Source organism: Coturnix japonica, chromosome 1, assembly GCF_001577835.2.
Source record: "Coturnix japonica isolate 7356 chromosome 1, Coturnix japonica 2.1, whole genome shotgun sequence".
Lineage (NCBI taxonomy): Eukaryota > Metazoa > Chordata > Aves > Galliformes > Phasianidae > Coturnix > Coturnix japonica.
This window is the reverse complement of record NC_029516.1, coordinates 109247704-109374307: the sequence shown is the minus strand read 5'-3', so window position 1 is coordinate 109374307 and position 126604 is coordinate 109247704. Positions and strand designations below refer to the sequence as shown.

The 126604-nt window shown below is 41.7% G+C and overlaps 1 protein-coding gene across 3 annotated transcripts; it reads left to right on the top strand.

Moving 5' to 3' along the window:
• Positions 1-6944: 6944 nt before the first annotated feature.
• On the top strand, positions 6945-97745 carry REPS2 (RALBP1 associated Eps domain containing 2). 3 transcript variants are annotated; one of them, XM_015885971.2, is made up of 18 exons: positions 6945-7201; positions 35019-35142; positions 36747-36895; positions 37776-37899; positions 41179-41276; positions 42913-43051; positions 45456-45519; positions 47765-47907; positions 50965-51059; positions 55472-55538; positions 57567-57632; positions 61714-61756; positions 63974-64110; positions 78553-78617; positions 89264-89347; positions 91734-91879; positions 95006-95111; positions 95634-97745. In XM_015885971.2, exons 1-18 carry the CDS (start codon positions 7004-7006, stop codon positions 95700-95702), a joined length of 1917 nt encoding a protein of 638 aa, XP_015741457.1. In that variant the 5' UTR covers positions 6945-7003; the 3' UTR covers positions 95703-97745. The 3 variants fall into 3 exon arrangements, with proteins under 3 accessions (XP_015741457.1, XP_015741448.1, XP_015741465.1); XM_015885962.2 differs by having other exon boundaries at positions 55469-55538; XM_015885979.2 differs by lacking the exon at positions 89264-89347 and having other exon boundaries at positions 55469-55538.
• Positions 97746-126604: the final 28859 nt, after the last annotated feature.

The following is a 126604-nucleotide window of genomic DNA, read 5'->3' as shown; positions in this document are numbered from 1 at the left end:
CAAAGGTGGCATCAGCCATAGATTCTAAGTGACGTCCTCAGGCACAGAAGCAAGATTTTCTAGTCCAAGGGGATGTATCCCCTGTCAGAAGTGAATTCTCAGTCAGCTACAAAGAGGGGGAGTATCTACAAGCCAGCTACAAGGAGGGGAACTAATGGAAATGTTCTCATATAATTTGCAGGTAGAAGTGTAGCAAGGGAAGATATGGCTCATGGTGCTAAGTCTGGCAAGGAGGATGATGGAGGGATGATAGGAAAGTTCTCAGGTTGCCCACAGCCAGGACAGAGAGCTGTGAGATTAATACTCGAAGGAGGGGTATGAAACAGGGCAGAGATATCCTGGAGATGCTTTTTTCTTCTTTTATTTGAGAGCTGTTTCTAAACCCTGACCTGTCCTTCTTGCTATGCCATTGACTACTCTCCCACCTTGACAGAGCTCTCCTTGTGGACGTTGTGTCCCCACACTCTAGCTAGCACCAAACAGATGGTGTGCCACCACAGCCAGGCCCAGAGCCATTCACAGGTGATAGTTTGGATTCCAGAAAGGCAATTTTGCTACTATTCCTCGCCTAAGCTTGTCACCTTGGCATGGGCAACTGTACCGCTTCAATTTGTGAGTTAACTAGTCTGGTTCCTCCCAGAGGTCTCTGAATGTAGCTGTGGGGTGGCCAGGTCATTGTATTTCAGGCCCAATGCTGTTCCTACTTTAAATTCCAGATTTAGATACCTCAATAGTAAATCTTCAAATGATTTTCAGCAAATACAGTTGCAAAAAGTACAAGCCATTCCTGCAGATGAAGAATAGACGAGAGGGAGCGGAGGGGCAGCGCTGAGCTCTGCTCTGTGTGACAGCGACAGGGCCCGAGGAAACGGCATGGAGCTGTGCCAGGGGAGGGGCAGCTGGGGGTCAGGGAAAGGGGCTGCACCACAGGGCGGTGGGCATGGAACGGGATGCACAGGGCTGTGGGCACGGCCCCCAGTGCTGGAGTTCAACACTCTCAGAAATGGGGTTTGATTTTGGATGGTGCTGTCTGGAGCCAGGTTGGATTCCATGATCCCTGTGGGTACCTTCCAACTCAGGATATTTGTGATATTCTATGTGGGAAGCAGCTGTGGCTGCAGCAAAGGTCACTAAGCGAGGAACCTAGCTGGCCGTACTCTGTGATAAGCTGACAAATAGTTGTATTCCTTCCTGAAGTCTGTAAGCAGGAAACAGTGCTTAAAGAGGGGTCTGGAAAGAGCATTTTGTCTTATATTGCGAGTGTCTTCAACAGGAGAACAGCTCCTGGGGATATGCCACAAACGATTAAATGTTCTGCCTTCATTGTGGCACAGGTGAAGCTCTTTTGCTCTTATGGGATCTCCTGTGGGTAACTCTGCAGCTGTCTTTCACACAGGTAAAGAAAGGGCAATGGATTACCTCTGTGGCACCTTCCTGTTCTTGCAGATTGTTGACCATGGTGATGAAGGCTGTTTGCACTAACAGCCCAGCTGCTGTCTATGCTTTCTTCTCCATGCTGTCTCCTGTTTGTGGCTTTAAGGGCTGTGATGGTCAGAGGCTGTCTCTGCTGTGGAGCTGAGAAGCAGTGCCAGATCCATATGAATGAAGTCTGGGTCTCTTTCCTCCAAAAGCCATATCTCCAGTACCTGCTGTTAGCTTGGAGGGAAGAGAGGAGGAGGAAGAGGAGGCTCTTATCAAGGCACAGCAGGCCTGCAGCTAAGCCTCACCACCCATCTTGCCCCACCAGTCATGGCTGCCCAGCTCCTGGCCCTTCCCACAAACAGGCCCTGCTGTGGGGTGAGGTTATGAAAGCATAATGAGACCTGGACACAAGAATAGAGCAAGGCCCTGGCTTCTGGGGCTGCACCAGAGGCTGCAATTGCATTGCAGGTAGGGTGTGAGTGACAGCAGCTTTTGCATAATGCGCAACACAACACAAGTGCACCCTTTCTGAAGCTGATGCTGAATGAAGAGATTTGCCACATGTAGGTTATAAGCCTGATGGCATAGTGCATGTTCCTGCAAAAAATGCCTGCAACAGTGCTTGCTGCAATCGCAAAGACATTACCATAGCTGAGTTTGGGCTGGGAAAACTGTAGTAAACAGAATTTCTTGTTGCTTGCCTCCACTGATGGTGGTAATAGAAGCTGCAGCACTTTGCAGCTGACCTGTTTGTGTTTTACGCTGAGTTTGTGAATTAACTAGAGGACTAGGCGGATTACTTGCTCTGTTAAAATGTAACAGAGCATACTATTTTCTTCAGGTCACACTGTTTTCAGGTCAAAGCTGCCCATGAAGTACAGTTCTGCAGTAGCAGCATTGGAAGCCCTTTTTGGTCGGTAGGTTATCTCATAACTCAACACTTGGATTTTTTTTCCCCCCCAGGTCTTAAGGCAAAGTTTTTGAGAGGCAAATTAGCTGAATAACACACAGAAGAGTAAACACGCAGTGGCTTTTTAATTAATTAATACTTCTTCAACTGGAAAACACACATCTTGCTTTGCATTAGTGGCTTAATTGTAATAAAGTCTCTGTGCCATTCTGAGCTGACTACACACTCAGGAGTGTGGATGCTAGTACCGGTTTGTTAAAAGAAACAGGTGATGGAACATTAGCCACGTCACCAAGCACTAAGAAACATTCTTTTATTATACTCTATGTTCTTGTTATCACCCTTCCACCTGACACACACCTCCCTCCTTTTCTGTGGTTATACCGCAAGGCAAATCTTTGAACTTGAGTCTGTGAGCAAAGACAGCTGAGGGTCTGTCCTATTTATTTGTGTTTTCCTGCATGTGACTTCCAGGGATGTGGACGCCTTCCTCAAGCAGCACTTCTTGGCCCAGGATTTCAAGCTGCTGCTGATAAGATCTGTAGGAAGTATTGCCCTACAGTGTGGAAAGGTGTAGTGCATTCTAGCTGGAACCAGATGCATGGATTGCTGCTGAAGGCCTTGTGAAATTCCTATCTTAAAGTATAAGTGACAGAGGAACCACTTTTAATGCTTGCCTTGTTGAGTGACCTCTTGCATCTATAGAACATAAAGGGAAGTTGATGTTACAGAGGAGTGTGCATGAGCTTAGCCTGCTGCCTCTGAAGCTCACACCACACACTTAAGTGCTTTCAAGAAGACTTGGTAAAAGGACTATTCTAAACATAGCTAGTTGTGAGATCATTGTAAGTTTTCCAAACTTCCATGTAACCAAGGAACCCCACATAGCAGTAAATCAACACAATGTAAGGATTTATGGTTTGCTGTAAAAAAATAAAAATAAATATATATATTAAAAAATGATGTCCCTTAGGTAAACCAGACTGAATTGTGGCTTATCTAAGTATGGTTTGGGCCTGTGTGTGTGGTCCTCTTTTCCTCATTCCCTCCCCACCCAGACAATAAATATTTGGATATTTGTCAAATATTTTATGAGCTCAATTGTTATTTTCTGTGGTGCTCCGTGGCTCTCAGTTGCTTACTGAAAAATAACTGATGCTAAGCGCATCTCCCACAGTCTGCTCAGAGAAAGCAGTTCTCATTTATAATGCCATTCAATTCCTGGAAACACTGAATAGGTCAAAGCTAGGAAATAGGTGCTATTTCTCTGGTGTTTCTCATGCATTAGAGGCATTAACAAGCTGGAAGACAGGGAATCAAATTTTATGGCTCACTAACCATTTCTGCTTGTTTTCTTAGAGATAGCACATCTTCAAGCAAGCAGCAACGAGAAGAATAATAAAGGATCTGTACTCTCAGCAAGAGTATTTACACGCTAAATTGATACATGAGTCTACAAGGCTGTCAATTATGTTCCAAGCAATGGGCGTGAAACCTGTGCAGCCAGCTACTTGTCACCAAAGCTTTTACTCATTTTGCAAGGAAAGCAAATAGAAAGAACTGTTATTAGTAACAATGGGTGAGATTCACTCGAGCTGATCTGGGAAAATGACGGTTTTCCAGGCAAACATTTGCGTGTGTGTCTGAAGCTTCACCCAGTGACACATCGTCACTGTCAACAGGACACAGCTGTCAGACAGGTTTTGTGCTTTCTGGCCAGGGCACTTAGCCTGCTCAGACTTAGCAGGGTCTGAGCCCTAAGATGACTGAAATAATGCACGTGTTATACTGTTCGGCCTTTGGATTGCACTGCTCAAATATATATCTTTGTCTAAATGGGCGTCCTGGTGGATGACAGGTTGGCCATGAGCCAGCAGTGTGCCCTTGTAGCCAAAAAAGCCAATGGCATGCTGGAGTGCATTAAAAAGAGCATGTCCAGCAGGTCAAGGGAGGTGATCCTCCCCTCCTACTCTGCCCTGGTGAGGCCTCATCTGGAATACTGTGTCCAGTTCTGGGCTCCCCAGTACAAAAAAGACAGGGATCTCTTGGAAAGAGTCCAGCAGAGGGCCACAAAGATGGTGAAGAGCCTGGAGCATCTCCCCTATGAGGAGAGACTAAGCAAACTGGGTCTGTTTAGCCTTGAGAAAAGAAGGCTGAGAGGGGACTTGATCCAGGTTTATAAATACCTGAGGTGTGGGAGCCATAGTGGTGAGGCTGGTCTCTTTTCAGTAGTGTGTGGGGACAGAACTAGGGGTAATGGGATGAAACTACAGCATAGGAAGTTCCGCACGAATGTGCGCAAGAACTTCTTTACAGTGAGGGTGACAGAGCACTGGAACAGGCTGCCCAGGGAGGTGGTGGAGTCTCCTTCTCTGGAGATATTCAGGACCCGCCTGGACGCCTACCTGTGTGACATGGTGTAGGGAGCCTGCTTTGGCAGGGGGTTGGACTCAATGATCTCTAGAGGTCCCTTCCAAAACCTACAATTCTGTGATTCTGTAAATACCCCCAGGATCCACTAAATTCTACCATATTGGAAGGAATATTTTCCTGTTGATTACATATGTTGTATTATACACGACTGTTTATACTGACCATTTCATTCCAAAAAAAAAAAAGAAAATACTTACCATATCCTATTATCAAAACTTTGGAAGCAGTATTTCATTATTTCTTGTTTTTAATACCACTTACATCTCCCTCCCACCCTTGATCAAGGAAATGTTTGTAGGACTGCTGCTGGCTGTTTCTGAAGTGGCTGTTGTTATTTGGGTGGGGAGGAAAGGAGGACCACACACAGATCTAAGGCATACTTTGATAAGTCAGATTTCAATCCAGTTTACATTACTGACGTTAATTTTTTTCCAGCAAACAATAAATACTGACATTGTTTTGATTTACTGATGGCTATTGCATCAGTATGTAATATCAGTATACTGCAGTGATAATAAAAACTAAATAGTAGCCTATACTGACATCACAATTTGCCTGTAAACATGATTTAAAACATCTCCCTATCTACTTGTGTGGCTTCTGTCGCCACTGAGCACCCATCAGCCTGAACTAATGTGCCTTCATAAGAACTACAGCACTCAATGACCATCAACATCAGGCACAGACAGGAAACTGAGGCAAACTGCTGGCAGACCCAGCAACATGGTGCTATCCTTTGTGCAGAAGAAAGGGGCACTGATTTTACTGCCTCACCCCTCAGCCTATCTTTTAGAGTCTTGGAAGCTACATCAACAGGGCAGGCCCGTCTTGAACACAGACAAGCTGTCTGTTCTGATTAGAGTGGGTTGCGTGGAGAACAGAATGTAAGTTGCATGGGTCAAGAAAAACTGTCCAATAGGAAAAATTAAAAGTAACAAAGCAGTGACAGGTTTGCCTGTGGCTGTTAAGAGAGACCACAGTACTTACGGCAGTGGGCATTGTCACTGTTTTCCTGCCATGGTCCCACTCAAAGAACTTAGAGAAACTAGGGCCAACACACTGATGGAGGTCCTCTGGTGTCTGGCTGGGGTGCTGCAGAAGGGAGTATTTGTGATGCAAACAGCACAAATACTGAGTTAGTCAGACCCTAATTTCACAGGACTGCTGTTATTAAACACACTGTAGTTAGGTAAAGCCCTGTGCCATCTCTATGCTGTTAATACCATTTCCTCTGACTAGCACCTTGTACCTGACAGAACCTGGCAAGCCCTGATGCAGCCCAGCCTTTGCTCTGCTGCACCTTCTCCAGGGGATTGATTCACTTTGCTCTTCTGAGTTTTCTAATTTGGGCTCCAGAGTTCACTTTCTAACACAACTGCTCTCTTTCCAAATGATATAAAACATATTGTTATAAAACAATGACAAAACACCACAGCAAAACATCCACTATCCCCGAGGGAACAGAGATTTCCCTATTAACAGTCCCCTAACACTCTTATCGTAATTATCAGCTATGCAGCTGGCAATAACTGCAGACCACAACCACGCAGCGTTCTGAGCACTGAGAAGATCGACACACGTATTCATGGCAGATTAGAGGAATAAAAGGTTTGCATGTTTTGTGCAGATTAGGAGGCACCGTTGCATGGTGTGGAAAGGATAAAGTAACTTCCATACTGTCTTCACAGGAGAGTTGTGATCATTTTTGGATCATTTTGTGGCCCTCCTCTGGATGTGCTCCAACAGCTCCATGTCTCTCCTGTACTGCAGTCTCCACATCTGGATGCAGTACTCCAGGTGAGGCCACACCTATTTAGAGCAGAGGAGCAGGATCACCTGCTGGCCACGCTTCTTTTGACGCAGCCCAGGATACGGCTGACTTTCTGGGCTGTGAGGGCACATTGCTGGCTCACGACCCAACTTTTTGGCAGGGCTGTGCATCACACAGTGCCCAGGCAGCTCCTTCAGCAGCAGCCGGCACTTTCCTAGAGACTGCTTGGCTCCTCTCTGCCCATGGATGCACACAGCTTCTCACACCAGCGCTGCCCTGCGGCACGGCAGCACTCCCCGGGGCGCTGCGGCCCCGCACCGTGCGGTGGGCGGGAGGGGGCGCGGCCTGCACCTTCCTGTGGCTGCGTAGCACCGCCTCCCTCCCTCCTTCCCTCCCTCCCTCCCGCCGCCGCCACACCTCCCCCGTCGGCTCGGCACCCGCTGCCCGCCGAGAGGCTGTGCCCCGCCATGGAGCAGGGGCCGGCGGGGGGGCCTGCAGCAGCCGTGTCCGCCGCGGGTGTGTTGGTGCCTCTGAGCGAGAGCGAGCAGCAGCGCTACTCGGAGCTCTTCTCGCGGTGCTGCCCGCCCCCCGAGGCGGCCGCCGGGGGCAGCAGCGTGGGGGAACTATTCCGGGCCTCGCAGCTGCCCCCAGACACGCTGCACCAGGTGGGTCGGGGCGCCGAGGGAGTGAGGAGGGGGAGTGAGGGGGGGCTGGGAGCTCGCAACCCCGCCGTGCATCGGCGGTGGCAGCCCGAGAGCTCCGTGTTGGGGGCTGCGGCGGAGCTCAGGTGGGAGCCGAGGTCCCGCGGGGTTGAGGAGGGGAGCCCCACTGCCGGGGGGTTGTTTGTTGGCGGCCTTTATTTGCCAAGCAGAAAGAAGCGCTGTTAGCGCTGGGTAGCAGCACGGCGGTACCTGGCTGCGGCCACAGGGAGTGGAACTCCGCTGTGTGCCGGGAGCTGTCAGCCCGTCTCTTCGTGGCTCCGCGTTACATAAATCCCTATCGCACAGGTGGAAGCGGGGATGTTTCTTGCGTGTTTTTTTTTTTCTTGTCCTCGCTTCGCTGTTTGCCAGTTGTGTAAACACAAAAGGCAGCCGTGCTGCTTGGCTTTGAGTCGCACCGTGGCCTTCGTTATGTGTGGAGAGAACAAGGGTTGCCCACAGAGCCAGCGCCGAGAGTCCAATTTCAAGTAGCAAGTCTTAGTTGCGGAGTGTGTTAAAACCCTGTCAGCAGATTTCTGTGTTTTTGGTGTAGAGTTGTAGAAAAACGCTTCTTATTTTTGCTATATAAGTCCTTATCCTAACTTTAAAGTAAATCTTGCTGTGTTATTGTGGTTCGCTTTGGGGGTTGTTTGGGTTTTAATGTGAAACTTAAGCCTGGAAACGCCATTTTTCAATATTCTGGAACTTCTTTTACTTCCCTCCCCCCCAGCTTTAGATTATTTCTAGGTATATTTATGATGTGAAGAGAATATTACCGAGAAACAGGTCTGTAATTGGCTTCAGGAATTGTCAGGTTAATAAGGCCTTTGGGACCTGGACTGTTTCTCTCCCCTTTCTTGCCCACCCCCTCTTGTTTATATGAGACCAATCATGGTCTGTGGCTGGAACTCCTGTCCCAGAGCCTGCTGCTGTCAGGTGCTCTTATTAACAGTCTTTTTTGAAGTGGAAAAAATAAATGAGTTATGAGTTAAAAAATAAATGAGTAACGGGGGAGAAAAAAGGGTAAATGTGAACCTTCTGATGTGAGAAAAGCTACTTCTTTTTTTTTTCAAGGTGCTGAGCTGGTGCTGTTGCCTTCAAGGTGTTATAGTTGGGTAGTAATGAGATAGAACAGAGAGACATGTTCAGAGAGGCTGTGGATGACCCATCCCTGGAGACACTCAAGGTCAGGCTGGACGGGGCTCTGAGCACCCTGATGTAGCTGTAGGTGTCCCTGTTCATTGCAGAGGAGTTGGACTAGATGGCCTTTGAGGGTCCCTTCCAACTCAAACCATTCAGTGATTCTGTGAAAGAAGGAGCTTTTTGTTATCCAGCTTTGATAGAGATTTCTTGTTGACTGGGAAAGGTGCTGAACTGAGTAATGGGAAATCTCCTCCAGAGCAGATAGGTAATGTGAGGGAATGTGCCAGAAGAGGAAGTGCTGGAGTAAATAGGAAACAATCCAAGAGCAGTCGGGTCAGAAGGAGCAGATGGTATGCACCCAAGAGCTGCGAGTCTCGCTAAGAATGAAGCGCTTGAACGCAGATTTATTAAACACAGGCTTGTTAAAATAAAAAATGACCCCATTTTAAAGCTGGCCATTGGTGAGTACAGCCTTTGCTCATTGTCTCTGCGGTCCCCAAATGCATTTGTGTTGTATGCCACATGCCAATGGACAGAGGTTTGCATGGATTTCAGGTAAAATAGAGCTTCCTGTAGTTACCATCGGCTGATCAGCAAAGAGATGCCTTGTGCTAGTTCTGTTTGCCTGCGTTACTGTGGGTCTGTGAAGATTCTGAGAAGTGAGGGAGAAGGAGGATAGGAGTCAAGTTTTACACTGAACTGCCTGCCTTTGTTATTAATTTTTTACTCAATTAATTTTCATTTGGTTGTTGATGCAATCTTTAATTCTAGTTTTTATACACTGTAGTCTTATTTGTGGGCTTGCAGTATCAGCACAGAGATCCAGTTCTATTAAGGAAGCGCGTTCCTTCCTCCACAAATGAACAAACTGTGTTATTTTGAGCTTTGAGGATGACAAGTACTAATTGTATGACTTTGGAGGCTGCACAGAGCTGCATTTTTTAGTTAGACCTCTCTGTCCAGTTCTGTGTGAATGGAGGATTCAGACCAGGGGGTCTTGCTTTTCCTCTGCATGGTCTGTGTGTTATTTTGTTGTTTGTGGTGACCTGTCTCTATAGTTACACTGAATTGTTTAACTGTCCTGTTGTGTTCAAAAAGCAGAAGTGTGAACACATGAAAAAAAGGGGGGAAAGGGAGGAAGGGAGAGAAATTGCAAAGCTGCTATTTGCTGTTTCATTGGAAAAATACCAGCAAGGGTTCACTTTTCCATCATTTATTTTTCATAGGCATGAATATCTACCTGTGTGGTAGCCAGGGTGGCATTGACTGTGTGTGCCCCGGTGGCGCAGTGGTAGAAGTGCCGCTTGCAACACCAGAGTCCTGGGTTCGAATCCCCTGTGGCACAAGTGGTAGAAGTGCTGCTCTGCTACACAGGGCTCGAATCCCGGGGGTTGGACTCAATGATCTCTAAGGTCCCTTCCAACCCGCACCAGACTGTGATACTGTGATACTGTGTAACTGTCTGCTTAGAATGTTTTCCCTGGGCGGTAAAGAAGTGTGGCAGTTAAAATAGGAGCTTTCTGAGTGAGAAAAGCCCGGACTTATTGTTGCTTGACAAAAAGTAAAGTTCACTCTGTTGTGCTCCTTGTGTAATTTGGCATTAAACTGTTCTCAGCACTGGAAGTGTGATAGAGCTGAGTGAAGAACACCAGCTCTGTCAAAGAGGTGTTAGGTAGGAGTGCACGCGGAGAAACTGCATCCAGCTGACGTCTTTGAGTCAGGAAGAAACAAAGAGGAGGTGCAATTTTCTGTCAGTGTTACAGCAAGAAGAGGAAAGGAAAACTGTCATTGCAGTGTCGGTTCTTCTGGCCGCAGTCCAAACTGTCATTGCGTTCCTTGGGTTGCAAGCAGACCTGAGTAGGAACGTGTAAAATCAAGATGTAAAAAACCATAGTATTAATATTAAAAACAATAATTATAGATATATACATATACATATATACACACACACACTATATATATAGAGAGAGAGAGAGAGAGAGAGAGACACACACACACACACACATATATATATATATATATATATATATATAGTACCAAGGTAGAGTGTGGAACTTCACCTGAAACAGCCTTGACCATATATTCCATTAAAAACCATTCAGTGGTCCTGGTGCATCTTTGAGCTGTCTACCAGTTTAAACTATCACTTAGCAGTCACTTACAGGATTGGTAGTTCTGATTGCCTCAGAGTTGTGTTGTACAGTAGGAAACTGTAGAGGTTGTTCTTTCTTGTGTGTGTTTCAAGTCATGCTGTAAAACCTGAGGCTTCTGAGCCTGTTTGATGTAGACTTCCCATCAGTGGTCAAAAATAGGATCACAGAATGATGTTGCTTATAAAGGACCTTTAAGATCACGTAGTTCAAACCCCCCTGCTCTATGCAGGGATGCCTCCCTCTAAACCAGGTTGCCCAGAGCCTCATCCAGCCTGGCCTTGAATGCTTCCAGGGAAGGGTCATCCACAAGCTCACTGGGCAACATGTTGCAGTGTCTCACTGCCCTACTGACCCAACCTGGTCGAGGCCTGAGGACTTTGTTGATTAACCTTCATTGCAACCAAGTATGAATTTAGCAGTTTGTTTTCCAGTAAAACGATGCTTTGCTCTGCCAGTGATTTTAAATAACTGCACAAGAGGGATTTAGGAAGAAAATCAACTGGGATGAAAATGAACAACTCTCATTCTTTGTGAGGGAGTGCTGCAGAGTAAAGCAATGGTGACGTACTTACACAAGTGCAGTGGGTTCACTGAACAGTCAGTTGTAATCTGCAACCACGTGCTGTCATTATTAAGGTGTTTACCTCCGGACTGACTGATGCTGTTCACAGTTTGCATTGTAATGTGGGTTACATGGAGAACTCACCTGCTTCATGGGCCACTCTAGTGCAGGTGCCTCACAAAGCAGGATTGACGTGTAAATTTAGAGGAGCTGATAAACTTAGTAAAGATGGATTCACAAAAGCCAGAACAAGCATTTCTGTGACAAGAAATCGGGATAAATAACCTACATAAATTTAAAATACGGTGATTTGGGGAATATGTTTGATATGCTATTTGTAAAGCAAGATTCTTTGATGTATTAACATCTAAACATATCAGCGGCGTAGTAAAATAAAACATTAATAAGCAATACATGCTAGTTCAAATGATTGTCTGCAGAAGTTGAGCGTATGAGTTGTGGATAATTAACTACAAAAAGCTGCTAGAATAGAAAACCAACCATGGGCAATAACAGCCTCCCTTTCCAGCAAAGGGAATACCTACCCAAGAAGATATCTCTTAATAAAGAACATAAAGCAAATTGCTTGAGAAGTAAAAATTAAAGATGCATAGTATGCTATGAAGTTGCTTGAATGTCATTACATATACTATTTGTTAATGAAAGTAAAATTGACATACTTTAAAACAATTTTTATTTATAATGACTGACTGATGAGACAGACCTTTACCTAAGTGGCTTGCTCCAAAAGTAATGCCTCCTATTTATTTCCACAGAAACTACAGTAGATACACAGAGCATAGTAATGTTGTTTGATAGAGCAAATTCTCAGCTACAAAGCAATCTTTTTCAATGCAGGCATCGCTATGAGCTGTGGTTTTTTGCTAGCGATGAACAAGAACCTGCATGCTGTGTTCATAACAGTCTGCACCAGTGGAGGCAACCTGACTGGTGTATCAGGCAGTTTAGAGGCAGACAGAGATGTGAGGCCCCACCAGCTGCAGTGAGGTCTGCAAGTTTCCATGCTGTATGTTAAATGATCTCTTATACCTGAATGAATCATTCAGGGTCATCCTAATGAATGTAGTTTACTGAGCATGGCTAGGGTTGTGCCCTAGGTGGCTGGCAATTGTATTTTAAGAATCCTGGCTACCAGAGTACATTTTCATTCAGTATTTTCTCCTGCTTCATTATCATTGAACTTATTTATTTATGTATTTATCTCCCCATCTGAAAAAGCTGCAAATGATTCTTTCAGTATCTCCTGTTTGTATCTGTATAGTCATCCAATCTGGACTTGAGTCTCAACCGCTTCTCTTCTGCAGCAGGAGATAGCAAAGCATTGCTGCTTTAGACAGGGCCATACCTGACTTGGTGACGCTGAAAATTTCTGGTGTGCTAATGGGAAGCACTCAGCTGAGCTTGGGTTGAAGCTGCCTGAATGTGGCCAGTAGTGACTGTTTGCTCATTACTGTATGAATCATAAAGCTGAATTCCACCTTCAATAGCAAATGTCTGTAGTGTTAGTTTATTTGTATTGTTATATATTTCAAGTGGTTTTGGCATCAGCTTTTCAGATTGTTATTATTATTTTTCCCTCTTCTTGAATTCTCTCTTTCTGCACCAGCAAACATTAGATCAGCTTTGGCACAGGTAATGTTTCACATTTCATGCATTCTTTACTTATGGCATAATTTATGCACTGATGTCCTATGGAAGCCAATACGTGGTCTTTCAGAATAAAACAGTGTGTCTAATCTGCTGCAAAGCAGGATGGGAGCTCTGGTTTAAGAAATACAGTCAGAATTATTTTGTTACCATCTGTAACAGCAGTGGATAAATAAAAGATGAAACACTCAATGGTTTTTGAAGGCCAAAACAAAAGTAAATGGGAAAAGAAGCAACAGCAACTCAGTGTCATTTATATATTTATTTATTTTGCTTTCCTTCCTCTTGGAATGATTGCTGCTCTTATAAGGAACATCTTATTGTTCTAATTTTCATTTCCTTTATTATCTAGGAATAGAAAATCAATACAAATAATGACATTAGTTGTGCAACAACATGCTCGTACACCTGGACAGCAGAGATGATGTAATCCTTGGCTACATCCAGTGTTGATTACAGAATCACAGAATTGTAGGGGTTGGAAGGGACCTCTAGAGATCATCGAGTCCAACCCCCCTGCCAAAGCAGGCTCCCTACACCACGTCACACAGGTAGGCGTCCAGGCGGGTCTTGAATATCTCCAGAGAAGGAGACTCCACCACCTCCCTGGGCAGCCTGTTCCAGTGCTCCGTCACCCTCACTGTAAAGAAGTTCTTGCACACATTCGTATGGAACTTCCTATGCTGTTGTTTCATCCCATTACCCCTAGTCCTGTCCCCAAGCACTACTGAAAAGAGACCAGCCTCACCACTATGGCCCCTACACCTCAGATATTTATAAACCTGGATCAAATCCTGTTTAGGTATAAACAAGTAGGTTCTCATTGACTTTCAACACATAAGGTGCAAGCATATTGGTTGAGATGATGATCATTTTAGTATTGGGTTTAGTGCTACAGAACAGAGGAAATTTTAAGCTGTTATTCCATGAGACACTGATTCAAACTATAGGAAATGAGGTCAAGGATGGCCAGGAAGCATCCTTTGCACATACGCCATATGCAGTGATGCTGTCAGCTAAAATGGAATACCTTCAGTTAAGAGGCCTTTTGACAAGTCTTTGTTTAGAACTGCTTAGGTGGCAAAGTGCTGGCATCTTAAATAGATACGTTTTGGAAATGAGGTTGGTTGGTCATTTGGTCTCACCTGCTGGTTAGATTACTTCTGCTGTTAGATGTAGCCTTGATGGTGGCCAGGCAGCTTGCGGTGCCCCACAGATGTGACATGAGGAACTATAAGAGCAAGCGTGTGAACCATCAAAACTAGAGCTTCCATAGGATTCTGTGGTACCTTTGTATTGATATGTCCTGGAGCAAGATATTTCATTTCTTAGCAGAATCTTGCAAAGCTCATTGACACCTGGATGTTCTTTTAGGAAGAAACTCAAGGTTATCTAGTTCAAGATAACTGGACCTGGTTGTTGCCATCCAGCTGTGGAGGATATACCTGTTTGTTGTGGATAACAACTGGTGATTTTTAGCAATTTGAAGTACTTTGTACCTCTGCCCTCAGAATATCCCATCTCCTTTCTTGTTTGGCTGGCGTTGTTTTGTCTATGGAAGGTGGAGGGCTCAAAGGTGCTGCATATCAGATCTGCAGTGCAGAGTTGTCAATAACTGATTCCTGTTCTGAGAAGTGGGAAGCAAAAAGTGAAAACCTCTGAAGAATGAAGTTCTTTTTTATCAGAGTTTCATCACTGAGGTTGTGGAAGACTTGTATAACTGTAGCTGCTAGAAATGTCCTCCTTTTTAGCTGTGAAGACATATCCCATGCAGACAGCAATGTTCCTTGCTATGGAACATTATGTGAACGTGAGGGCTGGGAGGATGAAGGACTGCAGTGAATCCTTCTCAAAGCTGTGGCTGGGCAGGATCAGCCATGTGCCAGTGTGTGCTGTTGGACAGTGTCTGGTCTGGGAGAATATGAGTAGGTAAAATAAATCCCCATATCACTGATGACTGCTGTTCTCTGTTGTTGAATAATAAAAGACAGAAGCCAGGAAGCTGCTTGTTTCTGGTTTTTATTAGAAGCTGTAAATACCATGGTGATGAGCAGGTTATAAATACAAATGTCTGCTGCAGATAGAACATGAAACAGGGTGGAACTTGATAACCTTTAAAGAGAGGTAATGTAAGATTTAAAATTATGCTCATTTCTGAAGCTTCCTGCAGAGTCTTAAGCAGTGCTATGAAAAGCCTATCAATAGTATGGTGTTTCTCTCCTTCTTCTCCTTCTCTTTCTCCTTCTCCTTCTCCTTCTCCTTCTCCTTCTCCTTCTCCTTCTCCTTCTCCTTCTCCTTCTCCTTCTCCTTCTCCTTCTCCTTCTCCTTGCCCTTCTCCTTCTCCTTCTCCTTCTCCTTCTCCTTCTCCTTCTCCTTCTCCTTCTCCTTCTCCTTCTCCTTCTCCTTCTCCTTCTCCTTCTCACAAAACCAAAGAAGTTGAAGAGCTGAAATCCTATATTTTTTTTTAGGTTCTTATGTGATGGCGCCAAAGTCAGAAGTGAAGAGGCTCTTGGCTGTTTTCTACACCTTGTATTATACCACTGAAACAAATAATATGCTTGGGGTTTTTTGATGCTTATAACCTGCTGCTATCCATGACTAAGTGGGAACTTTAAGAAAACAAACAAACAAAACAGCATTAAAATATTATTCTGAGTATATGTTGTACTTGGAAACTAATGCAGCCATCAAGTTATGCCTTTCACGATGTTTTCTGAATATTTTGAGAAGAAGGAGCCCAGATGGGAGCCTCTGTGTTATGGCGTTGCAGCACCTGGTACCACACAGTACAACTGGTCACAGCAAGTGTTGTTCCAGGACAAGAGGCAGCAGCACCAGGCAATGCTGCTGTCAGCAGGAAAATAATTCTTAGTGTTATTTACATTGAGTTATCAGCCACCTGCTCTATTTCTCTCTCTCTTTTCTCAGCTGTATCACAGTAATTACACCTCTTATTTGAACTAATCTGCATCTGGATCTTTCTCAAGGAGGATAATCTCCAAAAGACCATTTATCACATGGAAATACCAATTATCTGTTTGTTTTTTTTTATCATGTACATACTTGTTTGTAGGGTATGAGTGTGAAAGACTTCTAAATTCAGTCCAGCAAGGTGCTTTATTTCCATGTAACCACTGAATTTAAGCCCTGAAACAAAACAGGGCAGTCTGGAATTGTGGTGAACTCTCTTCAGATGCTGAAGGACAGATCCTTAATGCAATCATAGAATCGTGGAATAATAGAATCACAAGGTTGGAAAAGACCTTAAAGGTCACCGAGTCCAATCTCAACCCAACCATACTACCCTAACTAACAGCCTTCTGCTAAATCATGTCCCTGAGCACCAAATCCAAACGGTCTTTAAACGCATCCAGGGATGGTGACTCAACCACCTCCCTGGGAAGCCTATTCCAGTGCTTAACTACCCTTTCTGTAAAGAAGTTCTTCCTAATATCCAACCTAAACTTGCCCTGGCGCAACTTGAGGCCATTTCCCCTCGTCCTGTCACCAGCGAGAAGAGACCAACACCACTCTTGCTTTAAGCACCTTTCAGGTATTGGAAGAGAGCAATAAGGTCTCCCCTCAGCCTCCTTTTCCCCATAATAAACAGCCTCAGTTCCTTCAGCCTCTCCTTGTAGAGCAATACCTCTTTGTAGGTGAAATATTCAAAAGAGCACTAGTAGAAGATAAGTGTTTAAAGCGCTTTTTTCTTTTTTTAATCACTATACAGTATTAAGTACTTGGTGGTTTCTAAGTGCAAATTTCGGTATAAACCAAATTTATACTGACATAGGCACAGTAACATCTGTGACCTTCTAGTAACCTTCTAGTCACTCAAGTCTAAGTTAAGTTTCTAAATAGGGGAGAGGTTGCTCTATTTTAATGAAGAGAAAGAGGAGCAGTGTCTTAAGGACTGTAGATGTGGGATACTTGTAAATAAATGGATTAGAAGAAATTTTCCATGTTCCTGGTTTGCTTCTATATAGAGAATTTTGGCAAATCAAATGCTTTAAACAGGTAACTGCAGGATCATCCTATGGTCAAATTGACTAAAACAACATTTTTTAGTTTCTGTGGCACTTTCTGGTTGCATGACATAATTGTTATGTGACTTTATATAGCTCAGAGATTCACTTAGTTTGTCTGACTTGCTCAAATCATTTGGACCTACTCTAAATATCTGAATTTCTACTTTCTTTCTGACAGCTGTTGCAAAGTATCAGTTCTTCCAAGAAACATTGTGCAGCAGTTTTATTTTGTAGAATGGAATTAAGCCATTTCAAAACCAGGTCACCACTTCTGTAAGATGATAGTAGTTTTATACTGAAGGAGCATACCAGATTTCTGTAGTTTCAAGGCAAGGGGGATTCAAATCATTAAGTAATAGATGTTACCGTAGAGAACTACTTCCCTGCAGTAAAGCTTAAAGGATTTAAAACTAAAATGACTTTTCCTTCCCATGAAATGTGAAATATAGAACACTTATTTAGGCTTACTGCTGATGTTCCTGTTCTGTTAGATATTTGCCCATCTATGCTGTTTTTACCTTGTTATATGTTTTGCTCTTGCTGATGCAGCATTTTCTTGTGGTCCACCTGGGAGAACTGCTACAAGCATCACACTGAAAATATTCACCTGCAATAGGAACATTCAGTTCATCTCTTCATAGCAAGAGTAATTCATCTATTACCAAGGTTGCAAGCAGAATAAGAAATCTATTTATATTCCCGTGTGTATATTCATCAGTCTCATTAGATACCAAGGTAGACTGTCAGCATTTCACATCTGCTTTTTTTTGAATACTTAAATGGCTGATGATATATTTGAGATTCTGAACTTGTAATCTGCTCTATGGGGAAGGGACCTTTCGTCTTATTCTTCCTGAGGAGCTTGCTTAACATGCCTTCCATCTCTTTATGCAACTTAGACTTTCAGCTTCTTCTGAGAATGACTTAACAACTAAGTCTTTGGTTACCACTATATGGCTGGCTGTGGGCATGTCTTCCTGAAAGGTCCTGCCATTTCCTAAGTAACTGCATGGTTTCAGCTGAAAAATTAGAATAAAAATGAGTTGTAGTCTCCTTTATTACTGCTGATTCCACTTCATCTTTCTTAATGTAATCTAAAATTTCCCAATTTCCTATGTCATAGGTTGAGGTTAATATGGCCTGGTTTTGAAATAAATGAGGCTTCTTCAATAATGCTGTTAATTCAGCCCAGTATTAACTTTTGAATTTGTTCATTGCCAATAAAACTTTGCGGAAAATTAAGAGACTTCAATGAGATGAAGTCCCTTAGTTATGTGAAAGACGGATGAGATTTGGTAGAGGCAAACCCCGTTCATTTTCATTTTGAGGGAAATCTCCCTAGCCATGTCAAAGAATTAATAAGAATGTCGCTTCATGGCAAGAATCAAAAGGAAATGGGGATTCGTTGTTTCTGCTGCTTGTGGGTGGTTTTTTATAGTAACCAGTGTTATTGTTAAACAGTGGTTTGGCCATGAGGTAGAAGAATGGTTATAGAAGAGCACTTTAAAACTCACCGTGCTTGGAGGTAGGGAGGGGCAAAAGGGAGATGGGTCTTGGTGTCATCTCCGGGATGCTATTTTGGTGCCTCTCTGCCCCCAGCCCTCCCCGTGCAGCTCCACCTGCACTGCTCTTTGTTCCCTCGGTTCCAGCTGGCGGCCTCCACGAGCCAAGGGAGCTGCTGCTTCAGCGCTTCTCCGCATCTGCCAGGAAATAAATAAATAGCGGGGAAAGAAACGGAAGGGATGCATTCTCGCTCTTTATGTCAGCTTTGCTTAGGGCTTTTTTTAATTGTATGCCTCGCAAAAGTGCATTACTGTGAGAAAATTTCCTTGGAACTCGGGCTGAATCCTGTTGCTGCCTTGGTTTCTTTAGTTGTCTGGCATTAAGAAAAATGCTAGGGCTTCAATGCTGATGCATCGGAGCTAGATTCTCATCTTTACTGCTATTAAATACACCATTGCTGTTGAGAGGTTTGGTGCAGTGCCCTGAAGTCTTGCCAAGCGTTGTGTTCTGTCTGCATGCACTCTTGCTCATGCAGTGCTTTGTAAGGAGTCCTATGCCTGTGCACCTGTGGGTAGGCAGCCCAGTTTGATCCTGGCATTGCTTTGACACTTTTCCTCCATATATCCCTCTAACTCTTCTACTGGAAAGATGAAGATTACATGGTGGTTCTATTTCTGCTCTTTTTGTACCCTTGTCTTCTCCTGATGTTTCCAGCCTTTGTGGGTGGGTCTCAAAGAAAGCAGTCCCAGTCCTTTTCTTGTTGCACATGGACTTGTGGTTTTCTGGTGCCCCGAGTGACATTTCATCCCATGGTTGGAGTTCAGAGGGGATTATGTTTCTGCTGTGTTACTTTTTTTTCTTAGCTTAGAAGGAAAGTTTGCCTTATCTTCCAGTTTCCATTACAGACATGTTGAGGTATAAGCATTGCAGGGAAATGCTTCCTTGCACAAAAAATGCACAACTATTTCCAGTGGAATTTTAGAAGAACAAACAACACCATCTCTTTACTGAAGAGTTTCTGCTGATGTTATGTCTTGGAAAGGAATATTTAACAAAATTAATTGAGCCGTAGTTTGCCTGACTGAATACCTTCTGACTTTGTAAATGTGTTTGAGGTTTTAAATCACATAAAATGTGTTTTAGCTTGTGATGTGATTTGTTTGCAGGACTATTTGGAATGGAAGACAATTTCTGAAACAACCTATTATCAGAATAAAAGAAAAGATAACCAGCTGGATAATCAGTAGAAGGACATCCGAGATTTTATAGATGTTAGATATTGTTTGAAATTAGTGGTGTTTCAGTAGTTTGTTAATCAAACATCACCTGAGGTGGAGGTCAGCAGGCACAGCCTTATCTTAACTAGTTCATAAGAATGTCCCACAGTGTGCCATCCCTCTGTGCTCCTTGCTTTGTGGAAGCAAGGAAAAAGGCAACTGTGTGAATGCAGTGTAGCACTTCTTGTGGGCCACAGCAGCGTGATCATGAACTGGCTCAGAAACACACGTGTTCTGGTTAGTGACCTGGATGCTGTGACAGTGGGAGAAAGGGGGTGAGCTGCCTCGGCCTTTCCATGGCACAGACAATCCTGACAGGATGTGTGAAAATCAGAGCCTGGGAAATGCATTCTTCTGACACCTCAGCCCTTCTTCCAAACCAAATGGAAACCAAAGCTAATGGGTTATGAAAAACACTGAGGGAGGGGGTTTGCTGCAGTGTGGTCACATTAGCATCATCTGTATGGGAAGCAGGACAAAATACAGCTGTGGAAAAGACCTCAGGTGATCTCTAGATCCCTTCTGCATTATAAAGAAACCTATTTCTTTATAATTCCTGAAAAAAATTCTTAATCCTTAGCGATGAAAACTTCATAGCTTCTGTGGGCAACATACTCTAGTGCTGCCTTATCTTAAGTTTGAAGATTTTTTTAAAACACCATGTTGTTTATAGCTGATCTATGGAGGGTGTGAAGAACAGATTGTCCTCTCCCTTTTAAAGCTGACTCTTCCTTTTAGTTTAATGTTGCAAACTGGTGTTGTGCTGGGTTTCTGTGGCAGGGTTTTGGTAGTGAGGGGGCTACAGGAGTCCCCTTTGAGAGAGGAGGCCCAGAGCTGCCCCTGCTGGACATGGTCCATGCCAGGAAGTGGCTGGGTGGGCAGTCCACCTCAGCAGGACTGGTGTCATTGGGCAGAAGAGTGCCCGATGGGCATAACTCCTTAGAACCCCCCCCTCACCCAAAGGAGTAATCCATGAAGAGCTTGTGAAAACTTCACAGAATTACAGAATCTATTGACAGACCTTCAAGATCATTCAGCCCAACCATCAACGTTTCCATGTTCCTAAGAACAGCTGAGTTTCATCCAGGTGCTCTTGATGTTGTGGTTCCTACAGATGAACTGAGACAGTATATTGTAATAATATTGCATGGTGTGTTTGTCAGTGTTGCTCCTTTTCTTTTAATTCTAGTTGTAAAAGCATCGTTCCTAATGCTGTAGCCTTGTCCTGTGGTCACAATTGCTCTTTGTCACAGAAACCAACGTTTCCTGAGAACCAGAAAAAAGGTCATATGTACGAGAGGCCAGCTTTAAATTGTTTTGGAAATATTGGCAGTGCCCTGCAATACCTAGCCCCAGTCTGATGAAAGGATTACACAGTAAATGTCTTGTTGAGTAGGAAATCACATAATCACAGAATTGTAGGGGTTGGAAGGGACCTCTAGAGATCATCGAGTCCAACCCCCCAGCCAAAGCAGGCTCCCTACACCACGTCACACAGGTAGGTGACCAGGCGGGTCTTGAATATCTCCAGAGGATACAGAGGAGACTCCACCACCTCGCTGGGCAGCCTGTTCCAGTGCTCCGTCACCCTCACCGTAAAGAAGTTCTTCCGCACATTCATGCGGAACTTCCTATGCTGTACTTTCATCCCATTACCCCTAGTTCTGTCCCCACGCACTACTGAAAAGAGACCAGCCTCGCCACTATGGCTCCCACACCTCAGGTATTTATAAACCTGGATCAAGTCCGCTTTCAGCCTTCTTTTCTCAAGGCTAAACAGACCCAGTTTGCTTAGTCTCTCCTCATAGGGGAGATGCTCCAGGCCCTTCACCATCTTTGTGGCCCTCCACTGGATTCTTTCCAAGAGATCCCTGTCTTTTTTGTACTGGGGAGCCCAGAACTGGACACAGTATTCCAGATTAATGAAATGTTTCTTAATCATTCCTTGAAAAATGAGCCATGTACTGAACTTCTGAGGGGGAAGCTAGTTGGGATGGTGACCATTTTACATGACTTTGAAAACATACAGAAGACCAGAATTTCCAGAAAACAAGTTAATTACAGAACACTTAATAAGAGGACTGAAAAAAAAAGAAAAATCACCACGTTAAACTCTTAAATTGCTTGTTTTGTTATTATCCATTCTGTTCAGCTGGGGCTTTTATTCTCAAAATTTCATTAGGATCCCAACTTGTTCGTTGTGTTTTTATTTTTTATTTTTTTTATGTGCTATGTGCTCATCTGTGGGGTCATGTTGTAGATTTGGACCTAAATGGAATGTAAACAGCTTGTGCAGGAATCCCGAGTCAAGTCCTTTCCAAAGTTTTTGTAGAAAATCAATTTCCTGTGAGGAGAGTGTCAAGATTTTTATGGTTAACGTTTCCATGGAGGAAACACCTCCAACTTCTTTAGCAAGCCGGAAAAAAATCCGGTATTGTTATGCAATACAAATTAAGTTTGTGCTCTTGAAATGTAATAAGTATAATTACGTACTTGGTTAAAATTTCTTATTTGAAAGTGTGAATGCAGAAGTATTTGTATTCTTTCATCTTGAGTTAAATCCTTTTGACATTGAAGCAAGAGCCAAAGATTTTCAGTGTTGGGAAAATTATTGTGAAGAAAGATATTCTAAAGGGCTTTAAAAACAATGAGAGGCAATGGTATGGTGCACAAATAATGTGATATTAAAAAGAAAGGTACAAAACACAAATACATTAACCAGCTTACAGTGGAATATATGACTGAAATGGACAGGACAGGTCAGCCAATAGGTTTTTAGACAAATGTATTTATTTCAAGAATCACAAATAATTTTCTGATTACTGTTTTTTTTTCAGTTGTTCAAAATGTTTCATATTTTTTGATAGTATTTAGTTTCCTTTTACTGCTTAATGAAGCGTTTGGAGTTGTCATATTTTTTCCACAATTATTTGCCTGGGAAGGTAGAAGTAATGAAGTGATCTGATGTATTTGTCGCTGTTTATTTGGGAGATAAAAGTAGCACCGTTTGTCTTCATTTCAAAGAATTAAAATCATCATCATTTTGTGCATAGCTCAAGGTCTTGAATACACAGGCATATGGTTCTTCAAAGCTGTGCTTTATCCATTAGCAATAATAAATGCTTTTTGTGTTAATAAGGTACATGCAGTGCAGAGATTCAGAGTTGTTTGTGATGTCAATCACAACTGCAGTTCTGAAATTGTAGTAGATTTATTCTATTAGATATATTCTATCACCTTTTTTTTTTTCCCCACTATACAAGAAGGACTTCCATTGGCCATAAACTTTTCAGGAAATGTTGAAATTAACGTTTTCTATTATGTATTACTCAGCGGTATATTTCATTTTCTTGTCTCTAGTTGAAGAGAAGTTGTTTTAATTCAGAACTAACATATTTTAAAAATCATTCCACTTTAATGTTATATTTTCTATAAAACCCAAGAGTCTTTCAGATAAAATAAAAGGGGGTTTCTGAATGTGCACACGGTCAGAAAGTCTTGGCGAGTAAAAGCTCAGAGCTGTTTTCTGCTTGAAATTATTGTTGTTCCTACGGGCTGAAAATAGTTTATTTGTGTTATAGAACAATTTTTTGTTGAAAAGAAGTATGACTAAAAGCTGGGGGAGGAAGCTGCTCCCTTTTGCAGTAATCAGCAGTGAGCCCACATCTGTGCTGAGAAGCGTGGCACAGATTGATGGACAACTTTGGTTTTGCTGAGCGTGGGTCATACAGAAGCACAGATGCAAACTGGCATTCCTTCCCCACCCCATACCAGTCTCTGAGAGTGGTAAGGCATAAAAAACTGTTCTCTGTCCCCACCTACCCCAAAAAACCCAACGAACGAGTGATGAAATGCTTTTTAGACTCATTTTAAGTACTCACACATGTGGAGAAAACACTCCCACTTTTTGACTGAAGACCTAGTTTCAACAGCAAAATAAAACTAAGCCACAGTTGGAAGATTTCAAGTGAAGGAGTGAAGCAACAGTGTTATTTTGAGTTGTATTTTTCTTTTTCTTTTTTATCTGTTATTTTTCTGCTTTAAGATTTTTCTGTATTTAAACTTATTTCCTGTAAGTTGTTAATAATAACATCTCAAAATCGGATTGTGACTGCAAAATCAAACTTGGGATGCACCAAGCTTGATTTGCTGTAATAACACTTTTGCAGGCAGTGTAGGTAGGAAGGTATGTAGGACCAGAGTGGAAAGGAGTGTCAGAAATTGGGCTTTCCACCTAATCTTGCTTAACAAAGTAGCTGTTGTTAAGTCTGTTAAGCCAACAGATTCCTGTGCAAAAGCGTTGTGGGAATTAAAAGCTTAATCAGCCTGTGTGCTCTCAGGAGTTGAAATGGTTTAGGCATAGAAAATAGGGGAAAGAGTATATATTTGTTAGGTACAAATGCTTTTGCTTTTGCTCAACCTGGCTCTGATCTAAGAAAGCAGTTAAGAAACAGGGTTTTCCAGCCCCTGTGCATTCCTGTTGAACTCACATGGGGTTATTTCATGTGAATCTCAGAGAGAGAAATCTTTTTAATTGTATGGCTCTAAAGGAAGAAAAATTTCTAGTCCAGCCATACAAAGAGTGCGTGCCTACTAAAATATATATTTATTAAGTCTTCTTTGTCTTTGCTTTTTAAAAACTGCTGTGCTTTGGCCCCTTTTGTGAATGTGTTTTGGGGGTTTAATTGCACGATAAACCACTTGCTCCACAGGATTCCTTTCCATTTAGTGCAGAAATTGTACAGAGTAAAAGGCGGAGGCTTACAAGAAGAAGAGACTGCTGCTTTTAAGACGTGGATTGGCATGTAATGCATTTCTTTTGGTATCCAGATTGCATACGCTTGAAACAATAACTCACCTAAAGATTTCTGCCTGGATGTAAAATTTACCAATATTAAGTTACAGAGAAGAAAATAAAGCTATTGAGAGGGAAAAGTAATTGCTAAATGGTTTATTCACTGTCCTGGTACATATGCTTAATTTTCAATGCTGAAAGAAAGTAATGCTAAAAATGAACAGATAGTTGGAAAAGCTGCCTATGATAAGCTTTTACAAATCCTTTTTCTTTTTCTTTTTCTTTTTTTTTTTTTTTTTTTAATAATATGCGGTAATGTGTACAGATGTCTTTTTGTTTTTCTAGTTCCAGGAAGTCCTGTGAAAGAGTCATAAAAGCCTCACAGCTGATATTTTTTTAATACCTTGGCTGCTGTGATGATTGGCTGCATAAAGACCAAAGAAATGACATGCTCTAAATAGTTTAGTGTTTCCTATGCGTTTGTCTGGTTGGCATGGGGGGCTGGGGATCACCCTACAGTGATCATTAGTACCTCAGGAGATCTAAAAACTGCCATAGAGTACCAGACACAGATCACTCGCCACTTCATCCCTTCAGAGCTAAATGGATCATCAGTCTTTTCTCTACCCAATGTGTTAAATCCTTCTTTATTAACTTGCTACACTTGAGTCATCAATGCTTGCTGAAAGTTGTGTGTAGAATGTAGGAAAGAAATGGAACTTGGACACCAATTGAAGATTTTGGACACTGGGCTGCTCCCCTCACCTGCACAAGCAAACACATCTCCTATTGCAATGCAGCAATACCCAGCGTAGGGAAGGCTTGTGCTGTTTGATTGGTAGAGATGTCCAAAGAGATATTTGAAGATCTGTCTCGCAAGCACAAATTGTGCTGTTGCCATCTTTATCTGAATGTGGGAGAGAGAGTCTTGGCAGGAATAGCTGTGATGGTGATGCTTCAGTGATGGAGGATAAATAGACATAATTTAAAGCAGTCTATGATTTTCTTCTTGTGTGCACAGGATTTCACTAACTGTGTGGATTAAAAGAAAAAAATATGAGATTAATTTGCTGTACAGTTTCCTGAGTCTTTAAACTCATGTTACTGAAGTTCTGCATAATAATCTCTTCATGTATTGCTATGGAAGATTTTGCAAGAGAGCTGTAGTTCTTAAGTGGTACATTGTGATGTTTGGATCCTATGATTGTGCTAGGCCATTAAAGGTTAAGGAGGAAAGCCTGATGGAAATATTAATGTGTGCATTGCTGAATGTCTAAGTGCTCCTTTGTATTGCACTGTCCACAAAATGTTAATGACACAAATTATATGTTAGCCATCAGTGTATAAGAAGGACTTTATTCTTGTTTTTCATCACTGGTGCCAAGACGTGCAGAAAACAAATAGATTCAAAGGGATTAACTTGAGTTCTGTCCTATAGAAAAATCTTGCTGTGAAATGAATTGTACATGTGAGAGGACATCCTGCTTTGGTCCATGTGCCAGGCTTTCTTCACTGACATCCAGAAACCTGTGGTTAATCACATTGCTACTCTGTTCTTTAGCTGGCAAACTTACCAGTCTACATGTCAGACTTGCATATCAGTCACCCATGGGATCAGAAATCATAGAATGGCCTGTGTTGAAAAGGACCACAATGATCACATAGTTTCGACCCCCTTGCTATGTGCAGGGTCACCAACCACCAGACCAGGCTACCCAGAGCCACATTCAGCCTGGCCTTGAATGCCTCCAGGGATGGGGCATCCACAACCTCCTTGGGCAACCTGTTCCACTGTGTTACCATAAAATTAGTCACTTCTTTATTTATTTATTTATTTTTAGAGCAACAATTCACATCACACAGCACTTGCTTTATGTCTTTGTATAAGAATTTAAAAAAAAAGGTAAAAAGAATGTAAGGACTTATTTACCTGATACTCAGCTGAGAGTTGTGCCTTGGGTGCATCAGGGAGGTTGTGGGGATGGAGGGTCACAGGCTGTCAGTGAGTAGGAGTGCACTCACTGAGAAGAAAAGGCTGCTCGCTTTCCAAAAGAAGTTGGGAAATGTTATTTTGGATTTGGAAATGGATCTGTAGAGATAGCAGTAATTGCCATGAGGTTTGCTGTCGTCTGCCCTTGGTATACTTTCAGTTGTGAAAAAAAAGCATTCAAATGGAACAGATCGTAAAGTTATTCTGGCACAGCATCTGAGGGCGAAATATTTCCTTGCTTTAGTTGCAGAGAAATGTGGAAATAATAAGGCAGCTGTTGTGGAGGCAGCGTGCTGTGGTGCTGCCTGTGGATGGCTGTGTAGGTCTCCTGGTTGTGACAGCACGTTAAAATTAAGCCAGCTGTGTTTGCCAGGATTTGCCTGCAGTAACTCTGTGTGCTCTGCTGGAGGGAAACCTTCAAGCATTGCTACCAAATGAGAAAATAAAGGAAGCTTTAATGGAGAAGGTTGATGTTCTGGGTAGAGCACGTTTTGGTGGTCTGTGCATAAATGTACGTCTGCAGAAGACATCTCCTTAGTTTAAGCTCAAAGCTTTTCATTTTTTAGCAGATGCAAGTAATGTGTGCATTAGAGGAGCTTGGCCACCACACCATGCCCACTAACCATGTCCCTCAGTGCCACATCTACACATTTCTTGAACACCTCCAGGGATGGTGACTCCACCACCTCCTTAGGCAGTCTGTGCTGCTGCCTCACCATTCTTTCTGAGGAGAAATTCTTCCTACCACCCAGCCCTAAACCTCACTTGGTGCGACCTGAGGCCATTCCCTCTTGTCCTATTGCTGTTATGTGGGAGAAGAAGCCAACCCCTACCTTGCTACAACCTCCTTTCAGGCAGTTGTAGAGTGCAATGAGGTCTCCCCTGAGCCTCCTCCAGACTAAACAATCACAGTTCCCTCAGGTGCTCCCCATAAGACTTGTGCTCCAGACCCCTCACAGTTTTGTTGCCCTTCTCGGGCTTTGATTGCTTTCTTGTTGTGAGGGGCCCATAACTAAACACAGCACTTGAGGTGCGGCCTCACCAGAGCTCAGTGTGAATTGTACTGAGATGTTTTATGGTGATATTTCATCATGACAACAAAATGAATTGTATGGCTGAGCTTTGCAGGTTAGGTTATTTACTGAGGAGTAAATTGCAAATAAAATTGGTTTTAGATTCTTTGGCAAATAAGGTAAATCCTATATTAAAACACTGTTGGTGAAGCGGTATTAAAAAGTGGATTTTTCTCTAATGCAGCTTTGTATTGTAAAATTAGTACTCATGCATCTGACTGAATTTTGACATTAGCAAACAAAATTACTTCAAATCAATGGGAATTTTTTTTTCTTTCTGAAAGAACAATCATTGACTTCTAAGTCTGTGGAGCATTATTTAGAGACTGAAATTTGTCAGAAGGTGGGAATATAACACCGAAAGATTCAATTGGATGTTTTTTACAAGCTTAAGAGTCTTGCCTTATAAATAGCTCTATGTTCCTTTATCGAATTTCAGTGTTTTAACTGTTTTAAAATTTCATTACTTTTTTAAAACTCAGGGGTTTTTTTTAGGTGCTTTAATCCATATCTGAATTGCAATGGTGGAATGACCACTCTTCCTGTTTAAACAGTTGGACTGGATGATCTTTTAGGTCTTTTCCAACCTTGGTGATTCTATGGTTCTATGAAACAAAAAGAAAAGACCTGGACAGATTGCAGCAACTTATCTTATTCAAGGTTTGATGGTTGAAACTGAGCTTTAAGTTAAATTCATTTTCAGTTATGCATATATAGGCAGTGCTTTGAGTAGACTTTAAAAAACAACAAACCATATTGAGATACATTGGCGTTTATAATAAATGTCATTCTACATAATGAATTCAGGCTTATGAATAATTGCTGTTTTAAATCAGTGAAAATGCACTCCCCAGATGACAATATGCTAATGAAAATTATGTTTATGTAAAATATTCTTTGCAGAATTAACAACTTGGTGAAGTTGTCTAAAATAATAAGAACACGAGGGTATGATACCTGTCCCAAAAATCCGGCCTTGTTGGATATAGTGCTGTTGCTTAGCATTCGTGTGATTGTACTGTATTTTAGTGTGAAAAGGGCACTGATGCAGCTCATATGCAAAATGTGACATTTCCACCTTAGCTGAGATGCTGTTCTCCATTCACTCTCATTGCTAGCAGGAGTTGTGTACTGTTTTCACTTCAGCCTCCAGAAAATGGAAGTTTTACAGAGTAATTTGTATTTCAGCTGGCCCAGTACCAGTCCTGACCAAATTCCCATATGGGGAGTTCCATCTCATCAATGTCAAGTTGTGGTGTGTTCCATTACTCTCAGGCAGGAGAGCTTGGGATCAGATCTCTGTTGAGCAAAGAAGAGACAGTGAGTGGGTCTCGTCTCCCCTTTCTTGTGCCCCAAGCCTTCTTGGTGTTATTTCCATAGATAAGCTTTTGGAAGAGAAGAGGTGAGCAGGAAAATGAACAGAAGTCCTTGGAATGACTAGTGTCTTTATACACAGCATAGATTATGAACGTGCTTCCTTAGCTTTAAATGTCTGCAGGATGGAATCCATGAATCTCACGTCTCATGTCCAAGAGAATGAAATGCTCCTGGCAGAGTCTTGCATCACAAGTAGTTCGGATAAGCTCTATGGAAGCTCCCTGCGATCAGTTTGTTTGGATGGAGTGGTGTGACAGATCTGTACTTGTCACTTTGCTTAGGATGCTACCTTTACTCCCTTGCTTCTACGATAAGACTTGAAAAGTAGATAAAATGTCTGTCATCAAATTCTGCATACTTTGCAGATTTCCATGGGATTTCAGGACTTAATAGTGATGTTGGCAAGGCTGCGTGTGCTGCATTTCATTGAGTGTCCAGATGGCTATGTATATTTCCATAGCCAAATGCTGAGGAACTGATTGCCAAAAAAAGAATGTGGAGGAGCTTAGTGAATAAATGGAATCATTCTTCTAAGATTGTTGGCATGCTTATGACCAGCTCTTAAATTCAGAGTAACCTGTTTTCAAGTGTTTTCTTTTTGTATCGCTGGTGTAATAAGCTTTATTAAAGTTTCATGCATCCTATACAGATTTATTGGCACAAGCTGTGTTTATTGACCTGGATAGATGTTTATAGGATTTGATACAAACTGGTGAATATGAAAGCAATTCTAGATGGATTAATGCAATTCTCTGGTACAGCGTTCATTTGCCAGATAGAATAAAATGGCATTGAAGCTTTCAGGTATTTCTCAGCAATATTTGTTCTTAAAACTCCTGGTGAAATGATGGAAGTGTTCACCTTTTCCACATCACACCCAGACAAATCAAAAAAGATTCATCAGTGTTTGTACATTAAAGACAGAAGGTTGAGTATAGTAGGACTAACCAGAATCTGAGGAGGAAATTAAATGTCACAGAATCTATAGTGTAACATTTTCAAGATGAAGACTGGATTTCTTTGAGGCAGCAGTTCCTTGCTTATAAGTATTAGGCTGCGTCTGCAGCCCTTATTCCCTGGCAGTTTTTCTAGCCAACACTCCTTAATAATTGAAATCTTCTGATTAATTGTGCTGACTCACCTGTCCTGGTAGCTGCACAATTCAGATCAGTATTTTCTTGTAACTTGTCATATGCTGGCGTTGCCAGTTGTCCTATCTGACAAGAAGTGATTTGCAAGCTCTTGATTTGTCTAGGCATCTGCAGTTAATGTATAGTAAAAAAAACCAGAGGACTACACAGACCCTTGCATTGATCATGCTAATATGAGACTTGCAGAGTTGTTTGAAAACATTCTGTGTGTGCCCAAATGTGCTCTGAATCATAAACTTTGCAGTTCTTGGTGCTGGTGTAAAACATTCTGCCTGGAACTGGTTGGCAAAGCTTCACTGTTGCCAAGGAAAGAGCTTGCCCCAGGAGTGGCCAGGTGAGCACCTGCAAACCAAGTGGTTCTGGGCTTCCAAAATTTTAGTGAGCGTTCCAGGTGATGTTTAGAGAAGTGGAAAACAGATAAAGCATCCCTTTTTAAAAGACTAAGCAGCTGCTGCTTAAATGGGCTGAGGCAGAGAAACAGCACTACCAACCCTCCCCACGGCAGAGTCCCTTCTTCTGGGTGCAGAACTGCCCCAGCACTCCCCAGGCAGCGTTCTCTGGGATCCGGACATGCTGTTCTGTGCTTCACTTCAAATAATGAAGAGTGAGGAGCCTTGGGCTCCAGGCAGTGCTTACAGGTATTTGAACAATGACCCATTCAGAAAGAAGTACCTGATTAAGAATGTAGCAAAACTTGTCTGTGACGAGCAGATCTCAGTATCTATAAACAGAATTTTATTTATTTATTTTTTAAAGGAGCAAAGTGGGTCAGACGCAATGTACGGTTTTGTGATAAGCAGCTGATAAGTTACTGCTGCAAATACTTGACTGTGGAACAGTGATGGTAGGGCAGTGGGTCTGGAGGGCTGAATGCAGGGCTACAGCAGCATAGCTGGTCCTGGCTCTGGGTGGGAGCTCTTCAGTCTTCCTTGCAATGAGGAGGAAACAGAGGAAGTGGAAGATCTTGTAACCTTTTCATGAGCAAGAGCAAGCATTAAAATTGTGTTCTCTGGGGCTGGGCTGAGCTGGAAGGTGCAGCAAGAAAATTCCCTTTAACAGGGGAGCAAGCGATTGCTCATTTTGTTTTTCTCACTGAGAATTTACATTCAGCTTGTACACTTTCAGAGTGTCACAATGCACACAGAAGCTTTCTCTTTCCTGGGCTGGGTTTGCCTACAAGTGACAGGCAGTGACCGTGACAGATCATAACAAGAATGCAGAACAGACCCAAACCGAGTGTCAGAAGACAGCACAGCAGTGTTACGGGTTAAATGAAAGAGCAAAAATCTTAGAATCATAGGTTGACTTGGGTAGGAAGGGGCTCAAAGATCGTCAAAATTCCAACCTCCTGCTGCAGTCAGGGTTGCCAGCCATTAAATTAGGCACCAGCTCAGGCTGCCCAGGGTGTTCCAACCAAGCTGGCCTTGAAAGCCTCCAGGTTTGGGACATTCGTAACTTCTTTGGGCAGCCTGTTCCAGCACCTCGCCACATTCTCAGTGAAAAATTACCCAGCTTTACCATTGCTTACAGGTGGAAACCTTTCCCTTGAGGCTGGAAGATGGCCATCTCAGCCTGCCCATCTGTTCTAGGGTTACCAAATGGCTCTTTTTTGAGTGTACCTTGCACTCAATATACGATAAGCAAACTTCATCCTTAGGCTTTGGCTCCCAAAGTTTAGCTCTTGCAATCTAAATTGGACCTGCCCAGGGTATTTGAGAGGTCAGTGCTCTTGGAGTCCGCAGTGGAAACTTGTTTTCAGAGAAACAGGGAGAGCTGGAACAACATCAGATTGTGCTGGGAAAAGCAGCTCCATTGGGATGTATTCAAGGAGCAATTGCAAAAATAATACTCACTGCCTGCTAATGGAGCAGAGGGGTGAGTGGATAATAAATACAAAAACCTGCTTTTTGTTCCAGCATCTCAAGATGTAAGACTTTCCTAGTAGGAGTATGCATGGAGAATGGTAATTTAAAACAGCCACTCTACAGAACAGCTCATAGATATGTCTTCAATGTTAATGCTGATAAGCCAGAGATCTCTTTTCAATGAGAAAATCAATAAATAAATGGGGAGGGGGAACATTTTTTGTTAAAATAATTGTAGAAAATCTTCTGGCCCATCAGAAGAGTATACAGTCAGTCTTCCTCTCCATTTTTTGTGGCTGTTTGGTATGGAGGGCAACGTGGTTCTTGCACAGTGTGTTTTAAGGCTCTGCTGAAATGCCATTGAAGGTATATGCATTGTTCCAGGGCTGACTTAGAACAAGCATGAGGTTAGGCACCACGGCTCTCCATCCTTCTCTGAGAAGTGTTGCTTTTGCGTGTTGTGTGGAATGAACTTTCTTCTTCAAGTGGCAACCAACCCATGAATTTGTTCCACGTACAGGGTTACACCTTAAGAAATTTAAAGGCAGTTTTAGTCTACTCAGCATGGTGCTCTTGCCTCAAGAGCCGTTCAGTAGATCAGTCTTCGAGTAACTCTGTTTATCATCCCCAGGTTAGATTTGGCAAGAGGCAGCAGTAACCTGCCACCATGAAAAATTGTTTCCAACGTGTACTGCATTAAACTTTTCTTCCATATTCAGCTATCGCTGGAGGATTACGGCTTTTTGCTGAAGGATCTAAATAAAAAGAAGTAATGAAATTGACTGTCAGTAGTGCTGTATTAAAATCCCCTGTGGCATCAAGGTCTGCAATTTATTTAATTTTACATGCACGTGAGTAGAAAAAAAAATCACTTCTCTCCTTGTTATCTAACTGAAAACAAAGTAACCTAAGCTGACAACAGGAAGGGATGAAAAGAGTTTGTTTTTAACGTCAGTTGAATGAAAGCAATACTGATGTTTCCCTTTTTCAGGGATGTTTTCATATGTCTTAGTTCCAAAATGGTGCTTCCTGTTTATTTTCTTAGATAGTGTCTAGTTTTCATCCTGGAAAGATGTCATTTCATGTTCAGGTACAGTGCCTTTAATTCAGATGGATCTTGGAGACTCCTAATAGGTTTTTGCGCAACCTCGCTTAGCTGCAGCAATGTGTATTGCTAAATGCAGTCTGCCCATTGAGAGGCTGTGTGCACCGAGCCCACAAAAGCTAAAATCAGGAAATTAAAAAAATAAAAAATTAAAATAAAGGCAGTATTGAGTTGAAGCTGCTTTGAGAATTGAAGCTGGCAGCATGTTCTGAGGAACTGGTTTTGGATGAAGGTTGACCTGCCACCTACCTGTGCTGCTGGAGGAGGAGAGGTTCTCCAGTCAGCAGCTCAGAGGGTGGGTCCTGATGTAGGTGAGGTGAGCTGCTGGCTGCCAGGGGACCCACAGCCCTCTCCTTTGGCTGTCAGGGAAACTAATGAGCGTAAATGCCTGTACCTACAATTAATCTACGTAAATAACTACAGTTCTGTAATAAATTGAGCTTCTGTGGCAGCTTACATCTGTTGCTCCAGGCCATTAACAGGAGATCAGGATTTAGTTACTGTAATAACACAGAGGAGATTGTGCCTACAAAATATTTTGCTGTTTCTACCACTGAAGGGCAAAGTCACAAGGAGGCAGTTTTGAGATGGTTGTTTTAAGGGTGCCTGAGAAGCAGCACAATGTTTCTGAAAGATCATGCATCCCTGATTAATTAAAAAGTAAAAAAGGATTTAAGCTGCTTTATCAAAATAAAATGACTGTGACATATCAAGAGCAAGCAGATCATTTACAGCATTTGGCACAGAAAAGGGGAGAGTTTCTTGGGACATGCATAGCCACAGTCTTGGCCACTTGTACCCTGAGGTGCTGCTGAGAGGAATGGCTGATGGACCGCCACCTCCAGTCCCAGGGCTGGCCTTATCCTCACTCTTGCTCCTGTCCTGTGATAAACCAGGGTGGGCACCCAGGTTTGATGTCAGCTTACTGATGCGTGTCTGTGCCCTCCTCTGGCTGCAGCTGCTTCATCCTGAGGCTGGCGTCAAGGATTTGTGCACCACAGCAAGCCATGTTTCCCATCCTCAGCACCAGGTCCTGGCACTGGATCTGAGCACTCACCCAGACATAAGGAAAAAAATAAAGGAATGGTAGATTCCAGTGGTTAATTGGAGCTCTGCTTGTCCGGAGAATCAGTCTCCCTTTTCATTATGCAGTGAGAAAAAAGAAAGCAGCTTGGTGCAGCACCAAGGAATGAAGCCATGTATCTCAGAAACTCGTAGGAAGAGAAAAAAAAACAAAGCTCAGTCAGTCAAGGCTGAAGCCACATCCAGAGAAGGAAGGCTTGAAGATACCTTCAGTGGTTATTAATAATTAACAGTCTGAAACGTCTCAGTTTTCAGGAATTGTTTCACCTAATGTTCTGCTACAGCATGCATGTGTATGTGTGTGTGTGTATTTATATGTAAATATGTATATAATTCAAGAAAAATGGGTATTCATTTGTTCTATTTCTTTATATACATCTGTTAAATAGTTTCTGTCATGCTATTGTAGCTTGGGAGCATCCCACTGCTGGGTGTTACATAGAGAACCTACCCATGGAGAAGTGCCAATGAATTTGTTAGGTCAGGATGGCAGCATTTGCAATGCTACCATCATACAAGAAGCAGACTAAAAACAATAGGATTCAGAGACACCATCGTGGCCTGTGAGACAGCATGGAAGTAGCAGGAGGGGGAATTTCTTGTACTGAGTTTGCCATTCCAGTTACAGTGGTTGTAAGGACTAAATGTATTTCTGTGAACGCCACAGCTCCTGCACTGGGAACATCTGACTAAACAATGTGCAAAATAAGCAATCATTTCACCTGCTGTTAAAATCATGCATAATATGAAAGCAAATAAATCATTTTAGGATAGCTCTGCTACCCTTCGCTGTACCTGAAAATGATAATAAATAACTACTGGTCTCTGATGTACTAAGGGGAATGTGATCAGACAGCAGTCAGAACAAATACATTTAATAGATAACTTTAAATACAATAAACTTTTTTTGAACTTTAAAGTACACATTTCGTTGCTTGTGTACACAGAGCTGTTTATATTCCCTGAAAGAGTGAAATGAGTTTTACTAAGAATGTGTCTCTTTTCTCTTAGATCACAGAAGTTTGTGGAGCCAAACGCGTGGGCTATTTTGGTCCTGCTCAGTTTTACATTGCTTTGAAGTTAATTGCGGCAGCACAATCAGGGTTCCCAGTACGGATTGAGAGCATTAAGAATGGTGAGTAACAAACGTTGCTTGCAGCACTCCGTGCTTGTTTTTCCCTGTCTTTAATCCTTGCAAGCTTTCGGTGGCGGTGAACTTTTCTTCTAATTTGTCTGTGAAATCAGTGTGTTTTGAGGAACCTAGGCTGAGTAGGAGGTGATGTTACTTTCTATGAGTGAAAAAATGGTAAAACATTGCACTGAATGACACGTGTGGCTGAGGTAGGACTGCAGCTGCGTCTCATGAAGGGATTGCCAGGTGACAGCCAGTCAGTGCTGTAGGTACACTTCCCTGCTACCTTTGGACTCTACTCTGGTCCCTAAGGCCTCTGAGTGGTAACCGGTAGCTGCTTCAGATGGAGGATTGTTTGGGATAAAATAATGCATTGTATCAGTAGGTATGGCAACGTATGATAGATGTAATTTAAAAGAGCTCTGTTCTTCGCAAAGTAGTGGCGGTAATAGTAGATGTACCACTTTGATGGGGATAAATGCTTCTTAAGAGGCAGATCAAACTCAAGTGGTGAAGAGAGAAAGCAGTTCCAGCTGCAGAATTGTCACAGTGACTGCACGGAGGGAGCTGGATCTTCTTGCCCTGGCGGTCCTTGCTCAGCCTTATCAGGCCTCAGGCTGAAGATGAGGAGGGTTTCCACTTATGCAACTTTCTCTTGTGCTGTGCTCCTTTCTAAGGATGACACTGTCGGTCTGAGAAAAAACAAACTGAGTAAGAAACCTGAACTGAAGTGAAATACACTGTGTGCATGTATGTGTTACAAGCACAGCAGCTGTGCATCATCCACCAATTTGAGTGAACAAGGGTGCTTGCAGCCTCCCTATTGACAACCTGCTTACTTACTCCTCAAATGCTTCCAGTGCTAATTGCATTTTCTCTTGAAATGGTAGTGATTTTAGAGTGGGATGAGTAGCATGCAACAAAGCTACATTGATTTCTTTTTCTTTCTGGCAGCAATTGTAGGTGTAAATGATTACAGAGGTTGTGCATGGTTCGATCTTGAACACTATGTTCTGTTAATTTTAGTCCCATTGATCTTAAGGTCTGACTGCACAAAAATAATAGTTTCTAATAACATTCCCCTAATCTAGTCATGAATTGTCTTAAAGATGCATTTGCTTAACTGTCACTCTTCTGCTCTGCAGAGCAGAGATGAAATGGTACCCCCATCTCACTGGGTCCTGACCTCGACTCTGAACCCCACCACTTTTAATTTGCTCCTTTGTGTGATGAAAGCACTGAGAATGCTGTCATCCCAACCTAATGAATTAATCAGTCACAGAGTTTCTATGGGAAACTGTTCTTTTTACTAAAGACAACATTTCCAAGTCAGAAAATGAGTTTGCCTCTTGCTTTAATAATGTGCATAAGGCTTCTTTCTTTCTGCATTGAGATAATGCATAAATATGGCAAACGTAGTTTTGTGTAACATTCACATTTATATTAAGACAGAAAGTAATCACAGTAGTTGCACGTTTATAGATGTTACAAAATAGAAGTAGTTCTCTTTAATAGATAAACTTTTCACTGGTTTTACAATATGGTACTGCTTCAAGGACTTTCAATGTTATGAAGTCCCAATTGAACGTTTCTCTCTTTTAATGAAGAATTGCCTCTGCCACGGTTCATGGCACTGAAAAATGACAGCGAAGTACGCTATGGGACTCCAGCAGAGCTCCATGGAGTTAAGTTTCAGGCTCCACATGCAACTCTGGAAAAAAATTCCTACAAAAGAACAGATGAAGGAGACAAACAGGTAACGGGCCTGTCTCCTTCAGGCTAGTATTTCATTGTGCATGCTGCATTTGGGTCTGGTCATGGAAGTGATGACACTTGTGTGAGTGGATGCAGTTTTGCAGCACTGTACTGAATAAGAGCTCCTTACATGTTAATAATCACCGTCAGGACTGGGCTCTTGTTTTTGTTTTGATGATATCTCGTATCAGTTTACCCTGAGGGAAATTTCTTTATGTAAGCATGTGTAAAACTGTCAGCCCTGTAAATATTTTGTGTAAGTTCTTCCAGCGTTGTTCTACTGAGTGTGGTACTATTTCTTGGAGAGGTCAAGGGGAGGAGGTGCAAACAGAAATCTCTCTGCTCTAGGAGGAATAAAAAGGAAAATGAGGAAATTTTCATGGCAGGCCTGGTCCTTCGTTGCTATAGAAAGATTCAATTGGAGAAGAGGTGCTGAAATGGGGGAGCTGGTTATTAGCCACTGTTTCTGGGTGGGATAGGCCACTGTATTTCCTTCCTTTCTAATCTCCTCCAGGGGTAGTCCAGAAAACACCTTCCTCTTGTCCACAGTGAAACACCATCCCAGCTTCTCTTGTCCTAAACTGCCAGTTGACTCATGTTAAGCCTCCAGCAGACACTTCTTCAGGCATGTTTGGAAGTAGATTGTCCTAAACTGTTTTAAAGCTTTGTTATGCTATTACCATACTTCATTCTAGAAGTTTCAATACCAAATTCATCTGTTTTTTAGTGAGAGATTTTTTGGTTATAGGTGGTCTGAGGAAATTGCAGTGTTTTTCTCTTCTTTGTTCATCATGCTGTACGTGTTTAGACTGCTGTGCAGAATTACTTGGTTTTGTTGTCATCTCAGGATTCCTTTCTGTGTTGATGTGTTTTTGAAACAGGAACCCAAGTCTCCACCAATGTCTCCGATCTGTTCACCTCCTGCTTCTCCGTCTACCTACCAGAAAACACCCTTAACTTATGGATATGGTAAATCAAGAAGTGGGCTGGAGCAGCAGCATGGAGGTAGGATAAAAGTAGAGATGTGCACAAAGTATTCAGTTATTCTTTTTCCTCTTCTCAGAAGCATCCAAGTTTCGAATGGAATTGACAGTCAACATAAAGGTTTTAAAATTTAATTATACCCCTGTTTTGGAAAGTGATCCAATCATTTTATTGTGCCTAAAAGCTTTTCTTTCATCATTCAGTCCTTCCTTCTTGTTTACTTTCAGGTAAATTAGTTAGATTTATGTTTCACAGCTCACAGATGAATGCTCATGCGTAGTCCCTGGCAAGAGTGCCTGTAATATATCACAGTGGATATGTTTGTAAGTATTTTCAGAGTGTGTGCCCTGGTAACGGAGGGCACTGAGGAGTTAGTGAACACTCTCCTTTCTTCAGTCTTCATTACTAAGACTGCCTCTTGGAAATTCCAGACTTTGGAGATAATAGAAAGGGTCTAGGGAGGGGAAAGCAGATCTTGGTCAAAGCAGATCTGGTCAGAGGTTGCCTAGGCAAGCCTGACGTATTCAAATCCATGGGCCCTGACAGGATGTGCCAATGAGTGTTGATGAAGCTGGCAGAAGTGATTACCAAGCTGCTCTCTATCATCATAGTACTGGGTCTTGTCTTGTTCAGCATCTTTATCAGTGACCTGGATGAATGGGTAGAGTACACCCTCAGCAAGTTTGCTGATTATATGAAAGTGGGAGGAGCAGCCAATGCACAAGAAAGCTGAGCTGCCATTCGGTGAGACCTGGACAGACTGGGGAGTTTGGCAGAGAGGAACCTAATGAGGTTCAGTAAGGGGAAGTGCAGAGTCCTGCACCTGAGGAGGAATAACTTAACACATCTGTATGGGTTAGGAACTGACCATCTGGGAAGGAACTATGTGGAGAAGGGCCTGGGTGTCTCGGTGGACAACAGGGTGACCATGAGCCAGCAGTACTCATGATTTCAGTAGATACTGTATTAGTATTTAGATATACAATGAATTTTCCTTTGAAGGAAGTGATAAAAATCTGTCTGATTTTATAACGGAAATTACAATGGGACATGAATATAAACACAGTCCTACAGCATAATGTAGACAAACCAGATAAAAATAAGGCACTACAATGCTGTCCTTCCTTTAAAGAGATAGGCAAAATTTTCTAGTTTTGGTCAGAGGATAGCAGAGCAGGAGCCAGTCTTTACAAAGGCTTGAGGTGCTCCTGTTAATAGTAGGGTGTCTGTGCTCTCCTAATTGTAGCATCTGGTGACCAAGGTGGTGAAGATAGCAGACACTGGCATGTAGCAATCCTTTAGTTAGAAGTCCCTCAGTAATTGTTTTTGTTTATGAATGAGTGGAAAAAACAGAGCTAGTACAACATTTAGAAACTCCTTACAGCCATGATAAGGAAGTGTTCAACACTGTCAATAATATGAAAATCATATTAGTGCTGAGTTGCAGGCATTCCATTTGTTGGCTAGGTAAACCACTATTCATTCAGAAACAGGACTTTTTCCCACCCCACCCTTAGCATAACTGGTCAAAACAGTAATGGATGACTTCTGCAATAAGCCATGTTAGTAAGGTTGCCTTCTGGTAGGACGTGTTTTTCACTCTGATGAATGAGACCAGTAGAGGCAGGCATCCTGAAGACCAGCACATAAGGATGGAGGGAGACATCAAAGCTGCCCATAGTAGTGATCTCTACTGTTTTCTGGGATTTTTTTCCAGTCTCTGTCAACAATATGTTGGGGTTTTTTTGGTATGATGGGGTGGAGTGCCTAGGAATTTGATTACGATGGTAACTTCAGTCAAACTTCTCACAGGATCAATCAGTATTTGTGCAAAATACATAAAAACAGCAGCATCCAATCCAGGTATATCAACTTCTGAAACTAATCATTCAGCTGCTTGAATTGGTAAAATCCTGGAGGAGTAGAGCACTGTATGTATTTTTCAGAAAGCACTGGGGATTAAAATAAGGACATAGATGTTTTCAGCTCAGCATTGGATGCCTTTCCAGAAGGAAATCTTTATCCAAATGTGTTCTGAATAACATGTTAGGACCTGTGCTGTACCAAAGGGCTGGGCTTCATGACGTACTGATTCATTCTGGCCTTTTAAATTAAGAACCTTCCAGTTTCCTGTGAGCACGCAAGAGGACAGACTTGAAAACAACAGCACTGTGTACTAAGATCACAAAAGCGATCTCAGTAAATGTATTTTATACTGAATGAGTGATTCTGAAATTGGGACAGTGTGATTTAATGATCAGCCTTTGCTCTGTGTTCATCAGTATCCAAATACCAGTAGATTTTACTCTTTTTTTTCCATGTAATTTTGAAGATTTTCTTGCTTGCAAACACATAGCAGTGACCTGATGCTTAAATCTCCTCCTAAAGTACTTCTGTATATTTTCCAACTTCCTTCCTGTGGTTTTTTTTTTTCTTTTTTTTTCCTTCTGAAATTAGAACATAATTGTACAGGAATAAAAATAGACACCGATACAGGATAAGTCACTAAGGAAAGCGAGGAGTTCAGAAATGTGGCTTTTAAGGTCTTCGTGAGCTCAAAAGTGTTAAGATTTCTTGGTCTCACTTTTCATCAAGATTCTGTTAAATTTTGTCTACCTAATGCTGACTGTCAATGTAGTGCTGTATTTTAAATGTGCCAGAAGCAAAAGTTTTCACCTCTGTAAGAGTTTGCAAGCGAGTTGCCTTTGCATTTGCATACTTGACCTATTTTTAAAACATTGTTCTTAAATGTGCCGTTATGTCACTGCTTACTATATTTACTGCAGTGGAATGCAAGTGACTTACCTTGACAAAAGAAGGAGCAATTGTTACTTTTCTTGACTAACTTTACTCCAAATAATGACAAGTGGTGAGTCACGTATTTTGATTTTCGACAGAAGTCAGGGAAAGGGGGAAGAATAGCATGTGGAAGATTAGCATATAGAACATCAGGGATTTACTGTTTGATAGCATTGTCAAAGCATATTGTTTTGCAGCTCAACTATTTCTTACTACTTGTAATGCTCTCTTCTGCTATATAAAGGTGTAAGAAAAGACAATATATAAATGTATAAGCAGAATATATAGACATATATTTACACATTATCAATAATGCTTTCTGTTATCTACTAATATATAATGATGATTTCTATCAGTAACATCTCAGTATACGTATGGAGCTGGCATTTTGTTGTTGAAGACTCCCTGTTCTGTAATACTAAGGTCAGTTATACTTGCAGGATTTATTTTTTTGCTTTTGGATTATCCTTTCATTTATGTACTCATTTTAAATGTCTGTAGCTCCCTATGAAGTCAGACACTCTACTCACCAGCAAGATGGATCGTCATCAGGGAATTACGGGGCCAAACCTGCTCTCGCATGTTCAACTCTTAGTCGGGTAATGAATTATGTGTCTTTTCTTTAGCAATATTACTAATAAAGCAGTTGAGAAAATAAAAAAGAACTCTCACTTTAAAAAATTAAAATGTTCTCTACAGTATTTTCAGACAAGAGACTGAAGGGTGCTTTTTTAGTGTAAGAAAAAGGAAGTAGAAATTAAAATGAATGATCCAATTAAATTGCTGAAGCTAAGTAAAATGAGAAGCACCAAATGTCTTAGAAAGGATAACTAGACTGAGAAAAGTTAAAAATAATCGTGAGGTTATCCTAGCAGAGGCAAAACATTTTAATTTGAAATATATTAGGTTTCACTGAGATTCCTGCTTGAGTTAGGATGTCATCTGTAACACCTGCAGAGAGTTATGGTCCAATATTGTGTGTATTTCTTTTTTACCCTAGTTTATGAGATGACAGCTCAAGCAGAATAAACAGATTTATGGTCATTTATTGTTCTTAAGAAGTGGGTCCTATGTTTTCCTGCTCTTTGCCAAAGCAGATTTTTCTGATGTTCCAGTGAGCCTGCTATACGTTTCTTATGCAAACAGAGTTTGCCCTGAGGAGGCACAGAGCTCTCCCAAGGGGGAGCTTTTCCTAAATGAATGCAGCTCAGGGACTTTGTAGCTTTTCTGTAGTGTGTAGCATCCCATAGTAAAATGTCACCAAAGCTTCAGGGAAAGATCTAGTGATAATGCCGTATAATTTGTGCAAACTGGTAATGAAATTGAGTGCATTTGTGCAGTACTTTGAAATGAAAATTAATTTACAAGTGTATGCAGTTGCCTGTTTCGGGGATCTTTTGATGTATTTCAGAACCAGTATTTTGCTTTGATTCTTAAAATAAGTGATGTCTGTCAGAAAAAGGGTTTTGGAGGTGATTGGAACCTGTTTGGTCTTTCTTAGCCCCCTCCCTCTTTATGAGAGCTGTCATCCAGACCCAAAGCATCTTGTACACCAAGTCATTTCTGTTCAACAAAGGCCCTAATTATATTGGCAGCCCTCCTCTAGAATCAATGAGAAAAGCATGTAAATAAAGGAATACAACGTCCTCCAGAATATTCTTTTTCTCCAAGTTGTGGTTTTTACTCAAGCTGTGGGAAGTGATAGAAAATTAAGGGGATTCCTGAGGGCATGCACATCTGAGTGAAATGTGTACCAAATTACCTTGAGTGAGCTGTGGATCCAGAGGCAGACAAGCTCTGTAGATACAGCATCTCTCCAAGGCTAAATAGTTTCTTAGAAGAGCTAAAAAGTCAGGCACTGCACTGCACATGTATAGATGTAGGTCCATTACTAGCCCCATGTTAGGTGTGTGGTGTTCAGTTCAGATTGTAATGCATGGCTGAAACCCCAAAATTAATCCAGAGGTGGTAAGGGGTGACGTGGACTTTACTGTGTTCAGCACTAGTGAGATTTTGTTTTTCTTTTAGCTTTGGTAATCTAAAACTTCCTTTAATTGCCTAGATAAATTATTAGCCTTGGTGTTAAAAGTAACAAGACAGTAACCAACATGGCCATTTCTGCTTGTCATCTTTCTGAAATACTTGTCTGCTGCTAGAACAGCATGAATCTGGTCTGTTGAGGTTCCCAGAGCCCTGCCTGACCCTCTCAGCTGGTGCCAATGGCCCTCTTCTCAGTCTCTTTCAGTGGAGCGGGAGCAGCCGGACAGCAGTGCCCATTACTCAGATGACCCTTGGAGGATAACCGAAGAGCAGAGAGACTACTATGTCAACCAGTTCAAGTCCCTGCAGCCCGATCTGAACTCCTTTATTTCAGGTAATTTTTACCAAAACATGTCCACTCTGAGTAGGGGAACCAGGTTGAGAGATGTGAAATATTAAGTAGTTGAATTAATTGTTTTCTCTTTAATGAGCTTATGAACACAAGTTGATCATGATTTATTTTTAAAGGCAGGCAACTTAAAGAAACAGGACCAGTACTGTGGGTATTATGTTTTTTTCCTAGGTATGGATAGTAATTCTTTCAGAACTGATTCTGTTCTAAAGGGTAACTATTTGAAAAGCAAAATACATCGTACCCCCTTCAGTTTTGCAGATACTCTTCAATATTGCAGATCTCTTTCCCATTCATTTTTATCCCTGCAAGTTTACTCTGCGATTGGAGAATCAGGCAAGGCTTTATTATCTCCCTAATACATCTTTCGTAGAAATCCAAACAGTGCTTTTCAATACACATCTGCACTCCCGTTGTCCCATTTCACAGGTGTTGTTGTTGGCAGCAGTAATGGTATGCATTATGGTTTTGTCCTTGGTTAAGCTGCTTGCAGAGCTAAGGGGAAAAAGACATAAAAACTTGTGACTTCACACTAAAACAAAGTAGTTACCTATTTATTTCCAGTGAATGATTTGAAACCTTTGAGAGTTTCTACTCAGACTTGAGGCAACACTAAATGTTTGGTCATGAGAAAATACCTCTAAGGAGAAGCATTGTGGTTTGGTGAATATTAAGATGAGCTAATATTCTGATGGTATGTAATTGTAGATCACATCTGCAGTGTTTATTGAACTGAAAACTCTATAGGCTTGGGCTTAACTTTCTCAACAGAAAAGTGACAGCTTTCATATGATGAAAGTTAAGCACGTGTTTAACTGATCTGTGTATCAAGCCTGAGGGCTTATGGTTCTGAGGGACTGAGATTTTGACCTCAAGGTGGTTAAAAGCAATTGTTGGAGAATACATACGTGGTATAATTGTAGTAATAGCATACTGAGATTGCATTTCTATTATGAATGGAAGGATCAGGGTGCCTGTGAGATGCTTTCCTGCAGGTACTGACAGACTGTCAAAGAAGTTGCAGTGTTAACACTAAGGACGTTTTTCTGAGTCCAGTTGTACTGCTGCTCTTCAGCATCATCTGGGATTCAGCACCCTTGAATGGAGCCAAAGGTTTGGATGAATGACTAGGCTGGATGAGGTGCTACAAGATATGGTTTAGTAACTTAGTGGGTAGTAATGGTTATAGAAGGATGGTAGGACTAGATGATCTTGTAGGACCTTCCTTTCCAACTCTGATTCTGTGGTGAATTACCTGATACTGACAGAAATTAATGCTTCTGCAATGCTTTTCCTCAGTCAAGTTTCTTTTGTATAATTTACTCGAGGGAGAAACTGGTTGTTCAACTACACTTCATTTCCTCAAACACCCATATACATCTGTGACTCTGTGTGTGTGTACACTCATATAGAGCTTCTCGGGGAGCTCTGAATTTTATTTATGTTGAGTGAGACTCTCAGACAGCCCTTACACATACAGTCTTACTGTTTATAAGTGATGAATGTGAGCTTCCCACAATGTCTTAAAATAATTAAGCTGTAGAAATCTTTGCTGTGGGGTGATGCAGGTGCTAGAAATTTGTTTAGGCTTAGGAATTTATTTAAGAAATCTATCATATGAAAATCCATCAGTAGTTACTGAATATTTCAGTCCTAGCCCTGGTCAGACCTTGAGGGGATATTCTGGAGCTGTATTATTACATGGCTTTGTCAAGGTCTTGTCCTCCTCTCTTGACATCTGGCTCCAGAGATGACATGCTGCGCTAGCTGTCTCCTGACCTGTCCTAGTTAAAGCCTTTCTCACGTACTGCAGTGGGTGATCTGACCTGAATGCATGAAGAAAAAAGGGGTATCGACCTAGAAGTGTGTGTTACCTTACATTCTGTAAAATACCAACGTAGGTTTTGTAAGCTTGCATCCTGGCAGGGCTTCCAGAACACAAAGAACTTGTGCTGCCCCAGTAGCAATATGCCCATGTGCTTATTTCACATTTGGGCCATTCAAGGTGATGTTGTGGTTGAAGCAGCAGTTTGGGAGAATAGCAGACACTGCAGCACTGCACTGCCATGCACGTGACTTCTGAGTGAAGCAGAGCTGTTTGTGTCCGTTATTTCATCCTTGGTGACATGGTAATGTGTTAGTTATAATCACTATCAGTGAACCGTTTTTTCTTTTATCTATTTTTCCCATGTGGAGGGAATGGGGAAATGAGGTCAACAGCTCTGTCTGGATATCTCTGTCACAAATGGTCCAACAGCTACATTAGGATGCAGTTAATCCTAGTGCCTACTGAATGTACAGTAACCAGCTGCTTCTGGTGCAGATGCCCCAGCCAAAACAACTGGAGAATCAATTTCTAGCAGTTGATAAGTTGGTTTCCCAACAGGTTCCGTTGCAAAGAATTTCTTCACGAAATCAAAGCTGCCCATCCCAGAGCTTTCTCACATCTGGTAAGTACTGTAGTAGCGTTTGGGATCTGTATCCTGTTTTTCAAAAGATACTTAATTGAAGAATTCTTTTTGAATTAAAAAAGTGTCTTCAGTTCTAATTATCGCTCTTATCTCCAGAATCATTCTCAGGCCCAAGCAGCAGGGTGCTCATTGATCTTCCTGACACGCTTGTTTTCTGCAGGGATGTTTGCCTGCTCAGCAGGACGGGGAAGGCTTGAACAGCAGCGTAACTGAGAGATGTTCCTAAGTGTGATAAAGGAACTTCATTAGCTCAACAAAATGACATTTTTCGTGTAGAGAAAGACACATTTGGAATATTTATATGTGTTGTTGGCTTTATAGTTCTGGCTTTGTTTTGTCAGATGAGGCCTAATTAATGCCTAATTTTTGGTAAGTACAACTACGTAATTCATCAATGCTTTTCTAATGAAGCACCACACTTCCTTTTAATGAACTTATTTAGAAACAATTGCAGATGGAACTGTACATGATAAAATTTGACAAGGATTCTATAATCTTTTCATAAACAACATGGTGCTTTGTAAGTCAGTGTCTTCCTTGCATCTAGGTAGGAAGACAGTTTTAATTGCTGTTCAAAAATGCTGATGAGTTTTTACTTAATATAAGCTCTTGTGAGGATAGATATGAAGAAAAGCTTGCAAGAGCCTAAACATCTATTGAGGTCCAAGAATATGTCTGGAATCTTTTCAGGGCAGATTGTAAGTCAAGAAAATAAAAGTTAAAAGCCAACAACACAACAAAGCTGCTCGGGGAAGAGAAGAGAAGGCTCTGGGGAAGCCTCATTGTGGCCTTTCAATATTTGAAGGGACTACATAAACAGGAGGGGGTATAACTGTTTACATCGGTTGATAGTGATAGGACAAGGGAGCATGGTTTTAAACTGAGACAGGGGAAATTTAGGTTAGATACAAGGAGGAATTTTTTCACTCAGAGTGTGGTGACACAGGGGAACAGGTTGCCCAAGGAGGCTGTGGATGCCCCATTTCTGGAGGCATTCAAGGCCAGGCTGGATGTGGCTCTGAGCAGCCTGGTCTGGTGGTTGGCAACCCTGCACATAGCAGGGAGTTGAGACCAGATAATCTTTGAGGTCCTTTTCAAGCCAGGCCATTCTATGTTTCTGTGAAAAAAAACCAACAGAAACACAACCAAAGATGCATTCTGTTAGGGGAAGTCAGTATTTGAATTTGAAGAAAAGATTATATAAGAAGAACAGATTAAGCCAATATGTTAGTAGAACACGTTGTATTTGTATTGTTCACGTAGGTTATTCTCTGCACAAAATTCAAAGAAAGCATTCCTTTCTAGTATATAATAATAATTTTGTAGTGATTTATCAATTGTTCTACTCTGTTAAGTGTGTGGGATGTTTCAGTCTTTGTCACCATGACCTCAGCAGCTTGAAAATGTAATTGTTATTTTCAAAATGTCAAAACTTATATGTTTATTTATTTTAATAACTGTAACAGTAAGATATTACTTACTTCTGGCACAGGAGTTAATTTATATAATTGAATTCTTGGATACCTGAAGCCCAGGTTTATTGTTTTGTGAGCATTCTAGAGTTAAAGGAACAAGAGATTTAATGTGCAGTTAACAATATTGGGAAACATCAAGAACTTTAATTTACCTACTTTCTTGGGGTTAGTCTTTGTTGCTGATTAAACATTTGCTGAAGTCTGTTTTTAACTTTGCTTGAACTGGCTTAAGATCCTGCATGGGTTAGTCAAAACTGCTTTCAACCATTAGAAAGTTGATTTCACCCTAAGAAATGCAAGATATGTGCAAGGGCTGCTCCAGAAATAATGCTTTCTACTTTATTATGTTGGCCCGTGATGCCAGATGTGGATGTTTGCTTTAAACTAAATGAGGAGATATTTAGATTAGACATTAAGAGGTAATTCTTTACCCAGAGGATGGTGAGGCACAGCTGCCCAGAGAAGCTGTGGTGCCCCATCCCTGGAGGTTCTCAAGGCCAGGTTGGATGGGGCCCAGGGCAGCCCTGCCCACAGCAGGGGTTGGGGCTGGGTAGGCTGTAAGGTCCCTTCCAACGCAGTCTCTTCTGTGGTACTAGGAGTTTTAATAGTTACGATCAAGTAGAAAAAATGGTGGTTGTCCTCTATCAGAATACCTGTCTTCAAAGCTTTATTTCTCCATCCTCTGTGGTTGCATGTGTACATTTCCCTGAGGGGATGGCTTGGTAAATATGTGACTGTTGTACCTGCAGGGAGCTGAGTGATGTGGATTGCGATGGGGCTCTGACACTCCCTGAGTTTTGTGCTGCTTTCCATCTGGTGGTTGCAAGGAAGAATGGTTACCAGTTGCCTGAGACACTGCCTGAGACACTGCTGCCAGACTACCTCCAAGCAGGTAATGTACCTGCAACAGGTTTAAGTCCTACATCCTCCTCAGAAACTCACAATGCTTGTAAACAGGGTTTAATTTTCCACATTGCAGGTGGAGCTGAGTTCATTGCGTAGTGGCTCCCCACTTGGTTTTTAAGGCATGTGTTTCTAATTTGTGTTTATGATGCAGTTGTTGAAGAGTGGATGTATGAAAGCACAAAACAACAGTGTGACATGTAACAGTTACCTGCCTCTGTCTGATTGTCTGCTCCAGTGTACTTTAGGCTCTATTGTAGCAAAAGTGGCAGATGATTATGTGTAGCTATGATAATGCAGCAAGACAAGCAAGGCTTTTAACTCTTAGTTATTTTTTCTTATATATCTGTTTTTTGAAGATGTGTTTAAAGCAGGACTGGACTGCTTTAGAAATTACTGAATGCAATATGTTGTTGCATTCAGTCACCAGTTGTATGAAAGGGTGCTTTTTGTTTTAACTCATGTTATGTAATCCACAGCTTCTGCTGTAATTAATTTTTGCTAATGACGGGGATTACAACAGTTTGTGAAAAACAAGGATAAGTTATTCCAGTGTTTAACATACCTCAGTAACAATGTGTAGTGAGAAACGTGCCCTTTCATTAGTTCTCTTCAGTTACATCTCTTGTAATTATGAATGAACATTGAAATATGGTGTTCAATCTGAAAAATGTGCATGGCTTTTTAGGGCAAGGAGGATTAATCACAGATGATAATTACAGTGTTAAGGGATAATATTTCAGACTTAATAAAATCTCCATTAAATTTGATGACACTGAATATATTAAAAGACAGGAAAAGAGCAAATCAACCTGCAGTTAGAAAAATTAAATATTCACCCTGCATCAGTAATTTCTGGTGGAATCATGTTCTATGATCTTCATATCCAATGGGAGAAGCTCCTGTAAAATCTGTACATCCAAACCTTCTTCAATTTTAGTCTCACTAATTACATTCCCTTGTCATAATTACAACTACCCTTTTCCCTCCAGTGCCACCACTTTTACTCCTGTTGTCATCATAAAATAGCTTATGAGCTCCGTCTTGCAGGCTGAGGTTGGCATGTTCATCTGTCAGACAAGGGGAAAACCACCTTTGGCAGAAAGCTTTCCAATTTAATCAGGGGGGCTTTAAACTAGAGTTGCCGTGGGTAGAGATCCTCAGGTCACTGTACTTTGAGACTGACAGCATGGAGCTGTTGGAACAGGTCCTGAAAGGGCCATGAAGATGATCAGAGAGCTGGAGCACCTCCCCTGTGAGGACAGGCTGAGAGAGCTGGGGCTGTTCAGACTGGAGAAGAGAAAGCTCCAAGGAGACCTTATAATGGTCTTCCAGTACCTGAGGGGGGCCTACATGAAAGCTGGGGAGGAACTTTTTAAATGGGAGGTAGCAACAGTATGAGGGAAAATGGCTTTAAACTGGAAGAGGGTAGATTTAGACTAGGTATTAGGAAGAAATTCTTCACTGTGAGGGTGGTGAGACACTGGAACAGACTGCCCAGTGAGGCTGTGAATCCCACTCCCTGGAAGCATTCAAGGCCAGGCTGGATGGGGCTTTGGGCAACCTGGTCTAGTGAGAGGTGTCCCTGCATATAGTAGGGGGTTGGAACTAGGTGATCTTAAAGGTCCCTTCCAACTCAAACCATTCTATGATTCTAAGTCTTCATATAAATCATTTTTTTTTGTAACTCTACAATAGAAATAACTACCTACAGTAGTATCAAGTCATTACACCCATGGAAGGAAGAGCATGGTAAGCTGTGGTTGTTCTCTAGGAGTCCTTTTTTTTTCTTTTTCCAAAATTTGTCCCTTTTAGCACTGAGCATTTATCACTTTCATAGATGATTATTTCTTCATTTGTTGGACAGAGCCAAGCGTTTCAAGCTGCTCTATGTGAAAAGGTGACAAGACTAATTGTTCTAGGCACACCACATGCCATGGGTAATAAGCTAATGTTGTTGATTTGAGGATCTGAAGATGTTTTGCTGCCTGGTCAGGATTCTGAAATCTCTAGATATGCATAATTAAAAAATGCAGCATCTCAACACACTGCACCACTGTGAATGTTGAGTAAGAATATGGACCTGGTTGCACCAAGTTGCAAAATAAAAGGAATGATATGTAAGCAAACTGTCATATACTAAAATGTCAAAGGAGATTTTAAAAGTAAACTTTTTGTTTAAGTGTTTTCATTGTTTGATTTTTTTTTCCCTCTGAAATTTAAGTTTTATTTGTCTGATTTGGAACATGATGAAGGTTTCTGGAAACTGTTTTTCATTAGGTTGTATTAAGTTCAGAATGGAGTAGATTTTTCAAAGGAAATATTTGTGTCTGATAAGCCTATTAGTGCTTCAGATAAAGTGACTCGAAGCATAAGACAGAGCCCTTCAGAATGAATTAATCATGCTAGTTTTATTGCTTGCTCTGTAAGCTACAAGTGCAGGGCCAAACTCTATCCCGGCATGGCTCTGCTGGCAATTTGACCCAGCACCTTCTTGTCTGAAATTTTTTATTAAAACAAGTTAACAAAAAATCTGTCAAGCTATTTGGCCTGTGTGTAACCCACTGTATTTTAAATTAAGACAGATTTGCAAGAGCACAATTTCTCCAGTTGAACTAGAGTATAACCAGAAACTAGAGACTTGACCTGAAAGCTGGTGATTTTGTATTCAGCATTCCAATCTTAAAGAAGAAAGGTTTTCCATCTGTTAAGGGAGATTCGTGTGAGATGAACTAATTCTGTAGTGATATCAGCCTGAGCCTATGGAATAGAAGTGCAGTTCTTGTGGTTATTGATGTGAAAAGTTTAGAGCTATTTTTTCTTTTCTTTTTTTTTTTTTTTTTCTGCTCTCAGTGCTGTTTAGTTGTGGAATACTGCAGATGGTAGGTACTGCAGCAGTGACTGGGTTTGTTGTCCTTGGTTTTTACTTGCTTTCCATTTTAGTGTGTAACTGGTTTTAAGAAGTGCCTATTAGTCACACAGTTGACATGTCTCTTGTTGATTTTTTTTTTTCTCATCCTTTTTATTGTTCTCCTTTCCCCTCCAGCCTCCTTGAAGCCTCTGCGTGAGTGTGCGCTGTTCGATTCTTACTCTGAGCCATTGCCCGGCAGCCAGCCGACTCGGGATTTCAGCCGGATGGAGGTGAGGAAGTGTGATCTGGGCAGCTCTTGCAGAGTGCCAAGCAACAGGGTACTCTCATATTTTCAGAGCTCCATTTCCATGCATGCTGATGAGATAAAAACTGCCTTGGTTTGTCCTGGTTCCTTCCACTTTGCTTCTTTGGAGCTGAAAGGTTTTGTGCAGTATGGACACATGTAGAGTTCTAGGTGACTCAGTCCCCGTTTTACTGTTGAGCTTATAGCATAAGGAAATAACACCTAAGAGTCTACTTAGTAATTATAAGGAGCTGGAAAGCTGTTTTGAGGGGGAAACAGGGAGGGAATCTTAGGGATCTACTGTAAACAGTATCACAGTGTCAGATGAAAGTCTGTCACAAGCAAAACTAAATTAAGGAGAAGTCCTTATTACTGAGGTTAAAAAATAATAATTAAAAAAAAAATGAAATGAAGCTTTCACAGTCTTTTATGCTGAACTAACAACAGGCATTGAGGCGTGCCTGGCTATTGTAACTCTGAATGAATACACTGTGGGATTCAAGGCTTTAGCATTTATGACAGAGAATCAAATGGCAGATTGACTGAAAAAATGGGCTTTCAGCTCAGAATTGTTAAGGCTCTGAAAATTGCTGCACATTGCTGCTGCAATTGAATAGAAGATTCTTCTGATGCTGCTGCCAGGTTAAAAAGTGATGACATGTCATGCCAGCTCAGCAGAGTGTTTCCCCAGTTATTTCAACCCTCTGCCTTGTCCTGGGGTGTTTCTAGCTCAGAACTCTGCTCTTCCACTACTGAATTTAACTCAGGAGGGCCACACAGGCCCTCATGAGCTGCTACTTCTAACGCAGCCAAGTGTAATATGTACTTTGAGTAACACTGCAATGCTTTGAACATCTACTCTCTTCTGGACCTTTGAAAACATGTGTGGCCTCCCTAAGGCACTTGGTAGGTATTGCTTTTGTACAGCAGCTCAACTAAAGCACAGCATTTGTACTGGATTTTGAAAGAAGCAGTATTATTCTGGTTTTCTGTGGTCTGGGGAGTCCTTGTTCCAGCTAGGATACTGTCTTCACAAGCAATTGCCCAGATAATCAGAGCAGACTTCTGTTATTGCAGAGTTGTGATAAAGGTTGTTCTTCAGTAGCACAGCCTTTGGGACTGTGAGACTACAGCATTTGTATATATATTTCAGAATGCTCAGAAACCTTGCTTTCAAAGTCATCTTATGTTTCATGGTCGTAAAATGTTATTCCAATAACCTAACCAGTACATGTTATTAAATGTCTTATTTTTAGGCTCTGCTTGTTTATGGTTCATTAATGTAAGTGTAGAGTAAGGATAAATCTAAGTCACCAAAAAAAGCTCTCAGGCTCACAAAAACCCCAAGCAACAAATCCCCCATTTTACATTTAATTTTTCATTTGATTTCCAAAAGTTAAGCTGTTAAATCCCCTCTGCCTTCTCTCTGCTCTCTCCTTAAGATGTTCTCACCACAAAGGCAAAAAACTTCCTGTGCTGTGAAATAGTCAACTACTGTTCTTGGGGTAACAGCTGGATGCACTGATACTCCATTCCTAGTTTCTGCAAGGTGGCAGGATGTTCTGTAATATCAATTGTTTTTTATGGCTATGTTGAAAACTGGGATGATGCTATAGCATGATTACCTGCTGGCTGAGAACAGTGAGACTTACCTGATTTTTTCACAATGGTTTCCCTGGCTTTGCTTTGTTCCTTCACTGTCTAGGAGACTTAGGCATGTTGGGCAGAGCTCTCAATTAGTTTTTTGTAAGGCTGTGTTATTTTTGTCCTTTGTTATCCACGATTAATGGAGCACAAAATCTCTTCTCAAAACTGGTCTCAGAATGATTTTGTCTTGATTTTTCGTTGTTGTTGTTCGACTGATATTTTTATGTTTGGAATTAATGCTTTGAATGAGTTTCATTTGGAAATTCAATAATTCGTCTCCCATTCATCTCACTGTGTGGGAAGTGCAGTAATTCACTGTTGCAATTTAATTTGTAGCTTGGCTATTTGAGGGAACGCAGTTTAAATACTTGGCCACTATGTTAGAAATACTGTATTATCAGTGCAATCAGTTACGCATGATCTCCATGTCTTTTGTCTCTTTCCATCTATCATCAATTCTGTCTGTTTAATTTCAGGAGACCATTTTTACTATGACTGCTGAACTACAGCACTACAGTAAATTAGAGATGATTCTTTACCGTATTTAGAAAGAAAATAATGTCAGCAGACATGTCATTTGAACACCAGGCTTTGGTAAACTCAAAAAATGTACAAATACTGGTAACAATATGTTCAAGAAAGACAGGCGTGTCTGTTTTTTCTAACCATGGTTTTGCTTCTTCTTTTTTTATTTTCAAGTTTTCGTCTCTCACTCTGATTCTGTTTGCTTGCCCCTCGCCCCCCTTCCCATTCATTTGGCTCCTTTCCATAAGCCTTCTCATTGCCAAAAGCTTAAAGATAAGATGGAAGATTTCTCACTACAGGCATAAAATGACTGGCTGCGGTTGCTCTGAGCTCCCTCACAATTCATTTAATTTTGTGAGAATCATTCCATCAATTCAAGCATTCTCTGAGCCAACTCTTAACAATTAATGAAACCAAGAGAGAGACTAGTGTCAAGTCTCATCCACTCTCATGCTATAGCAGCACCAATAGCTGCTATTTACCATGCACTTGGATTATAAATCCTAACATCAAAAGATGAATCTGAATCCTAATAGGATCTGGCAGTCCTGAGATATTCAACTCCGAATTGCTTCTGTGCCTCTTCCTCCCAGTGTTCTTTGTTTTTGTTTGATCTGCTTTGAAGCAGTCTGTGAAGATCCAGAACCACTGGTTCTATTATATGTGACAACCTCTGTTGCCTAGCTAGCTGGTGACCTTTTTGCTTTACTTTCTTGTAGGACTGACTGTAATAATTGGGGTGTCATGGCTAGCTAGGGATGTTAAGTGTTTTGCTCAAATGTTTTCAGAGTCCTCAATATGTGTTTTTGCAGTGCTGCTTCCTCAAAAGCATTGGAGAGTCCCATGTGCAATGTTATAAAACAGATGTCATGACAATTTACTCTGGAGGTGTTTTTTGTTTTGTTTTGCTTTGCTTTTTCACATCTGCAAGATCTGTGTTTCTTATTTATTTATTTTTTTAAAGGCTCAATGGATTGTAACCTGATGTGTGCTCCCTAGGAAAAAAACCAAACCAGCAGCATTAGCTTAAAATTTGGAGAAGTGTGGGGTTTCTGACATTTGTTTTATTGTTGTTTCGGCCACAGAACTGTTCTTATCAATGTTGGTTGTAGAATTTGTTCCTATTTCCTTCTCAGTATGCTACACAACAGAAGTTAGAAGAGCTGCAAATTCCTGCATTATAAGTTGCTGCTGAAATAAAGAACAGTTAAGGAGTACCACTTGAGAACAGCCCTGAAGAGAAGGCCACTAAGATGATCAGAGGGCTGGAGCACCTCTGCTATGTGGAAAGGTTGAGGGAACTGGGCTTGTTTAGCTTGGAGAAGAGGAGGATCTGGGGAATCCTCACTGCAGCCTTCCGGTATTTGAAGGGACTGCATAAACAGGAGGCGGAACAGTTGATTGTGAGGGCGGATAGTGATAGGACAAGGGGCATGGTTTTGAACTGAGACAAGGGAGGTTTAGGTTAGATATGAGGAGGAAGTTTTTCACTCAGAGGGTGGTGATGCACTGGAACAAGTTGCCCAAGGAGGTTGTGGATGCCCCATCCCTGGAGGCATTCAAGGCCAGGCTGGATGTAGCTTTGGGCAGCCTGGACTGGTGGTTGGCGACCCTGCATATAGAAGGGGGGTTGAAGCGACATGATTATTCTGGTCCTTTTCAACCCAGGCCATTCTATGATTCTGTGGTAACTTTTCCCATTAGACATTGTAGAAGACATGCTAATTAAATAATTCTTCCCTTCTCTGTGAGTGCATGTTGAAAGACAGAAGTAGCCCAAGAATCAGCCACCTCAATCAGAATGCTTTAGATGCAGAACTACCGGACTGTGCTGTCCAGCTTGTGTTTTCACTGTTAAATAGACTGTTCAGATGGGGACTAACTCTTTTGAAGGGGCTGGAGGTTTCTTCCACCATAGTGCAGGAGTTATACCCAGAGGAGGGAAAAAGAATGACACTGCTTTGTTTTGGGAAGTCTCTTCTTGCTCATTAGTTTCTTGTGAATCACTGATGAATTGCTTCTTTAACTAATTTCAGGTGTGAAACTGGTGTGCCTTTAAAAGCAGAGAATCTTAGCTATCTTTTTAAAGATCTTTCCTGCTTCTTTATCTTATAATCCAATCTTGGTGCAAGAGAGAAAATCACCTTTACTCTCACCGGTGTGCAGTCTTAAATGTGTGGGTCTTCTCTGACTATCTATAATAAATAATCTTCTCTCTTTAAGAAGACATCATCTGAGGAGGTACCTGATAACTCTGCCCTGGTGAAAGACACAAGCAAAGATGACAAACAAGGTATTCAAATAAATCTTTTTTCTTTTTTTTTTCACTTAGATTCCAGATGTTAATTGATAGTTCCATATATATTGCTGACGAAAAGAATGATATGTTTAATTTCCAAGCTAGTTATGTTTTGCTGTAGATATAAAAAGACAGGTAATTGACAGCAGCTGATGTGAAGAATAATAAATGAATAGGTTTGCTCCATAATTAACTGTCCCATGTGAACTGTATGAAATATGCCTTTTAAAGTAGGCTTAGACCTAAGGCAAGTAATGTTACACTCCTTATTTCAACAAAGTTGTAATCATCATTATCTGGGATTTTGTAGAGTAGAGCCTGGATTATACCATGTTTTGGATTTATATTTTTTTTTGCAGAAAATAGCAACCTTTCAAAGTCAGCATTTATTCTGAATGAAACAACAACCTAACAAACATTTTGGACAAACTGAAAAGATTCATGTATGCTATTTAGAGTCTGAGAGCAAACCAAGCAAAATCGAAGATTTTTTTCTTTTTCAACTCAGAAGCTCAGGACTTTCAGAATCAGCCCTGGATCATAGCATGGTCATTGCCTTTTATATTCTCCGCCCCCTGGCCTTTCAGATTCTCAATTGCTATCCTTGTCCCTCAGCTGTGGAAATGAAACATTTGTGGGTATTTTCTTGCCTGATTCTCAGAGCTGTGGTAATGCATTCATTAAAATAAATAAATAAATAAAGAGGAAAAAAAAGTTCTTGACTTTGACTTTGCAGCTGTCCTCATCAGAGCCTTGAGACCAGGTTGTCCACACTCCTGAATGACATTCTAAAACAGGTGTGACCAAGTTTGGCAGATTTCTTGTATTCCTTGGTTTAAGAAAAGTTATCAAAATTGGTGCGTGTTTGTCAAACACTGGGATAAGTCAGTGTGTTCCAAGAAATTCGTGTTTTGTCATTGAGGTCTGTTACGCTGTAAAAATCATAATGCATAAGACCAGGACTTGAACTGTGAAGGTTATTGCTCTCAAACATACAGGGAAGATCTTTTACTTGATGAATTCATTTTCTTCCATGATAGGTGAAGAATTTGTTCTTTGTTCTGGGCAAGTGATGTGTTAACTCAGATGAGAAGCCTGTCCAATTCATGTGGTCCTTAATGGCTGAGGATTTGCTGTATTTATGACAGAGAGAGATTCCTACCTTGTCAGCCAAAGAACAAATGCTCTCTCATTCTACCATTTGTTGCTATTCCAGCAAATGAAAGAACATATTGCTTTCCAGGCTGAGAAGTTGTTCCCAGACTTAAAGAATCTGCAGTTCAGGACTGCAGGAGCAAATTTTCCTTCCTTTTCAAAATGATATAAGTAGATCAGCTTCACTACTGTATCAAGTTGTGATCAAGCGTGGAAATCATGCAAATAGAACTTGATCTGAGAACCACACTTGTCCCATGTTTTACTTGATAAAGGCAGATGAAGATGAGAGATTTCTTTAGAAGTGGTTGTTAGTAATATAGTGTATTACATGCATTAAAATATGCTAGTGTATGAAGAACATTTGAGAAAGAAATTTATAAAGGATGTATAGGCATTAGTGAGAGAGGATTGAGCACAAAAAATTGTGGTTTCCTGAATTTTAATCCTGTCTCTATCAGTGCTATTTGACAAGCCCTGAGGCAAGCTGATGAGGCATCAGTTGCCAAAAGCAGTTGTCTCTGCCGTACCCTGGGTTTCTGGGTTTGTATGTTCAGAGAGATGAATCCCAGCTCTGTCAAGTGTTTCTGGTGTCCTTCCTTCATTTAGACATCGAGTCCTTTAATTAGGGATTACTTGGCAAGTTGGGCATAGGCCTTTCCATTCTTGACTATTTGGCTCTTAAGAATACTGTTCAGGATGTTTGGTGTTCTGAGACTGTTTTGCTGTTGTTCATTTCTCTTCATGTATATTTGGCTTTATTAAGCATTCCAACAGATACTGTTTTAGTTGCTTCTTTCTCAGAGCTGGTACCTAAAGATGTGACCTTTCTATACTTAAAGTAATTTTCTTTCTTTTTTTATCAAGCTCTTAAAGTAAACACTGCTGTCAAAGCGATACCAAAGGAATTTCAGCACTTGACTGTGAAAACAGGTAAGGAGGCAGTTTTTTTTGTACTACAAATGAAATGCAATAGCATCATATTGATAAAAGCTCTTCTCCAGTGTCAAACAAGTCATGTTTCATTAACTGTGTAACTATTCTAAAATGACTTTTTTGTTTTTGGCTATAAAACAGCATTCATGTTTTCCATCAGGAAGTATAAGGGTAGATTGCCATTTGGCACTTAGAGTACCAGCACAAGCTTTTGTTTCTGGGGCTTTTCTCTTGTAAAACCACCTACTATTTTTCTTTCTCCAGCGCTGAAATAACCTCCTTGTTCCTGTAATACTGGAAAATTTTAATTTTAGGGTGACATAGTGAAAATTGCTTAGCTGCTCCAGAAAATTGCTGTGCATTCAGTTCAGTTCATCAGGTCTCACTTGCCCTCCCCTCTGTTAGCCTCTTTCCTGGAGTGGTAAGAATGTTGGACGTTTCCCAGTGAAATTAGAATCTGGACCTGCTTTCTTTTTCTTCTGAATAAACATTTTTACTCATGAAGATATCCTTGATTAAGAAAACTGACTCAAAATGTCTGTCACAGCAGTTCTGTCTCACAGCTCGGTTTATTCATGGTTGCTCAACAGCTGCATGCTTCATTTCCCAGCTCAACTCTTTCTTTTCATTTTCTGCCTTTTTTTCCCCTGGCTTCTTCCGAAACACTTGGCAGCTACCAGATGTCCTATCAGCTCTTGTTCTTAGAGTCACAGAATCATTAAGGTTGGAAAAGGCCATTATGATAACGTAGTCCAATCATCTTGAACAACTCCTGCTTCTCTCACGCAGACAGACAGACACATGTTCTGAAGTGAAAAGAACATCCAGTCAAAGACTCGGTTCTGTTCTCCCTAGTCCCTGCCCTCCACATTTTGCCCAGAAGCATCCCGAGAAGAGGAGGCTCAGGGATGATATTATCTCTCTCTACAACTACCTGAGGGGAGGTTGTAGTAAGGTGGGGGTCAGCTCTTCTCCCTTCATGTTGAACGTTAGGAAATAAGTCTTATCCAAGAGAGTGGTCGGGTGCTGGAATGGACTGCCCAGACAGGTGGTGAAATCACTGTACTTGAAGGTGTTCAAGAAACATTTAGATGTTGTACTGAGGGACATGGCTTAGTGGGAAATACTGGGGGTGGGTGGATGGTTGGACTGGATGATCTTAGAGGTCTTTTTCAACCTTGGTGATCCTATTTTTTATTTTCACTTCAGCAATTCCATTTTTGGTACGCTTAGGAAAGATAAAACACTGTCACCTACACATCACCATTGCCACCATCATATTTTTCCACCAGTGTCTTGCATCTCCTTCTGCTTCTTTGTTGGTCCTGCAGGTTTTGCTTACCAGGGGAAGCAGAGTAAAAACTGTACTGCTCAGCATCTCTGAAAGTCTGTCCATTTTATTTAGATTGCCAAGTGTGATCGTTGCTGGCCTTGGACTTTTAGTGGATTAAGGGGTCAAAACTGTGAACATTTAAATTTCTCTCTAGGCCCCCAATAAGAGATAATAGGTGAGTCACTGCAGGTGATTTAAACTAAGAAATCTTGTTTCATTTTCCTTATCAGTGTAGCCTGTTTGCATCTTTTATAAAACAGTTTTCCACTGTTTTCAAGTCTCCATCCCGTAAATCAGGGAGGCCTCAGTTTTTCTGTTAGCCAGAAGTTGTGGATTCTGCACGATTAGAAATGTTAAAATGAAGTTGAGCTGGGGGAGGGGATGGAAGCAGTTAAGCACCCAAAAAGGGAACCTTCACACTCTCCCGTGCTTTGAGTGAATAAGTAAGTTCACCATCATATGTGATTTTAATCTGTCCACACCAGGCTGCTCAGTTCATCGGGCTCTGCTAATCCAGGAACTGTACGAACTGTTAAATAATAGATGTAATCAATTTACTCAAGAACTTTGATTTTGTCTTGGTTTCATGTTAGTTAAGCTTATTTACTCATAGCAGTAGAAATATGGAAAACTCCTGAACCGAGTAGGTATTTTTGTATCATCTTGAATGATTATGTTGTATATATGTGCAAATCTACACCTCACACATGAAGAATGCGCAGAGGGAGTGCACCACAATGCCAGCAAACTGCACAGAAATGCTGCCACATTGTTGTTTGCATAGCCTAATAATGAACTGCCTGTTGTATAAGAGTTTTGTGTATTGTTTTTCACCTTACGAAAGGTTCACACTGAGGTTGGATCTGGGTATTGTGTAACTGCAGCCTTGAATTTCCTGATTTTCAGAAGCTTTTAAGAAAATCCATGGCAGTAGTGTTATGTTGCTATATTTTTTTATTTGCAGTCTTTTCAGGTCTCTCTTTTCCTTTTGTGTTTCTCTATTTACCTCAACAAGATGTCCTCAAGGACAGATAAAACATCAGTTTTACCTATTAGGTTTTTTGGTTTCTTTTTCCAGAAGAAGGGCTTTGTAAAAGAAGTATGAACAGAATTACTGTCTCCATAAAAGAAGGAAAATTGGATGGTTCTTAAGCATGGCTTAGCTTGGAGAGGATTTACACTTCCTATTTCTAAATGGCGTATATTTAATAATTGTGCACGTAATTTAATAATCAGCAATTGCAGTATTTTGAAAAATTGGGTCATGTGGCTGTAGAGAGGCGACTTCTCAAGTCGTATTCTCAGGAAGTTTGACACAGAGAGAGCAGCATTATCACCACTGCATATTTTAATAGTAATTCCCTCTCGCTTCTTTAATTGCTTTTGTAAGAGTTTGTTGCCCAGAAACCTGGAATGACTGCAAGCCAGTTTGCTGGTGACAATAATCTGCTAGAACTTGGTTTATAAATGTTTTTTTGTATCTCTGCCAGCTGCATTTGGGTTTATTCCATCCAAAGCACCAACTATCACTGCATGACCCTGAAAGCCATTTCTTTTGTTAAGAAATAGTGTGTGGCTGTACATGTGGCATATGGTATTTATTGTGCTCTGTATGCCTAAAGCCTCCTGTGCAAGGCCTGTGCAGGGACACAATGTGAGCCATTAAAAGGTCCGTATTTGCCAGCTGCTACCACAGGGAGCTCCTGTTCTGTTTGGGGGAATCTGTTGTATTCTCAGGCAGTGCTGTAGAGCAGCTGATGATAAATGTCTGACTTGGATGCAGGCATCTATCTGAAGGAAGCAGAAGCTCTGAGAATTTTTTTCCCTATCCTCCTTGCTTCTCTGAAGTGTTGTGCACTGATTAGCAGAACAACAGGAAAATGTAAAGATTCACTTTGTAAGTGCATTGGGATCGCTCATGCTGCTGCAATACCTGGAGGATATCTCGGTGGGCTGAATTTGAAAGTAATCACACGGATATATTTTCTCAAGATTACTTTATGTTAGCGAGGAGAGCAACAGCAAAGTCTTGTAAAGACCATGTAAACTGAGGAACAGCCTCAAGGACTTTCCCAGAGAAGGTAACTCAGCAGTACTGTTCTTCCTATTGCATAGGTTCTGGAGGTGGCAGGATATTTAGTATTCAGAGAAATAAAAAAAAGAGATTTTTACATTGATAGAAATGTTTTTGTCCAACACTTAGCCATTGAAACTTTCTACTATTCCTTAAAATGCCTTTCTAAAAATTCCGTGCTTATGTCGAAGTAACTTCAACCTGATGTATTAGAAGTTGTTGTGGGTGACAAGAACACGGTCTTATATACTAATTAGTTGAAGTATTTAGGAAGGACATGAATGTTCGTGCTCTGGAGTTTGAGACAACATATAGGCATTTGGACCAGGAGAAAGATATTTTCTTTGGAAAGTTTATATTATTCCTGTGTTGCTTGCCAACTCTCTTATGTCATGGCTGCCTCCAGAACTGCTGGTCAGTGCTGTCAGACCCATTGCTTCCTCTGCTCCACAACAGCCAAATCATAGGATGAAGTTCTGACTGTGCTTGGGCTTTTGAATTTTTAGAACATTGACACATTACAGAAACAACAGAGAAGAAGAAGCAAAAACAAATCACGTGGGATGAGCAAGCTCTCACATCCACATTTGCTAGACTCAAATATACACTGATCTCATGGCTCTTATTTAACATATTATGTACTAGCTGTTCTTTTTTCTTTTCTCTTTCAGCTGCTCAGGAACCTCATGCACTTAAAGCCAGACCCAGATCCAGGTACTGCTTTCATTTCTGTTTCAGGATAAGATGTACACTGCTTTGATGTTAGATGCAAGGTGTGGTGGTGGGTGTTGCCATGTAAGCTGCAGCCCCCAGGAGCACTGCATTATGCCCTCTCTGCTTGTAAGGCCTTGGCAGTTCTGCCTGGCCCCTTCTTTGGGGTAATGGTTGCCTCCAGCCCTGCTTCATGCGGCCATGGCAGGATGGCAGGAGCCCCCTGACTCCAGGAAACGCTTAGTACTGTCCTGCTGTTAAATCCTGCATGGTGGCTGTGCACAGTGGCAATGGCTCAGCTCTCCTGTGTGAATGAGTGCATCCTTTGGTTGCTATGCATGTGCATTCCTGTGACTAGTCAGTGCATGGTGAAAACTTTTAACTGAGTACTAGAAATGGCACCTGCTGGATTTGGATATTCTAAGGAAATGGGAGACGTGCCAGGAGCTACTCTGTATAAATGGATTGTGTATCAGTTTTGGTTCTTCTGTTGAACAGCCCCATCATGCATTCACTTTAAAACTTTTGTTCTTTGGTTTGTCAGAGGGCTTCAATTCTCAGTCAATGAAAGTACAGTCTGGAGTTCTTTCCTTAAAAGCTTATCAAAGTTTGCTAATAAGAGAAGACCAGTTCCCCACATAATGAATGGAGATGGAAATCCCTTGTTCTCAGAGGTTCCATCCAGAAAGCCCGAAACACCTTGGGTACCATTTTTCTGCTGACAGCCATTGTTGCTTTTATACTGTTTTAAATTTTCCTGCTGTGTTGCTGAATCATAGAATGTAAATAAGAAAAAACAAACAAACAAACAAAAAACACAAAAAAAACCTGTAAGACTTTTATGCAAAATTTATGTAAAAGTTCTTCAAACAGAAAATACATAAAATTGCAAATGCTTAAACAAGTTTGAAAAATGCTACTTGAATGTGAGCGCCATCACTTATGTCTCACATCTGACTATGTCGCTGCTTCAATGCAGAAGTTGGACTGGACATCCCCAGGCACATCCTTGCACCCAACCCAGGAGCCTGGCTTTTTAGCACAAGGTGCTGAGGTCTTACTGCTGGGAGCAGAGATTCATTGTCACAGGGCTCTGTGTTGGCACTGCTGAAACAGGCATTTTTACCTTGTAGCTGTTAAAAAACCTTTCCCAGTTATTTTAGGAGGTTTGGGTTAGGTCTTAAATGACAATGACATGTAATGACATGGAATTCAAAGCTCTACCAAGACAAAACCTTCATTATCAGCACAGGTTTTTGTGTCAGATGTAAATTTTGAAGCAATTACAGCTTTCACTCTTGTATTTATTAAAGTTTACATCAGAAACAGGATCAGCATTGCCAAGTGTCTGTCCCACTAAATAGCTGTGTTCTAACAACAGCCTGCTTGGCAAGAAAAGATCCGTTTCCCATTAGTGGGAGTTATTTCTGTTCTACTCAAATGTGGTTTTGGTCTTGCCAGTCATACATAATGTATTATATAGTATGTATGACATCTCACATTGTCAATGCTCATTTTGAACAAAGCTCTTGATCATGCAGAATAACCGGTAACTACAACAACTGAAAAATATTGGATGCTATTCAGCAACATCAGAGCTCTTTCCAAATGCACTGCATTGGGATTATGTGATATGGACTTATATGGAATGGCTTAGAAGGATGTACTGAAACACACGCTTGACCAGTCTGGATCGCTTTGGATCCATTCAGTTTTTCTGGATTTTGTTGAATTTGGTAACTGTTTAATATGAAAAATAATATTTTGGTAGCCAAAGTACTACAAATGACTAAACATACAGGAGGACAATTGAGGCTACACCTGTATAAACAGTATCCTTGCAGTTGGGAAAGCAACTGTAATGAGAACTGTTTTCAACCCAGTTTTATTCAAAATAGTCACTACATTTATTGTTGTGGCAGTTGAAGTTTCACGAGAAGAACCTGAAACTGTAGTGTAGTAGCCTTAGAAAGAATTCGCCCTCTAAGTGTGATGGGTCCATTTCCCCAGATGCATCGTTCCTTCCCCCTGTTGCCAAATAAATCCCCATTGTTATTAGGGGAACTGTTAGTCAGCAGGGCAAGGGATTTCCACCATGAACTCAAGTTCTGCTTAGTGTATTTTTAGATCCTATTCACTGTAATTATTTAAAATGAATTCTGAAATGAAATATTTTCTGCTTTTTTTTTTTCTTTTATTTTTTTAACTGTTCTTCCATAGGTCTTATTCTAGCACATCCATAGAAGATGCCATGAAAAAGGGAGAAGAGCCCCCTACTCCACCTCCAAGGCCACAGAAATCACATTCCAGAGCTTCCTCTTTGGATCTAAACAAAATATTTCAACAGAACACTCAAGGTAAAGTTTGCTTTCTTTCCTTCTTCTGAGACCGTTTAGGTTAGTTGCATATTTGGCAAATTGATCTGTTTGCACAAACGTTTGACGATATTGTGCATATGCTTCTCTGTGCTATGGACAGTAATGTATGACAGGAGAGGTTGAGCTTTATGGCATTACTTCACCAGTGAAGGGGGAAAAATCACTCTATTGCCATAATTAAGGTGATTATAATGTTTTCTGGCGCAATAATGAGAAGCTTAACATATGGTAGGCTGTCATCACTAACTGTTTATAACAAGTCTGGCTGCTTAGACCATTTTCATTAGTAACTACAATCCATTTGATTTTTATTACTATTTATTATATGTAGCTCATAAGCAGGAAAAAAAAAATGGAATGCTTAAGCCAGGAGAAAGTGAAAATTGTTGTGTACAAACATTTTTGACATTAACGTCTTCCATCCGTGTAGGGGCAGTCAGAAACCGTTCTTTGTCTAAACAGTAAGGGTAATTTCTTTTGACGTGTGAATGCATGTTGAGGGTACAGAATGATATAGAATTGTGGCTGGAGGGAAATAAAAGCAAATCATACTCCAACGCTTTAATATTGAAGCACTGCTTTTGCATTACACAGCGAGTGGTGGAAAGAGGAGCTGTTTGTTCAGGAGAGCAGGCACCCAGAGCTGCTGAGCTCTGGCAGTGTCCTTGAACTGGGCCAGAGGTTTATGCAGCGCACACCAATCATCTGCCTCAAGGACTAGGTTAAACATGGTCATGTTTATGCTTCATAGGAAAGCCAAGGTCTGACTGAGTCAAGGAATGTTTTAACTGGGTTCTCTAATGTAGTTGTTGGAGTAGAAAAAAACAGAAGAGTTTTGCCTGTTGCTGTTTAGGACTTTGTGCAAACAGCGGATGGAACTCAGGAGCCCTGTTATGTGTGCCTAACCCTGGAACTCACCAGCAGTAAACAAGTTTTGTTTTGCCCTTACATAGTGAAGCAATTCCTGATCTTTGACTGTGATTCCTATTCAGGGGTCTGTTGCCCCTCATTGTGATTTTAGTATACATAAAAAGTATATATATCCTGAAAACAAATAGAGCCAAGTATGCATTTTATAAGGCAGCAAATCTTCTCAGATTCCAGATAAAATGCATAACTACAAGGGAGTTAACTTGGATTTAAGTTTCTCTTGGAACACAAATAAAAAGAGAATGTAAATTCTCTAAGAAATCATTCTGCAAATGAAAAGTAACATCTTGCTTTGAAATGGATCTTCTTGAAAGTCAGCGTTACAGTTGAAGTAAAATCATTATTTCTTCTGGGCAACTTAACAAACTGGAAGTGTTATAGAATATGGCTAAAGGAATGGATAACTCATTGATAGATTTTGGATGGCTTCGTCACTGGAAATGGGACAAATAGCTAAGGATAGGCAATATTTTGTTTAGAAAAGAAAAAAGTTTAAAAAAAAAAGAAACCATCTCCCCAGAAGTACTTACTTTGGTTATCCAAAAGCTATTCATTGTACTTAGTTCATATTTACAGATATGTATTACTGGAAAAGGAATTGACTCTAGGTTGACGAAACCTGAAATACAGTATGCTACCGAATTGCGGAAATGTGAACGGTCTCCCAGAGGTTCCGCTTCCTCCTTTGCCTGCGGGGTCTTGGCCTGTAATTTATTCCTGTCTTGAATATGCCCTAGTAATAATGCTAAATGTTTGGGGTGGTTGTCTTTCAGTCCTTTCCAATGGAGCTCTTCTATTTTGGTGTCCAAAAGGTAAATACTCACTGTGTAAGAATATGGAGAAATCTGTAGCCTTTGAGGATTTAAGGAGGAATTTGTTTTAAAGTGTATAGCACTAATAAGGGTTCCATTGCAAATAAGTATGCATTATCAGTAGAGAATTAAATTAAGACATCCCAATGCACCCAGATGCCATGGTGCATTTGTCTTGCTTTGCTCTCATTAAAGATGTCTGCATTGGAAGTAGTGTTTTCAGTTCTTTGTTCTATGAAGAAACATGAGCATGCCGTTTTCTGTCGTTAAGCCCTGGATGTTTGCTATTCTATAGCATCCTGTTGATAGTAAGACTTTATACAGATGCTTTCTCCCAATTCTCTCGTTTAGTCCACTGCCCTTTCTTCTTTCTTTCCCTGTTGGATTTGCCATTCATTAGAAGTTCCAGGCTCATCATTTTGCGTATTCAGATACCTTTGTCATCTAAGGACAGTTCTTCATGGAGTGGTCAATTTTTGGTAGCCAAATGCTTTATAAAGAGAATTTTTAAAAGAAACTGAGAACTGTCACCTTAAACCCAAAAACCCTGGAAGGGCAAGTAGCATGTGCACAAGCACTGAGCAAATTGCAGACAGTTGTATAATAACAAGTTGTATTTCTATTTCTGCTGACAGTATAAAGCATGATGTTAGAATAGTTTCCATCTGCAACTGGAAGATACAATTAAAGATTTTCAACATAGATGATGTGATGGCAATGTGCTATTTAGGTTTCTTTGTGATTGGGATGATACAAGCTGGTATAAATATCAAGCCGGATATGAGTCTACCCGCGGGATGGTTAATTACTTTCCTAGTGAACTCTTGACTGAAAGTTTATTTTGTTTTCTCCTTGCCTTCCTTTCTGGTTTGTCAAAAATAGTCTTATTGTTATAGCTGAGCCACGAAAATTAGCAGCTAGAATTTGGATGGCTGGAAGGCCATCCCTACTAGACCCACTGTGTTGCTATTGTCAGTACAGAAAAACAGACACTGTAACCGGCCATTCTAATAGCTTTCATCTAATCACATCCTATGTGATTAGAATAATTCCATTCTGGTGCCTTCGTTTTTGTCCTACTAATTCTTGTTCAGAAATAATCCTGATTGAGCAAGTCTGGTGAATAATCTGCTTCTGTATGAGTGCTCAGTAGCATTAACTTTTATTTTCAGTTCCTCATTGGTTATATTGGTCTATGGGTATCACTTCTTATATTGTGAAGCTATCAGTGGTTTGGAACATTATTTGTTGTATTTCACTTCTAAATGACAGAATAAAAAAAAACTTTTCTTCAGGTTAATTCAACCAATGGCTATGGCAGACCACTACTGGGTTTGAATTTCACAGAATCATAGAATGGTTTGAGTAGAAAGTGTCCCTTAAAGATCGTGTAGTGTCGTCCTGTTCCCCCCGCAATGAACAGAGCTACCTACAGCTCAGTCAGGGCGCTCAGAGCCCATTCAGCCTGTCCTTGAATGTCTCCAGGGATGGGTCATTTACCACCTCTATGGGCAACCTATTCCTTACCACTCTTACAATTGTATTTTATCATTTACTGAGCTGTTTTTCTCAGTTGTGAGAGGAAAAAGAATAAAAATTAAATAAATAAATAAATAAATAAATAAAAGGAACCTAAGAATAATTGATCAGGTTATATGGTGTGCTTGAGAAAATATTAATAACATGACCGTTACCATATGGTAACATACCGTATGCTGAAGAAACCTCACCATGTTCAACACTGGGGTTACTAAATACTGTCATCAGAGAAGCATCCTGCCTACTGCAGAACTGTTTCCTCCCCACCACCGCCCAGAGCTGTCATAGGATGCCCCTGTTTTTTGCTTTGCTTTGCAGGGTGATGTGTTTTCTCAAGAACTGCACAAACAAGTTGCTACAGTTAAAGTCTCAATGTCTTAAAGAAGAGGATTTTCAAACCCCACTGCTCCCTGAAGAGTTTTTCCTACAGTATCTGCATAAGCCTGTTACTCTATTTAACTAGAGGAAGGTCATTGCGAGCCAGTCCATCTGTGAGTACGCATAAGAATTTCTGTAAAGACATGTTAGGAGACAGAAAACTTTTCTCTCTCTCTTTTTTTTTTTTCTAATAGCGAAGGCTTTGTGTTAGCATCTGACAAAAATTTAGCACAGCTAGATTCTCAGTGTATTTCTTCTTGTTGAATATATAATCTCTGGCATTTGGCCTATGTACATATGAAGAAAATATTTGGCTGGGTGCAGTGCATTCCTGGAAAGACAACAGCAGGTTTTAAGCACACACACACACACACAAAAAGTCAGTTTAAATTTATGCGTGACCTGGTTTACATCTTCATTTTTCTGCTAGCCTGCTGTCTAGCCAGATGCAAGTCAAGAGATTCTAGCATAAGTACTGTGCACAGAAGTGTCTGCCAAATCAGCTCCTCTTCGGGCTCCTCATGCCCCAGCACTGGGGTGTGGGAAGAAGGCACTGGAGGAGCCCAGCAAAAATCCAGGGTTTGCCTTGGGCTGGGAAAGGTCCTGTCTTCAGGATTAGAGCTGAAAAATACACCTGTTGTCTTCCAGCATTTTTTTTTATCACATTTTCAGACTGAGAGAGCTACAGTTGAGCCATTTTAGGCAGTGGGAGCGGTCAGGGGCTTATTAGATTGATAGTGATGCCTCTGAAATAAAATTAAATACATCTAGTGTGGAAGACACTTTATTTCCCATTTAGTTTCATTTCTGAAGTGCATAACTTCTTTTAATTATCAGTTCTGTAGAACAGGAGATATTTGTGTGCAAAGGAGTATTTGCGTCGATGTAACAACATAGTTGTCATTGGTGATGTAGTTCCATGCTGATACGGAAGCACATTGAGTGTCTCTGTAATTCTTCAAAACAGACCTGTAGCTATTTACAAATGAATTTTAGACTGAACATTTTCAGTGCTTGTTTGCTGATGAGCCTCCTCTCCTGCTGAGGCTGCCCATGTGGTGAGGAACATGAGGAGCACAGGTGCCATTTTGCTCAGACCTGCAAGCAAACACTCAGTGTAACTTGGGGTTGCTCTGTGAGGGATATGGGCTTCTGTAACACAGTTTTATTTCTTTCTCTCTTTCAAAATGTGAGGTGTTAATCACCATGTGTAGTTGGGAAGGCAGGAACAGGCTAGTGTTTTACCAGCATAGAATGTGTTTTTATAAAATCATGGAATGGTTTGAGTTGTAAGGGACCTGTAAAGCCCATCTGGTCCAACTCTCCTGCAGTGAGCAGGGACACCTACAGCTACATCAGGTGCTCAGAGCCATGTCTAGCCTGACCTTAAATGTCTCCCAGGAGACACACCTCCAGGTAGGTTTTCCTACTTACAGCCAGATCTGTAAGCTCTGCCTGCATTGGCTGAGCTCTGCTCGTGCTGTGGTGGTTACAGGAGGGAAACAAGGGAACAGATTTATTGGTGTGCATCAGCATTCCTGTGCATGACCCAGATATGTCCCCACATCACTTCTGTGTTCCTTCATATCTTCCATTCTCACTTGGTGTAAAATGGTACTTTCATTGTATGACTCAGTTGATGAGTAGTGCCAGAGGACTTGCTGTCAGCACCACATTTTATCCTTTTGTTTTTCGTGCCTTTGAAGAACCAGAGTCCTCTTTTGTGTGATTCCGTTACTTCCTCAAACCCTCCTTACTTCGTTCAACTAGCACGACCTTTCCTTAAATGTATGGGCTTAGGAATGTCTGTTTTCTGAGCATGGAGATTTCCAAATAGTAGAGGTCTGTTGAGATGTCTTTGTGTTGTTTTTTGGTTTTTTTTTCGTATTTGCAGATCGACAGCCAAATTTTATGTATTTCTGTTTTTAGTCCAGATATCAAATAAAATACTTATGTGTTTGTGTGGGAGAGAGGGCTTGGAGAACTGAGCGCTGGTGTACTGTCACACAATAGAAACCAGGCTGAGTAGTTACTCTGTAACACTATTTTCAGCTGTTTTCAGTTACATTGTATTTCTAGCTCAGAGAACAAGTGAGGGTGATTTTCTCTTTTGAGTACCTGGTGCTGGGTGCTAGAACACTTGCCAAAGTTAACCTAGATAGATATGGCTATTGCATTATCTTCTGGATTATTTATGCTTGCTTACATTTCCTAGGAAATACCTGTATCTATTGAGGTTAACTATGTGCAAGTCTTAGCTACCAAAGATAAGCTTTTGTGGGATTAGGGAGTTATGTTGTTTGCATTAACATAAATACCAGTTTTTGAATTAATGTTTTGGTTCAAAATTGAAATGGCAAGGTGAATGTAGAATAGCCGTGGCCTTCTTTATGCTGAATTTAAATCACAGTGAATTACACAGAGTAATTACTTTAAATGACTCCTTCCTCTCATTGTGGTTGTATTTGTCTTGATTTAGTAAGATCCAACTACTTGGGTAATAAATAGGGAAGGATTTTTCTCGTGCTGTAGAACTTTGCTATCTTGCATATCACTGTCTTGTATTTATTAAAAGATTAAGTTACAAAGGTGACAGTTCTGAGGAACCTTTTTTTAGGATAGCAGTAATGAGAAATGCTACCTGCAAAATATGCCCTTTGCAGAATACTGTTGGCACAACATACAAGAATTCTAATGCTGGCTTGATCAAGCAAGGAGTGCAGGGTGAAGTTAACATCTTTGTAAGTATTGTAACAACAATTAATATTTAAATATATTTTTTCCACACATAAACCAAAGCACAGAGAACACAAAATTCAGCTGACATTCATGCTACATTTTCTCACGCAGCAAACCGCTGCAAAGAAAATATTGTGAAATGCTTTCTTAACATAAATGTTGCATTTATTTTTTCTTATATCAGGAGTAGCTTTTTTTTTTTTTCTTTCGGGAATCAGCCGCTGATCTGTTTTTGAAGCTGCGGTTTCCTTCCAGTCCTGTTCTCTTTCAGAATATATGTGATCATGGAACTGGGCTTATTCTGAATTAAATATGAATGTTTTCCCTCTGATTTGCATGGGAGATTTTTATGCCTTTCAGCCTTTTAGAATTTTTTATGAAGGATATAAGTGTTTACAGCTATGAAGCTAATTTCTTTTCCCAACTTGAAAAGGATGTATTCAAGATTGGATGGACAGGAGAAGATAGTGAGGACATAAATGGATGAATGGTTATTAAATGAATCTGATGGGGTACCTTATTTTTCCATTTCTAGATTTTGAAATTTTATGTATCTACAACAGTTGAGTCCAGAGTGTACTTTTAAGTAAACTGGGGCAAATCTTGCCAACCTTTAAAGTCTCTTTATTGGCAATTTGTCTATATTGAACTTTTAAGATGTTTTTCCTCATTTTTCTAATCGCAGCTCTTGTGTTTCTAGGACTGAAGGACAGCTTATAGTCTGATTTCATTCTGTTGCAGGCTGTTAAAGCTAGGAAGTATTTGGATGAAATTTTAAACCCAAAAAGTAAAGTTGTTAAGGCTGAAAAGTTCTTGACTATCCCTACCAGCCTCACTGACCTTGGCCAAGATATTTTCCTGGTCCTGTTTGGCTCACTGTAGTCTGTGAAAACAAACAAACAAACCCAATCCATCCTAGAATAGCTTACAGTGTAGGTAAAACAGTTTTGCAAGAAAGGATCTCATATGTATTTCTCCTGTGGCAGAAAGGGGGGGCAAGTCGCCTCCCTTGTAGGAAAGACTTGGCAGATAGAGATTTCCTCCAAAGTCTGAGGTGGGGCTCAGGGATTGTGGCCAGTAGACTGGTGCTCTTCCCAACTACTGGGATTCTGTGTTGATCTCTATTAGATGTGATCACAGGCAGCAGGAGCAGGTGACATCCCTCTGGAAGCCTCCAGCAGTCCCTCCGGGGTATTCTTGGGGTGAGAAACTCTGTCAGTGTGGATCCGTAGGAGCTTGGTGGAGAGACTCTGCCTCCCTGTGGGTGGAGAATGAAGCTAAATGGGAGGGAAGGAACAAAGTCATGAATGGTTCTGTTCATGGAGCAGGAGGGAGGGAGAAGTGGTTCCCAGACAGAATCACACAGAAAAGAAACGAGTAGAGAAAACAGTAACTTGAAAATTGAATGGTTTGTGGAAGAGGAGGGGAAGATCATTAGAATAGATCCATGGACAAAAGCAGGTATTTCACAATCACCTTACTAAGAGTCCTTCTGTAAATTTACTTTAACAGGCTACAACCTTTAAGATTTTTTTTCTTGTTGCAAATTTCTAAAGATGTACTTATGAGAATTCATAATTCACATCTCTTGAATAAAAAGAAGTTATTTCACAATCACTGCACTAAAGTACAGGAAGGTAAATAAGGAAGGGGTGCACAAAAGGGTATCTGTTATGTGATACCCAAGTATTCCAATTTTGATGAAAAAGAGGAAAGTTTTATAAGACATAAGTAAACATGAATTGGATTTCAAGCTTAGACTCAGAACTTTTTTCTGTGGTCTGCCTTTGGCAACAGAAGCAGGAAAAATACCTCAAACAAGTTTCCAAACTAGCCTCAGAGTGGAAGAGCAGAAATGCCAGCTTTCAAGCTACCAAGGCACTGAAGCAACTGGTGAGAACTCTTTCAGTATAGTAATTCATTCTGTTGGGTTATTTCTTAGAGCTGTTTCTGTATTGTAGATCATTCACTTCTTGGCAAAATTAATTTAATGTTCTTCTGTTAAACCTGACCCGGGAGCTTTGCACCCTGAGGCTGCGTAAACTGATGTGAATCTGTGGTGCAGCCTCTCTCTTCCTTGATCCAACAGTGGTGGCCATAGTGTGCTGACCTGTGGCTTCCATGTGAAGACTACCAAAACACACCAGCCAGAGGAACTCTGTCAGATTGTTTTCTTTCAATTTAACTCCCAGCCCAGCTGCAGGAGTGCTGCTACAGGAACAGAAAAGAAACAAGAACCTGAACTTAAGTCCACTTGAACGAGGGCAGTCTGAATTTAGGATTAATTTAGTTGTTGTAGGACTGACATACACAGGGCCTTTTCTTCTTTTGGGAATGGCACCTGAGATAGGAGAAGCAGCCATACAATGAGTGGGATGAAAGATGTGAGGCCATTAGCAGCTGCAAGGGCCAGTTCAGGGTGAACACAGTCTCCTTTAGTAGCAGTAACTAGTTTCATCTTGGCTAGAAATACTTAAAATGGCCCCTGACCCAGGGAAACCACTCTTCATCAAAAAAAAGGGCATTGCTTACGCACACATTCAGCTCAAATAATCTGAAGCATATTGTTTCACTTAACAGCTTCAATTTGTCTGAGGTGATACCTAGACTAAGGTGATAGACATTAAAACTGGGAAGGAATACAGCTGCAAAGAATATGAATAAAATGAATATCTGGAATGGAAATGTTTCAGGAAATATGGTTTTATATGCTGGTGTTTCACTATGAATTTTTATTTATTTATTTCTTAATAGCATGTCCAGCATTTCAGTTTGTTATGGCAGATTTTTGGTCTGATTGGATGGAAGGCATGCAGCCAGTTACAGGTCGATCTAACAGATCCCAAGGACCCAGTTTTGTCTCACCCTAATCTTGACGTCCTTCCCTGCTGCTGTGTGTGGTGAGCTGAAGGCCTGTTTGCCATAGGTTTAACAGGACTAAGATAAACCTGTGTTTTTTTCCCTTGGGACTACTCTTCCTTGATCAAATAACAGAAAAGGAACTGAGGATTTGTTGTGTGTGCTATGGAGGTTGGAGGCAGAGTGACTTGGCTGGATAGGATGATATGCCCCATTCTCAGAATGTAAAATTCCATCCTAGTGTTTGTTTTAAAATGATAATCTTGCTTCATACTGGAAAACCTGCTTTTTTATCTAGTGTGGTGACCTTTTAGGGCTATTAAACCTTTGTGATTGCTGAAGTAGGGCAGGAAAATGGTCCTGGCTACTTGCCATTCTGATAGTCCACTCTTATGTGTAAACACAGAGATATGTGGTTGTTGCCTGAAGGCCTTATCACTGCCTTTGTGGGAGTAACTAGTGCATGAAAGTGCTATCATTTGCAGCAATACTTGTGATGCAGACAATTGGATGTACTTAAATATCTTTTACTGGTATCTGAACAGTCCTTCTACTGTGCTATCTTTGAGATTTCATTTGCATTGCTCACTCTGGTATAACCACCACCAAGACGCACAGTAATGACACACCTGTGGCACTACTGGGACTGTGAAGGCCCTTCCTGCAGTCTTCCTTCAGGGAGGAAATTCTGTGGGTACCTCTTGCTCCCTACACCTGTAAAGGATGCACTCCCTTGGTGCAGTTCCTTGCATTTTGTAGTTGCTTGTTTTCTTTGATGTGGGGATGTATTTCAAAATCCTGTTAAAATGGGCTGGAAGACAGGTGGGACCTGTGTATCTGGCTTGCAGCTCCTAGGCCATTGGATCACGTCAGTGTCATTGGAGGTGTCATGGGGAGCACAGCACTGGTTGTGGGGGGGAGGGGGCTAGTATTTTTAGAGTAGCTGAAGAGTGGAATTACCACATTTTCTTGGTGCATCTTATAGGGAAATACGTACAGATAATAGCAGACCAAGTGTTAGATAGCTATTTGAAGGGAGGTTATTCCTTCTTATCCTGTGGTCCTTTTGTGCATATCCATGTCCCTCTAGCTCTCTCTGCTCTTATTTGGGATATGGGGACTTGTCTCTGAAGAGTAATAGCACACAGCTTACCCAAGTTCTGGGGTGCACACCTGATAATATGACATTTATGTGTTCGCTGCTGTATCTCATTGCTCTTGCTTTCTCTTTGGGACCAGACTTCCCTCTCCCTATATTTATGTTTGCTTTCAAAGCTTATGTGATACCATCACTAACAGCAAAAACCTATTGGTGTGAGGCTTTATCCCAAGACAGGAGGCATTCTAGAGTAGCCTAATAGTACAAGTCACCTGCTGATATGCATACAAATCTAGGAGTATCTCTCAAGATTGCCCTCTTTTAGAGTAGTGATACTAGAGGAAGCTGAAGGCCCTATTATACGCCATTAAATTTCTTTTTCACTGCCTTGTGTGGAAAATAACTTTTTATTATTTTTTTTTTAATAAGTTGTTATTAGTCCTCAAAATTTAACTAACTAGCAATTGTGCTCACATAAGCATGATTTCCTTCTAACAACAGGCCAAAGACATTCGGCAACAGCAGGGATTTTATGAATATTTCATGAGTAGCTTAAGTTAGAATTTGCAGGATTAAATAGAGGAAACTGGGTCAAATGCACATGGTGTAAGCATATAACTTCTTTAATGCTGAATTAATGTATGGCCTATTTTGAAAGCTGAAGAAGTGTTTTGTTCTGCTTTTAATTTGACCGTCTTATGGGAAAGAATTGTTTTCCCTTTGGAATTTTGTTGGGGGCTAATCTCAGTAGTCTTTTTGAGTCTTCATAGTGTGTGGGGCTTTGCCACCACATCAGGATGTGCTTTTCCAGCCAGACTAGTGCCTTGCAGCTTAAAACATTCCCTGCTGCTTTTCTAGGAATATCAGTGAGCTGGAGGATTTGGGGAGCAGGACAGCAGGTGCTACATCTCTAGAGCAATGCTCAAGCTAAGGCCACTTTTCAGTGCTCCCATAGTACTCCTTTTGAGGGCCTGCTGAACCATAAGCAAGCAGATTTGAAAACATGGGGCCTGGAGGAGCTGCATACTCTTGGAAGGGCAAGAGCAGCAGCTGTGGGTGGTACCTGTGGTTTGCCTCTCAAACCCCTGTGGCAGCAGCACCCTGCATAGTGTCATGCTTACTAGGCAGCTTGCATGGCTTGTGCTCCTTGCCTGAACTGTTTGGCCTGCAGAGATGATCTCCTCTTGGTGACAAGCAGTGGCCGTATTGGGAAGGCAAGTTGCACTCATTGAAGCACAGCTCCCACAAGATTTCTTGAAGATAAACATTTTAAATTCAGCATATGTACTTGCTGCTGTTGAAGTGTGCAGCTGCTTGACCTGCAGAGCATTTGTTTTTGAGTTGGATAGTGTTTGTTTTCAAATATTGTTAATATCTGTAGCTGCTAAAGCTCAGTATCTGCAAGGCCAGTGTCAGTGCTCACATAAAGGGAATAGTAATCTGGATTTGAGACTGGAAGAAAGGAAGCCTTCTTAGACCACTGTTCATTTCCAAAGACTGATGGTGTGGAAGAGAGATGAAAAGTGTAGTGGAGAGGACATCATGCTGGTATTGCAGTGATCTAATAGATGGAGCTACTTAACACAAAAGAAAGGGTTGTAATTGCTTTATCCGTGTGTTGTTTTTTTTTTTGTTTTTTTTTTTTCCAGATCTCTTTCATATATTTAGATATGCTAGTGGCTCCCTTTCTTAACCTCAGTTGGGTTGTAATTGTCCTATTTCTGTCTGCCACTGTCTGCAATGATATAAGGCTTCATTTTGATTCAAAAGATGATACAGAAGATGCAAAAGCCCAGAATACTGTAGAATCATAGAACCATTGAGACTGGAAAGGACCTCCAAGGTCATTGAATCCAACTGTCAACCCATCACCACCATGCACGTTAAACCATAAAACTCTTGGGAGCAGTGAATAGTCAGTGTGACTGTTCTCAATAATTTCATCCATGCATTTTTACTTTCATGTCACTGGCTTAACAGTTAATACTTTTTATCTTTGTATTTTCAACCATGTAGACATTTTTAGGTTTGGTATATAAAATACGGAAATGGCTACACTGTAACAAGGCTTGTAATGGTCTTTGTGGCTTTTTATAAATATACATAGAAATAAAAAGTGTATAAATATAATTGCTTGTTTAGAATTATTGTGGTAGAAAGCATTTCTATGTTTAATAGAATGTTAACAACAACAACAAAAACTATTCAAGTAACAGTGCAAGATGGACTGTCTTTCCTCTTTACTGGTGCAAGTTGCTGAGCACTCGATGCAACAAGAACCTGGAGAGGGTAAACTACCTAAGGAGTTCCATCAGTCCTTATGGTTTCTCCATGTTGGCCTAGTCCTCCTCTCTGCAGCTGCCTTTGGAAAACCTCATCTGTCCTGTAGTATTTTCCCATGATTGATTTTAGGTATTTTAAGGAAACTAAACTGCAGCTGGACTTTTGTGATTTTTACCTTCCTCTGTGCTAGTACAGGATAAAAGCTGAAACTGTTTTATGCTAAAGAGGCCTAGAACTGACCATCAAGGATTCATCTTCCTCCCCTTACTTCTCGTTCTCCCTTTAGAATATCTCCAGCGAGTAATGATAACAGCATGCAGAAGAACCACATAGTGGCTTGTGCCCTGCCTCACACCATCATGGTGCTGTCAGTGCTCTATTAACACTGTGTCAGCTGAAATCAGGGCATGAGGGCAGTGCTGTGCAGTGCTGACTCAAGTGATGGCAAATAACTGTATGTATTTTGATACACTGGCTAAACACAGGGCTCTGAACAGCAAAGAGTATGCAGCCTTGTTTTCTGGTTTGATAAAAGAATCTGAGAATAGGTTTCAAGATTGCAAAAAAAAATATCAATTTATGTTTGCAACACCATTTTCAGATGATGTATGTACGTGACCTACAAGTTTTCAAATGAAATCAGTGAAGTTGCAGTCAGGTATTCAGCTTAAAAATCTGATCATGTCTCTCTTCTGGACTCTTATAATCCCTATCTTAGCAGAGATAAATACCCCTCATTTCACTGGCACGCCTTGTTCATGTCATCACTTTTTGGCACTGCATACATTTGTGAACATTTGTGTTTTCAAGAGTGAAGTACAAGAGGAATTAAGCGTCATCAAAAATCTCTAGGAACACATTGAGAGCTCACTGAGAATTGCAGCCACTGCCATTGAACCAGACTGATGTGTTTGTTTCATAGAAACAGCACAGTTTGCTCTATGTGGAGGGAACTGAGGATGAAGAAGGTGATCAGAGGTCTAGAGCACCTTCTCCTATGAAGAAAGGCTGAGGGAGATTTGCTTGTTTAGCCTGGAGAAGTGAGGGCTCAAGGGAGACCTTACTGTCATCTTCTAATATGTATAGGGAGCTTTTAGGATAGCTGGGAGAGACTTTGCCTAAGATTTGTAGAATAAGGGGTATTGATTTTACACTAGAAGAGGTTAGATTTAGGTCAGATATGAAAAAGAAATCCTTTACTTGATAAGATGGTGGTGAGGCGCTGGTACAGGCTGCCCAGAGAAACTGTGGGTGCTCCATCCCTGGAGGTGTTCAAGGCCAGGTTGGATAGGGCCCTGGCCCTGGCCCCACTAGGGGCCTGCAATAGTGGGGCTGGAGCTGGATAGTCTTTAAACTCCCTTCTAACCCAGGCTATTCTATAATTCTTTGAACTCTAACCCCACATTAGATACTAAGCATCACTTTTTTGAAAGGCTGTGAAGTTAAGGACAAAGAACAAAGTACCAAGAACATATATACTCTCTTTCTGGTGTTCTTTAACTGGAATTGGACTTCTTTAGTTAAGGCTTTTGTGGCTGACTGGCTTCCATCTCTGCTTTTTATTGTAACATTGTGTTTTTTTACAACAATTAAATCACTGCTCATTTTATAGAATGATGAGCACTGGAGAAATTTATTTCAAACAGGGTTTCCTCAATGAAGATCAAGTTTGGTTTCTGTTACCAACATGTCGAATGCTGCTTCATTGCTGTAAATTATGGAAATAAATTTTGGCTTTATTTGTAATTAAATTAATGTTTGTTTTTCATTTTCCCTGTTCAGCTGTGAGGTCTGGCTGGCTGCCCCCACCACCACCCGCGTTGCCCCCTCGACCTTCTGTATCTCAGGTATGGGCAAGCTTTCAGCATTTTACTGCATATTGTTTGCTTGGTTATTTTGCTGTTGCAGTGGTTAGCACAAGTTGGCTTGGACATGGTAGCCATTCTTGCTTCCAAGTTCATGCAGCACCACAGTTTGCTCTGCAATTCCATACATGTCCTTCTTCATTGGTCTGTCTATCCAGTGTGTTGCAGTCTCAAATAACAGGCTAATTAAATCTCTTTGTTGTGGGGCTTACATGTACCCACTAGACAAAACTGTAAATGAAATGGTAATAAGTCTACTCTACTAATAGGAGTCTGATGCCTGATAGGCGTGGGCTGGATACCTGTTGTTTTCTTCTCAAGCTTCAAATGCTCAGAGGGCATCTCTTAAAGGATCTGCAGCTTTTATGAGTGTCACCCATTGATTTGAAAAACAATGCTAAAAGGAAGTGAATCCCATGCCAGTGACGTTATTTAGTTTGAAACCATTAGTAGTGCATTTCTTTTGTTTTGCTTTTAGATTTTTGTATGTTGGTTTGTATTTAGAGTATTGTGCAACCACGGCACAATGCAAAATAGATGAATTTGTGCGTATCTGCATTCAGATACTTCTTGGTATTTTAGGCAGTGTTACATTGTTGGCTCTGGCAAATCTTAGGCAGCAGTTTGCTTCGTATATTTGTTCCTTTAGGTGGTTTAGCCAATGACATGGCCATGGGGAAGCTGACAGCCCATTATGTATAAAAGCTTGGTGAGGCACTTTCATTGGGCCAGAAACTGTTATTACTTGAGTGCTGGATCTGCTCTTAGGAGTCTGCCTGTGAGCAACTCCTGCTGCAATGTGCCTATGATAGAAATGATAAAGACTTGTTGCTACTCACAACTGTACCAGAGGCTCATTCCTCTCTTTCTTGCCCTGCTCCCTTTCAGCTGTATCTGAGTGCATCTAGTTTTCACCTTAAGGACTGTAGGGTACTCTGGTTTGAGCCTGCATGATTTCCTCAGATGGCATTGGCCCTATTGCTAATATCCCGTGCACCTTAGTGCACTTATCAGGTTTCTGCTTCAATCTCATGGTCCCTGGAGAGCAGTCTGAACCAACTATTCTCTTCCTATGCTGGGTCGTGCGGAATGGGATCTTTCTAAAGCCACAAACACAAGAAGAGTCCCATGTGAAATTCTTGATCCACTCTTTTCCAATACGAAAAAAAGTCTGTTTTTTCGAGGAAAAAAAAAAAAAAAAAAAAAAAAAAAAAAAAAAAAAAAAAAAAAAAAAAAAAAAAGAAGAAGAAGAAGAAAAGAAAGAAAAGGAAAAAATAAAGGAAAAGGGAAGGGGAGGGAAGGGAAGGGAAGAGAAGGGAAGGGAAGGGGAAGAGGGAAGAGGGAAGAGGGAAGAGGGAAGAGGTGGTTTCTATGCCTGTTCAGTATTGAACATATGTTCAATATATGCTCAGCTGATACTTTATTTACATGCATCACTTACATTTACTTATTTGATTTCTGATGATTTTTTAAAAACATTTTATCAAATATCAAAATATTCTTTTGACCTAGCAAAAATATACATCAACCCAGTTCTTGGAAATGTAATAAATGTTGTGCTTGTCGCATTTTGCTTAATTTATCACCAAATGTGTCCTTCTGTGACAAAGGTAACAGACAGTAGGAAAGTATGTGTGATAGGGTCGTAATTCAGCTTAGCTGACCCTTACTAATAGCATGTAAGCAATAATAAACATATGGATTACATTAGTCCAATGGGGCCCTTTGTTTAAAGAGCATGAAGGAAGAGGGAAGGATATCCTTTCAAAACAGAGGCAGGATCAAAATGTGAAGAAAAGCCATGATGTTAAAATGACGCATTCAGCTTTTTCCTGTTTCAGGATTTACCAATCTCATCTTAAATTTCCATTTTAACTTAATTTTCAACAATGTTATTGAAAATCCCGTTGTATTGCCTTAACATTGTGCTGTATGCCTGCGGGTAGGTACTGCTAATGACAAATATACCTTGGAAATGAAGTGAGCCTCACATATTTCAGGGGCTGTGCACGATGTAAGTATGCTTGTGGTGTGATTGTTTTGGCTCAGGTTTGGAAATCAACTTATGGAGGAGGAGAGGGAAAGAATTTCTTCTGAGCACTGCAGTTTTCTATGGATGGATGAGAACCAGCATGGACCAGTTGGCTCTTCAGAGTGAGATTACAGAGCTCCTGTGATGTAAAGGCCAAAGTGCACAAAAAAGAGCTACCAAGGGATAGCTTAATTAATATCTGTGTAGAAGCAGTGTCTTGATCTTGGCCTATGGTTGCTGTTGTTTTTAGTAGAATTTATTTCAGCCTTTAGGGAAACATTATTTTTCCTGTCAGATCCTCCAAGGTAATCCTGCTCAGCAAGTTACTGAAACGCTGGTTAGTCACAGCATGCCAAATATCTCCAGTCATATTGCAGACTTTTTAAATTATTTCCACATCCAGCTCTGCCTCCACAGCACAGCCAGAGGAGTAATGGAGGAGAAGGACTGGTTTGCTGGATGAGTGTGGCACAAGCTGAAACTGAGGGCTACTATTGCTGTGGCCTCTATTCTATACCTCAGTGCAATCTTACTGTGTGATGCTTGAATCGTGAGATCCTGAGATGAATTGGCCAATTTATAGGGAAATAGAAGCTGGGCTGCCTTCTCTGGTGGGGGTACCTGCTGCCAACCCTGCCTTTGGTAGGGAGAGGCCTTCATAGATGTGGCTATGGCTGTGACTATTACCTCTGTACCAGCTTAGGTTGGTGGATTCATTCTGTTTTTCTTCTGGATGGCCTCTGAAAAGCTATGGTAACTTGTAGAATCCTTAGAGTTGAAAGGGACCTCTGAAGGCTGTCTAGTCCAACTCCTCTGCAGTGAACAGGGGCACCACAGCTACATCAGGGTGCTCACAGTCCTGTCCAGTCTGGCCCTGAATGTATCCTGGGATGGGGCATCGATCACCTCTCCAGGCAACCTGTGCCAGTGCCTCACCACCCTCTCAGTAAAAAACTTTTTCCTTATATCTAATCTAAATCTGTCCTCTTTAAGCTTGAAGCCATTTCCCCTTGTCTGTCACCACAGACCCTGCTAAAGAGTCTGTCCCCTTCTTTCCTGTAGCTCCCTTTTAGATACTGAAATGCCACTATGAGGTCGTCTCAGTAACTCCATCTCCTCAGTCAGTGTTTTGTCAACTTATATCTCCATCAGTCCATAACCTGTACCCAGGTTTTCCTCAGAACTTTCACTAGGCATTTCTTTAATGCAGCGATGCTTTCTTCTGAAGTAGCTGTAGTGACCGCAGATGAGTTAAATAAAGATGGACAAAAGGCAAGTTTACATAGTGTGGAGATGTACCACAATTCATTTTTCCATAATCTCTGATTTATGAGAGATTTTAGTCCAAATTCCAACTTATATCTCTCTGTTCCACTAACTGTTTTGAATTTATGTTTCCAGTAAGATGTTGTGAAATGTGGTATGAAATGCTTTATTACAAGCCTCAATTCATGTTGCTTTTCTTTTGAAAGAAAAAAAGAAATCAGTTTTTGCCTAAATTCCATGAAGGGCACTTAGAAAGTGTTTGTATGGAAACAGGCTTATATAAAGACTAGAGTTTTATTTTGGTTAATACGTTTTTTTGTAGTATGTTTTTATTTTACTACTTTCTATATTCTTGTGTGCGACTAAAGTGGTGTCTTCTGTAATCCCTAATAGCACATCTTACACTTAGCAAGTCTGTAGTAGCTGCTTGGGTTTAAGACTAATTGTATTTGTACAATTTCTTCTTCATCCTGTGACCATAAATGCTTAATATGCTGCAAGCTATTGCAGTGAGTTAGGGTGCTGTCCCTACCTCTGTTTCTCACTTCCCAGGGCATGCTATGCTATATCTATGGCTTTTCTGGTCTATTATTTTTTTCTTCAAGGCACAAGTTGTTAGGCATTCTGGACCCCCCAAGTGACAGTATGTAGAACAAGCAACCTGCAGCTTGTTGCAATATTCAGCCTGGTGTAGGAATCACAATAGGAAGGCAGCAGCGTACACTGCTGATTCTCAGTGGTACACATTTCATACAGGAAATAACTTTGGGTGCTGTGAATAACATTCCACTGGAACTGAGCTGGAACGGAACATGTGTGTGCACATCTCACATAAGCCTCTGTTATTATTTTTTTAATGGAAAACAAAGTTTATTACTTTCGGCTTTTAAGTATACAGAAACTATTTACTGCCATTGCTTACTATGGAAGATTTAGTGACAAAATTATGTTGATAGGAATTATGGATGAGCACTGAAGAGCAAGTAAAACTTCAGGATTTATTCCAACATAACTCACTCTCTGCAGCATTGCCCAATTAGATCAACATTCCTTTATTTAAATTACTCTATTTTAGTATCTTCCTGTCCTGCAGTGATGGTATCCTGCTGGTACAGCATAAGGGGATTTGAAAACGGTGGGGCTGGAAGAAAAACCTGTATATCTTGGCTGAAAAAAACCCCATGTTCTTGATCTCTTTTCCCAGAGCCTAAATTTTAAGCCTGTTGGTTTTGCAGATTAGCTCTGATTTGGGCTGGACTTTTTTTTTTCTAGAGACCTCAGAACCTACTTTTCCCAGCGGTTCCATGATTGCAGTTTTGATGGGCACTGACAAAAATGACAGACTAAGGCAGTGCTCTAGTGAAGTTGGAATAGGTAGGCAGTTGTTAACATAACCAAGTTGTAAAGTATCCCGAGTACCTTGTAGCTCTAAAGATTAAAATCTCACTGTGTTATATGAGCTCAGAGTTAAGCTGTCAGTCTAGAGGCCATCGTTAGTATTAGTTACTATTGATTTGGTGAAATCATGGAAACATAATGCTGTGAGGGATGATAGGTGGGTCACCCTTCCAAGTTACAGGCACCTGGCTTTGTTGGAAAGCTAAGATATTATTCTTTTTAACTGATTGAATGTTCTGCTCTCAGAATGTTACTTGATACTTCTAATTCCTCAAAGCCCTTTGGCCATTCATCATCAGGAATTACACGTGAAAACTGGGAACCAGTTCAAGAAGTGTCTGTAACTGTTAATTAAGTGTGCCCATGCTGATCTGCGGTGCTGAGTTGAAGAGGTGGGGAAGGAAGGGCTCCCATCCATCCTGTTGAGAGCTCCTGAGCTCATGCTGGTTCCATGCTGGGAGCTGGTCTTAGGGACCCCCTCTGCCAATAACTGGCTTTATCTAGTTAAATTCGGAGGTCCTGACAGACTGATCTTGGTAAGTCTCCCATGGGTAATGTGATTTTTTTCCCTCACTTTGACCAAAATAACCCACACCTTCTGGTCCCCTGGTTGTCTTGTGTAGCTTATGCCTTTGATGTCTGGGTAAAGCTTGAGTCGATAAGAGGAAGAGAGAGGGTTTGCTGAGTTCTGTTATGGGGCTGGGTTAGGAGAAGATGTGCAGCCAACTGAGGTGCCTGTGTAAAATAATGTGAAGAATATGTCCTGCTGGCAAGACATCTGGACCTTTATGAGAGGGGACTTTTTTGTTACGGAAAAAAAAAGAACAAAATTATTTTGCTTTTGGCAGACTCATACACATGATGGTTCTCTCCCAAGTAGCCATGTTATATTGAACCAAGGGAACACTTTTTTAGCTTGCATTTACAATCACCGCACAAGAAAATGGTGGGGGGGTTTTGATTGTCTCCACTGTTTTGGCTGCAGATTGACATATATTGTATAATCAGTGCATTAGGTACTGAAGAAGCCTGTAACTATAATAAAACTGAAAGTCTTCTGTAGAATGAAAGACTTTGCCATCTGCCACTCTAATATAATACAAATGGATTATCCTCTTCTGTCATGAAAATTATGTATTAAATCTAAAATGGCTAGGCAAAATAAATTATGGTTTGAGAAGTGGTAGAAGCTAGTGCAGTTAGAATTGAATTTGGGAAGTAGTTGATGGTTGCCATAAAATCATTTCTAAAGAGGTTTCTGGGAGAGTGGTAGAATAAAAGTGAGTATCTTAATTAAAATGTGTTGTAATAACTTTCTGAATTTGGCTTCACATTAATCATAAAATCAACAGCAGAGCAAGCCAAGAATCCAGTGCCTGTATCTTGTGTGGAAGGCACATACCTCTTCCTAGCTCCCATTCATCTGGTTTTGTAGAAGTGGAGTATTAAAACAGGTTGTTGTTAATGCTTCCATCTGGGTCCTATTCTTTCCTTGCGAATGGGCTGAGTGTAGCAGCAATTTATTTGTATTTGCTGCCTTTTGCCTAAACCTTATCGGCAGCCCTCAGGTAGCTCAGGGAGAGAAAAAGCTTATCAAAACTTTAGGGCTGCATGGTGTGCCGAGGAAGACGACAACACACTGAGACCCCAGGAGCTTGTTGCATTTGCATCCCTATGGTTTTTCTTTCTATCTTATCACTTTCAGTTTCCGTAACAAGCAATAAAAGGAACTGATGATTCAGTGTGGGATAGACTAAACTCACAGAAACTGGAATTGAATTTAGAAATTCCACTGAACACAGGAAAAAGTGAATGATTGGAAAGGAGAAAACTACCTCTTAAATGAACTTACCTAGAGATGATAGAAGATTGCAATGGGCACATACTGAGCATTAAGCATATTTAGTATCCTACTTTTTCATACAGATAAGCTGTTCTCAGTGTGGTTTTTTGTTGGTTTTTTTTTGTTTGTTTGTTTGTTTTTTTTTTTTTTTTTTTTTTTTTTGGCAAAGCTAAGCAGTGACGCTGTATAGATAATGATTACAGACTATTCCAGTGAACACACAGAGATCATTTCATTTCTGCAAGTGGTGCCATTGACTACAGTGGTGCTATTTCCATGTGTAAAGTTATCCTAGAATGTAAGTGTGGGCTGAACTCAGTTGTGGAAAAGATCAAATATATGTATTTTACCTCCTGCAAAAAGCTCTCAGGTAACAGAACTATGAATGCTCCATGAAGACTTTCTGTTGTGGGAGACCAGTTATGGACTGGACTGTCTTGAGGTACAGGTGTGAAGTCTGTGTATCACTCAGCATTGCTAAACAACAACAACAAAACAACCCTCCCCCCACCCCCAACTTTAGGTCATTGAGTTTCACAAAGCACTGCTGGAGAGTTTTGAAACTCAAGATAAGAGTGAGATATTTCCAAGATGTAGGAAAAGTTTCTTATTGCTGTGATGGAAAGAGGCAGTTTATTGTTGTACATCTTGTAAATGTGTTTGCAAAGCCTATCAAGCCTTGCCTGGGGGACTTGGTAGGGTTAGTTGAATCAGCAAACCTTTGCATTGATGCAAGTTGCAGTTACACAAAAGGCTTTTGCCAGGGTTAAGTGGTGTCAGGCCCGGGACACAATCCACTGCAGCATCATGCAGATTGTTTACGCTTGGGCACTTGTGTCAGAAGCCCATCACTTTGAGAAGCAAAGACTTTCTCATCGGTCGGAACTCAGAGCTCTGCTGGCAAATCTTTAATGCGTAGACCCAGCTTCTGCCTGACCAGTAAATGGTGGACTCTGAGGAGCTGAGGCTAATCGTGTCAGCACCTGCTGCCTGCCCACTTTGTGGGTTAGGAGCAGTCTGCAGGCTCTGAATAATGCAGACAGCTATTAATTATGCTCTCCTCTAAGCTAAACTTTAAGAAATGGCCTGTCCGGCGTGCCACTAGGTGGCACTTTAGGGACATGGCAGTCACTCGCTTTCATTCATTGTACATGGATGGGTTGCATCACCAGAACTAGTTCTTTTTTTTTCTATTTTTCTTGATCAAATGTAGGTATATACATATATTTTTTTACCATCCGCCTGCTTCAGCGAGTCCCCGTCCCAGTGTCTGCTGAGCTTTGCAGGCTGATCTGTATGCAGCCCCTCTTGCTGGCTTTGTGGTCTGGCCTCAGCCTGCCGGTACCACAGCCACACAGCTGCCACAGCTGTGGGGCTGACAGCCACATCACAGCACTCAGATACTCAAATATAAGCATATATATATATGTACATCACACACACACACACATATATGTATATGTATGTATATGTGTGACGTGTCGCTAAGAAATGTGTTATCAAACTGTTGGAAAATTGAAAATCTCACACTTTTGATATTAACACTCACAATCAGTTTTTCTGCAATTATTAGTGGTTTTTTTTCTTTTTTTCCCTCTTTTTTTCTTCTTTTTTCACCCCTTTTTTCTTTATTTTCCTTTTTATCTTTTATCTTTTTCCTATTTTTTTTTCTCCAGGCCCATTGTCTTATTCTGAGTTCAGCTTTCCTTGTTATTTGTAATTGACATTGTAGAGTTCAAGTCTACATGGTTATTTCTCCATTGCTTGAGCACGCTGCATTTTATCTACGCATAAATATGTGAGAGTTGGTCTCCTTTCTCTTCCATTCCTCAAAATAAATTGCTGAATTCTTTCTTGTGGTGCCAAGTTTGATGGAGACTCCAACAAGAGCGTGAGCACCAGAAGCAGCCTGCCTGGCCAGATTACTGGGGATTCTGGTGCCCCCTATCAAAGAAAGATCTTTCAGAGCTGGCTCTCACACATCTACCATTGCACTGTGTTATTCAGCAAAGGCCACGAGGCCTTTAGAGAGCATGCGTACTATGTGACACTCCGAAGTACCAGGTTTATGCTTGATGATGTCCCTAAATGAGTGAGTGATTTGTCAAAGTGATGTGATTCGATTCTAACATTACTGTGTATGTCTGCTGGGATTTGAGCTTTGCTGCCCCAAATCATTTGTGAAAGCCCCGTAGATCTGCCCGACTGCAGTCAGCAGTGCTTTGAGCCTTGATTTCTTTCAAATACATAAAAACTGGTTGTAGAAGTCAGGGAGGTTATGGACTGTTCAGGTTGCTGATAAAGAAATCATGTTGCATTAAATGTATGTTTAAAGGTCTTTGATTATTGTAAACAGATAAAAAAACATTGCCTTTCCCATTTCACTCTCCTATTTGTCTCAGAAATCAACAGATATAAAAGGAGCTCTTCAATCCATGAGGAAGGTTTCCCGAATTGAAATGTTGCTAACCAATAGCTATTTGGAATCCAGATGCTTATGGTACTAATATTCAAATAGTAGTGGAAAGTTACAGCGAGTTTATTTTTCTTTTTGCCGTAAGATAACGCTACAGATGTGGCACACCTAGAGGAGGGGGGGAGCAATCTTGTCAGCCAAGACAAATCTTCCTCCTCTCCAGAGGAATTTCACATGCATTTTAAAAAAAGATCACAAATCTCTCTCCTCTGTGTACATGTTCAACGCTGTACAGTTGAAGAGCGGCAGTAACCTGACAGAACTGCTTTTCCCCTGCAGCTTTCTGCTGAGCTCTTATTGTTCTTGTTTTACAGAAAGGGAAGCGGGATGAAAAAAAAGAAAAGTCCTTCATTTTTAAATACACCGAATTCTGCACATTCTGTCATTTTTTTAACCTATGGTTAAATGCTGTGAAACTTGTGGCCGCTCCAAAACATGATGGGTCTAAGCAGAAATCTCCTGGCAACAACAAATTAGGTTCTTCAGCGTGTGACAGGTTATTTTTTTGGCTAAAATCCCAGCACCTTTAAAGTTTGAGGTTTGCCTTGAACTCCTTTTTTTCTGAACACAAGCTTTCACCTGGGTGGAAATGAGTCTTTTTGGAGGAGAGAGCATGATGGCAGGCTGCCTGTCCTGCCTGGGGGCTGCTGTCAGCTTGGCTCTGACTTGACAGGAGCTGGGAAAGAGAAGAGGCAGCCTGCGAGTGCCAAGCGCCCTCAGCCTCCCCACTGCTGCCTGCCTTTCCATCTTCAAAAGCCAGCTGAGGCTTTCTAGACAGAAAACAGGCGTGCCCTGTTTATACCCTGTTTGCTGTAGCATGCCCAGGGACAGGCAGCTCCAAATCACGGTACCCTCGTGTAGCAGATGTGCCGTGCCACGTCCTGTTGGAGAAAATCGAATGGTGCTGGAAGATCTCAGGGCGGGCACCACCAAGGGTTAACCCTCCTTCTTATGTTCGCCTGTGTCAGACATGCTGCTGGGAGGGAGTTGTGGTTTGCTGAAGTATAGACCTGTGCTTTGAGGGTTCAGTTTGGTTTCTGTTTGAAACGTGAGAAAGGAGGAAGGAAGGAAGAAGATTATTTGCCTTTTTCTTTTATGGCTGGTGTTTTCAGTAACTTTACTGGAATTTTTGGTCTAATTCATGCTTTCTCACTCCAGTCTTACCAGCTTCAAAGACAGAGGCTTACGCCAGTAAATTTTCATCAGTTTTGGAGATGATAAGGTGATGGGGTGCAGCCACAATCCTCCTAGCTTTTATCCACCCTCACCTTGTTTTTTTGAGTACCTAGGCCTCAGGGAGAGCCCTGGAAAGAATCCTGGTCATTCATGTTTAGAGATGAATATGGTTTCTAATTTTTCTCAGAAAAAAAATAATATATATCTATAAATATACATCTTATTTCCTAGCACAGTAAAATGCAAGAAAATGGTTTCATTAGAAGTCAAAAAAAGACATGTCGTCCATTCAGCTGTCACCCTCGGACTCTATTTCCCCTCCCCTTGAATTGTTAAAGTAACTTTTCTTTTGTATGTAATGTTTCCTCTCATTGACGTTATTGTATGTGACTGCCGGCTGTTTTGTGGGTGTAGCAATGACTGATTTGTTGTTACAGACAGAGCAAGTATCTGAGGTTGAATTACATCCTCAGATGAATAGACCCCAGTCCCAGGCAGAAGAAAACAGCTCAGCAAAAAAGGTGAGACCTGCGTGTTGTATTGTTGTTGAGTGATTTGCCTTCATCAACAAACGTAGTTGTTTTAAGATTTAAAGCAATTAAATTGAGGGTTAGGGTTACGTTTTTACATGTTTACCTTCTCTGGAGGTCAAGGCACTAGAGAGAACTGGGATGGTGTGTGACATCAGCTCCGATAAATCATTAAGGCTCTTAGTACATACACATCAATGCATGTGCCTGAAGAAAGGCAGCTTGCCATTTGTTTCAAATCAATAGGGGCTTGTGAAGCCTTAGGGGAGACAAAAAAGGATTTGATTGTACTTGACCCCTGTCTCACTGTAATTCTTCCCAATCGTGATGCACTTCTTGCTTCCAGTTATTAAGGATTCAGTTTTGATGTAAACGCACTTCTTTGCTACAAGTCAGAATCTGCTACTGAATGTACATACAGTGGGGGAGATTTGCTCAAACTATTTGATTACAGTGTGCAATTTCTAATATCCTTTTGTATGAGCACGATTTGTATGAAGTACTATCTGAAGTTATAATGGCATTCTTCACAGATCCTGGCTTAGGAGTGGAATGGCCCCATCAGTATCTATGAGCATTTTCCTGCTCCTGGTTATGTTCCCTGTGTCTCCTTCCATCAGCCTCAGACAAAACAGATTTTTGATAGGGGGCAAAGGCAGATCCTCCCTTCTCCATCCTCTTCAGTATCCAAAGAGCATCCACAAAACTTTTGCTCAGCCCAATCAAGAACTGCTGTCAGGTGGTATGTCTAGTACATACCTTGCCAGGGAGCATCATTACACTTCCTCCCTAATGGGAAGTGCAAACAAATGCTTTGGTGTCCATTCCTGTGCATGATGAAGCTTTCCAGGCAGTGTCCTAGCTCCACCTGTGCTCCACCACATCCTATTTCTATCCTAGCCCCATTTGTTTCTTGCTACTCTGCAACTTTGCTGGAACAGTGAAATTCTTGTGCTCATCCTCATCTCACTGGGCTCCTGAAAATACGGAGTAGTGCCTGGCTGTGGAGTAGTATGCTGGAGTTTTAAGGTAGACTGGGGTTGCGTACTTGGAATCCCAGCAGTTCATAGCTGTTGAAGTCATACAGAGGTTCCTTTCCTGCCATGCACATGCATAGGATTTCAGAGCACAGTGTTATCTGAGATCTGTGCAGTGCTGATATGCTGATGTCTGGATTAAAAGGTCTCATCATATTCCAAATTGTTTATAAAGCAATGGCAGAATTGTTTTGTTTTGTTTTTAATGTCTAAACCCTTTCTCACCTTACAATTCTAATTCCTCTAATAATTTTAATTACTAATGACATTATGGTTATTTTTGGTGCTTTGTCAGTCATAGTCTCTTCTGCTGAGTCAGGCTGTTTACTACAGCTCTTTTTCTTAGCATTGCTTTGTTGTTGTGTGCTTCTCTGTTTAGTTTTATTCCTATATTATTAACAAATGGCCGAACTATAGTAAGGAAGATAGCCTGGCCTAGTAGTATACACAGCACAAGTGATAGTAAAACTTGATCTCTGCTGTTGATTGTGACACTAAATGTGTAACTTTTGTAAAATTACTTCTTTTTATTATTATTATTTTTGAGTCTTAGCTTTCTCATTCTTGAAGTAGAGCAGTAAAAGTTATACTGCTTGTAGAGGAGATCTAGTAATTAAATGCTGTGAAAGGCACGTGTTTATATTTCAACATAAAAGCAGCTATAAAGCATTAAACCCACTTCCCGTTGCAAAAAAGAGGAAAGAAAAAAAAGGAATGAAAACAGTTTTTAAACTTTTAAAGCCTTTGGTTTTACTTGCAAAATGGACTCTCTCCATGATATAATTTGTTAAGAGAAATAACTGGAGTTCTGCACTTCCAACATGTTGATTTTACATGGATGATTTTATAAGTGTGTCTTCCTAAGCTCTTTTAGATGTGCTTCATGTAAGAGAGTAGGGGAGAAGCAGGGAGAGAATGCGTGCTGGGGGGGAAGGACTGAGATAGGAGATGGGATGGAAATGATTGATGATTGGTTTCTATTGGCTGAGCTCAATTAAAAATAAATCATGCTTTGGTCACAATGATTTGGGGCCAACTTAGGGCTAGTGTATGCATTCACACCCCTTCTATCCCTTTCCCAAATACAATCTGGTTCTGAAGAGCCTGTCATCCAGATGAAGATGAAACGCCAGTGTAATCACTTCACTCATTAAAGGGTCATAGGAGTTACTGTTCCTTTGAGCAAAGTGAAAAACCCAGGAGGCTATTACTGAATTTAGATTAATCCCTGTACCACTTTAAATTATGAAAGCAGAGGCCAGATGTCAGCAATTTCTGCCCCGACCTGATGATGGGACATATACATCCTGACTTAACTTTGCTGTGCTTCTCGCTTGCAGGAGGTTGTTCTTGCTCAGCCGCCCTCCAAACCAGCCCGCAGGAAGCTCCGGACAGAGGTGCAGGGGCTGGAGAACCCCGAGCTATCTCCTACACTAAATGTGACCTCTTCCCTGCCGGCAGCGAAGCCTCACCTCCCAGTCCAAAAGTAAACAAGCTTTACCATGCATGCTTAACTGCACCATCAGATCTGATGTGGCAGAGTTTGCTCTTTGCGTGATTTTGTGCTTAACAATTCTGGCTTTGAGAATACTTCACATGATACAGAGTCACAGAATCGTAGGGGTTGGAAGGGACCTCCAGAGATCATCGAGTCCAACCCCCCTGCCAAAGCAGGTTCCCTACACCATGTCACACAGGTAGGCGTCCAGGTGGGTCTTGAATATCTCCAGAGAAGGAGACTCCACCACCTCCCTGGGCAGCCTGTTCCAGTGCTCCGTCACCCTTACCGTACAGAAGTTCTTGCGCACATTCGTGCGGAACTTCCTGTGCTCCAGTTTCTGGCCATTTCCCCTTGTCCTGTCTCCACACACTGCTGAAAAGAGTCTGGCTTCAACACTTTGCCCCCCACACCTCAGATATTTATAGACATGGATCAGGCCCCCTCTCAGTCTTCTTTTCTCAAGGCTAAACAGACCCAGTTCACTTAGCGTTTCTTCATAGGGGAGATGCTTCAGGCCATTCACTATCTTAGTGGCCCTCCGCTGGACTCTTTCTAAGAGATCTCTGCCTTTTTTGTACTAGGGAGCCCAGATCTGGACACAATATTCCAGATGAGGCCTCACCAGGGCAGAGTAGAGGGGGAGGATCACCTCCCTCGACCTACTGGACACACTCTTTTTAATACACCCCAGTATGCCATTGGCCTTTTTGGCTGCTGACTCATGACCAACCTGTCGTCCACCAGGGCACCCAGGTCCCTCTCTGCAGAGCTCCTCTCCAGCAGGTCATCCCCCAACCTGTACCGGTGCATGCAATTATTCCTCCCTAAATGTAAGACTCTACACTTGCTTTTGTTAAACCTCATCCGGTTTCTTACCGCCCAGCTCTCCAGCCTGTCCAGGTTTCACTGAGTGGCAGCACAGCCTTCAGGCATGTCAGCCAATCCTCCCAACTTCATGTCATCAGCAAACTTGCTGAGGGTGGTCACTATCCCCTCGTCAAGGTCATTGATGAAGATGTTGAACAAGACCAGACCCAGCACCAACCCCTGGGGAACACCACTAGTTACAGGTCTCCAACTGGACTCTGCACCACCAATGACAACCCTTTGTGCTCTGCCTGTCAGCCAGTTCTTGACCCACCTCGCTATCCACTCATCTACCCCACACTCCCTCAGCTTTGTTATAAGGATGTTGTGGGAGACAGTATCAAATGCCTTGCTGAAATCAAGGTAGACTACATCCTCTTCCCTGACTAAAGGGAAGTCTTCCATTCTCAGACCCCCTCACTAACCTCCAAGGTCTGGGATTCCTGAGGGAGATCTTTTCCACTGAAGACAGAAACAAAGAAGGCATTCAGTATCTCCGCCTTCTCAGCATCCCCCGTTACCTGAACACCCCCCTCACTTAGTAGGGGGCCCACATTCTCCCTAGTCTTCAGGTTTCTGATACAGGTTTCAGATACAGGTTTCTGAAATCTTCTTAGCACTCCAGTGCAGAATGAGGTTGTAATGACTTTTAGCTGGTAAGCCTCTGCAAAAGGTCCTATTTTGTCCTACCTCTGTGCCTGATAGGCACATCTGAAGAGCAAGCTTTGCTGCTCAACCAGCATCTGTAACTCAGCTCCTTTTAACTTTGTGAGTATGTGTTTTCACCTTGCACAAAGCTTATGGAATTGATCATTGGCTTGGACACATAGAACTTATTCAGTGCCCAGGAGCCTGAGTTGTTAAATGCTTGGTGCTGGGCATATCCTTGTGATGTTTCTTCCTCACAAGGAGGGTCAGAAATGAGCTGTAGACCATTTGTGATAATCCAGTGCCAAACTCAGCATGTGTTGTTTGCTCTCATAAAAACAGGTTAAAGCTGTTAGCAGCAGAACTTGCAGGATTTCAGTAAATATGTATTTAATAGCAGTGTAGAAGGGGAAAAAGAAATGGTAAATGAAGGCATTTGAAGCCCTTTTGTGTCTATACATCTCCCTCGGCAGAAATTGTCTAGCCTGCCTTCACCCAAAGACATCTGATTCAGTGTAAAGCTAAACTGAGTGGCCCCAGTCAGTTGAACAGTTCTTGGCAAACCGTTCGTCAACAGTCCAAATCTGTGTTTCAGAGATGGAGATTAGAAGAAATGATAAGACTCCTAAAATGCACTGTTTTGTCCTTTGGGAGTGCAAATTCTATAGTGGTTCAAGGACAGATGATAGCATTTGTTAATGTCTCAACTTAATCCTGTCTTGTTTAAATAGAATATCTATTTTAGAATAAATTTATCATTAACTAACTTTTGCTGCCCTATGTAAAACCTTAAAGTAACCTATTTGGATCAGGGCTTGGATATTCAGCCACTGTTTTCTATATTTTCTGTTCCTTTCTCCTCTCACTACCTCTGTCTCTTAGAATAGGTTGATCTTTATGTATTGAGCTGTCTCTGTTTATACCTATCTTCCTGACAGCAGTTTCCTCCAAATCAGTCACCATGGGCCATAAAGTCATAATGATAATAGGTGAGGAATCTTTTATTTACACAGCCAAAGAGATGAGGCAAGTCTGTAAGTCATCTACCTGTATCTGTTGGTGACATCAGGTGGTTTTAGTAGAAATAACTATTTTGCGGGGGAGGAAAGATGAATTTTCTAAGTGAAGAAACTTCAGGATCAGTACTTCCTCAAAATAATATGAGACTATATTTTCATGCCAGCGTCCTTTCTTTCTGAATAGAACGGTCTGTGTGCTTTCTTTTAACCACTCCCGAATCTTTAAACTCTACAAGTGTCTGCAAACAACTAATGTGCAGGCACTGCAGGAAGTACAACTATGCAAGGGCTTTTCTCAAGCTGAATCAGTTTTTAAAATAATTAAGACAGCCTAAAATGTTTCTGTCGCTTGAATTAAGAAAAGTGACCACTTCACTTTCAGGTCATCCGCCTGACTTGGCCATCCCATTCTGAGGTTGCATTTTTCTTTGTTAAAATGTGTAATTTGTACTTGTCTTCAAAGCATAGTCCCGTGTGTATAGTGTGTAAATGCACAGAATGGATGGCTGGTCTTCTGGCATCAGCCACTGTTGTTGGGGTTGTTAATTGAAATGTTTTCTATTTATCTGTCTGGCAGACAGTCTTCCAAGCAGAAAAGGGCTATTCAGACTGCTATACGAAAAAACAAAGAAGCCAATGCTGTGCTCGCCAGGTTAAACAGTGAGCTCCAGCAGCAGCTGAAGGTAAGGAATGCATTGAACATCAGTGACAAAGCTCCCTGCTATTGGTTGTGTGGCAGAGCCAGCAGAGAATCTTCTTCATCCTTTCAGATGAAACCTACTGCAATACTTCCTAACTTTCTGGAAGAGAATAACTGTACTGTATGTGTGGCTAAGATTAGGTGTTATAGGAACAGTTACCACCTGTGCGCAGATGGCACCATTGGCAGCTAGAGTAAGTCTAAATAAAGGATTCACCTTGTCTTTCTGAAAAGTCCAGGTAATGTGATGGCATCACCCAGCACAGGTGTACCTATCTTGTCATCTGATCAGCTGTGCTCCATCGCTGTCTCCTGGAGTCACAGTGGTTGAGTGGTAGTGGTGTGGTGTTTTGGGACTGCAAGAGAATTACTGGAACAGTGGAGCCCTGGGCCTCCGCTCAGCACCAACAGTTTGCCAGGCTGCTCTTCATGGGTGTAGGGTTATGTGCAAGTGCCACACTTTTTTTTGTGAAAAAGTGACAGCATGTCTCTCTTCATCCTCCAGGAGGTCCACAAGGAACGAATTGCCTTGGAAACGCAGCTGGAGCAGCTTCGCCCTGTAACCGTCTTGTGACCTCCAGCACACTGTGCAGCAGCAGAGCACGTGCACCAACAGCCTTGTAACCACTGAGGTGACCACAGTGGGGTGCCCGGCTTGCCTTCTGCACCCTGCTGTACCTGCTTGCCTCTGCAGATGGAGAAGGTACAGAAAGCAAATACCAAACTGTCAGATGGTTCTGGGCTGGTGCTCTGCCCTCTTCCCTCCCTCTTTCCAGCCTAACGTGTAAATGCAGTTTGCCACTGAAATGAATGAGAGTATTTTATTTATGCCAAGAATCGCCGATTTATACATATTCTTGCAATGCCTCCTATCCCAAATATTAAGAGGTACATAATTCCAGAATTGGTGTTTAAATGTAAAACCCATCCTCTGAGATGGGTTCCTGGATGTTACCAGTTCCTGTAGGGTGGTAGAGGACCTGTGGATTGAAAGCACAGCAGGAATCCAACTCATTAGAGGAAGAGTCTCTACCCGCAATCATGTGTCAGATAATTATTTTCTTAGTGCTGTTTATTATTCAATCACAGATGTATTTTAATGTTAGAGAACTTGTATTTTATAAGTTACAAATCAAAAGAGAGAACAGTAAAAATATTAAATTTTTATTATTTTGGAAATTACAAAAAAAAGAAAAAAAATCTGTTTTTTGAGCTATAACTCTTTCCTATCACCCATATTTGATCACTTGCTTGCAACTGACGGTGTCTCTGCATAAAAGATTTCTTTAAACCAACAGTGTATTTCTAACAAGAGGTTAAAAATGCGTTCTGGGCATTTTTATTTTTTTTTTTTGTAAAAGCTGTCCTAAGTATATTTGTATTGGTCTGCTTTGTTGTTTTAACAGCTGCTAATTTGTTTTAAGGACATGTGCAAGAACTGTATTTCCAAAAGAAGAGAGAAAAACTGAAGCACATGAGATTGTAAAATGTATAATGGAAACAATTGCTTTGTACAGCAGGCTTTCATTAAGGTTCTGTTGCACCTCACTAGAGATATCGCTGATAGGATGAAGCTGTTAATGCCCATCTGGTTTTCAAATGAAGAAATAAAGATTAGTAGTATTATTGTTTTTACCTGGTCTGCTCCAGGGCCAGTTGTACTCTGTGGAAGGTTTTCATGGGTACAGTGGTCGCTGGCTTTAATCTCAGTTCTCATGATGGAAGCTGTCTAATTCACGTTGCTTTATCTCTTAAGGGGCCAGTATTTTTATACTGGGTGATTTCAGACATATTATCAACCTTGCTCCCTTCATGGACATGATGTGTGCTGTGCTGCTAGGGAATGTAACCTACTTGTTAGTCATCTTAAATGCAGTGCTGCATGTGTTTTGTATCCAGTTGTTTATTGATTTAAGTATAAACCTTGCAAAAACTTTGCAACACACTGGGGGCTTTTCTTGACCATTTTTGGTCTTACACATTCTCCCGTTAGCTGTAGGATGGCTCTGGGGTAGAGAGGAAGGAGGAGCAAATTTGAAATAACTTGGTGGCCTCCCTTTGGGCTGTGTCATAGCATGGCTGCAGTGAGATATTGGAGGACATCAGAGCAGCCAGGAGTTTTGTTTGGAGATAAGTAAGAATGACACCAACAGGAAAGTGTAAAGTGATGAGGAAACATTATTTTTGCTGGAATGGTTGCAGATGTGGGATATGGATTCAGAAGTGTAAAAGTTGGAAATAAGTGTTTGCAGAATTGTTAACAAAAATCTGTGTTTTTTTTTTAACACATTGCTTTTGATTCAACTAAACATCACTGTGTGAATGATCAACATTTCTCCAGGTTTGGAACTTTTTTTGTGGGACTGTTGCTTAGCTGGTGTCAGACGTTTCTGATCAGTGACAAAACATGAGAGCCGCAGACACTTGGGAAGCTGCAAAAGAGTTATTGTCCATGTGCTATCAGCAGTGCTGTTTGAAAACTAACATCGTTTATTTGTAACATTGAGTCATTCCTGAAATTTTAATTAGGTTAAGTGCTCTTCTATGTTTGCGTTTTAGTTCTCGTGTTGTCATTTGGTTAATAAACCCCCGCTATTAAATTGGAAATAACCATATGGCACCTTTTGTTTTTTTTCTTTTATGTGTGATTTGTAAGAAAAGCTTTTCAGTGATTCTGAAGAAAAAAATGCACATTGCATTTTTAAGACAGCGAGTGACTTTCTCGTGTTTGATAGGGGCTTCCTTTGGTGTTGTCCTCCATTTACTTCACTTGAGTTGTTCGTTGAATAGGTGGTGTTCAAAGAACCATGGAATCACAGAATGTCCTGTGTTGAAAAGGACCACAATGATCATGTAGTTTCAACCCCCCTGCTATGTGCAGGGTCACCAACCACCAGACCAGGCTGCCCAGAGCCACATCCAGCCTGGCCTTGAATGTCTCCAGGGATCGGGGAATCCACAGCCTCCTTGGGCAACCTGTTCCAGTGTATCACCATCCTCTGTGTGAAAAACTTCCTCCTAATATCTAAGAGTAGAAAAGTCTGTTTTCTGTATTTTTCCACCTAAAGTACCTGATTACCAATGGAGAAATGTATACTTAGTTGTTAGTCTATCATAGGAATTGGTAAATTGACTATCACTGAGGTTAGATTTTGAGAGGTGCAATCAAATCCCATGCTTAGCTTTGTGGCCTAGAATATGAGTTAATTCATACTCCATTTGGTGTGGTATTTGCTGTGATGATACAGTAGTTGACACGGAGACCAAAGCAGGATATACAAGAAATATAGGTGTGTTGTGCATGTGTTGCCTGAAAACCTTCTCTGTGTTTCTCAGTACTTAAGAATTTGTGATATCCCATCCAAAATAGTAAAGCTTTGCTACTTTGGGGAGGCTGTTAACATTTTGAGAGAGACAGGAGAAAGCACAATGAAGCTGTGTTTCTGGCAGTTGTTTCATGCAACTGTGCCCATGGCTACTATTATCAGACTCTGACTGGTCAAAATTCACATCTAAATCCAGTACTGCAGATTTACAGATCACAGGAAAGTTATCAGTTTTAAGCCCCTGACATGCCTGGCCCAGAACAGAAGCTGGGACCTGCTTGTGCCTAACCAGGGAGCAACAGCAGCTTCCCATGCACCAAATCTTGTTTTCCTTGATTCACCATTTCTGTAAGCATTAGTACAAAGCAGAGTATTTCCAGCAAGGTAGGATAACCAAGAACATAACCTAGAGCATAGCTTCCTAGCATCTGGGAGCGTGCACTGACCATGCAAGGTGCCCCTTTTTATGTCTTTGCTTTCCTGTAGCTATTCCAGTTTGGACAATTAAATATTTTTGTCCACAAGACAAGCCTGGGCAGAGCAGGATCCTGAAGAGGCTATTGCACATCCCAGATAAGGATCTTCTTCCAAGTGAGGTTTTATGTATAAGTGTTCACTCACACGTTGTAGAATCATAGGATCACCAAGGCTGGAAAAAACCTTTAAGATCACACGGTCCAGCCGTCCACCAATATTTCCCACTAAACCATGTTCCTCTGTACAACATCTAAATGTTTCTTGAACACCCCCAGGGATCATGCACTTCTTTATGGATCTGTTTGTATTTGTTACACCTGATGACTTTCAGTGAAGTGTTTGTTTCAATATGCGGTAGTTCAGTGCTGAAGGATGAAGAATGTCTAGCCAAGTACAGTGAATGGTTACCTTCATAGATCAAGCCATCTTTATTTGAGCCTTTAAATATAAACAGTGACCTGATAATTATGCAAGGTGAACTGTTTCCACTTCAGAAGCATTCATCTAAACAAACTGTCTGTGAAAAAAAAAAAAAGACATAAGTCCTTGGTGATCAATGCTCTTCTCCTATTTATTAATTTAATACTAGAATGCAGAGGAAACACTATAACCTCTCCCACAAGAGTTCTCCATTCTCTCTTCCAGAGAGTTTTGCTGATGTAGCAAAAATGTTAGTGAACTACTAGACCAAGTCCTGCTGTTGGTAAATTGACAAATATCCTTCTCAACTCACAAGTCTGTCTCTGAACTTATCCTTTGTGTACAGCAGTACTGTTACTGCTAGGAACTCTGTAGCCATGCTGGAGAGAGGAATTTGCCCAGCTTTCATTGAGGTATGCACAGCTCAGTGCTGTCAGGGGTAACCAATGCAGGGCAATGATGAGTCAAGCTGAAAATAACTCCACTGGGATGGCTGAGGTTGGAAGACTTAATGGGAGTGTTTAGGGTGGACATGATAAGAAAACTGCCTTTCACTGGTATGTAAGCTGCCTTCTTCCCACTGGGGCTTCCAGGATAGGAGAAAGACAGCCTGGAAGATTCAAGCCAGGGGTTAAGAGATCTCTTTTTTTCCAGCACCGTCAGTCGTGTGGCCTTCGGCAAGCACAGTCCTTGACAAGAAAATACACAGAGTTATGGAAGTCAGATGGGAAAGAGGCCCTATTGAAGTCACATATTTTATTGACTGAAGAGTAAAACTATTTTTTTAGGAAAAAGATCTCCAAATGATGTAGTACCTTTGAGAAGAAATTATGTAGTTTAAGGCTTTTTCCAGTTATCTTCTTGATAATGTGCTATGGACACATGCATTATGTTTTACTCTGTTACTGATTTTTTGATACAAAAATCGTATTGCAAGCATTATCGTTATTAATCTAAAAAAATATCCTGAAGCTATTATATATTTGAATTTAAACTTATGAAGTAGATAGCCAGATTTAAGCAATTTGTTTTCACAGCTGCAGAATGTCCATGTGGTAAGCTACAAAATGTATAGCGCTCTATACTGTGCCCATCTATGTTTGGGAAATGTATGTGATATGGAACCGGGTGCTACATTAAAATAAAAGTGTCCAGTAACTTCAAATTTCCTTGCTTTTGTGGTTTATTTAAGATGCTGATCGTGCAGATCAGACAGGAGGGTAGTAACTGTGACGCAGTATGGAAAAAATAGAGGCTCGAGATGGCTGGCCTTCAACTATGAAAGATGAAATCACTTAAACTGGGATTGTGTGTACGTGAGGGAGAGACAAAGAGAGACTTATTTAAAGTGAAATCATATTTCCTTAGGTTTCTGTTAAGTCAAACCTTCATCTTTCCTTTGCCAGGCCTTATGTTGTCAGAGGTCAGGCTTAGCTGCATGATAAGCCTGAAGAGGTCTATGTTTCTCTCACCCTGACAGCACAAACACAGGAAAAGCCCTTCCATGTGTGCCCCATTCCCTTGGCTTGGAGGTGCCCAAGGAGGAGCAGGGAAAGGAACCAAGTTGCTCCCCAGCAGTACCCCTGCAATTGGCGATCTCTGTCCCCCAGGCTGACAGGTAGGTATTGAGGGCAGCCTGTTGGCTGTGAGAGTTGAAACTAAATAGAGAGAAGTAAAATGTCTGAAGGGCTGGCCTTTATAGGCAGCGAGCTGGAGGGGATGGTGCACTTCTACTTCAACGAGTGTGATTTTCAAGAATTATGTCCCAGCTATCCAAAGAGCAGGTCTTTAAATAGGAAATAATTAGTGATAAATTAATTCTTGCAGCTTTAAGCCATGACAAGGGATGTTTTATTGGCCTGGAAATATGTCTCTAGTGCACGTGAGGCACAAGGCCAAGGTGCTAAAAACTTGTAAATATCCTGTAGGGAGCTGTTCAGCTTTGGCAGCAGAATGGATTTAGATGACTTTTCCATTCTTAATTTTTACAGTTGTATGGCACTCCAGGGTGCCTTCATGCAATTCCAAGTTGCCTCTCCATGTTTGGATTCCCATTATATTTCTTAAGAAACAAACGATGCATCTTCCTGCTGTAGAAAAGTAGTTCTCAGTGAGAAAGAAAAGAAATAGAAGCTTCAAAAGCACTTTCTTTATTCTTCCACTGTTTTTAAGGTAATGCTGCGTCAAATGTGTGTGATGAGGCCGGATGCTCACGTGGATTCTGCAGCAAAGCTAACTGAAGGAAAAGTAACAAACGAAAAAACCCCTGGGTATCCATAGCCCATAGCTGGGTCAGAGCTCCTTCACCTGCCCCTTTCCTCACTCCTTCTATTTCACCTCTCACACTATCCTCCTGGGCACTGCATGACTCAAACAGGCAGGAGCAGGAGGCCTTGGGTGCATGAGATCAAATCATGGCACACTAGTGAATCCATGCTATTCCTGCAGCACGTCTTAAGAGTCACTTTTTACTTCGTGTCCTTGGTTTGTTAAAGGAATTTACTCATCAGTGTGCTGTGGTTTTCAATGAAACATGGACATAACAGAGGAAACGTGCAGGTAACTTGTCGCCACAGACTCTCCTTGCTGTGGAGAAGGGCAGTAGTGGAGCAGTAGTATTGTGTCCAGCCCTGTGACAGCAGCTATCATGCATGGTAAGGCAAGGGGAAGAGAGGAAATGGTGTCAGTCTCCAGTAAGGGTGGGACCAAGACAAAGAGAAATCAGTTGGGAACAGATGAAGTAATTACAATTCTGAGGTGGCAAAGGAGTCGCTGCATGTCCACCACTTTGCTCCAGCCCCACACACCAAAGCAATGTGCTTAAAAAAGCTCTGCTGAACGCCTCGCTATCAGTAGGATTATATGTAGAACTGCCACTTGATATACAAGTTATTTCATTCCCAGGTCACTTAATTCTTTAAGTAGTTCATGCTGTCCATCACAGTGTGAGGGTATGTTAAATCGATGATACTCGCCTTAAGCAGCTTGATACAAAGTGTTCATTGTTTGCTATAGGTTTCATGCTTTTATCTACAAGAGAAAAGCTGGCGTGTGATCTTACCTGCACCTTGTTTCCCAGACCTGTGCTTTTCCTTAAGGTCACTAAATAGTCAATGAGAAATAATAGCTTCCTATTTCATTAAGGAATTCTTGCAGTAATTTCCCTTCATAGAAGCCGCCTCGGGTCAGCAGGGTGTGCACATCCCGAAGCCATGAACACATGTGGAGCCATGCTGGCAGGCGTTGCTCCCAGCCAACGCAAAGAGGCTCCTTCAGGGTGTCTTACTCTGGGCACTGAAGAAACTGATGCTGCTGAAGTCATTGGTCATGTTGGACCTTGCCAAGGTGACATGCTGACCCAACCTGCCCAGCAGATCTGCCCACAGACTGACATGGCATTCTCCGTACATGTCACATTGAGTGACATGGTTTAGTGGTATGGTAGTGATGTGCCGGTGGTTGGATCAGATAATCTTAGTGGTCTTTCCAACCTTAATGATTATATGGTTGTATGATTCTGTGGTAACCCAGACACCAGAGCCTGAGAAATCCCTGGACAAGAAATGAGGAGCAGTGATGGTGCAGCCACAGGAGTGATGGCAGTGTTACTGGATTGCTGGTTTCTGCATAAGCTGGAAAGTCTGAGCAGAGCCAAAGCACTGACTGGCTCCCAGCCTGCAGTCTGGGAGGCCTGGCTGCTCTGTTTGGCTGGGTTTATGGCTTTGCTCTGGTTTGGGTGGTTTTGGGAAGCAGCCTGGTCTGCAGGTGGCACAGCAGAGGGTTCTTCACAATACGTTGGCGGGGTGCAGTTTGTTTGGTGACTTCTTGTGGCCTGTCTGCTCTGTAAGCCGTCTATTGAAACCTGTGCTCTGCTCGGGACATGAGTATAGACACTCAGGAGCACTTGACAGAGCTTGGAAGAAGTTACAGAAATAATCTCTGAGACTCAGCTACACTAATACAGACCACATAGAGATGATGCTCCAGATGTCATAGAATCATAAAATCATTTGAGTTGGAAGGGACCCCTAAAGGCCATCTAGTCCAACTCCCCTGCAGTGAACAGGGACACCTACAGCTACATCAGGTGCTCAGAGCCCCATCCAGATAGTCTAGTTTGTGACCATTTCCCCTTGATCTATTACCACAGACCCTGTTAAAGAGTCTGTCCCTTCTCTCCTGTAGCTCCCCTTTAGATACTGAAAGGCTGCTCTCAGGTGTCCTCAGAATGCCAAACAGCCACAGTTCTCTTAGTCTGTTCTCATTGGAGAGTTGTTCCATCCCATGGATCATTTTTGTGGCCCTCCTCTGGATGCAATCCAACAGCTCTATGTCTCTCCTTTACTGAAAACCCCACATCTGGATGCAGTACTCCAAGTGAGGCCTCACCAGTACAAAGTAGAGGGTCAGAATCACTTCCCTTGCTCTGCTGGCCACTCCTCTTTGGATGCAGCCCAGGATAGGGTTGGCTTTATGGGCTGTGATATCACTGGTATGAGGCAGCAGCCAAAACTGCTGGAGGAAGAAGAAAGGGCCTCGAGGTGGGCAACAGCAGTTCAGTGCGCAGACGTGGAGAAGCCATGCTGAGGCTGGAGACTGTTCCTGCCACCTCAGAGCCATGAGCTGCTGCTGTACAGCAGCATGGGCGTCACTTCTGACTGCTGCATTTCTGCTTCTCTGAATCAGTATAGCTGATAAATAGTGTGATAAATACTCAGTGATATGCAGTTTGCTGTTGATTATTTGGTACGCATTTTTTGTTTATCATTTGATGTGTTGCTACTCACCAGTATAGACAGAGGAATTCCCATCTGTTCATTCTGCTCTTTCCCAGACTGCTCTGTCTCCTCTTTCCCTGTTGTCTTCTTTTTTTTCCCTTCTTTATGTTGTGTTTTTGAAACAGGGAAGCCAAAACTGAAGCCAGTTTGCTGTTAATTAATTTCTAAACCAGTGACTCTAAACGATGCCATCATGACACCCAGTAGTTTTGTCTTCTTTTGTTTTGTTTGTTTTTCCCCATTTGGCAGCCCTGCAAACATCAGCTCGGCATCCAGGGCAGGTGGAATCATCACAGAGGACTGAGTTTTTTTAGATAGCACTGTACAGTCCTGTAAATGGAGGTGTGAATTTCTCTCTGTCACTCTTTTCTCAACGTTTGCATTGAACCCAAGACATCATTTGACAACAATAATGTTTTTAAGCCAACGTTGTGAGCCACCCTGTCCCATGGCAGGCGCATTCTGTAACCAGGCATTTCTCAGTGAGCTGCGTGGAAAAGTTTCTGCGTGAGCTGGAAAGGAAACATCAGGCCTTGGCTGGCTGAGAGCCCGTATCTCACTGAAAAGCAGTGCTTAAAAATGTGCATCTTCAGGCAGATAAAAATTGTCCTCTGACCTTGCCTGCTTTGATTTCCACTCGCTCAGATAACAGCGCTGCTTGTGAGCACCTCCTGAGAGGGCAAATCCCAACCTCCCGAGCTGCTCTGCAGCTTATGGTAATGGTCATGCTGAGCCTGGGCTTGGGAAACTTGCAGATAGAAGGAGGATTCTGCAGGCAGTTTTTACATCCGGAAGTGTTTCATTAGTAAACTAAACTATTTGGTCTCAAAAAGAAACAGAAGCAGGATCAATGGCAGGAGAAGATTGAGACATCAAAATTAGTTCTAATAAAATTAATAAATATCTCAATTTTTATTTCTATTCAGTATATTTTTTATTCATCAGTGAATGTATTTCTCCTCTTCGAGTCTGCAGAGCCTTCTGAGACTTGCTCTCATTCCTGCACTCAGAAATCACAGTTTAGCTTGCCTTTCATAGTTGACCTGTATCATTAGGGGAGAAATAACAATTCAGGCCTCAGATTCAGCTTTCGTCTAAAAGAGATCAAGTCAGCTGTTCATCGACTGCCATAGAATCCTCTGATCTGTTGGGTGGATACGGGTTATTTACATCAATCCTCAGCCTGGGTGGGTGTGTTACTGGCTGTTATTTTTTGCCAGTTGTTTTAAGATGTGTATTTCACAGAACCACGGAACTGTAGGGGCTGGAAGGGACTTCTGGAGATCACCTTGTCCAACCACCTGCTAAAGCAGGTTTCCTACAGCAGGTTGCGTAGAAAATGTCCAGATGGGTCTTGGATAGCTCCATAGAGGGAGTCTCCACCACCTCAATGGGCAGCCTGTTCCAGGGCTTTGTCACTCTCACAGTAAAGAAGTTCTTCCTTGTTTTATATTCAATAAAATGGGAAGTGGGTGTCAAATGTAGAAATGTGAATTTGTTTGCTGTATGCATAATGTCCCTGCAAACAGGTGCTGAAAGTTTAAAGCAGTAACTCTGCAGGTTGAACTAGCCGCAGTGCTCAGGAAGACCGGTCTGTTAGCATTGTGCAAGTCGAATGAAATGTAAAAGTAAATTAAATTAGAAAAGCTCTCTGGGGAATTAAGAAACGAGCAGGAAAAACAACTTTGCTTTAAATGGTTCGATATTTACTTGCACCAAGCCATGTTGGACAAGGTGTTGAACTCCCAGTGATTCAAACCTATGAATCAGGCTTTCAAATACACGAGGTGGGCTTCTAGAGAGCGAGAACAAAAAATGAAATGGGACGCTTGTTTAATGTGTCTTCTGGCCCTGAATCTTTCCTCCTTATCTAGGGCCCCTTTCTAATGCTTGGCCACTGATTTTTTATAATGAGATCTAAGCTTACTTTTATCTAATCCCTTGCTTCCAGTGGCTGGCGCTTTAAGGAATAGCCAATACTCCGAGAGAGCAGGAATGCAGCTGTAGGGCTCGGCTTTGGATATACCCATAAGAGCTTCTGTACAAACCACCATATTCAGATTTGTAAAGATAATAGAAGATATTCGTTGCTGTATTTTGATGGTGTATTGTAGCCTGTGTATATTTCAGATTTAGCAATTGCTATCTTTTTATCTAGCTTCATGTTTTTATGGGGAAAACTCATAAAGCTGAATTCTTGCTAATGTGTCCTGGGGATACTGGCAAACAGTGATCTCTGTTCAGAAAGCACTCTCAGGGCAGATAAATCACAGCCTCTTTTTCTGGCAAAGCCAGCCTGTTTCCTCAATAATTCTTCTTCCTTCAGAATGTGCCTGAACCCAACAATGCTGACCAGTACCACCAGCCTTGAAGTAAACAGTACTGACCTCAGCACATAGCCCTCTTCTTGAGTACAGTCATTTCAGAAAGGCTGAATTATTCGATCAGCAGTGACCTAATAACATGGATGTGGCAGGTGCAGAAGTGCTCAGTAGAATGATGAAGTGTAGACTGCCCTGGCTTGAGAGTCAGAGAGCTGAACTGGAAAGCTAATGCAGGACAAGCTAGTCAGAGAGATTATTTTCCCTCATGGGCAATAAGAGTTCCATAAAGCTGCCTGAAATCCTGCCCTGCTAGAAATCCAGTCCTCTAAGCTTGGGAACTGGATTCTTTGGCCCTCCTTCTCTGTAACCAGCTAAGAATTAGTCTGAAAGATCTGTACTTGATCCATCGTTTGCATGAAGACAACTGGAAGACTTCCACTGATGCCAATGGAGGCAGGTGCTGACCTTCATAAAGCAGCAACCTAGGCAGTGCATAATAGTAGAAGCCTATGACAGGCTTATAAATAAATGTATTAATGGAGTGTGTTACGGTTGCATTAATAAAATATTATCCCAGGGAAATAATCTGATTAATTCTGAGAGCAAAAAGTGCTTGAGGCTGTCTTTACTTGTCACGGTGTTTGATTATTCGCTACTGATGCTGCAGACAAGTCTGGCTCTCAGACGCCTGCCCCCTGAGAGGGAAGATTGTCCTAGCATCAGGGCACAAGCCAAGGAAATCCGGATTCAAATCCTTCTCTGCCACATTCTTTTCCGTGTCCCTGGGAAGCTGTCAGAGGTGAGATTAATCTTGCTTAATTCCACCTAGGCAAGAGTTAAAGCTCTGGTGTCATCTGGGCTCCTTCCTCACAAAGAGGAAGAGATGAGTGCTTCTGGAGGCCAGTTCCTGCTGTGCCCTGGTGCTGATGGGCACAGAGCTGGGTGCAGGAGGCTCTCAGCATCCCTCTATGTCCCCAGCAGCATTGGTGCTTTAAGTCATCTTGAGGCAGTGTTGTTAATCAGCTTGAGAAACAGAATTGTCTTGACACCAGCCTGGCCGGAATTGAGTCTTTTTAACCCAAAGCAATCACATTCTTTGGTCTGCTGCAAGGCCATTCATGCTGGCCACCAGAAAGCACCAGGTGAGAAATACATATGGGTGGCAGTCACATAGGGAGCAGGAGCATCAGAGGTAGAGGGTTTGGGTAGCTGCCTGTTTTTTGCCTGACTGGAAAGGGAAGGTGAACCCCATTGTCAGCCTCTTCCTTGGCTCTAGGCATGCCCCACAGTTCAGCAGTGGATGAGACCTGAATGAGTTGCAGCCCTTGAAGAGCCCCTACAAGATCAGCCCTGGGCTGCAGCTGCAGACCATGGAGAGGGGCCCACGGTGGGGCAGGAGTGCTGGGGGAGCTGCTGCCTGCAATGAGGACCCATAGGGAGCTAGAGCAGTGAAGGAGCAGCCTGGTGGAACTGAGCTGAACTCAACTGTTGTGAACCCACCACAGGGCACACTGGCACATAGCCACCCTGCCTGCAAGCCCTGGCCCAGAGGGACGCTGCAGGGTCTGGGGTCTGTGTGGTGGGAGGGGCTGCCCCCACCCCTGCCCTGCAGTGACATACTCAGCACAGCTTTAGCACACAAGACAAGGAGCCCATAGTGTCACCTGTGCCAGGCGCAACAGCCAAATACTTTCTGCAAACAGTATCATCAACAAACCCAAGCTGATACAGGCCCCAGTCATGAAAGGAATTAAGGTCTCTTGACCAAATCAGCACAGAGCCAAACCCTCACCCACCCCCATGGATGCTTATGGCATCCCTTTCCTGCCGTGTTCCTGCAGAGGCAGAGCACTATGATGCGGTGTCACCACCACATAGCCCTCTGACTCACCGTCACGACCCATCTGGTCTGGCCCAGCCTGTTCCTCACTTCAGCTTGTTTTGAAAGTTTGGGAAAGTTTGGTTTACTCTTGATTTTTCATTTTTGCACAGTTCATTCCATCTCAGCCTGAAAGTCAAAGCACTGAGATGTCGCAATAACAGCTGTGCTTGTGAGCTCTCTGTCCCAGCTGATAATTAAATGCAGAATATCTCAAGGAGAACTCATATCTAAAGAAGACAAGACCAGCTTTTAAAAAAAAATAAGAAAAAAAAAATAAAATAGAAGCATTGAAATAAACCCCTGAATCCATCAGTGTCTGTGCAAATTTGAGTCAGTTCTGCTGAAGTTAAGGATCAAGTTGGACCATAGAGAACATTTCCCACTGTTTAAACCCGCTGGTGCCTCACTCTTGCAAGAACTTGAGGCTGTGTTAAGCAGCTATTGGCAGTGTCTGCAACCCTGGCTGTCATTCCCAGCACGTAGCGTTTGGAAAGACCAGTTCCACATTCTAGCCACTTGATTATAGATTGTGCCTCTTGTGTATCCCTCTGGTTTGCAATCTATGGGATGCTGGGCAAGGAGGAAGCAGAGAAGATGAACTGAACTACTATTTATTTTTCCCCTGTTTGATTCCAACTTTTTTTGTTTAATTTGCCTACAGGCAAATTACAAGCAGCACAGGGAGCAGCAGTACCTGCTCACCCCAACTTTGTCTTAGTGTGGTGCGATTATACCAGTAGCAGCAGTGCAAAACAGTCCATAACAGTCACTTTGTTTTGGTATGTTTTCTTAAGGATGGTACAACTCTGTTGGATTCATGTCTCACCTTTGTTTTCCTTTGTGTTTCTGTGTTAGCTCAGGAGAACCTCCAAAAGTCTCAATTGGCCTGAGACTTATCTCTTGCAAGACTACCTGGTTCTCCTGTGGGGTGTCACCTCTATCTTTCAGTTGAAGAGCAGTTGCTTGGGTTTGATGCAGCCAGTCTGAGGTCTAGGGAAGATATCAGGCTTATGGGGAGACACAGACTCTCCCCAGGACACCCCACAAGGTAGCTGCCACCAGGATGGCTTCTGGCAGCAGGAGGGCACCAAATAGTCTTGAGATACAGTTATTTCCCCTTTTTCATCCTCTCAAATCTAGACCTATTAGAATCATAGCATGGTTTGAGTTGGAAGGAACCCTTAAGGCCACCTAGTCCAATTGCCCTGTAATGAACCGGAGCACCAAGAATTTGATTAGGTGGCACAGAGCCCTGCCAGGATCCCTCCCATGTCTCCAGGCATGGGCTATCTGCCAATAAAAAAATCATTTATTTCTTCTGGTTTATGAAGATGGGAAGAGGATGGGAAGGGATGACTGGCAATTTCTTGTTGATGGGAGTTGGGAAAAGGACTCCACACATCAGTGCTTTAGCAGACAATGCAGTGTTGTACCTGCACTTAAACTCTTGAAGAAGCACATTTTATAGATCAAGAAAGAGCTTCATTAAAAAGAAAAAGGTTTTGCAAGCAGAGGAGGTAATGTGTGAGCACGTGTAGTTTGTGGTCATTTCCCTTGGTATTAAAATGCCTGGCATTAGAAAGAAATGTTTCTAGCCTGCGTACTTGTGAAACAAATATTGAAAAATGCAGATCAAGTGTAAACCACCACTGTGTTTTCTTCCCAGGTCTGCAGAAGTCTTGAAACCGCAGTTTTGAGAGAGGCAATTAACTCCTTAACCTAAAGTGCATTGACATGGCGCGCTGTTAACAGTTCCCTTGCTAATCGCTTCTGTGGTCTTAATCAGCTGACACACACATTCCTCTACTCCAGACGGCTTCGCAGACAGCCAGAAGTAACGACCCTCCTCTAACGCAACCCCTACAGCATTTCCCTAATACTTTCCACGTTGCACATGTTTTCTTAATATACAAAGCTGTGGCATATAGAATTTGTGGGGGCAGCATAAAATCAATGTAAAAACAAATAATGCTGAATCTACCACGCTTACTTTCTTACTCTGGTTTTCATTTTATTCACTAAAATCTTTTTTCTTTCCTCTCATTTTTTGAGTGAGCTGCAGACGAATTCCCCAGCTCTTATGCGAGACCTGCAGAACTTAGAGGATTTGATGGAAAATTTAGTTCCAGTTAAAAACACTCTCAAGATAGAGGGCCAAATTCCCTTTTTGTTTATAAACTCTGGGTAACAGGAGGCTTTTGCAAGAACTTCAATCAGGCCTTCATCATTGCTAGTAGCTTCACCTCAGCAGGACTCCATGTGGTCAGGGGACTCTAGACATGACCTAGATCTCCTTCCCAATGCTTAGCTTCTGTCTGCCTGGCTTTCCTAAGGAAGTAGGTCCCTGGGTTACAGATGATGTCCTGTGCCTGTGTTATCGCTCCAGGAAGAAGTTTGCTCTGACAACACATTCTCCATGGCCAGGATGTCACCATTAACCAACCCCTCAGGGTCTGGGTGCTGAGACTGAAGGATGATTGGCATTTTTCATGGTGCACAGGGATTTAATAGAAAAGTAGCTGCTGCCACAAATGCTAGCCTAGCTTTCAGCACCAATGGTGATGACTGGTGTGTAATGTCAGCTGAAAAGGAGAGGCCGTAACTTTCCAGGGGAAAAAAAGCCTAAGTGGGCATGAGTGAGAAATGCACCCCACACTGCTTAATCGTTTTTGATTTAGTGGTGGCTGGAGGATCAGGAAAGCTACTCCCCGTTTCTGAATTTAAATAAAAGATCACTGATAACATTTCTTCCAAAAATGCAGTCCACGACTGTTTAAAAACATTAGAAAAAAAAAAACACCCAGTAGATGAAACTATGGATAATTTCAAAGTAAGATTTAAACAATAATACATAGATTTGATCTAGTTCTCCAAGAAGTGGCCTACAACTCCTTTGCATCTTCCTTTTGCCTGTTCAGTATGAGGCACCTTAAAGAGACTTGAATTTGAGAGACATTAAACTTTGAAAATGAAAAGTTGTTTTTGTTGTTTTATTTTTTTTGGTTCATGTGAACATATTTGGAGGGACAAGTCAAGGCTTTCAGCACACTCATGGCTATTTCCTTTATTTCAGCCACTGGCTCATGCCCATCTCACTCCAGCACCTACCCTCAGACCCTTGTTGCTCTTGATTTAGATATCGCAAAAGGTCAGTAGTAATTTTAAAAAACTGTTTTTTTTTCCCAAAGTCATAAATATTGAAAGGATAAGACAGGGGAGGTTTAGGTTAGATATTAGGAGGAAGTTTTTTCACACAGAGGGTGGTGACACGCTGGAACAGGTTGCCCAAGGAGGTTGTGGATGCCCCATCCCTGGAGGCATTCAAGGCCAGGCTGGATGTGGCTCTGGGCAGCCTGGTCTGGTGGTTGGTGACCCTGCACATAGCAGGGGGGTTGAAACTGTGTGATCATTGTGATCCTTTTCAACCCAGGCCATTCTATGGATACACTGCTTTGAGGATTGGAATATGTTTTCATTGAAATCTTAGGGAAAAAGAGAGAGAGAGAGAGAGAGAGAGAGAGAGAAAATATGAGGAAAAAGGAGAACTGAGAGGGGGAAAAAAAGAGAAAAAAAGAGGAAAAAAAAAGAGAGGAAAGAAGAGGAAAGAGGAAAGAAAAGGAACTTGGCACTGAAGCTTAGCTGATGGTGTATTTCAGTTACATCAGAACTGAGACTAAGAGGAAAAAGGTTTTCAGTAACCTCAGACAGCACTGTGTCTGAATTCACAGACTCATACTTGGGCAGTTTGAAATGTCAGACTGCATCCAATTTGCCTTTTCTTCAGTGTCCCTTGTGTCTGTTCTACCCAGACAGAAACAAAGCTCACATCTGCATTCCCCAGCCTCCTGGTGCTGCCCCACAGGCCTGTGCTGCCAGCTGTGCCCTGCAGCAGACTGATGAGCCAGAATGTGTGCATGTGCTTGGAGCAATGCCAGGCTCTCACAGCAGGGCTGACCATGCCGCCTATCATGTTACAGCATGAACACAGTGTGTGAAGCTTGCCGGGAGGTTGGGTATCACTGATGCTGTGTGGTTGTCCACCAGAAGCCATCTCAGGAGCAGAATGGTGCCATGGGGACCAGCTCAGGGACCTCTGACAGTGGTTATTTTCTGCAGCCCTCTGCATTCCTGTCTTTTTCTTTGACTGACTCTTTAATCCCCCCAGTTAACACCAAATTATCTTGCCTGACTGTTTCATCTCTCACAGTCTTCATTTCTTCCCCACCTTTCTCAGGTTCACCTTCTAGAAACTCGAGCTGTATTTTGGGTGCAAGGATGGTCTGACCTCTTTCTATCTGTCTTCTTCAATAACTGCTTCTCTCACAGCACAGCTTCATTCCCAAAGAGAGACATGAGCCCTGAGTTATGGAGTTATGGAGTTATGGAGTTATGGGACCAAGTGACACAACTAACTATGCCAGCAGTCACGGTCTTCTTTAAAAACACACTCACTTCAACATATCTCCATCTTGCCAGGAGTCACCCAGCATCTCTGAAGTCAAGTTCATGCTGTGAAACCAAGAAATCTGACAGACTGTGAAGATCTGGGAGGGAAAGAGCAAGGAGGCCATAAGGATTAAACACAAAGGAGACAGAAACAAAGGGTCCGAAGCAGAATTTCTTACATGCATGTGATCCCAGTGAGCAGCTCCATGTGCAGAGGAGTATTATATTTATCTCTGTTCTGTGATTCTATTTGGCAGCCAGGTGCCCACGATGGGAACAAGTGCCTGGGGCATCCCACTGAGGAATGAGGATGGTGGCCATGTCAGAGGATGAAGGCTCACTGGCCTCACCGGCTTGTTGCTCTTGTTTCACTTGGGCAAAATACACCTGTGGCTTTGAGGGAAATAAGAGAGATTTGTTGCCCAGAAGCAGTCTTGGCTGCATTTCTTGCTGTCATTCAGCAAGATCAACACAACCAAGACAATTGGTTCTTCTTTCTATAAACATGCTGCCCTGTATGATGGGAATGATGGAGGCATTCTATTGCCAGGTTGCTGAGTCACAAACATGAAATAAACTCTAACTAAATTACAGAGGAGTTTAGGATGTCTACTTTTGTACCATTTTAAAACAGATCTTTAGCTGGAAGAGTATTTCAAACCAGGATTCTGTGGGTATCCTCCATCTCAGCATCTGGCATTCAGGTGGAGTTCAGTGTTCAAAGTTCAAGGAGCAGCTCTGGACTTGGGCTTATCCCTCAGCATACTGTCAGCAGTGGTTGATTTTTGCAACACCCATAGCCTCTGCTGTTGTGTGAAGCACGTGGGCCTTTACTGTCCTTAAGTGAAGCTGGCAGCTCTGGCAGCCAAGTGCTGTTCACAGCGCCAGCTCCAATCAACCTCTCCCTCTTCCCTAAGGGCAGCCCCACTTCCAAAATGTGCCAGCCTCCCCAGTCTGCATGGAAGTGCAAGGCACAAACCTCTGTGCTGGGGCTGAAATCCTCCTCCTCTGCCCTCTGCTTCTTCTCAGCTCCTTTACCTGAGGAGAAATATGGCGCTGGACTGTCTCAGCCAAACAACTCAGCTGTGTTTGTTGAGTGCTAGTTGAGCAAAACTTGACAGATTTATGAATATCCACAGAGATGCTCAGATATGACCCTAAGTGAGATTTCCACACTTTGTAAAAGTGTCAGAGTCAGAGGTGGGGGGAGGAAATCACATCCAGCACATCTCTCTGCCATCACTGGTTAGTTTGCACTGCGTGTCCTCCAGGAACAACACAGTACAAGTTGTCCTAGTTGAGATTCAAGGTGAAACTTCCCAGCCTGCATGAGGAGATGCTGATGCTTTCACAGTACAATGGCAGTGCAGAGCTAGGCTCACCCGCATCTGACAGCTCACGTGCTGCACAGCCATGTCCACCTTTTCTGGTAGAAGCATCAGGCCACTCCCAGGCTTATTCCTGGATGAGAAATAGCAGTTCATAAAGGAGGATTGCAAAGATATAGGAAACACATGCAGCCATCCCTACACACCCGGGCCTGAAAAACGGGAAAGCTCTGTGCTAGGAGCAGGGCATGGCAGCTACCTGGGGAACCTCAGCATTATTAATGAGTGCCATGAAGAGTTTTATTATCATGGAAAGGAATATAATCGCTTTCTAAAAAAATTCTCTTCAGTCAGTAACCACGACCTAGCACAGAGAGGCACTTCAGCTGTCTCTGTCCGCCATTTCACAAGACATATAGCAAGAACAAGAACAACCCCACATTGCCTTTCATATTAGGAGAGCATTTCCATTAATAACAGGTTTGTCTTTATAATGTGTGTGCTGGAATTAAATAATTTGAGCTCAGTGGTTTTTATCAGACTCTTCAGAGGCAGCAGTCAGTAGTGATACCCACTGGCTCCTCCCTTTGCCCTCCCATCCTCAGGCCCATCTGAGGAATTCTGCTGCCATCCAGCTTGTTCTCATTGCATTTTCTCTTGCATTTCCATCCATGCTCTGCTTTTGTTTTGAAAGCTTCCTTCATTATATACTTATTACATTATTAAACCAACGTGTCCAATGAGCGCATATTTTCTTATTTTTCCTTAACTTTCATAGTGTACCTGTGAAAAAACAAATCCCTTCCTGTGGCATTATAATACCAATCCTGATATCAGTACAGTTGTTAGAGCTTTTTCCCATCTTTTTTTCCTCCAGAGTTACAAAGCTTCCAAGTTGGCCCCTCTCTTGAGGCTGCTGAGTCCTCATGGTGGAGGTCTGACACAAAGTCCTTGCCATGAGACCCCACAGACACTTTGCCCTGCAGCTGCAGAAGCAACTCGGCTGTTGGGACACATATACCATCTGAACTTATCCTGGTCAATAAAAGCTTGGTTTATGAGTGAGCAGAACTAGTAGCTACCTCCCTTCCATTACCACAAACTCCCTATCTCCCTCACCGTCCTCACTCCAGTTCTGATTGCAGGATAAGCAAATTGTCCCAATTAAACAGCAGGGCCAGGATTTATTCGTTCTTCTTAAAGTGTTGTGTGAAACCATACCCTCCAGCTACAAGTACAGCTGTGCATTAAGCTATACATGGGCACAGTTCTCACTGTAGCAAAGCATACAACACCTTTCATTTCTTAAAATTGGAATTATAGATTCCAGAGGGTATGAGAAAACACACCAGCAGTGGATCTGGAACCATCTGCGTTTGAACAGCTGCTAGCTTGTGTGATATCTAAGAACTTGTTAAAGCATGTCCAGAGGAAGATCACAAAAATGATCCAAGGGATGGAACACCTCCCCTGTGAGGTCAGGCTGAGACAGCTGGGGTTGTTCAGCCTGGAGAAGAGAAGGCTCTGAGGTGACCTGATAGCAGCCTTTCAGTATCTAAAGGGGGGGCTATAAGAAAGAGGGGAACAGACTCTTTAGCACCTGTGATGATGGGACAAGGGGAAACTGTTTCAAACTAAATGAAGGGAGATTTCGATTGGATGCAAGACCTTTTTTTAAAATAAGGGCAGTGATGAACTGGCACAGGTTGCCCAGAGAGGTGGATGACCCATCCCTGGGGACACCCAAGGTCAGACTGGCTGGGGCTCTGAGCACCCCGATGTAGCTGTAGGTGTCCCTGTTCACTGCAGGGGGGTTGGACTAGATGGCCTTTAAGGGACTTTTCCATACTTTCTATCTCAGACTGAGCACAGTGCCGATGGACAATGTTTAAGAGGAAGATCTTCCAGTCATTTTTTTGCTTGTTCCTGTTTCTCACATGCATCCTTAATTCTCTGCACCTCCACTCACACAGAGACCAGCGTCACCCTCAGCTTGTCTGCATGGTGGCATGAAGCAGCACTTATTAGTGTTCACAGAGTACTCAGACACCTGGATGAAAGAGAGGTACAAATACTCAGTTTCTTTATTTGAAGATCCAGATCAAAGACCCAAGAGCAGCCTTGTTTTACCCCTGTAGGTACACCTGAAAGAAACGTCCAAGTAGAGCTCAAGTAGTAAAAACAATGAAGATAAAAACAACAAGGAAGGCATGAAGAAAATGTTCACAGCTGTTCAGCTGGAACACAATGAAACAAGGAAGACCGAAAACAACCAATGTTGTTTTTTTTGAGAGAGAGAAAGGCATTTTTTTCTGACACTCTTTACCCTCTTGTTACAGAGACTTTTAAATCAAAACAAACACCCCCCAGGATATATAACAAGGAAAAAGAAGAGAGAGCTTTTCTTTTCTCTCTGCAATAACTTTGGAGGAAGGAGGTTCTGCATAAGAAGTCAATGACTGAATAATATATTCCTTATAGTTGGGGAAGCATCCAGGCACAGCTCTCTGCCTCTAACTCTGCCACTCTGACAGCCATCAGAGCTTATTAGGCCTAAAACCACTGAGAAATTTTCCTGCTTCCCAGCAGAATACTGTAGTCTTCATGCCACAGTGTCTCAGGTAAGATCTTTCACATGGCATTACTCGCTTACTGACGTATTTTGTATCTCCCTTCTGGTTAGTATGCACTCATGTTCCTACAAGGTTAAGAAGGGCATTCAGATATGGAGAACAGAAAGGATTCAGAAAGGCAGGAAATGCTCATCCAGGAACAGAGGAGAGGCAGCATGAGCCTTTCTGGGGAGCTCAGGGTGACAGGTGTGGCCTGCACCCCAGCTTCTGACCATAGGGGATCATCCTCCTGGGCTTGAGATGCAACCCAGACATGGGGGAAGGCCTCATTTTCCTCCTCTGACACTCTCCATCAGTGTGACACAAATTTCATCACTGGTGTGTCTCAAGACGGATGTGGTGAAGTGCTTCCTCAAACTGGTCACCTAAGGAGAGTGGAGAGGAGATAACAGCTTCTGGTCATGTGGGATTGGATCTGTAAATCAGAGCTGGGTGGCAGAAAAGGGGGTTTTCCATTGGAACATCAGTGAAACACCATCTAGCCTTATAACAAACCTATTTCAGCCTGTTCAGTCTGGGAGGATGTGTTAAAGAGCTTTACAATACAGTGAAACAGAAAAGCAGGCAGGTAAACAGAAGTGAAAGGGAGTGGTCAGGAAATGTAATGGAATCATCCAGCAAATCCAGAAAATTTGTTTTCATTAAGTTTATAATAAAAGACATTAAGAAAAGGAAGAAAAGAGACCACCAACATAGCAAACACAAGCTGAGTTAATGGGAAGAAATGAAACAGTGGTGGAGATGGGATTTAAGTAATCATCTGAATACAAACTTCCCTGTTTAGGAAGCTGATCAAGCTCCAAATTTCCCTGCCGGCCTCAGTTCCTCTGAAGGGCCAACCCAAAACCCTGGAGATGAACACAAGGAACATGAGGAAAATCAGGAGCAGATCCAGCTCTGTGTGGCTTTGGCTTGTTCCCAGCAGACACAGTGAAAGAAGGGAGAAATCAAACCTATGGAGGCTGGAAAGGGTTGAAACACAAGTGGGGCTCCTCTCATCTGGCCATAGCTGTCTGAAAGTGAGGTGTAGAGCTCAGCCTGTCTGGCTAGGCTCTCTCTTTGTGTCTGGAACTACAAATGCCTCAAAATGATGATTCACCCCAACAATTTTGGGCACATTTATGCTATCAAATCACTTTCTAATTTGCTGCCTGGCCTCAGTCCACACATCTCCCACACTGCCCAAACAGTAATCCATGCTGAGACCCCTCCTTGTACTATGAGTTTCAAGTGGAATGTTGATCACTGCTGACAGAACAGTTGGCTCTAGCATCTGTAGAGACAGTCACCCATCCTTGTCATGGAAGACCTCAAACACCTCTGCACACCTCCTAGGTGTGCATTCAAATCCTTGAATTGTCCTTTCACATGACTATCTGCACTAATGACAGAGAGAGGTCTGATGGCTCCCTCAGAGCAGACCCCTTACTTACTGATGGTGAACATCAGGTGATACCACTCATACCCAAAACAATGATGTGAGTCATAACATAACAGAATCATACAATCACAGACTGGTTTGGGTTGGAAGGGACCTCAAAGCCCACCCAGCCCCAACCTCTGCCGTGGTCAGGGCTGCCCCCCACCAGCTCAGGCTGCCCAGACCCCATCCAACCTGGCCTTGAGCACCTCCAGGGATGGGGCACCACAGCTTCTCTGGGCAGCTGTGCCAGCGCCTCACCAACCTCTGAGTAAAGATTTAATCTCTAATCTAAATTTCTTCTCTTTTAGTTTTAAACCTCTTTTAGTTTTAAATTGCAAGTGTGTTGCCAGGAGGGAAAACACCCTCTCAGAGTTTCCTGTGCCATACAAAACAAAATAGGCCATTTCTATAGGAGGAGAAGGGTGTCCCTTGCAGTGCTCACTACTGTTCAGTCACTGAGCACCAGGCTCAGTGTCATGTGTGGTGCGCATCAAGACTAGGGGGATGGTAGTATTTCCAGGGGGGTTCATCATGCTCAGCTTACCTGGACTTTTGAACAGAGTTCAGTGGAAAGTAAGAGGAGCTCACTAAGAAAATTGTTGTAATATGAAATAAATTCCAGACACAAATATAAATCTCCCTCCCACCCCTGCAAACCCATCCCTCCTTGCTACTTCCCCAACCTTCTGTATCAGAAAGATGTCATATGTCATGGAAAAGAAGGTAGCGTATTTCAGTCTGTTCCCATACTCAGCATACTGTTCAAAAAGTTATGTGGGAATAATTTACTGTAAAACATGTAAAGTGCTTTCCATGATTACCTGCATTTCTATAGTTGTTACAGGGCAAATTTGGCAAGTGTAAAGTAGCTTCCACTTCTCCAACTGAAAGTGAACTTCCTCATCTTAACTGTAGGGAAAGAAGTGGGTCCCAAAAGCTGTAGTTATGGCACTAAACTCCCTCTGTCATGCTCATAGCACTCCTGCCACAAACTGAGGATGTTGATGGACATGCTCCTTTCCAGGGAGAAAGCAGTACAAGTACCAGCAAAAGATTATTAGGGTCATAATCATTTTTAATATCTTTTTTTCAGATAAGAGTTATCGAAAAAGAATATGTTATACTAGTTAAAACACAGAGGGTTTTTTTGTTTTTTGGGGTTTTTTTTGGCTTTAAAAAGAAGGCACATTTCTTTGAATTGATATTTTTTGCATATTTCTCCACATTTATTCTCCTCTCAACTTATATGCCTTTCTAGTTGTGGTACCTTTCACTAAGGATCATGTAAATGGTTCTCATAGGGCACCATTCACCCTTATGCTCTGTACTCGTAGCAGACACCAAAGAGCTTCCTGCCAATATGCAAGACCAAGAACAATCTCCTCCGGCTTCCAAGTCCTGACAGTGCTCCAATCAGTCTCTCCCCCATGCTTCCAAACTTCTGTTCTGGATGGTAGCCAAAGATGGAAGAAACACGTTTCTTCTTACATGCTTATTGTTCTCCTTCAAATGAATACGAAGGAAAATGAATCAGATCATCCATCAGATCTGATAAGCTGTCTGCGAGCAGGATATAGATGACTTCTGAATGAAAAAAAAAAAAAACACTGATAAAAATGGTATTTTAAGACAATAACAAATTCTCTTTTATAGTATCAGTATGTGCTTCCCACTAACATTCAAGTAGATGAACTTTCCTTTCCTTTCCTTTCCTTTCCTTTCCTTTCCTTTCCTTTCCTTTCCTTTCCTTTCCTTTCCTTTCCTTTCCTTTCCTTTCCTTATCCTTTCTTTCCTTTCCTTTCCTATTCCTTTCCCTTTCCTTTCCTTTCTTCCTATTCCTTTTCCTTTCCTGATTCCTTTTCCTTTCCTTTTCCTTTCCTTTCCTTTCTTTCCTTTCCTTCCTTCCTTTCCTTTCCTTCCTTACTCCTTCTTTCTTTCCTTTCTATGTCTTTCCTTTTCCATCCCTTCCTTTCCTTTCCTTTCATTTATACTTTCTTATCCTTTCCAATATACTTACCTTTGCTTTCCTTTCTTTTATACTTTCCCTTCCTTTATACTTTCCTTTCCTTTCCTTTTCCTTTCTTCCCACCTTGGCCCCTTTTTGGGGGTCAGAAAATCTCTAAAATGAAAATCATATGAAAACACATCTGATAGTGATCACCTTGGGAGTCTTATTGGCAACGCTGGTGGGACAAAACTGAAATCTCTTTTATGGTCTTGGCACTGTTTGGTCTGAGAAAAAAATAAATATGACTGATAGACCAATTATACGGATCACATTTCAAGTAATAGCCAAAAGTGTGAATAGTCCCCATAGTACCTATCTAACTCATGAATGAGAAAATAACTGAATTGCAAAAATAAAACTGGGGTTTTCCAGATTCTCTGGCCAAATCTGTTTGACAGTTCAGAGGAGAAAGTTTTGTGTTCAATTGCTAATGCACGATGCAGTCTTCAAGTGCAGCACTTTTGAGGGTGGTCTGGAGTTCTGATAACTGATTTTCATGAACCAGTGTTTTCACTGTTTAGTGATTTGGTCTGTTATCATTTTTGAACTCACCTCTCATCCTTTATTTCTTCAAGTGGTGTCTCTCAGTTAGGAATTCTTTGCATATGAATATCGAAATATAAAGATAGAAGTGGCCACAAGGTGAGGAGCAGAAAAAGGGCTTGTGAAGTTGTATACATCTTTGTGATAGGGATCTAGTTAACATAAGCATCTAGTTTGCATTTACCTTTTTGGCACCTAATGAAATACACTACTTTAAAGTAACTACCTCATTTCTCTAGTGAGATGTATATGCCTTTGAAGGCTTCCCAATAAAGTACACTCTACAGACACAAGAACCCATAATTCTCTACAAGGTAATAGTCTCGTGAGGGTTGGAAGGGACCTTAGAGATTATCGAGTCCAACCCCCGGGATTCGAGCCTCTGTGTAGCAGAGCGGCACTTCTACCACTTGCACCACAGGGGGATTCGAACCCAGGCCCCGGTGTTGCAACGCAGCATTCCTACCACTCCGCCACCAGGGCACACAATCTATCTTACATTTACTCCTATAACACATCACATCAGTTTGGCTGCAGCCTACAGCCAGTGAAAAGGGATGGGAAATTCCAAAGATAAAACTCATCTGTTCTCTGAGATGCTTTTATGAAAATAGGTGGTGTCTTCCTTGGAGATATCTCCCAATCCACAATGACCAGGAGCCTAAAACCATTTTAGCAACCACCTGAACAGAGACAAAAACAGACAAAAGTCATGGGTTTTCATCTGTGCTGCCTACATCTCTCCCTAGGCATCCACTGAAGTAACAGCGTGTTTGGATATTGCATGAATGTGCAGACAAGCAAAACTTTGGTAAATTCAGCATTGGTTTTAAACTCATTAAAATTCAGTTGCAGAAGGGAACACACTGATACCTTAATACTCAAGTGCAGTAGAATCTACTTGGTCTTCTTTCATAGCCAGGAAGATTAAAATACTCAAAAGCATTAATGGAAATAAGGGGAGTAAGCATCACTGTATTTTATGAGTATAGCTGTCTACTTAAATGCTTGTTTATGTATTTATAGGGCAAAGAATGGCAAAATACACACAGGCTCTCACACACAGTCATATATTGCTGAAATTACATAGCAAGTCTGGAGATTATACTAGAAATAGAACCCAGATCTCCTGACGCAAAACCTTTTGCTGTAACCGTTAGAGAATAGGCGCCCCTAGCCTTAAAGGCTGTCAGATTAAAATGTAAGAGGGAAAGAATCAGAGAAACTTCAAATCAAAGCATGAAATTGAAAATCTGTCAAGATCCGTAAAATGAAAATTCTCTCCAAAGGAAAATTCTGATGCGGTCACATTTTCACATGAAATTGGAGCTGGAAATAAGGCCATTCTAGGGGGGAAAAAAAGAAAAAAGAAAAGAGAGACAGAAAGGAAAAAAAGAAAAAGAAACCCAACAAACCACATTGAGCATCAGCCACTTCAGTAAGAGAGACTGAAGGGTTTTGACAAGTACTGTGTCTAAGCCAAAAAACCCCAGGGCTAGATCTTCTGCAGAAGTCAAAAAACTTAAAGGGACACTGTCAAAGTTAGTAGACCAAACATCTGAGCTACTTTAAACTCAGAGTAATATAGAGTTCATACTTTTCTTTATTAAAAAGAACAGCTGAAAGATATTTTTGAAGAGTATGGTGACAGAGTTTGCATATTTATTTTACGGCTAAGGATAACAGGCTTTGCAGCATTTTTTTTTGCTGGATTTTAGACCTCACACTGTAGGTTGAATGATTAATTTCTAATTAAAACGTATGCATTCTCTTTCCTTTGCTCATACAAAGAAAGCTGTGGAAAAAATCCAGTAGGAAAAAAAAGGGGGGGGAGTTAAAATGGGACAAAGAGAGGGGGCAGGGGAAAAAGTGTTTATTTTTAAGTGCAGCATGGCATCATTCTGTTATATGAATCTGGCACAATCTGATGTTCTGAAGTACTGAGAACGTACAGCTCCTTTGAATTCAACAGGAGATCTGAGCGCTCTGCAAACTCATTGGGAAATCAGGCCACGTAACTTCAGCTTTCCAAAACATAGGCCTGCAACAGTTTCTTCACACAACTTGTTTGGCATTGGTGGTTTATTCCAGCTGGATTAACAGGACTCTCCATTGTCATTGAGGTGGTGTATGTGCAGAAATTAGGTGGTAGGTATGTACCTCAGATAGCACAGCTGTAATATGTCTCACTTAAAATGAAGCCTGAGCCAGTCACACCAGGCTCCAATTAATGGAGAAAACAGGTGCTTCTTGGGCACAGTTCATCATTCCCAAACCCAAAAGATGAACTAAAGCACGGAAGATTCAGTAGCATGTGTGTGCAGCACAGACGGTAGTAGGAAGTTGTGGTGGACGTCCTAGACTTGTATTAATGGAGGGCTGATTCTTGAGCTCTGACTCAAATAGAAAGGTTGGCTTCAGCTTTCACATTCTGCTTCCAGAGAAGTGACCAGAAGTCTTTCTACAAATCCCAAGAAGGGTTCAGGACTTTCCACCGGTGGTAGGTTGTTAGCCCGATAGATAGTTTCATCATGGAACAAGCTTATTAAGGGTGTGTGAATCCATCCTGTGCTGGGGAAATTGGGACACAAAGGTGTTTTTAGACCACTCAGTGAGAAGGTAGTTTTAACAGAAAATCTCCAGCTGGAAACTATTTCACTTTGCATGTAATCATTAAATATGAATGGCTGAGAAAAAGAAAGTGATTAAAAAAAAAACCAAAAACTTTCCAGCTATGGAGAGCATATATTTAAAAATGAAATTTACAGATGCTTTTGGAAGCAGCACCTGGATCCTGTTTTCTCTGGTTACATTTTCTGTGGTGAGAAGAGCTACTCTTCTCTTCATGGTCTGTTTCAAGGTAGGAATGAGTTCAGATCCCTCAGGCAGTCAGAATGCAGAACTAACTGTGGATCTCCAGTGTTTTGAGGGTGGTCCTCAAAAGGTGATCCTTTGTTGTAATGTATAAACTGTGAAAACACTGTCACTTTAAGCAGTGCCAAGTGTCTGATCTTGGGGCAGATTGAATCCCACAAATATTCTTTAGACGTGTTAAAAGCGTGCTTGATAGGCTAAGCTACTCCAGTGATACAGCACGGGAAGACAAAGTCTGAGAGTCTTAAAAGCATGTGAGATGTTCAGTACTGTTGCGAGATGTAAGGCTGGCCATACGTAGATACAGATTTAAACCTAGGGGGTAATGGTAACACATGTATTTCTATGGAGTTGTATTTAAGGACTTAAGGATGTACACATTTTTTGAGGTGAGCATGTTCGTTTGTTGGTTTGCTCCCCAGCCTCTGTAGGGATTCCTCTTAGGGAACAATTAGTACATAAGAAGAATGGTCTGACCTAGGTTCTGTGATTCAGTGGGCTGCCTGGCAGGTCCATATGTTAGTGTTTTTAACCACGGTAGTATGGTATGACTGACAAACAACAGCTCAGGAAAACAGCATTCTGCTTGTGCACAAAGACACAAACACTAACAGATCTTACATTTAATTGCATGCATTGTGTAAATCCAGGAGTCAGCACTAATCTCTCATAAATCTCCTTTCTTAAAGTGTGAATAAAGATCATTGTGTCTCTGCTAGATGCTGTTTTCCTCTGCAGAACGTAATCCCACAGCTGGCTGCCCCCATTCAAATGGACCCTCTAGCAGAACCCAAGGTTGATCCAGCTTTTCAGGCAGCAGAAAAAAATTTAATACTCCTTGATGAAAATAACTTCGTTTCTTGCCCAATACTGAAGATGCCACTATTACCCATTTTTACCCCATGACTGGAAGGCAACCATCCAGATCTCCAACTCAGAGTAGCTGTTCATATTCTTTGCCCACTCATGTACCTCTGTCAAATTTGTGGGGGAGAGCGATTCAGCTGTTGTTAGTGCTGCTTGCTATTCTAAAGACTTTGGGCCAAGAAATCTCACTTATCTGTGACATATGTTTGAGTGTAATTTTAACAGGGTTTTTTTGTTTTTTTTGTGGGTTTTCTTTGTTTGTTTGTTTTTGTTTTTGTTTTTGTTTGTGGTGAGGATTTCTTTGCTCTGTGAGCATTTGAGAACAGAGATTGTTCAGCCATGGGTTCACTTCCCCACACTGGTGACCTCCACATTTAGAGATAACCATGAAGGTGGGTGTTGGCATCTTTTCCTAGGTAACGGCAATAGGACAAGAGAAAATAACCTCAAGTAGCACTGAGAATGTTCAGATTTGATATTAAGAAAAATTTCCTCTCAGAAAGAGTGTCACAGGCTGCCCAGGGAGGTGGTGGAGACACTGCCCTGGAGGTGTTCAAGAATGATGTAGATGTGGCAATGAGGAATGTGGTTTAGTAGTATGCTGATGATGATGGTAGGTGGGTGGACTAGGTGACCTTAGTGGTCTTTTCCAACCTTAAGATTCTATGATTCTGTGAATCTTTGTGACGAAAAATAGTGAAGAAGGAAAATAAAAGTATACATCTGGGCCTAAAGCCAGTGATTGAAAAGAAACCAGGATTTCCTAAAGCTGGGATATTAGGATATATTTTGGTTAATTGATTTTCTATTTAAATGATGTTTAGAGCAATCCTTCCTATTGCTTTAGTTCGGATCCATTTCCAATAACAAGAGGTAAAAAGAGGCAGCAAAAGAAGTGCTTGAACTTCAAGAAGGCTTTGAATAAAGTTGGTGGAAATGGCCTTTCAGTACCTAATGGGGGTTACAAGAAATCAGCGGACAGACTCTTTAGAGCAGGGTCTGTGGTGGCAGGACAAGAGGAAAAAGTTTCAAACTAGGTGAAGGGAGATTTATATTGGATATAAGCATGAAGTTTCTACAAAAAGGATGGTGAAGCAGTGGCACAAGTTGCCCAGAGAGGTGACAGATGCCCCATCTCTGAAGACACTCAAGGTCAGGCTGGACTGGGCTCTGAGCAACCTTATGTAGCAGTAGGTGTCCCTGTTCACTGCAGGGGAGCTGGACTAGATGGTCTTCAGGGGTCCCTTCCAACTAAAAAAAATTCTATGATAATTCCTCCTCCTCATTTGTCACTGGGAACATCAGCACAAGAAGAGAATTTCTGCATCTTGACAGCTCTTTGCTGTCAATGCATAGCCATGGTGTTGGGTGCTGAGTTATCTGCCATGGGCTCTGTGGGGCTGAACTCATGTTTTGGCTCCCAGCTGATGAAATAACAGTTGTGGCAGTGTATGTAGTGTCATCTTCTTCTCCATGAGCAGAAGAACCTTTTCATGACATTATAATTATTTCTCAGTAATTAAGATCATACCCTAGACACAAAAGAGATGAACAAACCTACCCTATGAAGATGGCTATTAAAACATCTTAGCTTCTGGAGACTTTAGGGTTTTCCTGTGGAGGTAGGAATACCTGCATGGGGACTTTGAGTATGCTGACATTAGCCCTGCTTTTCTTTCAACTCAGAGGAGGGACTGAACATATTTATGTGCTCTATGGTATCTGAGCATTGTAATTTGTATTCTATTTCTTAGTAGAAATACAAAAAAATCCTCATGTTGGTTTTCACAGAATCACAGGGGTTGGAAGGCATCTCAGGGTCATCCAACACCCTTGCCAGGTGTAAACATGGTAATCAATGATCAGTCTTTAATCGGTGGAGTTACTAATTGTAAACGGGAGCAGAGCTTGTTGATGCCTTAAGGCAAAAATCCTATAGTAATAGATCTACCAAAATTGACTATATAATCTTTTTAAAATGTTATAGAGAAGCAGAGAGCACTTGCAAAAAACCGCAAATTGCAATTTCCTCTCTTGGTGAAAAAATAAATAAATTTAAAAATAATTAAAAAAATAAATAAATAAAGGAGAATATCTTTTAAAACATTTTCTAGATTAAAAAGAGGTCTAGCCTACAGCTTAACAGT

Bases quoted from the DNA above. Each gene is read 5' to 3' on its own strand.
- REPS2 (XM_015885962.2), top strand. From the start codon at position 7,004: ATGGAGCAGGGGCCGGCGGGGGGGCCTGCAGCAGCCGTGTCCGCCGCG. The intron at 43,052-45,455 runs GTAATTTTTACC...GTTTCCCAACAG, and splicing joins TCTGAACTCCTTTATTTCAG to GTTCCGTTGCAAAGAATTTC. The intron at 57,633-61,713 runs GTAAGGAGGCAG...TTTCTCTTTCAG, and splicing joins GCACTTGACTGTGAAAACAG to CTGCTCAGGAACCTCATGCA.